We start from the raw sequence: 144,179 nt of genomic DNA on the forward strand, positions 1-144,179 counted from the left end.
ACTGGTGTTACCAAGGCCAGGTCAAGAAATGGAATCCAATCGATAGCTTCAGGCTTCTTCTCAATCACCACCCTGTTCCTTCTCCTTTGACTTCTAACAGCACAGACCAGTGGTGGAACTGAATACGGCCGTCTTGTCCGGGGCCTGGCTTCCTTCTCTCTACAATAGATTTGCTTGTGGCCATGGTTCATTCATTTCTCCATCACTTAGAATTCCCTGACGACTGTGTCCCAAGGTTCTCATTCATGCCCTCGTTAATGGGTATTGGGGAAGTTTCACTGCTGGGCTATTACCAAGGATGTAACTCTCAACATTCTTGCTCATGTCTTTGGGTGCACACACGTATGGGTACAACTTTAGGAGTTATTGCCAAACGGTTTTGCAGAGTATTGAATATTTAAATATTTAAATGTTGTATATTTAAATTATTCCCCATCTGCTCACAGTGCATGGGAGTCCTCGTCACTCTAGACCTTGGCTAATTTTTTGACATTGTCAGTCTTTAATGTTAGCTTTTCTGACGCGTGTGTATATGTCTTGAGTTTGCATTCCTCTGGTGACTAGCGAGGCTGAGCACCTTTTTATGTTTTTATCTGTCACTTATTGGGAGGGTCCTTGTATGAGGTGGCTGATCAAGGTTCTTACCGTCATTTTAATTTGGGTTGTCTTTTTATTGCTGTTTGACTATGGAAGTTCTTTATATAGTCCTTTGTCAGTTAGGAAGAATAGAGATATCCTACCACTCTTTGGTGTACTTTTTCACTCTAAATAGGGCCTTCTGAACTTCGAATAGAAGTTCCCAATATTGGTGAAATCCAGTAAGTTAACACTTTGCATCTTGTTTAAAACACTTTTGGCCCAGAAGATATTCCCCTATTGAATTTCTAGAAGTATTATCATTTTACTAATCACATTGAGATTTACAATTGATAAGGGGTTCGTTTTAGAGTAATGTTTGTGGTGCTGACAAGAGAAATACTTTTTATGGAAAAACCAGTTGACTCAGAACCTGTCGTGGTCCATTTTCAGTTGCTGTAACAGAACACCTGAGACTGAATAATTTATAAAGTAAAGAGATTTACTTTGGATCGTGGTTCTGGAGGCCAGGAAGCTGAACATCCGATAGCTACATCTTTAGAGGGCCTTGTGCTGCTTGGGTAGAAAAGGAAAAAGTAGGCAGGTTTGTGCAAAAGAGACAAAACATGAGGGATACCACTGCTTTGTAGCACCCCACTTTCACAGTAACTAATTCAGTCTCATGATAACTAACCCAGTCCCGCAAAAAAGGCATGGATCCCTTTAATCACCTATTAAAAGCCCCCCCCCCATAGCAATTAAATTCCAGCATGAATTTTGGAGGAGACAAACCATGTTCAACCCATGCAGAACCACCAATGGAAAAGCCCACATTTCTCCTGTGTTCTGCAGTATAAAGCTTTTATTATAAATTAAAAATAAGCATTCATATATGTGTGATTCTACTCCCAGATACTCTACTCTGTTTTGTGGGTCAATTCTTCTCTGTCCCAGTGGCACGCTACCTTCATGACCACGGCTTTATGATAACACTTGATTGTCTGAGGGTAGGTTCCTTAACTCCAGTGCTGTTCCTCAGGACAGTCTCACTATTCTTGAGCTCTTGAACTTCCACACCTTTAACAATCAACCTGTCAATTTTCGCAGGTCCTTACCTAGATTTTGACTACAGTTGCAGATAGTCTATATCGTGATTGCGTTAATCCATCTGAATGGACATCTTTATACCATCAAAACTTCCAATCCATACACATAAACATAATATTTTTAAATTTATTTAGACCTTTTAAACATTTCTTAATAATATTTTCAACTATCTTGTATTTTCAAGGTCTTGTATACCTTTTTTGTATTTATACCTAAATATTTAATATGTCTCATCCTCTCCTAAAGAATATAGTTTAAAACTTCAGCTTTTTGACTGGCAGATATAAGTACTCTTACTGATTTTTAAAATAATAAAATCTAAATTGACGTCCAAAAATATTGTAGGCACCCGTGTTCGTTTCTAAGGGCTGCCACAACCACATCCCATAAACTCGGTGGCTTTAAACACACAATTTTTTTTCTGGAGGTCAGAAGCCTCTAGACAAGAAGCTGGCTCTGAAGACTCTAGGGGAGGATCCTTCTCTATTTCTTCCAACTTCTGGTAGCCCCAGGAGTTTCTTGGCCATGGTTGTGTATAGTTGATCTTTGTCTCTGTTTCTGCCTGGGCCTCATTCAGTGCATCTCTGCGTCTCCAGTCTCCCTCTCCTTTCTCTTATAAGAACGTTTAGCGTCAGATTTGGGGCCCACCTTAATTGTAAGATTTCAAGATTCTCAACTTACTTCCATGAACAAAGACAGTTTCCAAATAAGGTCACGTTCGCAGGTACTGGGGGATATTTTGGGAGGATCCAGTTCAACCCTCAACAGCCTCCAAGCAAACACATGTGCTTCCCCATTCTGTGCTGCCACAGGTTGGACCTTGAATGTCCCCATGGGCCATGTGTTAGAGCCTTGGTACCCAGGCTGGTGCTGCTGGGAGATGGTGGACCTAGAACAGGGGAGGTCTTAGTGTCAGGGGGTGTACCCCCAAAGGGGATTGTGGGGCCCCGATCTCCTCTTCTCCTTTTGCTTCCTGGACATCTTTGCTCTCCCGTGTGGTCCAGCCATGGCGTGTTACCAAGCAACAGGCCAGGGATGGAGGGCGGGAAGCTCCACACCGTGAGCTGAAACGACCCCTTCCCTGTGTGCTGACGGTCTCGGGTGTTGTGCCGTCATGAAGGAAAGCTGACCAATGCTCTTCCACCAGGCCACTGTTCTGCACCTGGCTCCTCTTCCCTTGGCAGTGAACCCCGGCATCGCTCTGTCTCAGCCTCCAAGGGTCCCCTTGTCCTCTCGGAGGCTGCATATTTAGGGGTCCTGTTCCCTAGTTCTGGACATTTGGGAGAAAGCAAAGCTTCAGAGCCTGTTCAGCCCCATCGGGGCCAGGACCCTCCTGGGCAGCTTGTGCAGAGCCTGGTCTCCGCTCCTCCGCTGTGGAATGGCTGGTGGGGGCGGGGGAGGTCACAGCTTGCCTTCGGTGGCCAGGCACCACCCAGGCATCCCCCACCTGCTCCCCGCCTGGGCCAGCTTAATGGTGGTTTGCGTGTGGGAGGGAAGTGCTGGAAGAGGCCAAGGGTCTGATTTATTTGATAAAAGCCAGAGAAGCGGCAGAGGAGGCTTCCAGAACTAGGCCCAGGTGGTCGGACGCTTGCTCGCCCCGCCTCTTATCAGAGCCAGGGTGCTGGGTGGAGTAAGGCCACCTACCATGGCCTGTCCTCCAGCCTCCAGAGGTCCAGCTGAAGGCTTTCTGGCGTCTGGCCTTCGTTTTCATGATCCTCGCGGTGACCTCCATGGCTGAAATAAAAACCGGATGCTGGATGTCCCCGTCCTGTGAGTGCTTTTCCAAAGCTCCCTCTGAAATGTTGATGGACCTTTATTTTATTCATTTATTTATATGTGGTGCTGAGAATTGAACCCAGTGCCTCATACATGCGAGGCAAGCGCTCTACCACCAGCCCAATTTCTTATTCTTCTGGTTGTACGTGATGCAGAGTCACACTGGTCGCGTAGTCATATATGTACATAGGGTAATAATGTCTGAAACATTCTGCTGTCTTTCTTACCCCCATAGCCCCCTCCCCTCCCTTCACTCCCCTCTACCTAAAGTACCTCTATTCTTCCCTAGCCCCCACCTCCCATTGTGAATTAGCATCCACCTATCAGAAAACATTTGGCCTTTGATTTTTTGGCCTTGGCTTATTTTACTTAGTGTAATATCCCCCAGCTCCAATCATTTTACCAGCAAAAGTCATAATTTCATTCTTCTTTAAAGCTGGGTTATATTCCATTGTGTATATATACCATATTTTCTGTATCCATTCATCTGTTGAAGGGCACCTAGGTTGGTTCCATAGCTTGGCTATTGTGAATTGAGCTGCTATAAACATTGATGTGGCCTTGTCACTGTAGTATGCTGATTTTAAGTCCTTTGGGTGTAAACCAAAGAGTGGGATAGCTGGGTCAAATGGCAGTTCCATTTCAAGTTTTCTGAGGAATCTCCATACCGCTTTCCATAATGGTTACTCCAAATTGCAGTTCCACCAGCAGTGTATGAGTGTACCTTTTCCCTCACATCCTTGCCAACATTTACTGTTGCTTGTATTCTTGGTGATTGCCATTCTGACTGAGGTGAGATGGAATCTTCGAGTAGTTTTGACTTGCATTTCTCTAATTGTTAAAGATGTCGAACATTGTGTTGATTGTGTTTCTACTGTGAAGTGCCTGTTCAGTTCCTTAGCCCATTTATTCATTGGATTATTTATTCTTTATTTCAAACATCAGAACCATCAGCCAAGCCCCAGGACAGGCACGGCAGAGGACATAGAAGGCCTGGGCTCAGGAGGCTTACCTGCTGGTCCCGGCTGCACATGAAAGTTCTTGATCTTGGGCTCCACTTTCACAGACACTGACTTTCTGAGCCTTGGTTTGCCCACTGATGGATCCAGCCAGGTGCTGGGCCTATAGAGAGGGCACTGCCTGAGCCCTCAAGGGGCTTACAGTCTAAGGTGGGAGACAAGTAAGAAAACAAGAGCCCAAAGGTATTTTAGGTGCTTTGACAGAAATATGTCGAGCTGACGGGGGCACAGAGAGGGGAGAGCTGCATTCTCCCTGCGTGGACACAGAGAGGGACACACAGAGTACCAAGCATTCACCCAGCGCACAGGCAGGGGACAGAGGACAAAGACACGGAGTGAAGACACTGGAAGCTGCAGGCAGTGCAGGGTGGCTTGAGCACAAGGGATCCGAGGAGGGACACGGAGGAGGTGAGGCAGAGCGGAGGCGGGAAGAGCCTCGTGCACTGCGCAGGGTGCTTGGGTTTTAGTCCTGGGCGGCGGTCCCCAACCAGGGGTGATTTTGCAATATTTGAAGACCTTTCTGATTGTCACTGTCCAGGAGACAGGAGATGTTAGTGGCATCTATTGGGTGGAGCCCAGGGGGTGCTGCTGAACTCTACAGAAACCCTTACAACAAAGAATTGTGGAGCCCCAGATATCCTCAGAACGAAGGGTGAGAAGCCTTACCCTCAGGGGAACTAGGCTGTTGGAGGGGCCGCAGCTTGCTTCTTAGGGAGGTCACTGTGACGACACCATGGCAGGTGACCTGAGCAGGAAGGAAGATGGTTTCAAACACAGATGGGATGACCTCAGCTAGGAGTCACCCCACTGCGGCCCCTCCTCCAAATCTGGCTCGTCATCTGTTTCTGCCATGGCCCTTGGGCTCGGAATGCATTGAACATTTTTTAATGGTTGAAAAAAAAAATCAAAAGAATAATACACTGTGACACATAAAAATTATATGAAATTCAGTGTCCACAAATAGTTCTGTTGGAACACAGTCACACTCATTTATTTACAAATTATCTAGGACTGTTTTGAGCTCAAGGTAGAGATAACAGCTCTGTGGCTGTAACAGAGACCATATGGCTGGCAAAGCCCCGGATATTTATTGTTTGGCCTTTTATAGGAATAGTTTGTCAACCTCTGACTTAAACCAAGGCAACAGAGGTAGAGGTGGCAGAAAGAGACAGGTCCTGGGATGGTCTAGAAGGTGTAGAATTAACTAATTCTGTTAATTGATGAATCAGCCCTTGATTGGATTTGGGTGAGAAAGGAAAATGTCTACTCTCCTGGGAACTTTGGTGAGAGAGCAAGAGCCAGGTTTTAGTGTTAAACGAATAGGTTTTCCACACCTTGGGTTTGACATACCTGTGAGGTGTCTGGGCCCGATTCATAAGACTGGAGCCTCAGGGGGCCGCGGGGGCTGGAGATGGGCACCCACAAGTCCTCGGCCTGTGGAAGCTGGTGCACCAGGAGAAATGGCCTGAGACTGCGGTCATGGCTTGTATGGGTGACAGTACCCTTGAGGGATCTAGTGGATGCTCTGGTTCTCCATCGTGGGTATCGTGAAGTCCTGGAGCCAAGATCAAGAACCTCTGGCCTGGAATGAACTTGAGAGCAAACTGAGGGCCGTGCACAGGCTCTGGGGCATAGCCACATGCAGAGATGAGGAGCCTGTGCAGGAAGCGGGTTCAAGGGGCAGGAAGAGAACGGTGATGCTCCAAGAACCCAGCCGAGGAGGAGAGTGTGCCCAGCGGAACTAATGGAAGGCTCAGCAATGCTGTGGGCTGCAAAGAAGGAGACCCAGAAAAGGGTTTCCTGGGCTCTGGGGTGGTTATGAGTTGGCTTTTCCTGATCCTATGAGGTACTATGGGTTTTGCACGAGTGTCCTCAAAGACTGGAGTCCCAGCCAGAGGCACTACTGGGAGGCAGTGGGACCTGAAGAGGTGGACCTGGTGGGAGGTCTTTGGTCACTGGAGGCATGTCCTTGAGGGAGAAGTTAGGACTCCAACTCCTTCCTCTTCCTCTCTCACTCCGTCATGAGGTGGATGGGCCTCCTCTGTCATGCGTCCCCTTCAGGATATTCTGTGCCACCACCACCCAAAGCAACAGGACCAACTGGTCATAGACTGAAACCCACAAAATAAACCTTTCCCATTTTAAGTTGATTTACCTCAGGTATTTGTCACAGTAACAGAAAGCTGATTGACACAAGGAGAAGGGGAGCCGGAATCAGGTCGAGGGCTGGGGTGGCAGTGGGAGGTGAGGACGAGCAGAGAGCGAGTGCAGGCTGTTGTTCCAGAGAGTTCTGGTGTGAGGGAAGAGGAAAGCTACCTCGAGAGTTCTACAGGAGGAAGACACGGAACCGAGGAACAGCCAATGTGTATTGCTCTGTCTTCATCACGGAGAGCCTCTGATCATATTTTGGCAATTATCATCAGACTGGAAGAGGTTTGAAATATAGAAGGGAGCACAGAAAAACAAGGAACAAGACTCTAGTCCTCAGGGGGATGGTGCAGATGAGTGCTGAGAGAAAAGGAGTGCAGGGCAGAGGTCAAGAGATCCCACCGCCCTCCCCCTCCCCCTCCTCCCTCCCCTCCCCCCTCCCCCTTCCCCTCCCCCTCCTCCCTCCCCTCCCCTCCCCCTCCCCCCGTCCCCTCCCTCTCCTCCCTCCCCTCCCCCTCCCCTCTCCCCTCCCCCCTCCCCCTCCCCCCTCTCCCCTCCCCCCCTCCCCCCTCTCCCCTCCCCCCCCTCCCGGGGTTTCCAAACCCCTTCCCTGACCAGACTCCACCCCATCTGCCCCCACAACTCCAGTGACCTCAGCTGGGTGTCTGAGGGCTCTTACGGTCCTTCCTGCTGACCTGGGATGAACGTTCATCTTTCTGGAAAGTGTTCTGAACCGTAGCCAAAACACTCAGCCCATCTTGAGTCTCACCAAGGAAGTCGGAAGCCTGAGCAACATTGGAGTTCAGATTTATTGATGCTATTCGCTGCCTGTTAGGGAACAGTGTTAGATGTTGGCATTTTAATGACAGCTGCCTCATTGAGTGGGAAATGTGTAAGTTATCACTTTAAGACGTTTGGACAGGCCAGCTATACCCTGTGTCAATGAGAGAGGCCAATTATGAATCATTCTTTTATAAGTACTGCTAAATTTAAGAAATCCAATATGGGGAAATATACATTTTTTTTTTTTTTTGCAATTGATATATCGGTCATCCATCCATCCATCCATCCACATTACTAGAGAATTTGCTAAAATTGTTCTGTAAAGTGTGTTGCTTTAGTAGAGTGCTCTTCAGGTGGCCCCCACATCAACCACACCTCCCAGTATTCAGTCCGTTTGAACCTGGGCAGCCCATGACCTGTTTAAAGTGTGGCCAAAGTGATACTGTGCCAGTTCTGAAACTGCATCTTTCAAAGGCTTAACAGCTTGCGTGCTCCGGGGGAAGCCAGCTGCCATGGTAGAGGTTCAACTGCCCTGAGGTGATCACACAGGGAACCCAAGCTAGCCAGGTGAAGAGGCCACTAGGAGGTAACCAAGGAACTTCCCCCAACCCTGCAACAGCAAGACCACAGGCCCCAGACACATGACCCAGTTTGAGTCATCCCAGCTGGCTCTAGCTGTTCAAGTCACCCAAGAAGGCAGCAGGTGGAACAGAGAAAGACTCTCCCCACTGGGCCCTATCCGAATGGCAACACCTTGCAGATATAATAAAATGGTGGCTCTTTGGGGCCACTAAATTTTGGATGTATTATTTTGCAGAAATAAATAAGAGAAACACAGAGCCTTGTGGTGTGTCTAAAATATGCAGAAGAGGAGAAAGTCATGCACATGAATGTTTGGAAAGGATTAGTCAACAGAGCTGGATCAGTTGGTTAGCCTTGAGTGGGGAAGGGAGGGATAAAGTTAGATCCTTGACTTAATCTAGATGAAGATTAATTTATCCAACACTGCTGTAAGACGTAAGTCCCGTTGAGTGGCAGATATAAAAGTCATCATTTTAAATCAGTGAGACTGCTTTTCTTTTTTATCAGCTTTTGGTCTACGTCTTTGGGTATAGAAAGGGAAAAGGAAAAGAGGCATAAATAATCTAGGTTCATTGTACAAAATCCTTAAGTCTAGTGGAACATGAAAGGAAAGAATAAAAATTATCCACAACCCTCATTGCGTAGAGATAACCATAGACAGCATTTTAAAAAAAGTATTCTTGTAGGGGTTTTATTTGTGTGCTCATAATAATTTTTTTTAAAATGGGCTCATATAATTGTTGTGATGATTTTGTTTTACTGAACACCATACCATGAATATCTTTTCATGTCCATCAATAATGCATGTGTTATGCCTACATAAAATTACATCAAATGTGTGCTCCACAATTTGTTCCATGAAGTCCTTATTGCTGCACATGGAGGCTGCTTCCAATTTTCATTTTTACAGTGCATGCATCAGTAAACACCTTTGTAGCTAAGTCATCATGCACATATTTAATTATTTCCTTAGGAAAAAAATTCTGAAAAGTGGGATTGCTTGAGAAATAAGTTTGCATATAGTGAAGGCTTTTTGATGTGAATTTCAGATAACTCTCAAGAAAGACACTGAAAGCGATCACCTTCCCCAGTGGTATGAGAACAGCTTTGCCCACACTCACGTCCTCCCTAACTGTTGGCAATACCAGGCTTGTTTGTTCTCAAAGAAGGTACTGCCTTTGAAGGTTGTTTAAAGAAGTTGGCTCAGGTACGCGTATGTTCCAGTTTCAACAGCCAAACCCCAAGCTGGAAAGAAGGGAGTAGATACTTTAGTCTTTATAGTTCAACAGGCAAAACTGGGAGTGTTATGTAGATACGGGTGCAACTGTTGAAGTCCATTCTCAGCGTGAAGCTATACAGAAACAGATGGTGGGCGACTGGGCACTCTGGCCAGAATTTGTTGACCAGCCTCCTCTGCTGTTGCTCCTCTCCTTGGACCCCCCAGAAGTCAGGAGGATCAGTCCACACCAGGAGACACTCAGGTGGGAACTTTCCAGAAAAATCCCCTGTGGGAGAATTTACTAGAATCCTGCCTTCATTTGGAGGACTTCATTTTGTGTGTCCTATTAAAAGTAGCCCAACCATGGCTCAGGGGTAGGGTGCGTTGTGTGCAAGAATGAACGTGTGAGCATCCACTCAGTTATACAACGTGCAGCCCACAGGGGGCGCTGTTCCAAGTGGGGCACATTCTCACTGTGCTTTACAACATAAGGGATGAATTTTTTTCTTATCGTGAATTATTACAGGCTGGTAAAAAAGTACAAAAAATATTAATGCGCACCCTGAAGAGGTAACTTATTAATATTTTGTTTAATTTTCTTGTAGTAGTAACAGTAGGGGGAATGGGGTGGGATCGGCATAAGACTATGCATACGGTGCATAGTTTCATCCTCTTGTTAATTCGGAACATCCCTGTTTAGTTGAGACCCTACCAAAAAAATATGTGCTTTTCACGTGAATCCCCAGCCGATGGACACTTGGCTTTTCCTAATTTTCCAGTGTTATAAATAATGATACAGCAAATATCCTGACATGTAAGGCTTCATTAATGTTATTCCATCTGTTATTATTTTCTTACAGATTCCAAAAGTGGGAGTTGCTGTCCAAAGACTAGGAACCTATATCATCTTTTATACACTTTCCTGTGTTTTTCTAAAAGGCTGCGCGGATTTATGGCAGTGTACTTGTGTGATCGGAATCACATCCTTAGGAAAATTATGTTATCCAAAATGTTTGCCAATCTTGATGGGTAAAATGGTATTTTATTGTTGGTTTAAATAGAATTTATTTCATTCCCAGCAGCTTTTCACTATTTTCATATGTACAGTTTCCATTCATGTTCCTTTTGTAAAATGTATATGCATATTCCTTTCCCATTTTGCTAGCCCCTCACCCCATTTTCTTACTGTTTAGTAAGGATTCTTTAAATACCAACAATATTAAACTTTTGCACAGGCACGTTCTGTGTGTGTGGCGGACATTTGTGTTTTGCCTTTGGCCTTCGTTTGGGTGTTTTCCTGGCATGGAGGAGTGCCATGGTTTTACGTATTCAATCCTAGCAAGCCGCTTCTTTGTGACTCCTTTGCTTTCTTTCATGTTGGGGAAGTTCATCTGTGGGATCATCCCCTAACCCGTAGCACCTTTGAAGTTTCTTTTTAAATGGCTTCATGGTTTGCACTTAATTCTTTAAGCCATCTGGAATTAATTTGGGCTGAGGTTGAAGTGAAGCATCTGACTTTATCCCCCTGTACCACCCCCTCCCCAAGTTAACCATCTGATCCGGCTTTCTTGACTAATCCTTTCCAAACTCTCCATGAGCATGGATTCTGCCGTGTGGGGACTGCGGTGGGGAGAGAGGGAAGGGAGGAGGAAGGAGAAGGGCTTCTCCAGCCACACACCAATGCTGCACAACTGTGGGTGCTGCAGAGACTTTGGTTTCCAGGGGTGTGATTCCCAGCCATGGGTTGAAAATCCCCAAGCACACAGCCAGCCCTCGGACTGTGATCCTCAGCCAAGAGCTGAGCAGTTGGTCAAGGCCACTTCTGGCTTCAACTCTGGGGCTTCTGATATAGCTCAGGCTCAAGCTGAATTATCAACCTGGGTGTGGGCAGCAGGTGTGTATTCCTGAGGCACTGACGGTGGGTTCCAGCATGCCTGCACCATGTAGCTGAAGATGGCCTCAGTACTCCCCTCCCCTATGGGTACAAGCAGATTTCCACGACTGAGGAATTTTCAGATGCCCGTTTCTTGTCATCTGTCTCCTGGAGACCACACCTTTGGCCACCACCTTGGCAGGTGCGTTTATACTCCACCACGTTATTCATTTATGTATTGACAGTGTGGGTGATGTGGGAACTCACTAGGACATGCACAGTTCCCACCCCCCCCACACGCCCTGTACAATATCACATCCAAAATGGCATGTGGCTATTAAGAGGTTGCTATGGTTTGGATCTTGAGTGTCCCCCAAAGACCAGTGTGTTCAAGGCTTGGTCCCCAGCATGGTGCTATTAGGAGGTGATTTAGCCTATAAGAGGTGGGGCCTAACGGGAGGTCTTTAGGTCATTGGAGGATATGCCCTCAAAAGGGATTGAGGAACCTCAGGCCCTTCCTCTTTGTCTCTGTTTTGCTTCCTGGTCATGAGGTGAGCAGTTTTGCCCTTCTATTTCCCCTACTTTTGAACCAGAACCTGGGCTGGGGATGTGGCTCAAGCGGTAGCGTACTCGCCTGACATGGGTGCGGCCCGGTTTTGATCCTCAGCACCACATACAAACAAAGATGTTGTGTCTGCCGATAACTAAAAATTAACATTAAAATTCTCTCTCTCTCTCTCTCTCTTCCTCTCTCTCTCTCTCTTTAAAAAAAAAAAAGAATGAACCAGAGCCTCCACCTGAGACCCAGAGCAATGTAGCCAACAGATCATGAACTGAAGCTACTAGAGCTATCAGCCAGAATAAACCTTTTCTCTGGACAAGCTGATTATCTTGGGTATGGGTGATAGTAACAGAAAGCTAACTAATCTAGATATTTTACTATTACCCCAGGCCAGAGAAGGACCAGCAGGAAGCTTTCCGCTTGGGACGGTGATGCTGAACCCATTAAACCTACAAACATCTGCAAAGTCGACATTTCCACAGGGCCTAGGACGCATGTACCTGGGCATGAGACACGAGGGGAAGAAGTACAGAGACTTTGTAAACGTATAGATTTATAATATTGTTATAATTAGACTCGTTTCTATTTTGTGTACAGATAAACAGAAATCATAAATTCTTTCCTGACGAGGTTTCTAGCTGCATTGCCAGGGTAAGCAGGCACCTGCTCCGGATCACCTCCAAGGAGTGGCTGTCTTGGAGGTCGACTGCAAGGTAACCGGCCTTCCCCTGCCTCACCTGTTTGCACTCCACCCGTATTCTTTGTGCTTCATCATGATCCCATCACCTTCCCCCCTTCGGTCTCATCCCCAGTGTATCCATTCCCATGCACCACACATTGGCTTTTCCTGTTCTGGATAATGGCCTTGTCTCAGTACTTTCTCTACCGTTATAATGGAATACTCCAGGCTGCGTAATTTATAGAGAAAAGAAATTTCTCATAGTTCACGTTCAAGGTGCTGGCTACTGTCGAGGATCTTCTGGCTGTATCACATCATGATGGGGGGTGGGTGTCACATAGCAAGGAAGTACGCACATGAGACAGAGAGAAAAATTGGGCCAAACTCCTTCTTTTACCAGGGGACCACTCCTTTGATAACTAATCCACTCCCAAAAGGTTAGAGGAGGACCAGCAGGGAACTGGTCTATTCATGAGTGTGACAACTCTATTCATGAGTGTGACAACTCAGTTTCAACATGAGTTTTGGAGGGGACCTCCAGACCACAGCAGACCCCACCCAAGTCCCTTCTCCCTCCTCTCAGTCCTCTCGATATAGCTTACCTCCAGCAGCACTCAGCCCAGCCCCAAATGCCTCTGACTCCGTGTGCACAATGATGCACAAGGTGCTCAGCTGCACAGTGATGATATTTGCACAAGATGATTTTGCCCTCAGCCCAGAGGGCAGACTTACATATATGGTGACACGACAGCAGAGAAGAGAGGTCACACCTGCACAGATTTGCTCATTATAATTAGAGTAAGCCTTGAGGGACTTTACTTTCATTTCTTCCTGTCCCTTCCTCTACACATATATACACATTACAATTATCACTGACATTTCGAATGATTTCTTTCACCAGGAAAGAGAGAAAGACCAGTGTTTTCTGTAGACAGTTTTCCTGCAGGAGTATCTGAGGACAGTTTTTTTTTTTTTCCTATTGCCTGGAGGTACAACTATTTCCAAGGATAAGTGGTTTGCGCCGGCTCCTGATGCCTCTAAAGCATGGACAGAGGGAAAAAGATGTCAGACATTTTTTAAAGCATTTTTAAAAACCGTGCTCGGATCCCACTGGTTCAAGGACCGCCTACCTTCCTGACCCTCTGCTACTCTTCCTCCTCTGAAGCAGCCAGGTAAGCTCAGTCCTGAGAAACCATAAAAAAAGGAGTCAGGACAACAGGTGAGCTTGTGACGGGAGCTACCTTTCTGTTTCCTAGGAGGCAGGTCCCATGCTTGGTGCTCTCTGGGGATACTTCACTGTCACAACAGCTGGCCAAGGCAGGAACTTTCTAATTTTTTTTCCTACTCATTTTGCAGACAGAAGCTTGAGAATCAGGGAAATTTAAAATCTCACTCAGTCGTCACATGGCTGGTAATTGGTAGAGCTGGGATTTGGACCAGATCTTTCAGCTCCATGGCTCTAACCATTGGGCTCTTCTGCCTCTGACAAGGAAGCTCGGTCGAAGGGGTTGTTATGGAGTGCCCAGCAGTGCCCTCCGATTTTATGATGGGAAATGCTATTGCTGGAATTTGTAACTCACTTATGATATGGCTGTCCCTGGGCCGTGTTCCAGCAGAGGCTGTGGCTCCTCCTTAGCAGCTGGAACCACTTGTTGTCGCCCCGGGGGGCAGTCCCCATGTTCATGAGCAATGCTAAAGGACAGTGGATATGAAGCTCCTCCAGATGGACGGACACCCTGTTTCTTTGTTTAATGGGCCTCTCATAAGAGGCCTCTCACCCTATCCTTCCTCTTGCCGCTTACCTCCGACTCTCCAGTTGGGATTTGTCTCAGCCCTGCTTCTCAACTTGCCACCGTCCCCAGCCATGAGGCCACACCCTGGATGGCCCGAGGACTGGGGTGCTGCTTCCCGTGGACTGGGCTTTCTGCTGCCAGCTCTTCTGCCATCATCTTCTTGATGGGGCCTGACTCTGGCCGACTTGTGGCGTCGGGAAGCGTCACCTGTCTTTGGATCGCCACACACCGGAGCTGACAGGCCATCAAATTTATGAGACAACTTGGAAGCTAAACACCCCGTGGGGAGTCTGTGACTTTGGCAGAGAGACTCAAAAGCCAAAGGAAGAGAAAGCGGGGTGGGAGGAGCTGAGAGTGAGAGAAGGCCCCTGGGCAGCTGCAGAGGGCTCCCCAGTGGTCCCTGGCTATGCCCTGTGTCCTGGTCAGGATGCTCAGCTGGACCCTGGCTCCCTCCTTGTTGCCAGGAAACACGTGGATCCCATCCTCCTTCAAAGCAGCCCTGTCTAGAGGGATGGTCTGTGTCAAGGCCTGACTGTCTCCTGCTCTGAGTGGTGATTTACAAACCAGGGCCCCGCTCTGTGAATAGGCAGATTTGATTTAGTCACATGTTGCAACGGGAAGATTAAATAACACCTGCAAACAGAGTCTCTAAGCGAGGTTGTTGAAATGCAGACTCCTGGGCCTACCCACATGCCCCCAGACCTGATCAGAGCTGACACTTACCCCGTGCTAAGGACTATTTTAGGCCCTTTACTTAGACCCCACAAACCCCACAAGGAGGAAGCCACTATCATTGTTCTCATCCTACCACTGGGAGGGTGAGGAACTTGCTCTGGTCACACGGCTCCTGAGTTGCAGAACTGGGCTCTGAACCAGGCTGAGCAGCTGCAGGACCCTCTACCTGGCCAGAGTCTCAGACAGAGAGGCCTGTCCTCTCTGAGGAATGGCTTTTCAACCTACAGAACTCCTTAGTGCTTACCTGCAAGTCATAAATAAAAAGAAAACACGGGGGCTGGGGGTCTAGCTCAGTTGGTAGAGTGCTTGCCTCACATGCACAAGGCCCTGGGTTCAATCCCCAGCACCATGAAAAGAAAAGAAAACACTGTTTATCTATAAAAGCTATATCACGGTGCTTCTTGGTCAAATAGCTGCCTCTCTGCCCTCTAAATGATAAAATGCTATCTTCTTAAGCTCTGTAAAAAGGTGTTTAACCTACTTGGTAGTCAGCTACCCCCTTTGAAAATTTAATGAAAATATGGATTGTGGTCACAGAACAAAGGGCACCCACACCCTTTTCAAGGACCCCGTGGAGGCCAGCCTGAGCACCCCAACCTGCAGGTATACATTCTTGTTCCCTCAACCAAGGCTTTGCCCACCCCTGGCTTTTCTTTTTTTTTTTTTTAATTCTCAGGAAGAAAGAAAGCAAACCTAGGAAAATTATTTGATTGGAGTCAACGTAATTAAGGCACAACTTTCTTTCCTTTGCTACGTATAAACATTCATCTTAATTATGAGAGCTCGTTATGTGACCTGGGCGTTGGCTGCTGGGAAGCAGGAGGAGACAGGATTAAACCCCAGGGACAAAGAAAAGCCACTGCTGGTTGAACCAGGTATTCTTATTACTGCCGTGACCCTCTGCCTTGGGTGGCTTAAAAAAGATTCTATCTGGCAGCAGACATGGGCTTTGTCTTTTCTTTGAAGCCAGCGTGTGCCATTAACTGTGGAGTTGCCTTACCGTGTGATATTCAAGACATGTGCTCTCGTTACAGTTCTACCTTGGGTGTGTGGTTGAACCCATTAGGAGACATCCCGTGATGGTTAGTTTCATATGTCAACTCAGCTGGGCTCTAGAACCCTGTTATTTAATCAAAGGCTAATCTAGGTACTGCAGGGAAGGTATTTTGTAGATGTGGTTAACATCTGTAGTCAGTAGACTTTAAGTAAAGGAGATTATCCGGGGGAATGTGGGTGGCCCCGAGCCAAGCCCTTGAAGGCCTCATGAACAAAGACGCAGGTTTCACTGAGAAGACGCAATTCTGCCTTAGAATCTGGCCTGAGTTTCCAGTCTGCTGGCTTCATGTGTGGATTTTTGATTTGACCATCCACATGGTTGTATAGGCCTAGTTTTAAAAATAACTCTCTTTAGATAGACGGTAAGTAGATGGATATAAAGAGACACAGATGGGTGGACATCTAGAGGTAGAGATAGGTATAGTCTATCTATCATCTCTCTGTACATATGTCTTATTGGTTCTGTTTCTCTTGAGAACCTTGACTGAGCCACATCCCAAATAACCCAGCCAACTATGTGGATGATGTTGCTTTGTGATAAATGAAAGGTCTGCATGCTACTAAATGTCACCTGTTTTTCCACAGTCGTGCTTGGAGTTCCTGAGGCCTGGGAGAAGAGACCTGGAGTAAGAAGGGTGAGTCGTGGAAGGAGGTCAACTCAAAACGCTTCTCAGCTTTACTGTGCACTGGTATCACTGGGGGGGTGTGGGGGAGATGTGGGGTATGAAGTTTGTATAAAATGCAAATTCTTGAACTGGGGTTGTGGCTCAGTGGCAGAGTGTTTGCCTCACATGTGTGACGCACTGGGTTCGAGTCTCAGCACTGTATATAAATAAAAAATAAATAAATGTCCATTGACAACTAAAAAATATTTTTTAAAAAAATGCAGACTCTCAGACTCCCCTCTTCTGAAGCTCCACATCTATGATTTTGGTCCTAAAAGTCTGTACTTTAATAGCTCCCCCATCCAATACACACCCAGAGCCATTCTTCTGCAGGTGGCCTTTTGAGAAATAAAGCTTATGGGGTGGCCTCCAAGCCTTCAGACCAGACTCAAGTCTATTGTGCACCCCAGGTCCCTTGAGTTCTGCAGCTGGGAGCAGGGCATCCAGTTTCTACCCACTGGGTCCCCTGACAAGGTGAGAGTCCTGGCCTGGCTGTTCCTGTTGAGGTCCCAAAGCCTCATGCCAAGAAAGGCACACGCCAAGCCTCACAGCTGCTGCAGGGCAGCCCGGCAGCCCACAGGCAGTTAGACCAGGCCACCCCGCACTCAAATCCCAGCCCAGTGGGTACGAACGACCCTTACACACTTGCCAGTCCCCTGCTTTCTTCTCCGCCGTGACTGTAGCACTGACTCCTGACGTGACACACAATGGACTTGCTTAACTAACCAGCTCAATAGCTGTTTGGATTCCCCCTCCCGCAAGTCAAAATTGAAGCAGTAAAATATGAGTGTCTCCGTCCTAATCCCCTGGAGGTTTGGCAGTCGGGTTCTCATCTGCAACCTCCTGTCCTGGTCCAAAACTGACTGCAATAGGAAGGAACCCACCACCCGCCCCAGGCACCAGCCCTAGGACAACCCCTGCTTTGGGACTTTCCTTCCTTCCTGAGTGGCTTCCTGGGTTCCTACAGAGGAGCTTTGTCCCTCTTCCAGCAAAGGGAGTTGGCCCTGCCCAACCCAGGGCCGCGGGTCCCATTAGAGGGTGTGAGCACTGTCTGCCTGTGTTGGAGAAGGACGGATGGGGCTGGGCCAACCCTTGACGGGAGTCTTAGGTGACTGGGGGCAGAGGAAGGAAGGGAGTGGGGGTGGGGTGGTCATAAAACAGAAAGAGAAGGAGGCACAGCCGGCTGCTGCGTTGGGGTGGGAGCCCTCCCACCCACTCCAGGCCAGAGACCTCCCTTGTCCTCTGGCACTGGCCTCCATTTATTACCTCCCGCCCTCCCTAGACACGGACCTGAGAAACATCTGGAAAAACAGTCCTGGGCTGCCCTGGCCTGTGAAAAGGGGCCTCCCAGAGTCTATTTAGTTTTAAGATCTGATCTGATCTTGTTTATAAGATCCATATGGAGAGAGCCGGAGCAGGAGAGCACTGGAGCAAACCACTCCAGGCTGCTCCACCGGGAGGTCCATTTCTGGGCCTGGGTTTGTCTCTGACGTTCCCACTGCTCCCAGCACGGCTTTGGCTCGGCGGTCTGCTTATGGGAGAGCAAGGCGTGGAGGCATTTTATTGGAAAAGGAAGTTAACAGTCAGGCTTGAACTTCAGTGTGGAGATTGCTGCCAAAGTCACCACCAGTGTCATCGTCGGTCCCTTCCCCGGAAGCAAAGAGAGATTGGCTCAGAAGACTCGGTCCAGGTCTCCACCACTTGCTGTGTTAGTCAGCTTTCGGTAAATGTGAACAAAATACCTGACAGGAGCAACTTAGAGGACAAAAAGCTTATTTCGGATCATGGTTTTAGAGATGTTGGTTCATGGTCACCTGACGCTGCTGCTTTGGGCTGGAGGTAGAGGTGGAGGTGAGGCAGAGCATCATGGCGGAAGAGTAGGGGGCTGATAGCTGCTCACCTTATGGCAGCTAGAAAGGAGAGAGAGAGGAGAGGAAGGATCCAGATGGACAAAATATAGTACAACAGGTGCCCAAGGTGGCCCATCTCCTCCAGCCATGTCCCACTTCCCTACAGTTCCCATCCAGCACAGTGTACTTCTAAATTCTTAATCCATCAAATGGATTAATCCACTGATTAGGTCACACCTCTCCTAATCTAATCATTTCGCCTCCAACATTAACACGTTTCTTTTTGGGGGACACCTCATATCCAAACCATAACATTTGGATGTGTCACTTTGCACGAACTCATTGGCCTAAGGTCTCAGTCTTCCCATATGGAAAGCAGAGGCACTGCCTCAAGGCATGTTTGTGAGGGCCAGGGACAGCCAGGCCTCAGAAGATGTTAGATATTTGGTCTTATTCTGCGACTTCATCTTGTAATGCCACTTTTTCCTTTCTTGGCATCGATCTCTTCATCTTCTACAGTTCGTTGTTGGAGAATTGATTGCAAGAACCTTAGAGAACACACAGGGTAAATGTGATTCAAACTCCACATGAACGCAGTAATCAGCATCAGTACCCGCCAGACCTATGCCATGCTTTCGTTCATCTTTGCCTTTCTGCCTTGAGTAAATCTTCTTTTCCCATATTTTTTTGTTGAAAAAATTCCTACTCCAAAGGAAGTCCTCCTAGAAGTCCTCTCTTGCTCCCTCAGGCCTTTAGGATCTCCCCTAGTGAATGCTGGAGTTGTAGTTTCAATCTTCCTTTCCGACTTCACAGTTTGAATCCAAGCTCTGTCATGGTCTTTTAGAAATTCTAGGGTGTAGCAAAAGACTCTGCACAGAGCGAAGACTCAGTGAATAGACTGTTGTGTTGGGGGATGGATGGAGGAACAGATGATGGAGAGACATTGGTCGATGGGTGGATGGGTAGATAGATGGATAAGAGGTCGAATGGAAGGAAGGATTTTATTTTTTAAAATATCTTTTTAGTTGTAGGTGGACACAATGCCTTTATTTTTATTTATTTATTTTAAATAAATAAACAATCCCAGTGCCTCCGTGGTGCTAGGCGAGCACTCCACCACTGAGCCACAATCCCATCCCCAGAAGGAAGGATTTTGTAGATGTGTTTTAAGACCCATTGGCAGTTGATATCCAGTCTCTCAATATCTCTGAGCACTGTACTAAAATGAGCTCTTGTCTTCAGGCTGACGTTTATCAGTGATCAGCATGATAAACAGAGGAAAATTGGGCTTTTAGAGAAACGTGAGTTCCCTTAACTCCACACCTACCTCTTGGGAGATTCAGCCTGTATTTGGTCACCCTCAGGGGAATCTAGCGATGGCAGATTGGATGCTTGTCCCAGTTGGAAGTCGATGTCTGTCCCACTTTTCAAACTCTGAGGAAGAATTGTCCAACCAAATATGTCACAGGCTTAAATATGTCACACCTGGTCAGAAAGGGTTTCTCAGCATCTTTAGGACTCTCTCAAGCTGTGGAAGAAAATCACTCCCTCCTGTGAAGACGGAACGTGGTGTTGAACAAAGGTCGCTGGCTTGGAAACCGGGACAGGAAGCCCTCGGCCTGGTTCTGCCACTAATTTGCTCTGGGATTTGGGGCCAGCTGCCTCACCTTGCTAGATCTCAGTCTCTTTGTGAGAAAAATGGGGACTGTACACCATTCAGGGCCACTGTCGCTCTGCAAGGGGTGATTTTGCATTCTGCAGGGCCACAGGCTCCTGCCCTTGACTGCAGAGGCTCCCCGCTCCAGGCTCCCCCAGGCTTCCCGATCCCTCGATCCCTCGCTTTCTGCCCAGGAGCCCCACAGGGAGAAGCGTCCAGTGCAGGTGGGAGTGGTCATCAGCAGAGAGCTCAGCTCCCTCACCTGCCAGCCCCACCCCCCGCCTTGGGCACATTCCTCAGCTCCTCTGTGCCTCACTTCCCCGTGTAAGACAGGATGACACAGGAGGCCGCCTGCTGGGGCAGCTAGAGGCACAGAAGGGCTGGTCACAGTGGTGGGTGCAGATAAGAGTCATTCTGTACTTATTATCGTGGCATTTCTGAGATTCTGAGGTTGGAGAGCATGTTGGGTTTTTGGCCTCGACCTTTGAGTTCTGTCTGACAGCGGCCTCAACACCAGGACCCTTAAATCCAGCAATTCTGTTTTTTGAAGGCACATTCAGCACTTCAGTATTCTTGGGGGTGTGCCCAGGAGAAGAACCAGGAGCCCTGGTGTCCTGAAGACCTCACTGTTTGGATAGTGTGTGGGGAGGGGAGGGGGCTGTTCTGAAAGCCAGTCACAGTGATGCTGTGGATCGGGAACCCTCACAGCCTACTGCTCGGCCCGTGACCTCTGTCTCTATTTTTCTACTTTATCCTTGCTCTGGGATTCGGGGCCAGCTGCTGAAGAGGATCTCTGGACAGAAGATCTCTGACCACCGATTAAAAAATAGGTGCATTCCTGCCCAGCAGTAATTCCAAAGGTGACAAAGGCTGACCCTCCTGGTCCCCAGGGAAACTGCTTTTGTATAAGGGGTAACTCCAAGTAGGTGGCTGCTCCATCTCTGAACATTTAGAAATGGCTTTGTCCCCAACAAGCAACCCTCTGGCTGCCAGGCTTCCGTGTTCATGGAGCAACAGGGCGGCAAAGTGGGCCGTCCACCCAGAGAGGAAGAGCACTCGGTCCTCCCTCTGCTGCTGGGCAGGAGCTTGGAGATGGCTTTGCAGTCCTGACCAGTACCACACACTGTGAGGCCTAGACAGTGGAGGGTCCTTGTCTCCATTCAGGAGGGGGAAGTCCAGGAGCAAGGAGTGGGCAGGGCAGGGATCTGCCCCAGGCTTCTCTCCCCTGACTTCCGGTGGCTGCTGGTGATCCTTGGTGCTCCTTGCTGTAGATGCGTCACCATGATCTCTGCCTTCATTTTTACATGGTGTTCTCTTTGCATGTACATCTGTGTCCCAATTTCCCCCTTTAAGAGTATTCCAGTCACATTGGATTAGGGCTCTCTATGTGACTTTGTCTTAACTACTTATATCTACAACAATTCTGTTTCCAAATAAAGCCATATTCTGAGGTTCCAGAAGTTAAGACTTTAACATATGGGATTTTTTTAAAGTGGGGAAGCACACAATTTAATCTGTAACAGTTGATTTTTCCATAAGGGAGGGGGGCAGAAATGAGTTGACTGGCACCTGTCTCAAAGCCCTTGAGGGACCATCACCAAGTGCTTCCTAAGCCTCTGGGTAGAAAGGAAGCTTGGAGGTCAAGGTGACCCAGACTTTGTTGATGGCTGCCTCTCTGGACCCACGCTTTGACTGTCCAACCTGAGCTTGGATACCACTAGCTAGAGGAAACTCCTACTCCCTTTCTTCAATTGGGAAAGTTCTCCCATGAGCTGAAATCTTTCAGAGGGTAATAGCTCCATTCAGTTTTTCCTGCTTCTTCCCTTTGGGTCACAAAAAGCAAATAGAGCATCTTCAATAATAGCCAAAGTTTACTGAGTATTTACTATTTACTAGTAATAAGGATTTCTCATGTACCATCTCACTGGATGCTTACAACAATCTTATGAAACCGATGCTATTATCATTCCCGTGGCAAAAAGAAGGAAGCTGAGGCACAGAGAGGTTCAGTAGCATGATCACACTAACACAGCTGGACAGGGGCAGAGTACATAAGCCCAGAGCTCAGGCTCTGCCCTTGACACCAGGCTGCTGTCCAAACACCCAGGCAAGGAGCAGGCCCACGGGCCTCCTAGCAGGCCAGGGCCTTGGAGGACACCATTTGGGGGTTGTTCTACCTTGAGGTCATTCTCCACTGGCCATTAGAGCTGGCCATCCACAGGGTCACCCAAGGGTGCTGCAGGTTCCATGGACAGGGCCTCCAATGTCACATGACCCTGCAGAAGGCAGAGGCATTTCTCTTCCACGGGGCTGCAGCTGGGGACCCCTTTGCCAGGAGAAGGTAGAAGGGAAGAGTTGATAGGACTGAGAAAAGCCACTTGAGAAAGAAGCCGGGTGGAGAGGAAGAAGAGACCCAGGTGGCAAACTCCTACCTCTTCCCAAAGCATCCGCCCACCTCTCCCGGTGGCAAGAAAGGACAGGCATGCAGGCAAGGCCACCAACCAGCAGCAGGAGGAAGGTGTGGGAGCCGAGCTGCAGGCAGAGGGCCACAACAGAGATCTTACGAAGCAATGTGGAAAGGGCCCCAGCAGGAAATAGACAAAAGGTGGTCGGAAATCATTCACTGAAGACAAGTGCAAATTTATTACAACAGGTAAAACATTCCCAAACCCGTTGGGAAGGTTTCCTGTGTCATTCAAAATGAAAATGAGTTAATTCTGACCTGTCAGTTGGGCAAAGAGTTTAAAAATTGCTAGAATGTGATATGAGGTAGGGAAACATGGGGCACTTTTTCTAGAAGGTAGTTTGGAAAGGCCCTCACCTTATAATAAATATATAAAATGTCAGATACACTATATAGACATGTGTGTTCTCACTTCTGGCCCAAGTTTTCTTTTGGAGAATTGATATCATCCCGTGGTCACAGGCATATAAAAGTCCATGTGTGAAGACGGGCATTCTCCTGTTGCTTATGGTGCCAAAACTTGGAAAGAAATCAATTAGAGTGTCATGGTTTGGATCCAGAATGTACCTCCAGAAGCTCATGTGATGAAAACATGATCCCCTATGCAGCAAGTTTCAGCGATAAGGTTTTAGCAGTGATTAGGATTCTGGATTAATCCTAATTCTGGATTAATCCACTTGGTGGATTAATCCATTGACAGCTGAATGTGCTTCTGGGAGCTGGGACCTAATTGGATAAAGTAGGCCAGTGGGGGTGTTCCCTGGAAGGATTTATCTTTTCCCTGGCTCCCCAGCTGCCCTACCTGGGCAGCTTTGCTCTGTCATACTCTTCCTGCTTGATGCTCCTGCCTCAGAGCTGGCTGACCATGGTTTGAAGCCTCTGAAACTGTGAACCAAAATAAACTTCTCCTCTAAGTTGTTCTTGTCAGGTCTTTTGATCACAGTGATGAAACACTGACTAACACAGGAGCTTGGTTGGTAAATTGTATTTAGAAAGAATGTGATCCAGCCCTCAGGCAGAAACTAACGATGTTACGCACAGATGTACAGACATGGAAAGTTCTCCAAATATGCTATCCAGTGAATAAAAGTAGGATACCAATTGATGTGCACATATGATCTCATTTTGGTAAAACAATATATACACACACATATATTATAGACATAGGAAAAGTCTGTAAGGATATATAATATCAAAATGTTAACAGTGCTTCTCTCTAGGGAATTGAGGATGTGTTTTTTTCCCCTTAGTTGTTTTCATAAATGTTTTGCAAAGTTTATGTAATATTATTGAATTAAGAGGGAGTGTTATTTTGTTTCCTTTATTCTTTTAAGTAATTTTTTTTTTTGAAGAGGCGGTGAACCAGCATTGCAGTGGAAATCAGGAGAGCTGGTAGAACTCCCGACTCAGTCCGACCAGACACGGGCTGGCTGTCTTAGTCCACTTTCTGTTGCTGGTAACACAGTACCACTGACTGGGTAAGTTATAAGAAAAGAGTGTTTTACTTTGGCTCATGGTTCTGGTTCAAGGTCAAGGAGCCGTATCTTTCTGTCAGAGTCCTGAGGCAGCTAGCTCAGGGTGGGGAGTTCAAGGGATGTAGTTAGTTTCTATAGTAGCCCACTCTAGAGATAACCCATTATCATTAATTGCATGAATGAATTTATCCACTCACGAGGACAGAGACCTAGTCACCTCTCAGTGGTCCCACTTGGTGTCACTTCTTAAAATCTCATCATGGAGTTTAAGTTTTGACCTGAGTTTTGGAGGGGTCAAACCATAGCACCAATTCTTCACTTCTGTGGGGGCTAGGGCAAGAGTGCAAGTGGGGGCCCAGGGACTACTAATCTTTCTTCTCACCCGGCGTCCACCTCGTGCTATCTCACAGGTCTCACCTGGAACATCTGTGCCACCTCCCATTGGCCACTCTGGAGGCCTAGAAGGCAAGATCAGGATCCATGTCTACCGAGAAAGAAACTCAGGCAGGCCCTGGGAATGGGCTTGGGCCCTTAGGGCATAAACCAGCTTCTTTTAAATGTTCACCCTGCCTTTTTACTGAGACCGATGAGCCGCCCTGTCTGGAGGGTCTCTCGGTCACTTCACAGTGGGTGCTCAGAAGCCCTGGCCCTTAGTTGCTGCTGAATTCTTATAGGTGGCTCATCTAGGAGAGAAGATCACCAACCCCTGCTACACTTTGGGTCTTGAATGTCCCCAAGGGCCCACAAGTTGAAGACTTGGTCCCCCACCCACGGTGCTGTTGGGAGATGTAGACCCTTTAGGAGACGGTGAATGAGGAGTGGGCAGGAAGAGGCCAGAGTCACAGAGAGAAGAGGAAGCAAAGGGCTCCCATTCTCTCCCCACCAGGACTTCTCTTCAGATGAACCTCCTCTCTCCAGTCCCAGGTTTCTGCCATGATCTGTCCTTCTCTATCCCCACACACTCCAAGCTCAGAGACCCTCAAAATAACCCCCACCTTGTCACACAGGCCCTTCCGTCCATTCCCCGTCCTTTCTCCACCACCAACTGCCTGGACACAGCTGCTCTCGGCCTGGCCAGCCTCGAAGGGACTTCAGTGTCGCACTTTGGTTTCATGCTTGAGGTCTCTGCTGAAGGAAAAGAAAGGGACAGGAGGGGGAGGAGGGGGAGGGGGAGGGGGAGGGAAGAGGGAGGGGAGAGGGATGAGGAAGAGGAAAAGGAGGGGAGGAGGAGAGGAGGAAGAGGAGAAGGGGAAGAGGAGGAGGGGGAGGGGAGGAGGAGGAGGAGGAAGAGGAGAAGGAGGAGGAGGAAGAGGGAGAGGAGGAGGAGGAGGGGAAGAAAGAGGAGGAGGAGGAGGAAGGTGGGGCAATACTAAGAAATAAATAGTTTACAACCCACCCACCCCCCGCAAAGATACACTATTTATTCTTCTATGGGAGGCAAGCATAGAAAGATTTTTTTTAATCAAGGATAAAAGAACAATATAATGTGCCAGAATACAAGGCTACATTTTATTTCTAGAAAAACAAAAGATACAAATCTATTTATAGAGTATAGTTAATGGATATTAAAAAAATGATTTTAGGAAATTTAATAACAATGTGAAAAACCATCCTTTTCCTGGAGAACTGGGTTAGCTGTGTGAGTCGGGGAGAGTAGCTCTCACCCTTTCGGCTCACGCTGTACCAGGTTTTCCTTATACATTCATGTCTATGGTTATGTTTAACTTGCAAATTAATAACAGTAACTAACAATAGAAGAGAACAATTGTAAGAATGTACTGTAATATAAGTTATCTAAAACTAATAAATTCTTCCTGGAACTTTCCATTTAGTATTTTCAGATCTTCGTTGGCCACAGGTAACTGAAATCTCAAAAAGTGACATTAGGGAGGAGGTGGGGGAGCGGGGAAGAGAGAGGCCTGGAATCTGACCTCAGAACCAGCACCTAGACAAAGCACGTGGCTCAGGTTGGCAAAATGGCTTCTGGATTTTAGCTGTGAGATGTGCAGTGTGCAGACAGAAGCAGCCCAAGGGCCCAGGTCCCACCCCACGTGGACACCAGTGTTTGTGACACTGGACAGTTCACTTGGCCTCTCTGATGGTGGGCATCCCCAGACACTGTTATGGTAGCCAAGAAAGCTATAGAACAGATGCCCCCAAGTCAAACAAGTCTTAGAATTTGTGTCATTCTGGGAAATATAAGGCAGGTCAACAGTAGATAATTATATGGAGACAGGATCAGAGGCTTGGAAACTACTGTTTTCTTTAATTAAATAATTAACTCATTTGCCTTATTCTACAAACTATTGCAACTAGGTGGCTTAAAATCTCCATTAGCATCTTTTCTTTATTACAGAAGTAATTTATATACATTGTTAAAATTCAAGAAATAGGGATAAGTAAAACAAAAACAAAAACAAACAAACAAAAACAAACAGCCTACCCATCATCTTCCCCTATTTCCCCACACAGCTAAACATAGTTGACATTTTGGCATTTACTTTTCTGGCTTATTTTCTATGCATCAGTATACTTTTAAATATTTTAATTAAAAAAATGAGCTCTTACTTGATTATTTTTTAATTCTATTCTTTACCAAATAAATTGTATCTTGTAATATCAATCAATAAAAAACTTGCATTTGTAATTTAAGTGACTCCTGGTATTCTAAGACTGAACATACATTCTAAATAAATTCTTTATTATTTCATGTATTGTTTTTTTCTAAGTTTTTATGACAGTAACTATTAATAGTAGGCGCAACATCCTTCTCCAGAATGTGAATTGAGGCCTGAGGACAGCAGTGAACCCATTCCCTTGCCTAAGTAAAATGAACATATAAGGGCCATAAAGAAAGTTTCACAAAGTTCTTGTTTGTCAGAGATGACTCCTCCCAAGTCTTGATATCAAAAAATATAATTCTTTAAAAATATTGGTTCTCTTCTATCACCGATGCCTGAACATGGGTTTCACCTCTTTGTGCTTTTGTGCCGCTATTTCTTAGGAGAATCCTCCCCAAAACAGATTGCTGGGTCCAAGGACGTGCCTCCTGGTAAGGCTTTGAAGCTCTATTGCAGAAATGACAAATTAGTTTGCATTTCATGGGGGTGAACTGATTTCTCCACAACCACTTTGCCATATGGCAAGCAAACAGTGGCTTCTCGTTGTTTCACATGCTGTCTGCTGACGGACCAGGTTGGCCACTTTCCTTACGTTAACTAGCTCCCTGTGCATACTGGACGCACACTTGGTTCCCATCTATCCTTTTGCTGGACGCTGGGCTACTTGTCTCTCGTTGTCTGTCAAGTCTCCTTGTGTTTTAGGGATAATCCCTGTGTTTGTAATAGGTGTGAACTCTTTCCCAGATGCAATTTACCTTTCATGTTTTTTAAATTTATAATGGTATTTTTTTTTTAATGATCCTGTCTCCCAATATGTCTCTTTATGGATTTTTCCTTTGGGTTTATACTTAGCAAATTTTTCTTACTATGAGTTTATATAAAATTTTACCTCTTTTTTCCTTCCGGTACTTTTATGTTTTTAAAAATACACAAACCATATGCAAGTTATTACCATGGATGTTATGACAAGGAATCTAGCTTTATTTTTTCCAAATGTTTAGACAGCTAGTCCAAAACCTTGTATTGAGAAGTTTCTTTCCCCCCCATTTGTTTGGAACACCATATTTAGTATATCCTGGTTTCTTACATTTAATTAGAGCTGCATCTATGCTTTTTATTCTGTTCCTGAGATAGTATCATTCTGCTTATGTTTTAGGCTCTGATAAAACAAATGTCCCTCTTTCTTCTTTTTTTTTTTTTAAATGACTGGTTTCACACATTCTGCTGAATCAACTTCAAAATCATTGTCAAGTTCCACAGATAAGTTCAACTGGAAGAGTGTCTGAAATTCTAATAAACATGGTTCATTTGGGATGAATAAACATATTTACAGGGTTAAATTTTCTATTCTTTCTGTTTCATAAAGTGGGTTTTAAGACACTGCCGTTCAGTAGAGTCCATGAATTCCTGGGACTAGATCCGGCACACGCCTTTTCTCAGCATTTTCTATTTTCGTTGTTACCATGAGCAAGGTCCAGCCCCTCACCCTGTGTTTTACGAATGACACCGATGTGTCACACCTGTATTCCTCTCCAGGAGGGCAGGGGCTCTGGGCCTTGGGGCCATTTAAAATCTTTTCCTGTGTTAATGTCAAAGGAAGGTTCTTTATAGACTTGAATTTTTGGGAAGCTTCTGGGAATTCAGACAACACTCCCTCAGAACCTCTCAACGCCCCTAGAAGTGACAGAGCAAACCCCAGCTCTCCTGGACCCCCTGTACTGGTGACCCTGTGTGGACTGTTGGTGTTCATTGCTCCCACGGGCTACTCCTTAAGGAAGACCCAGACACCCGACCCACTCTAGCATGTTCACCCAATAGGTCCTCCACCATCTGGTCTGCACTTCTGAGCACCCATCGCCGGAGTAAAGGGGAGGTCTCAGAGAAAATGGAGTAACTGAGGCTGAGACTTTCTAACATGAGTCAGGAGGCTGGAGAGAAACGCGCTCCTTCCTGCTAAAGGGTTGGCCACAGAACGTCCCAACAGTCTTGGATAAACTTCTGAGGTCAGTTATTCTAGGCCTTCAGCATCTCTCAGTTGGATGTGCCCCAAATAACAAACCAATCAGAATGGGTTTGTGATTTAGAGTTTCTTCCCAGCCAATGAACTGACTCCAAAACCAACTCCTGTGGAAATCTCCTAACAAACAAACAAACAAACAAAATAACAAAACAACAACCTCTCCTGCATTGCCTTATGGGACGCTATTCAGTGTTGTCCACATTCAGGGGACCCATCTTCAAATTCTTGGTTCCCAAAATAAGTGCTATTTCCTTAAACCTCTGTGTCAACCTGTTTTGTTTTTTTAAGTAAATGGAGGTCAATGCAATCAGTACTTGTAGGTACCTGACGTGGACCCTGTGTTAGTTGCTTTCCCTGACTGTGACAAAGATATCTGAGATAATAAATTTAAAAAGAGGGAAGGTCTGCTTTGGTTCACAATTTCAGTGGCCCTGTTGCTTTGGGCCTGTGGTAAGATAACAACACATCATGGTAGGAGCATGTGGCAAAGGAAGCTGCCCACCTCGTGGCGGGTGGGAAGAGAGAGGAAGAGACTGGAGTCCCAATATTCCTTCACACACTGGTTACCCAACTCCCCCCCACTAGGCTCCACCTATTCAAGGCCCTATCACCTCCCAGTGGTGCTACATGGCTGGAGAGCAAGCTTTCAACACACAGGCTTTTAGGGGCCATTCAAACTGTAGACAACCACCTGAAGGTCAGGTTCTTCAGTGGTCCTCAACCTTGGTGGAATACAGACTCATCTGGGGAGTTTTTAATATTGGTGATGCCTAGGCCCTACTCTTGGAGGTACTGATTCAGCCTGTCTGGGACTGGCCTTAGGGTATTTTAACCCTCTACCCCTTCTGCTCCCTTAGAAGGTAATTTTAATGTGTAGCTAGGGCTGAGAACCTCAGCTTTAAATGATGCCAGACTTACACATCCGGTTCTTATTGACACGCAACAGAAACAAACCAGGGGTGATTTAAGAAGAGAAGGAATTCATGTATGAGATAGTTAAAGAAATGTCGTTGGCCTTTGGGAAGACCAAACACCCAAGCTTGGAGTCCACACGGCTGAGCCAGGGCCCACATCACACTGTAAGAGTGACCCCGTGGTGATACCATTGCCCTCTGCTGGGCATGAACATCTGGAGACAGGCCCAGGTTTCAGGGGGCCATTCTAAAGAAAAGTTTAAACAGAAAATTAGGCACTAAAGGCAATATTTAGTATAAGGGGAACATTGTCAAACTTTAAGCGCAAGCTGACGAATGCCATAGACATCACACAATTTAGAATTATTACATGCCATTTTAGTTATTTGCCTGACACACTTCTAAAAGCACAATGTGTTTTTCCATTTCACTTTTGGCTATGTCTTAGCTCAGGATCCAAAAAAAAAAAAAAATAGTGTAGATTGGGTGGATTAAATCACAGACACTTATTTCTCACAGTTCAGAAGCTGGATGCTGAGATCTGAGTACCGGCTTGGCAGGGCTCTGTGAGGGCTCTGTCCAGCTTGCAAATGGCTACCTTAGGATATGTCCTCACACGGTAGAGATAGAGCTCTGGTCTCTTCCTCTTCTTCAAAGGACACTAATCCCATTATTGCAGCAATATCCATAAGAGCCAACTAAATCAAATTGCCTCCCAAATGCATTACTTGAAGATATAGTCACATTGTGGCTAGGGCTTCAATATATGAACACGGTGGGACAAACAAACATTCAATCCATAACAGGCTGTGTAAACATATGGCCATAAAATATGATTTTATATTGTCTTAAAGGTATTAGATAATTCTGTCTTGATTTTAGAATGGTCTACCCAAGTTTTAAAAATTATTTACTCCTTTGTTCATTAGTATATATTAACAAATAATAGTTCTATACATTTATGGGGTGCAAATGGTATCATGATTTTTTAAACACAAAGTAGAATGGTTAAATCAAACAAGTCAACACATCCATCACCTCAAATATGAAACATGTATGTGAACATTAAACATTTACTCTCTTGGTGATTTTGAAATGTACAGGATTCATCATGTTTGTTTGAATAATCTTTTAAATACAGGATAGTTTTACATTTGCAAAAAAGTGGTTATACAAAGAGTTCCTACGTATTCTCCACTTGGGTTTCCCTATTGTATATTTGTTACAACTACAACTAATAAATTATTACTAACCAGACTCTATGTTTTACTTGAATTTCTTTTTACTTGAATGTGCCTTAATCTCCTTCTTTGGCTTGAGAGCTCATTCTGAGGACATATTGCCTTCAGCCATTACTCCCCTCTGCCTCCTTGGCCCTGTGGCAATGTGTGACTTCCCTTGTCTCTGATGACCTTGGCAGCCTGTGTTGTGCTGGTCGGGTATATTGTAGGAGCTCTCTCAAGCTGAAGTTACCAGATGCTTTCCTTGTGCTCGACTAGAGTTAGGGGGTCTGGGAAGGAAGACCACAGAGATGAAATGCCATCTTCACCCCGTCATATCAAGGGCATGTCATGACCTCTCATTGATGATCTTGACCTTGATCACATGCTTGAGATCCAGTTTTGTTACATATTGTTTTGTAATTTAGAAAAGTCTCTTTGAGCTTCTTACCAATTATTGGCAATGCTAGGCAAAGTTATAGGATTGTCCTTGAATTTGGGACAATCTCTATCAAGTTTTATTTGTGATCTGAAAATCTAGAAGGATTTTTCACAGACCAGCTTCTGGCTTTATGCATTTTAGATCTTGCTTCTTGTCTACTTCCCACGTAACTCCAGAGCTGAGCACTTAGGACACACTGCAGCGTCTGTCCCAGGACTTCCATGCCACTAGGAGGGGTGACTCAGCACAGAGGGTGGTAGAAATACTGTGGGCAGCCTTCTGACCCCAGGATGGCTAGCAAAAACCGTGGAAGTAGTCAGGAACCACATAAATATGTCACATCGAACCCAAATCAAATGTATGCTGATTCAACTTCCTCTTAACTTATTTCCCCAAATGCTACAGCAAATCCAAAACCATATGGCTCAAAAGGAAGTGTGACAAATGGTAAGTTGGAGTGGAAGGAGACAGCGGTCTTAACCAACTGCAGTTTGAATATCTTGCTTTTATCAGATTTTATAAAAACATGTGAACACATTGTGGAAACCCTTTCCCAGTCCCTGGGAGAAGCCTGCTATAGTGAGGCACCCTGAGGTTTAAGTGTTACTAGATTCACCATCAATCTGGATCTGCAAGACCTCCAGGTACCCGGCCACATCCCTGACCCTGGACTCTGCTACAATTGAACCCCTGTTCTGGAAATGAAATGCAGCCACTGCTGTCCTAGAGTCTTCCCTGTGCTTCAACATATCACCCACCTTTCAGACCAAAGCCTGGGAGGGTGTTTTTAATTGGCTGAAATTTCATCATGTGTTGGGGGGGCTGGAATTGTACCGGTTAACTTGAACTTGTAGACTGGGGACAAATTCTGCCCTCTAATGTAGAATCCTTCAAAGCAAAGAAGAAGGTTTACTGTTTATAGCTGAGGGAAGAAGGAAGGAAGAAAAGAAGGAAGGAAGAAAAGAAGGAAGAGAGGAAGGGAAGGAGGGAGGGAGGAAGAGTGGGCAGACTAGTAAAAGTAGTTACCTGTGGGTACAGGTAATAGGAAGAGATCAGGAGCAGGACTTCCTAATGCAAACATTTGCTATTATTTTGAGTTTTAAAAAACATGTGCATGTGTTATTAAGTAGAAACTTAAAAAATTAAGGATAATAGAATCATAGAAGTGAAAGTCCCAAATCTAGGTAACTTCTTTCTTTAATCAACACTCTCAGCAAGGATTAAAAACGCGACACTACAAGGTGAACCACATTTAAATCTATGTTATTTGATGCCACCAAATACATCTGGCCAATTTGCTTTCTTGTTTCTTGGCCTGCGCTGGCATCCTCCCAAAAGACTCATTTTCACAGTAGCGCCCTGAATTGGCAGTGACCCCGCTCACTAGGGAGGGAGAGATGGTGTGGATTTCCCACACAATGCAATATAATAGGACTTCGTTCCTTGTTGGGAGATTTCAGAACAGTTTCCCCCACACTAAGGAGTCCTTTTAGCACTAACCATTGAGTCAGGTCCCAAGGCAGAATGAAGCCAGCGAAGGGGTTTGAAGATTTGCTCATTGCCCGGAGATGAATCTTTAGGGCTTGTGGAGTTCTGTGGCGAGAAAAATCCATCCAAGGAGAGAGGTCAACATTTCCACAAAGCGCCTTCTGAAATGATCCTTGTCCATTTGGAAAACCAAGGATTCCTCGGTGGGAAGAAAGAGCCCTTGGTGGGAAGACAAGGAAAGAAGCTTCCTAGGGTTGATATTCAAAGTATTGACAATCCGAATGGGATGCACCTGACCACTCAGAACGGAGCTTCAGTCATTACCTTAGTGTCAAGTGGGCTGCCATGTTCTCAGCCCCGCCTTGACCTCAGGGCCATCAGGACTTCTAGAGCTTCTCCAAGGTCCTGACATCCATGGAGTCCAAGAGGTGGAGGTGAAGAGACAACTGGGCCCTGAGGACTGTTCTTCATGGCACCACTAGATGCCACCATGACAGTCTATACAGACTGGGATACATAAGGGGATGTGTGCCGGGCACAGAGTGGGTGTTGTATATATTCTAAGGTCTGGGTGCTTAGGTCTTGCCACTCACGGTGATGGCATTAGGAAGTGAGACCTGTGGGGAGTGAGTTTTTAAGGATTAATGTTGTTATAAAAGAGACCACGGAGAGACCCTCACCCCTTCTGCAGAGCAGAAGAGGTTGTAGTGAAAGAAGGCTGTCTAGGAAGCAGTCCTCACAGCACACTGGGTCTCCGGAACCTTGACCTTGGACTTACTAGCCTCCACAACTGTGAGAAATAAATTCCCTAGTTTCTGCATTCCTGTTGTGGCGGTCTGAATGGACAGTGGCTGTTTTACTTAGGACAGCACAAAATCTTCTTAAGAGTGTTCCAGTGCTATCCTGGGCTGCTGAGGGCCATTACCAAGTAGGAATGACGCATCGAAATTTCCTTGCCAAGCGTACCCCATGCTGCTTAGAGGACATTTGATGGAACATTGCATGCATGCTTTAATGAGGTGACCTTGCTCAAGGACCTAGGCAGATCCGGGTTTAGAGCTGATCAGGTTTGAGGAAGTAACCGGCTCCTTGAGTTTAAGGCGTTGCCAGTTTAAGATAATGGGTTTTAGGGAAGTTGGAAGTTGAAGATTATTGCTGGGACTAGGGTGTTCCTGCTGCTTGTTCCCGTTGAGTTCTCGTGAGATTAAAATGGGATTTGGAGAGAGCCTCGTGGAGTAGATGGATTGTGCGGGTAGACGGCAGAACACGTTTGCCCCTGGACCTGTGTGGAGGTGGTGTGAGAGCTGGAATAAAGAATTGCTGTTTGAATCTACAAAGCTGTGTGGTGGCTTGTGATTCTGGTGCCAAGCCGAGACATTGGCCTTGGCATTATGGTGGCCCGTACTTGGGATGTCTGAAGCTTGGGGGTAAGTGAATTTGCTCGATCCTGAAGGAGAGCAAAAAAATGGGTGACCATTTCAAAAAACAACGTGTTCTTGTTTTGATTTATTTTGTTTTTATTTCAAGTTGCCTGTTCCTAGAACTTTCTCAGGCAAACTGGGGAAAATGGTTGACTCAAGGTTTGAAGTTGTTCGCCTCCGAGGAAGAGAGATTGTTAGAGGAAGGAGGCACCCCAGTAAGACCAAGAAAAATTAGGGCATATGTTGATACAATACAAAAATGTAGCCCATGGCTTTTTAAAGATGGGTTATTAAGTATATCAATGGGACCATCATGGTATCCTGTAGAAGGATTTTTCTTCAACAAGAAAGAGATGGCTAGTTCTGTTTACTATACTTGTCTAAGACTTTGGTTTTTACAGACAGCTGATTCATTTACAAAGCTAAAGTGTTAAAATATCAACCACTAAATATGAAATCAAGTACTCTTTACTTATTAAGTTCCATAAGGTAATATATTTAAACATTATGTGTGTTTTCATAAATTGGTGAATGGAAAAAGGTTTAATATTGCTTTGGTCTGTGTCTTTGCTGAAACAAGGTTACTAAGTGTTAAGATTCTATCATGTGTAATTTATATACAGAGAGTATAAGAAGTTTCAGTTGGGTTTCAATTACAGTATAATAGTACCTTAGAAAACATAAAAGTATTTCATCTTATTAAAGTGGAGTAATTTTATAAGGGTTGTTTCAGAATGTGAATTTATAAAAAGTGTTAACTATTAAAAAAGGGATATAAAAGGTTCAAGATGTGGAAATATATTTTAATATAAAAGGTTAAAGGTTAAATAAATGTTTCTAGATGAGATAATCTCTGTATGGTAAAGTAAAATGTTGTAAATGCCATTTAAAAAAATTTTGAGGAAACTAGACTTACTTTGAAAGCTTGAGAAAGGAAGAAAGAAGAAAAAGGTGTTTGTACATGGCAGATTGAGACAAAGCTTCTTAATGGAGTTAAAAAAAAAAAGCCTTTGGTTGAAGGGCAGCCATGTAAACTAATATTAAGCGATTTAAACAGAATCTAAGCCTCGTTTAAAAGAGTAAAGCTGTAGGTGGTGAAAAAGTACATTTAAAAGTACAGTATAGATGATAAACAAAATGCTTTAAAAGGTTAAATTGAAGGTTGTTGAGATACCGTCATGGCGGGAAAAAAGATTGCTTTACTCATCAAATTATTAAACTAAAAAGAGGGAGATGAGATAATCTTTGTGTGGTAAAGTATAAAGTTGTAAAATGTCTAAGTACATTGAAAAGGCTTTAAAAGGTTAAATTGAAGGTGGTTAAGATGCCTTCATGACAGGGAAAAAAAATATAACCCATGAAAATGGGAAGATAATAAGATAGAAGATTTAGATAAAGAAGATTAAAAATTTGAAGTGGAAAACTTCAAAAACAGAAGTACAGAAAGGTAAAAAAAAAAGAGAAGATGTAGAAAGATAAAAAAGATATAGGAAGATAAAAAAGATGTAGAAAGACAAGAATTTTAAACCCACAAAATAGGAAACAAAAGAAAACTAGGAGAGAAGAAAGCAACTAAGGGTAAATATAAAAACCTTAGAAGAAAACTAGAAGATAGAAATAAGATAGAAAATGGTTAAAAATGTCAAGTAAAGGTATTTCAGATAGAAAATACAAAAGGCTAAGACAACTATGGTTTAAAACCACATCTAAAAATTATAAGGACTAAAATAATTCTAAAAAGTAAGGCAGAATGCTTTTGAAAGACTTAAATTTAAAAGGATCTTTAAGGGGTATATATCCCCCAAAGACAAACTTAAAATAACCCTTTTTACTCTAAACTTTCTAAATTTGGATTCATCAGGACTTAGTGCTGCGGAAAGACATATGTATCCGAAAAATGTACATAAGCCTAAGGTACTTTGGAAAGATATTCTAACAGGACAATGGAAAGGTCCTGACCCAGTTATTGTCTGGAGTCGGGGTTCCGTTTGTGTGTTCCCACAGGGAGAACAGCAGCCAATTTGGATTCCAGAGAGGTTAACCAAAACAATTTCTACAGAAAAAGAAGATGATTTGACTGAAATCCATAACAGCTGATATCCAGAGCTCCAGCTTGGCTATTCTTACATCTGCGACAGTGATTAACCACGGTGCCTCTTTTTTCAATATCTATTTTATTATTGCATTTTTCCCACATCGTAAAGTTCTATTTTATTTTTTGAGCTCATACAAACCTAGGTTAATGTTTTTCTGATCAGTTTTGTTTTTTGACTGTGTTTTATTTTTTGACTGTGGAGTTTTTAAACATTGCAATGGAGATTTTACCTAGGTAAAGCTACAAGGCCGTTATTATTGTCTTATGTGTTGTATGTATGCACTGTTTTGTGTTGCATGTCAGTATGTGTGTATGTCCATATTTTTATATGAGGAGCGCTCATGAAAAAATGGATCCGAATTTTTTTTTATTCACGTGATTTAAGTGGTTTAATCTAATTAGGTAAACAGCTGTTAATGATTGTTTTCAAAGGTGGTTAATAGATCTGTTTGCTTACTATTGTTTTTAAAGGTGATTAACAGATCTGTTTGTTTACTTTCACTTTTCCTTTTCATTATATTTAATAATTCTGTTCAGGATAATGTCTCTTTAACATCATTACCAGAATTCCCATCTCCATCCCAGTGCCGGTGAAGACTAAGAAAACCAAACTACAGCTTCTATGATAGCTACCACAGTAAACTGTATAAACTGATGCATCAATGAATATAACTCAACAAGTAATGCTCAATCAAGGATTTGATTTACTTTGTGAGGAAATGGACATATTGATAGACTCTTCCACTTTGAACTGCCTGCAGAACTTGCCTGGACTATATATCAGTTGCATGCATTGTGATCTATCGTCTGGTGCAGCGAATTGTGGTACTGCTGGCATATTTTTGCTGATGGTGTCACCAGTGATGCAATTTCCTTGCCAGCGCACCCCATGTTAATTGTGGTAATGCTGACATCTTTGCTGATGGTGTCACCAGTGATGCAATTTTTCCAAAGGAGCCGTCAATTGGCTTGGTGTCGTGGCATTTCTGTATCTTCCTCCCTTCTACTAGTGATGGTCTAAAATTTGGGGGCCAACAGAGGTGAGGCAAGAACCTCACCCCCCCACTGGCACCAAGGTTAAATTTGGGGGCCAACAGAGGTGAGGCAAGAACCTCACCCCCCCACTGGTGCTTAGGCCTATCCACAAGCATGGCTGAATGCTGGACCGGTAGTCAGCGACGGGTTGATCTGATTGCAGTGGATTCAACCTAAGACAGGGGACTGACGCCTAGAGGTCAGTTCATCCGATGACGGGTAAGAACCATATGTTGAATTGGACAACCTACCAGGCACGGTCCTAAGCCGCATTGCTTGTTGTTTAATTAATCAGAAGGGGGGAGATGTTGTATGTTATGTCTGCACTGTTTTGTGTTGCATGTCAGTATGTGTGTATGTCCATATTTTTATATGAAAAGCGCTCATGAAAAAATGGATCCGAATTTTCTTTTTTTTTTTATTCACGTGATTTAAGTGGTTTAATCTAATTAGGTAAACAGCTGTTAATGATTGTTTTCAAGGGTGGTTAATAGATCTGTTTGCTTACTATTGTTTTTAAAGGTGATTAACAGATCTGTTTGTTTACTTTCACTTTTCCTTTTCATTATATTTAATAATTCTGTTCAGGATAATGTCTCTTTAACATCATTGCCAGAATTCCCATCTCCATCCCAGTGCCGGTGAAGACAAAGAAAACCAAACTACAGCTTCTATGATAGCTACCACAGTAAACTGTATAAACTGATGCATCAATGAATATAACTCAACAAGTAATGCTCAATCAAGGACTTGATTTACTTTGGGAGGAAATGGACATATTGATAGACTCTTCCACTTTGAACTGCCTGCAGAACTTGCCTGGACTATATATCAGTTGCATGCATTGTGAACTATCGTCTGGTGCAGCGAATTGTGGTACTGCTGGCATATCTTTGCTGATGGTGTCACCAGTGACGCAATTTTTCCAAAGGAGCTGTCAATTGGCTTGGTGTTGTGGCATTTCTGTATCTTCCTCCCTTTTACTAGTGATGGTCTAAAATTTGGGGGCCAACAGAGGTGAGGCAAGAACCTCACCCCCCCACTGGCACCAAGGTTAAATTTGGGGGCCAACAGAGGTGAGGCAAGAACCTCACCCTCCCACTGGCACCAAGGTTAAATTCGGGGGCCAACAGAGGTGAGGCAAGAACCTCACCCCCCCATTGGTGCTTAGGCCTATCCACAAGCATGGCTGAATGCTGGACCGGTAGTCAGCGACGGGTTGATCTGATTGCAGTGGATTCAACCTAAGACAGGAAATTGACGTGTAAAGGTCAGTTCTCCCATGACGGGTAAGAACCACATGTTGAATTGGACAACCTACCAGGCACGGTCCTAAGCCGCATTGCTTGTTGTTTAATTAATCAGAAGGGGGGAGATGCTGAGGGCCATTACCAAGTAGGAATGACGCATTGAAATTTCCTTGCCAAGCGTACCCCATGCTGCTTAGAGGACATTTGATGGGACATTGCATGCATGCTTTAATGAGGTGACCTTGCTCAAGGACCAAGGCGGATCCGGGTTTAGAGCTGATCAGGTTTGAGGAAGTAACCGGCTTCTTGAGTTTAAGGCGTTGCCAGTTTAAGATAATGGGTTTTAGGGAAGTTGGAAGTTGAAGATTATTGCTGGGATTAGGGTGTTCCTGCTGCTTGTTCCCGTTGAGTTCTCGTGAGATTAAAATGGGATTTTGGAGAGAGCCTCGTGAAGTAGGTGAATTGTGCGGGCAGACGGCAGAACGCGATGGCCCCTGGACCTGTGTGGAGGCGGTGTGAGAGTGGGAATAAAGAATTGCTGTTTGAACCTACAAAGATGTGAGTGCCTCGTGATTCTGGTGCCAAGCCGAGACATTGGCCTTGGCATTGGGCCCTCAATCCATTGCTAGCTACATTAGAAGGTGTTCAGTAAAGATTAAATACGGGTTGGTCAAGTGAATGTGTCGGCTGCAGGCATTTTCAAAGTCTCCACGTATGGATCTTCACCCATTTTTGACTTAGAGACGTTCAATACCAAACAATCTCAACCAACCCCAAATGACCTCGCCTGAGGAAGGGAGGAGATCAGTGGCCCAGGATCGGACTCTTCTTCTGGCAGGACAGAAGGGGAGCCGACCCTAACACTCAGGAAGAATCTTCTTGAGGAACTTGGATCCACCTTTGGTCAAACTTGCTTTTTACTCCAAGGGGAGGGAGGCTTTGGCTCTTGGGATGACATTTGGAGCCCGTAGCCTGCTCCCACACCAGGTTCCTGTGACGGCCCAGCAGCACATGAGGAGGGTCATCTACTCTGGATATAATTACCTCCTCTACAACCAGGTCAGGTTACATATAGCGTGGCCACTTTCAGGTGCCTGTGTCAGTCATCAGAACCCATGTGATTCAAATGCAATTTGGTTGGATTTTTTTTAAGACGCGTTTTCAGTTGGACCACTCCAGTCCTGGAATTTTTAACCAGAAAGACCTACTGGATATATATGTATAGATAATATTGGGTGCTATTATAGGATCAGCACCCAGTAAGAGTAAGCTTCTGGAATCTCCACCCTAGGTATGACCCGCTTCTTCATTTCTGCCCATTTTCCCTGTCCAGACTTTGGGGCTTTATCTTCTGACATGGCTTTGAGATTGCCACTGGGATGCAAGACAGGTTCCTCTCTGTCTGATCCTCTGTTATGGATTCACCACTTAGTCCTGTCCTAGGGAGAGAGTTCTCTGGTTAAGAAGGATCCCTGTGCAGTAAGGGAATAGCCTCGCTTGAGAGAGATTCGGCCTTTGCCCTTAGTTTAGATGATCTCCAAGACCTTGGAATGTTCTACCTGACAAGAATGTCTTTGTTTCCCTCAGGGCCTTGGACTATGCCAGAGTCTACACTAGTAACACGATTTATAGCCTGAGTCTTCGTCCACACAGTATGAAGCTAACCCTAACCCCTGGAGGGGCTAGAGACAAAGGTCAGTCATGCAGATGGTCAACATGACTACATGATGGAATCCAAAGAAAAACTCCAGACCCCAAGAATTGGGTGAATTTCCTGGTTAATAGTTACTCTGCACCACACCTTGTATCTGGGAGAAATAGGTGTTCTCTGTACAGCTGATATTGATTGACTTCTGAAACCTGCCCTGCACATCTCTTCCCTTGATCAATTTTAGCCTGTGTCCTTTTGCTGTGATAAAAACATAACTGTGACTAGAATGACTTTTCTGAGTTCTTCGAGCCATTCCAGCAAATTGTTGAATCTGTGCACAGCTTCAGAGTCCCCACTTTATTGCTGGTACTGGAAATGGGGATGGTATCTTCCAAGTGCAGCTCCAGCATTGATTCACCTAATAGTCCTCCCATGAGAAGTGAAGATCAATCTCTATCCAAGATCCTGAGGACATTCTGCTCTTATTGCTTTTCTGGTGGACAGGTCTCTTCTTGGCCACCCCATGCTCAGAACAGTCTTGAGTTTTCCACCACGGACTTCCTAGTTTTGCAAACTTGCCTGCCTCATCTGGAAGCCAGGTGAAAGATGCCACTTTCTGCTTACCCTCTGTTGAAATGTCTCCTTCTTCCATATTGTGACTTTCTCTTACCAGGCATATACCCCAGGCTCAGGTCTATGCAAATGAGCTCTTCCTGCCGACAGTCAGAATTCCCATCTTCTGGGCTGGCATTTCCATATCAGGCACAAGGGAATCCAGTTGAAACACCTCAGGAAATTCACTCTTTACCACCAAACTACAAGCGGCAGTCTTGATAGAAATTCAGAAAAGCAGGAGGGGCCCAGAAATTATGTGAGAACAGGAAAGGACAGCTCTGCAGTTTTCAGGAGACAAATCCATCAAACACAAGAGAGAAGATTAGATCTCCTATTCTATTTTCTCAATAGTGATCTAATTAATACTTCAACTAAATATCACCGACATCAGTATCATGTTTCTTTAAATCCCAGATTAAGTGTTGAGAAAGTGCAGGAAAAAAAAAACACAGTAATTTGGATCAACTGGCAAAGTTCAATACGAGTTAATGAAAGAATTGCAGAATGTGGTGGAAGAAACACAATCATATTACTTCCGAATAATTATATGGACTTGGAAAAAAAACAAAACCAAATAGAAATCTGAAGGGGGCAATTGTAATAAGTAGGCAACTTTCCTGTGCCATTTCATATTATTTTACTTCAAATCGGTGCTACTCAATTGCTTTAATAATGAGGAAGATAGTTTCATTCTTAATCAGGTTAAATCGTTTCCTTCCAAGGTATCAAAGATTGTTTAGTAAACTTTGTTAAATGGTAATTCTCATTCCTCATGAAAAGGGAATTTGAGGGAGAAGGAAGGATGGGAATGAGAACTCACTGTTTCATTTGAATTGCCCTCTTACCTTTGTTGGCATGTTGTAGGTCTACAAGACGAGAATGTGCTTATTTACAAAGGTGAAAAGAAATGGAAGGTGTGATTGAGAAATGGATGGACCCAGAGAGCATTATTGATTCTTCACTGCATTCCCAGGGGTAGATTCATGATTCATTCATTCAATTCATTTTTCTTTAACACTGAGCTCCTTTCCAGTCCCATATTTGGTTTCAGGGATCCAAAGATGTGCAAAGGCCCCTCTGCCCTTGAAGGGTTTGCCGTTCACTGGAAGGTTCCAGATTCCCCGTGATAAATGACCTCCTGGTGTGTTCTCTGGAGTGGGGAACACGCCTCCTCTTCCTGAGGGTAGAGCTAGATATTTCCAAGCCTTTGAGGTCTCATGAGGCCCAGTGGCTCAGTTCTCCTGATAGACTATAGAAAAGCCATGCCCAGCCCAGTGGGGCCTGGGCCTTCGGAGGGGGGCCTCCTGCCTCTTTCTTTCCTTTGGAACTGGGACAGCGTGGTCCAACTTTGGCCATAGATGAGGACAAAGCCCTCGGGTTTAGAGAATGAGGGAGCAAAGCTGTGACAGCCTCAAAGAAACAGAGTCCTTGCCTACAGGCCTGGCACCCCTGAGAGAGCAGCAGGAAGAAATCTGCTGCAAACCTGGCACACGCCCTCCAGACGGTCCTATCATTTTATGATGGGGGTCTCTTCATTCAGCTTTACTATGAAAATTTCCAAACAGAGCAAAGCTGGAAAAATTACACTGCGGCCATCCATATGCCCACAGCCTGAATCCTATCACACTTCGACCATACTTCCCTTTTAACAACTACAATTATATCTGTATTTTTCTACCCATCAGTCCTTTTTCTGTTTGGCACACAATTCAAAGTATATGGCAGCATCCTTACATTGCCTCCTAACACTGGGGCATGCAGGCCATTGGCTAGACCTCCAGAACTGCTGCTCTTCTGATGAAGCATCCACATATGACGAAATGGACCTCGAAGGCTTGGGAATATCTAGCTCTACCCTCAGGAAGAGGAGGCGTGTTCTCCACTCCAGAGAACACACCAGGAGTTTGTTGTTGTTGAGTTTTTGACAAAGGTTATACGCATCCAACATGAGGCTCCATCCAGTTAAAGATCATTCCATTGTCCCCAGAAGTTCTTTTAGGGTATCCCTGTTATGGCAATTTAGCACACAGGGAAATCATTTTATTGAGACCTCCATATATCAGAGAAAACATTCAGCATTTTTTTTTTTTTTGGAATTGGCTAACTTCATTTAGCATTATTTTCTCCAATGCCATCCATTTACCTGCAAATGCCATGATTTTATTCTCTTTTATTGCTGAGTAATATTCCATTGTGTGAGTGTGTGTGTGTGTGTATATATCAATCACGTTTTTTATCCATTCATCCACTGAAGAGCATCTAGGTTGGCTACACAGTTTAGCTATTATAAATTGTGCTGCTATAAACATTGATGTGGCTGTGTCCCTGTAGTATGCTGTTTTTAAGTCCTTTGGGTGAAGACCAAGGACAGGGATAGCTGGGTCAAATGGTGGTTCCATCCCCAATTTTCCAAGGAATCTCCACACTGCTTTCCATATTTGTGCTGACTCATAGTGGGGTAGGGAGGGGGAGCATGGGAGGAATAGATGAATTCTAGATAGGGAAGAAGGGTGGGAGAACAAGGGAGGGGGCAGGGGATTAGCAAGGATGGTGGAATGTGATAGACATCATTATCCAAAGTACATGTATGAAGACACGAATTGGGTATCAACATACTTTATATACAACCAGAGATGTGAAAAATTGTGCTGTATACGTGTAATAAGAATTGTAATACATTCCACTGTCATTTATTTTTTTTAAAAAATCAATAAAAAAAGAACTCCAGGAGCGGAACATGTTTTATATATCCAGTTATAAATGCACACACTATGGTTTGGTTACAGTTTGCCCCCCAAAAGTTCACGTGCTTGAAGCTTGGTTCCCAGGGTGGCAGTGTTGGGGCCTGGGGAAGGTTGTTACCTCCTAGGGACTCCACCCTCAGTCAGGAATCATTGCTGTTTCATGGGGGTCGGTCACATCTTGTGGGACCAGATTTGTTCCTGTGAGAATGGGGTGTTATTAGCAAGCCTGGAGCCTCCCTTGAATCCTTCTGCATACACTGCTCACCATTTTCACATGAGCTCCCACCACTGTGATGCCATCCGTCATGAGGGGCTAATCACAGACAAACATATTGCAATACTATGCTTTTGAATTTCCAAAACTGAACTGAATAAACCTCATTTCTTGTAAAGTTTCTAGCCTCAGGTAATTTGTTACAGCTATACAAAGCAGAGTAAATCAGCGCATCTTATTTCATTTTCACAGTCACGTTGTAACATCGGTTTGATTAGCTCTGTCCTGCAGATAAGGAAAATGAAGTTTAAGGAACGGCACAGGTTCATTCCAGCTATGCAGTGACACGGGTAGACTCTACTCCCAGGCTCATCTGATTCCCAGGGCAACTCTCCATTGCCCTCCCTATCTGGGGGATTCAAAGGAGCTTAGCTATACAGAGGAAGGACATTTGAGCTGCGTCTTGAGCCTCAGCCCTTGAAAATGGAACTCATCTACTCACCAGAAGACGGGTAAAAAAGGCAAAGGAGTGTGAGATTGTGGCATTTAGAGAACTGCCAACATCTCCATCTGCCTAGCGCTTGGGGTGGTGATGCAGGGAGTGGAGGAGAGTTAAAAGTTGACCAAGATTCCAAGGCTTTACTATACAGATTGGATTTGGCCCTGTAGGGGGTGAAGAACCATCAAGGGGATTGAAGCAGGGAGGCGACGTAATTAGAGCTGTACTTTAGAACGGAATTCAGACTGCTATTGTTGATACAGAAACTTGATGCAGGAGGCAGGAATAGCAGAGCGACTGGAGAGAACAAGCTAGCGCAGTCACCGTGGAAATCCAAAGCCAGATCGGAGACTCCTCATTCCGCTTATTCCCACTTTCCAGGGGCGCTTCCAGTCTTCCTCTGTGTGCTCTCGCTATTTCTCAGGGAGGACTGCTATTGTCTCTCATGATATCCTTCGCTCTTTCACATAGTAATGGAGGCTTCCACTTCGTCAGTCCAGCTCAAGACTTTACCCAGCCTCCCTTGCAGCTGTGTGCTGGTCAGGTTCAGGCTGCTGTTGGGTGAGCCTTAACAGCAGGTGCAGCTCCAAGGGTGTTCCCTTCCTTTCTCTTCCCCTTCCCACAGGCTAGATTGTGGAGATGGCAAGGAGACATCTTTGACCCTTCAAAGAGAAGACTCCACAGACAGATGGTAAGTTGAGATTGAAAGAGCTTGGCTCCACAGACCTGAGTCACTGGCCCGGACTATTTCATGACAAAGCAAGAAACATGTGTCTCAGTCAAGCCTTGTATTTCAGGGAGTCTTGATACGAGAGTCCAGTGTGCAGCAATGAAATGGTCCAGAGTAGCTGAGGAGATGGATTCTCCCATACAGACTCTAACCTTGATGGTCCTTAAGGCAGAAAGGGGTTCATGAATGTTATCCTTGGAGTTGGAAATGTTGGGCTGGGAGCACAGCGTGCCACTGGTTGGGTGGCCTCCAGTGAAGTATTCCATCTGTGAACTCACCGCCATTACTGTTTGGTTCTTCTTGCAGAATAGGGGGCAGTGGCAGTGTCACTGTGGAGAGTAGAGATGGTGTTTGCAGAAGTCTGCACTCAGTTCCTGGCCCATGGTGGCCTCTACTATGGTAGCTGCTGTCAATTATGATGAATGACTGGAGGACGAATGCAGGAACAACCAATCTACAGGAAAGACATCCCAGAAACCAGCAACTCTCTCCAATCTGGATCATACTTGTGTTTGATGGTTCAAACCTTCTGTTTGCTCCTCTTGCCATCTGCATACCAAGCCTAAGTCCCACACCTGAATCACAGTCTTGTTGCTAGCCAGACATGCACTTTTGGCCAAGGTCAGTGATGTGTGTGGTCATCTGGGCATCCGGGGCTCTGCAAGACCAACAGTCCTGGCTAGGAGTTGGATTTGCAGGAACTTCAGTTCCCAAATCGAGGAGCAGCTGCTTCCTCAGTCAGTCCCTTGTGCTGCATATAGAGAGTCAGTTTCCTCCACGGCAGCTTCATGGATAGCTTCTCCCTACTCTAATAAGGACTGTACATCAATCTCCTGGTTGTCTCCACCTGCCAACCCTGCAACTCTGTCTGATCAGAACGAACTTCTTGACTCACAAGTTACCAGAAAAGAAAAGGGAAATGAAATATGTTTCAGGGAGCCAAGGATGAATGTCTCTTCCTGTGGGAAGCATTTGAATATTCTAAAAAGAATCATCTTGTCCAGTAAGAGGCTGATTCCTTTTTTTAAGTCCCCGTCTACAGACCTTAGACCAGTGGTTTCACCCTCACAGTAGATCAGGGCCACCTGGGGAGCTTTAGAAGCTACAGATCCCTGTATCCTACTGTCTCGGGCTTTTTGAAGCAACTGACTCTGAATTGGTATTTGAGAAAACAAGCCCAGTTGATTTCTACAGGGACTATTCTAGGTAGAGTCCATGATTAACGTGATTTTGGTGAACACTTTTGTGGTGGTTAACGCTCAAACAATAAATGGATGGCAGGAAAATGGCGGTCCTGCCCTGGCACCTGCCATAACCCGCTGCTCTGCCTTGGCATCTAGAAATCTGGGAGACGCTGGTCTTCCCCAATGCCCACCACTGCACACCCGCTGCCCTTGTGCTGAGAGATGTCCACCACCCATTTTAGAAGCAGAGGCTTGTGTATGTGAAGGACAGTGAATAATCCTGAAGCCAGAATTTCCATCCAGAGGAACATCCAGGAATTTTCAACCTGGCTTCGTTTTCCTGAGCACAAGGGGAGGGGAGAAGTAAGTTTCATGGTTGACTTGGGGGAAGCAGACTGCCTGCCCTCTCCTGCTCTCCTCCTTCCAAACTAACGTTTCTGTTTGGAAGTATCATGTGGCTCTTGCTAGGAGAGGGAAATCTGTCCCAGGCTGGAAGGCAGGCATCCTACCTCGGGAAAGAGCAGGCGTTTCAGCCGCAGGACTCTCCCTGCCCTCCTGGGGAGGCTGGGGAATTAAAAACCCCAGTTCTTTTTTCCTGTGACCTTAGATTTAGCCTCTGACTTTGGTAGACAACCCAGGACCTTCTGGATCTGGAAGCAACAGCAGGAGAAGGGTTAGGGGAGACTGTGCAGAAGGGAGAACTGGGCAGAAGTGGCTGTGGGAAGAAATCATGGAGAACGCCTGGCCAGCTGCAGAGCTACAAGGCCGCTGTCCTAAGGTCCACTAGCCACACCCAGGAGCGGTCACGGTCAGCTGACTTCTCTGGCCTCCCGAGATGTGATCAAGCCATCCGTACCTGTGCCCGCACCCTGGGTCGCCACCTCTTCTGCCACCTCCCTGAGAGCGGGCTCTTCTCCAAATACCTTCACCGTGGCCACCCGCTCCCATAAGGTGCTCCCATAATCTGCCAGCTCTCTCGTGGGTCACCTCCATCAAGGGCCCCGGTCTCTCATCCCAGGAAACTGGAGGATCCAGGGCAGCCAGGATCTCTGACATCCTAGGTTCCTAGAGCTGACAGAGCCCCACCGACTAGCCGGCCTTGACTGGACATCCATACCTCACAGTTGAGGAGGCCAGAGTGCAAAACTGAGTTGTCATCATGAATTTTCCAAAACCTGCAGGGCAAGGACGACCCCTACCTCCTCCCGCTCTTGGCAGCTCAGCCCGTTGCTTGGCTTACCAAACACAGCTCCAGGCTCTGCCTTGGTCTCATGGGGATGCTTCCCTGCGTCTCTGGGTCTTTTAAAAAGAAAGCCAGTCCTATTGGATTGGAAGCCCACCCTGCCCTGCTGGTGTATCATCCCCTAGAGCAAAGAGGGACAGCAAAACACCACGTCCCTGAATGCCCCTTTTCTGTTCCCAAGCCCTCCCTAGCCAAGTTAAGGGAACAATGAGAAGGAGCCGGGCTGGGAAGTCTAGATACTTATTATCTTGAAGGACACGGGCTTTCTCTTCTGCAAACTCGGATCAAAAGCAGGTCAGTGTCATCCGTCAAAAGCTACTTTTTTGCATGTATGCCAGGACCCTTGCTCCTTGGGAGGTTGGTCAGACCAGCAAAAAAAGCAATGATGCTGGTGATGTCACTGCGTCTGCAGCCTGCTTATAAAACCCCTCTCTCAGTGGGGACGGGTGCAGAACTGAGAGCACTGTAGACCGAATACAGGTCACTTGTCCAGCTGGCCCCTACGAGACAAAACGCCCTGGGGGAGAAGAGGCCCTGCTGGGCAGTGGGGCACGAGGAGGCTGTCAGCCTGCCGCCACTGACCTCTTGCACCGATGTCTTGAAGCGTTCCCCAATAAACCGTATGTCCCCCACGCTGAATCTCTGGCACTTTCTTTGGCCTGTCTGCAACCTCGCTCACTGTCCTGGCACCAGTGGGCTGTGGACTAGACACCGTCATGACTGATTGATTACATCTGCAATTATCCTGTTTCTAAATAAGGTCACATTCTGAGGCACTGGGGGCACCCCGGAAAAAAATGGAGAGAAGGCAATTGAACCCAGAACACTTGGGAAGTGGGGGCGGGGGGTTGAGCTGGAAGTGTCTGGGCCCCCTAAGCTGGAATAACAGCACAGTTCCTTCCTGCCTCCCTCTCTCCTCCCCTCGCTCTCTACAGTCCCTTCTTTGTACCGCTCCTGCCCCCACATCCTCCTGTCTTCCATCTGTCCATCTGTCTGTCTCCCTGGGAGGCCCCTCTGAGATGCACAGACAGGAACATCAGGCGGCCCAGGGTGGCGCCAGGCTGGAGGCTGCTCCGCAGGCCCTGGGGAGGGGGAGGAGGCTGGCCTCCTTCCCCCAGATGTCCTTCTGCTTTGCCGTTTTTAGCAGCAGCTGAACTTGCGAGGACACGGCCCCAGCCCTCGCGCTGTCATGCAGACCTGCAGGTGACGTCTTGGCTCTCCCTCCCGGCTGTCACAGGACACTCACCGCCCTGCTTTTCTGACATTGGGAGGCATCTGCCTGGACAGCTGAGGACAGTGCAGCAGCTTCTGTGAAAGCCCCAGGGCCTGTGGGGACCATGATGGCAATGCCACTGGACAGACCCTGGATGGGACGTCCAGAGGTTAAGGAGAGTGGTCAGCCCCCTGGGTTAGGTCTCATCAGTGACCTGAGGGGTGTCGCTCACTGAACCCGCCAGGGCCTCGACTTGCTGCCCCAGTGAGGACGCCCCAGGCCTGGCTACCTGCCAAAGTGGGGATCAGTGGACACAGAACAGCCACCAGCCCGCAACTGGATGATCTTGCCAATCGCATGGGGCTGTCGCTGCCTGTGGGTAGCTAGGAAAAGAGAGTGACGGAGGCGGGGTGCGGTGCTCGACTCCCCTGCAGAGAGGGAGGGGTACCGGGAAGGAATAGAAGGCTCTGCTTCCCTGACCGGAAACTGACCTGGACTCCTCCAGTGGCACTCTGATGCCACCCCGGGGCCCAGGTGACGCTGTGGGGGGTGGGAGGGGCTTTCTCGAATTCCCACTTCCTCTGAGTTCTTCCCTGGGTCGAGATGGACACAGCTCAGGACCTCTGGAGGTCTGGCTGTCCTCAGCCGAGGACGTTGGCCAGGGAGCCTGTGACCCACGTTCACATTCGCAAAGGTCATCGTGCTTCCCGCTGTGCTGGAGAAGTGGTCATGAAGCCCTTACAAGGTCCCACAGCCTGAGCCACAACTACAGCTGTTAGTTATGCCGTCCTTTTTAGAGAATCTTTTTAAAAACTCCAGTTTTTGTTCATTGATGCAGAGGAACGAAGACCATCTGCTATTTGCCGAGAGGGGCTCCCCAGTATGTGTGTTCCCTTCCTCCTGTTAAAGAGTTGCCCAAGTCAACACTAGACACTTCCCAGACTCCCCTGTGCCCAGCAATAGCCACGGGACCAAACTCCAGGAAAAGGGGTGTCAGCATCCTGCTGACACTATTGGCCCTCTACACACTTTACCAAGGTCAGAAGGTGGGTTTGGAGGTGGTGAACCAGTTCCAACGGGATGGAATTACAGAGAATGGGGGAAGAGAGGGAAGGCCCCTGGTCCCTGCGTGACCTGGTGGGTTGGGACTGCTGCGTTCCAAGCCCTCCTCAAAACCACCTGGGGCAGCTCCAACTTTAACCGACAGGGAGAGGAAAAAAGAAGAAGAACTGTCTATCTTGTTTAATTCACTCTCATTTTTCTCTCTGTTAAAGCAACTAAACTAATGGACCCTAACTGGGTCAACAAGTAATTTGCCCTGTGAGTTTGCTTTTCATCACGCACAGGTATTCGTCTCCCAAAAAAACTTGAGTGGAACTCGAGTCAACTCCCGTGGAAAGTTGGCTGGCAGATCACCTGCTGTTTCTTGCTAACCCCACCACCCACCACTTTGCCCGGAAGTCTTCTCACATCCAGGAAGATGGCTCAGGATCCTTTAAGGGTATTCCGGTTCTCTCGCAGCTAACGGGAAGGTCAATTCAAGGTGGGTCACTTCCCAAGGGGGATCCTCAAAAAGAACTTTGGTTTTGGGAGTAGCAAGAAGCCCCTTGGGCTCTGTGACCTTATATCTCAGATTTTTAGGACAATTCTGTTTAAAATATCCTGGCCCAGTGCCCATAGACGTATTTGTAAATGGGTGCCATGAGTTTTGTTGGGAAACGTGGTCCCAGCCCCGCCAGGCTCTCGGCTGATCCTCAGGCGGGTTTCCCCCTGGCTCTCCTCCTGCCAGCGGGGGAGGGTCTAGACTCAGAGGACCCCTTCCCCTGAGCCGCTCCCTGGGGCCTGCTCTCTCACCGGCTCTTTCTATTCTAAGGCTTGAGCTGAACTGCGCTCATTCCTCCAGAAGCAATTTTTTTTTTTTTTTTTTTTTTTTTTAGAAATTAAGCTCCTTGAGAGATTAAAGTTTGGCTCCCTCCGCTTCCTTACACACTCACAGGATTAAAACTGGGTCAATGATTGCTCCATTTTCTGACCAGACAATGGCTTCAGGCAGTGCCAGGATTCTCCTCCTTTCCACCCGCCTCGCCTCTGAGAGTCCAGGGAACTGCTGACCAAGGACCCCCGCTGGGAATGGACAGGCTCCTCTGCACCCTGTCCTGGGTCCAGGCCACTGTCCCTTGTCACCAGCTGGCCCTGCCCTTTCACCACTAATGTGTGCTGTTGGCCTCCAGGGGGCGCCCCCCTAGGATTCCTCATGGTGGAGGGCAAGGACGTCTTATTGGGTCATGGTTCTAGAGGTGGAACCTTTGGTGCAAATCCTCCATGCTTCATATTCTGTTCCTTAAAAATCTTCATCAGATATGTTTGCTTCCCTAGGCCCCCCCACCCCACTCTGGTTGCCCTTGGAGGAGCCTTTCCTTCAACCTTCCCCGGATGCAGTGGGGCCTCCATCTCCTCCCCTGTAGCCTGCACTCTCACTTGTGCAACAGGAATCCTGGCCTTCCCCTGGGTACCCTGATTGTCCCACCTTGGAGGCTGCCCGCACAGAACAGCATCAGGGGCTCCTCAGAGGGAAAGGGGCTGGGTATCTGCTTCTCCGCATCCGCAGGCTGACGTCAGGGCACCAGCCAGGCCTGGAGTGTTTGCATCTCAAGGCTGGTTTCCACTTGAACAAATCTCCGGTTAAAGGCTTTCCGGGACCAATCTTGTGTTCAACTAAGACCCTCAAATCTTCCTCATGGGTCCCCTGCATTCTGATGGAATTATCTTTACTGGCTGAGGAGGCCACATAGTTCAGAGTGTGGGCATGGAGACAGCAGATGTTCGCGCCCCTCCAAGGCTTAGCCCTAAAAGCAGTTGAGTGGAATGAGTTGTTCAGAAGCTATTTCCTCAGCTACAGAATGGTCATCACATCATCATCCTGCCTCAGTGACTGGTCAGAACTCATCAGGGTTAGGTTTGTAAAGTGTCTGCTGTTATCACTGTTATCACGACTCGGGTCACCTACCCTCCAGGATCCCCTTTTAGGTCATAGAAAATGACCTATGGCTCCCTGAACTTGTTTGTATTGAAAACTTGGGGGGGGAAATGGTGTCTGTAAAGTCAGGTGTTCGGTCTTGCTGGCCCTCGGGGTGTCTAGTTACTGGCAAGGGTTGCTTTCAGGGGGCCTGTGGTCCCATCTCCTGGACTTAGTTCACTGCCCCATGAGGTCATCATTATTATTCCCACTTAACCGTGGTCCTCGTGGTGATCGGTGGGGGACGTGGTCTTCTCCCCAGTCGGGAAACAGACCCTCCCCTGCACGGGGACCCACGCCATCCATAGTCTGCACTCTGGACACAGGCTGGGAAAGGACGGAGCTCCGGCCAGTCCCACCTCTCCCACCTAAACCAATGTGTGGGCGCTCCTAAAAACACCACTCAGAATCCCACAGATGCTACCAAAGGGAGGTGGGGGACGCGCTCCATGTTTTACCCACTTGGCTTAAAGGAAGTATCCTTTCGTTCTGAATCAGATCTACTCTATTAAAATTTCATGCCATTCTAAACCTAGCCCAGGAGGTCAAAGATCTCTCCAATAAAAATTAGAGAACACTGAAAAATAAGTTGAAGACCTCAGAAGATGGAAAGACCTCCCATGTTCATGGATAGGCAGAATTAATATTGTTAAAATGCTCATGTTACTGAAAGCAATGTACACATTCAATGCTATTCCCATCAAAATACCAATGATGCTTTTTACAGAACTAGAAAAAACAATCTTAAAACTCCCTTGAAATCATAAAATATCCCGAAAAGACAAAAACACACAAACCAACAAATCCTGAGCAAAAAAGAGCAATGCTGGAGACATCACAATACCCAATTTCAGAATATCCTACAGAGCAATAGTGAGGAAAACAGCATGGGGCATGCACAAAAACAGGCAGGCCAATGAGGTAGGATAGAGGGCACAGACACAAACAAAGATACAGCCATGTGATTCCTGACAAAGGTGCCAAGAACATTCAGTGGGAAAAGACAGCCTCTTCCACAAATGGTGCTGGGAAAACTGGAAGTCCATAAGCAAAGAATGAAAGTAGGGCGCTGTCTCTGTACCAAAACCAACCCCAAATGGATCAAAGATCTTAATGTAAGACCCCAAAATTTTGAAACTCCTTGAGGAAAACTTAGGGGTAACACTTCAAGATTGGACGCAGGCAATGACTCCTGAACAGGATTCCAATAGCTCAGGAAGTAATGGCAAGAACTGGCAAATGGGATGGTATTGAATTAAAAAGTCTCTGCCCAGCAAATGAAGCGGCAGAGTACAGAGAAATCTTACAGAACAGGAGAAAATCTTTGCCAGGTATTCATCTAACAGAGGACTAACATTCAGGATAGCTAAAGAACGCAACAATTTAACACCAAAGAAACAAACAACCCAATCAATAAATGGACAAACGGACTGGACAGACACTTCTCCAAAGAAGAAGTAGGAATGGCCAATGCTGATATGAGAAAGTGTCCAACTTTTTTAGCCATCAGGGAAATGCAAATCAAAACTACATTGAGATTTTATCTTACCCAGTTCAAAAATATTTATCATTAGGAATAAAAAAAAAAAAAAACGCACACGATGAATTCTGGCAAGGATGTGGTGCCGTGGGGAGGCTGGGGAAGGAACACTTGTTCATTATGGGTAGGAATGTAAATTAGTACAGCCACTATGCAAATCTGTGTGAATGCTCCTCAAAAATCTAGAAATGGGACCACCCTATAATCCAGCTATACCATTCCTTGGTATAGACCCAAAGGACTTCAAGTCAGCATCCTGGAGAGATACCTGTGTACCAAGTTCATTGCAGCACAACTCACAGTAGCCAAGTTATGGAACTAGCCTAGCTGTCAGTCAACGGGTAGATGGATGAAGAAAATGTGGCACAAAACCACCATGCAGAAGAAGAGAATCAGATCATTTGCAGGAAAATGGATGGAATTGGAGATCATAATATTAAGCAAAATAAGCCAGTCTGAGGAAAATGAGTTCTGCGTGTTTTCTCCCATGTGTGGAATCCAGGGTGGGGGTGACATGAAAGGAGTAGGGAATTATGACTAGGGGACGAGGCCCAACGAAGAGGGAAGGGAGGGCGAATGAGGTGAGAGAGGTGGTCAGAGTGTGTTGCAGCGGGCACAAATATGCCACAACGAAGCCCATTGTTCTGTATCATTAAAATGCACTAATAAAGACTCTTTTAAAATTTCCCCCTATTCGCCTTGTACATTTTCTGCTGTAATAAGATCAAGACTGATTCTTCCTCTACATGACAGCCCTTTAATATTTAAAAGCAGCTGTTCTCTTTTTTAGTCTCCAGTTCCCTGGACTAAATATATCCAATTTTCCTACCCATTATTCCTACAGGGTGGTTCAGAATTCCTCACCATTCAGGAACCCTGATAGAAGAACTCTGAGAACTATCAATTCCCCCTTTAACATGAGGCCCCAGGAGCTGAACCCTTGGCTCCAGGCTTCCCCTGGACATGGCTGCCCCTGGACATGGCTTCCCCTGGACATGGCTGCCCCTGGACGTGGCTTCCCCTGGACATGGTCTGTGTTGGCTTTGCTCAGGAGTTAGATGGCCTGTTGGCTCATTGCAGTCTTTTCTTACATAAACTGCTGCCACTTATATGTTCCCCACATCCTGAACTTAGACAAGAAACTTTTTTCTTAACCTAAAGACAAGCTTTGTGATTGATTACTAATGAAACTCATTGTAATTCCTTCAAGAGAAAATTAGAGTGAGATTCAACATTCTTCCTTTTCAACAGCCTTATATTTTCCAGGGCATATTATTTTCAAATCTGAAAAAAACAAAACAAAATAAAACCTTTATTTATCTGCCCAAGAAAAATGCTAAAGATAAGTCCCATCAGAAGCAGGGAGAAGAAAGTACTGGGTTACCCATTAAAGATAATTCCCCAGAAAAATGTCACTCGAAGAGACGTCTTACTAAGATGATCACCAACAAATTCTAAGCAGATGGCTTGAAAATTAGTTAGAAATAAGAGGACATGATCGTCATCAATCAGCCAGCTGGTTAACTTAACCAGCTACAAACATACTCAGTAGGATTCCATCTTACCCACAAAGAAACTCTGGTAAATTTCATGAAATGTTCTGTGGAGATTAAATCAAGTCGAGGACCAGTCTCCTGTTTTTTGAACAAAACTCTTGAAAAACAGTGATAACAATAAACGAGGCTGGTTTGTTTTTAAGAATGCACCCTGGTTCCTAATGATCTCTAAATATCTTGTTCCCTGATCCACTGATTGATCTGGAGGTGGGCGTGAGATCCAAGCCAGAAAAATGAGAGTCAACCCAGAAACCTTTGCTGGAATAACTGAGACAGAATGCTCTTTGCTAACTTAGGGAATCTAAGTACGGGAGTGTCAAGATCCACTAGAGGAGACAACCTGCCTGAGAATGAAGTCAATAGAGAAACTAACAGAAAGACAGAATGGGTAACTACTACATTGTGACTTCTGATCTAAATGTGCCTGAAAATAGAATTTCAATCACATTTTTTAGGTACAAAAACCAATAATTTCCCCATTTTTGTGGAGCCCCTAACATTTTGAAGTTTATGTTTATATTTGTCAATTAGTTAGCTTTCCATTGCTATAGTGAAATACCTGAGGCAATTAACTTATAAAGGGAAAATTGATTTAATTCATGCTTCTGGAGGTTCCAGTCCAAGATCGAGCTGCTCCTTTGCTTTGGTCCTCTGGAAAGGGCAGCTTGTCTTGCTCCGTGTGGTACAGCAAGCCACTCCACTCAAGAACAAGAAGGCAGGAAAAGAGGAAGAGCCTGGGGTCCCACAATCCCCTTCAAGGACAAATCCCCAATGATATAAGGGCCTCTTACAAGGCTCCACCTCCTAAAGATTCCACCACCTCCCAATAATGTCACCCTGGGGACAAAGCCTTTAATACAGGGACCTTTAAGGGACATTCAGTACACAAAGGATAGCAGCCTCTATGGTATTTTTAAATATATGCAGTTAAGGCTACAATTGTGCCTCTAAGCATTGCTTTAGCTGCATTTTCCTAAGTTTCAATATGTCACATCTTGATTTTCCTTCAATTAAAAATATTTCCTAAAATCCATTATGATTTCTTATTGAATCCATTGATTATTTAGAAGGGTGCTGCTTAATTTTCACGAATTTAGGACCTTTAGTTATTATTTCTAGGTTTCATTGTCTGTAAATTTATGCACGGGACCTCATTTCCCTTAAGGTATTTTTCAATAAGTGTATTTGGGACTCCTCATCGATGTCTTCCTTTCAGATAAGTTTTTCCTCACCCGTGACCCCCTAGTGAAACCAAGGCCTGCTGCCAATGTTCAGTGTAGTGTGCCATCTGCCGATTATCTCCTGGACAAGCAGTGGCTCTGGAAGCCTCCAGACATAGAGCTGTGCCTCATTTAGTAATAGAGGGGATAAGAAAGTCCTGTTAAGGTATATTATTCATCCAGCATCCCTACCCTGGAGGTATCAAGCTTCCTGAGTTCCATTACAGTTCTAGTGTGGCTACCAAACTTGTCCCTGCACCCAAGCACTTCCTGTGTTGAAGCGGACACGTGACTCAGGATGGCCAATCAGAGTCTTCCCTGGGAGTTTGCCACAGAGACATGGGAGCAGACTATCTTTTCCAACTTTCTGGTTAGTGTGTGAGATTTCTACCTTCATGGCCCCCTAGACGAGGCCCGCAGAAAAATCAAGTCAAGTTGAGACCTGCAGAGACGAGAAACAGAAAGAAAGGTAGAAAAGAGCCCTGCTGGCATCCTCTGAGCCCTTAGATGCACTGGAAATGTGAACTTGCTCTGCACTTTCCATTTTCATGAGCCCCTCCATTTCCCTTTGGCTTATTTCAACTTAGATAATGGCCTGGGTTGCATAGCTGTTTGCCAGGGGTTGGATTGTGGTCCCAAAATGTATGTCCGTCTCCTCATCCCTGGAACCTCTGAATGTGATCTTGTTTGGAAAAAAGGGTATTTGCAGGTGCAAGTGAGTCAAGGCTCTCAAGATGAGACCATCCTGAATTCCTTGGGTTGGCCCTAACTCTCATGGCAAGTGTCCTTGTAAGAGACCAGGTGGGGGGTGGGGAGCAGAAGGGGTCACACAGCCACAAGCCCAGGAATGTGACAGCTGTCACAGGCTGGAGGAGGCAGACCCTCCAGAGGGAGCTCTGCGCTCCAACACGGACTTCCTGCCCCGAGAACTGAGAGAGCACGTCTCCATTGTGGGACGCCACCGAGGCTGGTGGTAATTCACAGGTCACACTGCTCTGCTCTTGTATCAATGGAGAGGTCACCAAGGGGGGATGTTTGGGTTCTGATGTCTTATGAGGCTTCAGACAATAAGGACCGTGCCAAGAGGTATGGTGGGTTAGTCAGAGGGCCCACCTCCTCTGACAGCCACGTTTTCTGACTGGCCTGGGCCTGCCTGCCCAATTCTTCACTAACAGAAGGTGGTCTCACGGAAGACGTCCAAATTCTGCTCTAAACCTGCCTTCTAGTGAGTCCATCCTCTCTCTCTCTCTCTCTCTCTCTCTCTCTCTCTCAGACACACCGTGTTTTGTTACAAATAACATTAATCGCTCAAGCATCACAATCAGCTAAACCAGGATTTGAATCCTACAGCAGCTGATTCTGTGAGATGTGGACAGATGACATTTCTGAACCCCGACTTTTTAAACTGCAAATTGGGGATTTCCAACTCACCATGTGTTGTAGATGGCAAGTAATGAATGCAAAGCAGAGCCGTGACCTAGTCCGTGGTCTACTTACTCGGCAACTATAAACTCTAGTACATGGAGAGAGACGTCTAAAACACAGCTTTGGACTTTGTTCAGATAGTGAGCCGCAATATGTTCAGAGAAGGTGTTCTTGGCCTCCTGGACAAGAGACATGATTTGCAAAAGATGGTCTAATTGTGGGCATAAAATCCATTTGGGGCCAATAAGATGACAGGAAAATTTTCTGTGGTTCTCTGAGACAGAAAACTGATAAAAGTGGGCACACATTTACCTTTGGACCATATGAGTGCTGGCAGCCATCTTGTGACTATGAGGCAAAAAAGCCAGGGAATCTCAGTGAGCACAACCCCTGATGTCAAGAAGTTGCTGAACAGGCCAACTTAGAAACGCCAACCTCCAAACCTTTTGACATATGAGGAAATAAACTGATTTTCTATGCTACTTTTTAAGTTGAAAGCCTCCCTGAACATTTCTCAAAGGCTTTGAGGATTGTCTGATCATTCCTGACGGGGACACACTGTTTCTAGGGTCAATGATCAACACCTAAGGTGGTTCCAGGTTAGCTCTTACAATTTCTCAATACAGGAGGAAAAAAAATTCTGGGCTCAGGGCTCTATCTTATTGTGACATTTTCATATCACGGGGAAAACCACATTTATCTACCCAAATCATTTTCCCCATAAATCTTAACCCACAAGGGATCAGTTTCTACAGTGGAAATATTTTTCTCGCTAAAATCCAAGCGCAGCCTATGCTCCATCTGGGGCCCTAGGAGCAAGAGGGCGGGTTTCTCGATGCAGAGTCAGCGCAATGGGGACCCCACCCCCACCCCGCCCCACCCCCACCGTCATCTGACTCCTGTGCAGCTCCCACCCTGAGGCTGGTCTCTTCTCCCTCTTCCTGGACAGAGGCAGGTTCTTTCCTCCCGGCCAGCTCAGGCGTGGAGGGGGTTACATGGCACCATGTCCTTTCTCTCGCCCTTGCTCCTCTGTCCCTCCTCTGCCTCGGCTCCTGCTGGCCTTGCCACCCGCGTCCTCTCTCCTGACACTCCAGCGTGGCCTCCCAGGGGTGTCTAATCTTGGCCCCTCCAGGCCACTGTCCACCCAAGGCAGAGGGAATCTTGAAGACCAGAAATCATCCCCACTCGGCCTGCCGCTCCCTGGCTTGCTCAGCACGCGCCAGGCCTCTCCTCGTGCCTGGGATGAAGTTCCGAGTGGGACGGCACAGCCCTGTCACCTGGAGGTTTCTGAGTCTCCGTCTCCACCCCGCGGCCGGGTGCCTGAGCCTCCCAGGTAGACTCACTGCGGACACCTTCACCCCAGCTCGGGCCTTGTACCAAAGGTCTGCCCTTGACCACCTCGTTGAAAACGGATCCTGGTCACTTTCTGGCTGCTCACCTGGCGTCTTTTGTGAAGTCACTTTTATGGAAGTTTCCAGCCATCGCCACCCTTTCGAGGGTGCAGTCCTCTGAGCATGGCCAAGGTGTGCGCAGGACCCAGCACCCCAACCATCCGAGGATGTTTCCAGGACGCCAGGAAGTTCCCTTGTGTCCCTTGATAGTGAATCCTGTCCTCCGCGCTCTCCTTTAGAAACTGCTCATCTGCTCTCTGTCCCTCTCCCTGTGCCTCTAGAGAATGTCGTCTAGATGAAGCCGTGACGTGGGGAGCCTCTTCTGAATCACCCTCGCTAGGCTTAATGCCGTTGAGGCTCCTCTGTGCCACGTACCCACTCCCTGCTGGAACAGTGGCCTGTGACCTGGAGGTGCCACCAATGTTCCCAGCTGTTGTTCGTCCATGGAAAAACACTGAGCTGCTGGAAATCTGGGTTTTCTTTCCAAATACAACGCTACCATCATCATGTAGGCTCTATGTGGTGCGCTCAGGCCTGTTCTTTTCTTTGAAAGAAATGCCCAACCGTGCAACTGCCGGATCACAGGGGGTTTGTTTACTTTTGTAAAACTTGGCCAAACTGTATTCCAGGGAGTTTGTACCATTTCACACTAATTTTGGCGGAGGCCAAGTTAGTAATATCTTATTTTATGGATCCTGCTTTTGACATTCTGTCCAAGAGCTCTACCTCATCTCAGGTTACAAAGATTTTCTTCTTAAAGTTTTATCATTTTACATGTTCTACTTGGATCTCCGATGCATTGGGGGTTGATTTTGAGTTAAGATGTAACGTTTAGGCTGAGTGCCTTTTTTGGTTATTTATGAATGTCCCATGTTGCAACACCATTGGTCTTTTTTTCTCCATTGAATTGCCTGAGCATCTTTGTCAAGCATCACGGGTCCTCCCAGCCAGTTAGTTCATGGATATTAACAAACGGATTCTAAAGTTCACGCAGAAAAACAGAAGATCCAGAATACCCAACCCAGTACTGACCGACACAAAGTTAGAAGACTGATACTACCTAACGTCAGGACTTTCTATAAAGCCGGTCACCCAGATTGTGTGGCATTGGTGACAGAACAGACAGATAGATCAATCAAGCAGAGTAAAACCTCAGGAAAAACATCCATGTAAATTTAGCTCCAGATCCTTGACAAAGAAGTAAAGTAATACACGGAGGAAGAAAAGACGCTTCAATCAAGGAGCAGATGAGCATCCTTACGTGCAGACAGGACGCTAGACACTAGTAGCAATAGTAGGCTCTGGGTTGAATGGCTGCTGGTAATCTTTTCTGCAACCCCAAATGGATCTGAGCTGAACAGGAATCAGATCACACTAGAGGGACTATGTCTAGCTTCTCAGAACAGATTGCTTCTTCAGCTGACCCCAGGTAAGAGAGCAGAAGTAACTAGAAAAACCCGGAGCTGACTTGGTCATTGGCCGTGGTCTCTTCTCCCAGGACCATCTCAGCCTGTTGACCCAGGTTATAGCATCTTGGGCCTCACCTGGACCCAGCTCTGCAGTAGAGTGACAGGCAGGTGACCCTGCGCACTGCCACCTTCCTGCAGGAGGGAGCTGCAGACAGAGGAGTGCAAATTCCCAGGTGGATGCTGAAGAAGGGTTGGGAAAACTAGGAGACCCGAGCCCAGTACTTGCTCCTGATCATCCCTTGGCTGCTGATGGAGGTAAAGTGCCTAAGACAGAAGACCAAGACAAGGACATTCTTCTAGCCTGGGATCTGAAGGGAATGAGACACAAGGAGAATGTGGGAGGCAGGGAATCCACAATCCCCCTGCATGGTCTTGGGAAAGGTGACCCACGGGTCACCTCCACGTTGGTGCTCCTGGAAACCCTGCAGGTCGGGCTGAACTCTGTCACCCTTCTGCACTGCCACCCGCCCCTCATTTGCCATCGTCCCAATCAGCATAAGCAAAGCCGACCGTCAGACTGTCCGCAGGCCACGGCACCTTTTGGTCGGGCGGAAACACCCAAAGGACTTCTCTGAACACACTGGACCCGCCTGTGACCGGCTGGTACTTGCCATGAGCAAACAGACGACCTTTCCAATACACGAGTGTGTTTATTTTCCCCCTGAGGCCCAGCAGTACCGTTTTCATGTGTTTTAATTATGTACCCATGAAGAAAAATGAGAAACCAGAGGTAGCTCGGGGTTTCTGTGAGAAACAGGACTCTCTCCTGTCTCAGCTGTGGGTTGGGTTCCGGGCTTGGCATTTACGCTCTCTGAGTGTGGAACCAGCACCCTGGGAAATCGTGGTCCATCTGATAAAAAGCCGGGCTTCCAGGCTGTGGAAGAATTTGCTGGAATGAGCAGGTTAACTGTTCTCGGTCTGGAAACAGGAGTGGGACTGCAGCTGGATGCCTCGGCTGTTTTTGGACAAAAATTGCCACATGCTCTGGGTGAATCCCTCTTCTGATGCATGTTAGAGTGGGCTCCTGGGGTCCATCCCAGCTTCTCCCAAATACGATGCGTCTGGCTTTGTGTCATGTGCACCTTTCCCTTGGTCAACAGTTACCTTTGACCGTGGCTCTCACTGAGGAGATGGCATGTAAGACTGTAGCGGAGGGGAGCACAGGTGGAGGGTTATAGGAATGAAAGCAGTCAGCACCAAAATGGAGTCGCTGGTGTCAAGTCCTTACAAAAAATACATAAATAAACAGAACAAAGCCAGGAGGTCGTAAAGGAGGGGATCTCATGTCTGTATGCCAGATAAGAAGAACTGTCCTAAGAGACTCTGCCATGGCCACACCTTTGCACAAGGGCCAACGCAACCCTCCACAAAGAGTGTGTCTGCAAGGACGTCTGTCCAATAGCTGCCTGTTCTACCTTGGACTGGAACCACCTTCAATACTGATCCTTAAACACCCTTGTTAATCCTGTCGGCCAAGGATCGTTGTTGGAAAATAACACGTGTAACCCCATTCCGCCTTTAAAAATTTCCCTTAACCACCACCTCCCCTTTGGATTCGCTCACGGCTTCCAGGAAATGCATGTTCATCATCTTAACGCTCCCTGCTTACTCCCCAGCAAATACCATTATTCCTTAGAGAGTCTCTCTCTTGCTAGTCAAAGGTCAACATATATGTGTTGGTGATTTTTTTCCCCTTGGGATTTAACCTTACATTACATTCCGGAACATCTAAGTCTATGATCTTAAATGGTTTCCTATTACCCTCAGCAATACTTCTGATTTTTTTTTTTTTAAACAATGGAACGTGTTTTTCCTCAAATGAAATTTCCAACAGACCCCCGTATAGGATACAGGTAGAAGCAGAGCTCAAACTCAGCTCTTCCCAAGCCACAGAGGCAAAACCGGGGCCTGGACTCATTCAAACTGTGCTTATTAAGCTCTGCTACGGCCAGAAGGAAACCACGTCAAGACGGAAACCTTGAGTTGAGCCCAGTTGCCACCATGTTCAAATGATTAGCAACCAGAGAACCAGGAGCCAGGAGGGCGGGATGAGGCAGATGAAGGACATTCCTGCCACAAAGCCACAGCTCCGCCCTCCACTGGAGAAACACGGCCCCCCATCCTTCCTGAATCCACACCCCTACTCCAGGTCTGGGTCGCCCTGTGGCGAGGTGGGGGCCCAGACCCGTCTGCACATCTGTTTGCAATGAGCGAAGGCCCTTCCAAGCCCGGAGAGGGCTGAGTTCTTCAGAAGAGCTGCTGCCTGCCTTCCCTCTGGAGAGACCCGCCTGGGCTTCCCGTGAGGAAGAGATGCAGGCTGCTCTTCGCAGGAAACATGCTCTCCACCAAGTTCATCTGTCAAAGAAAACATAACTAGCCCCCCACACCAGCGGAGGAGAACCAGTCCCAGTGACCTTGAGATTCTGTTAAAACAAAGTCCTTTCCTCCCCACTTGACAGGTGGGGACCTGTTACATTCTCTGAGAGAGATAAGATGTCTGGCTCAGAGCAAGGGCACGGCCACCGGCTCGTGTGGGGCCTCACCATCATCTAACCTCTCTGTAACCTGAGTCCTCTCACCTGTAAAACTGGGGTTAGTGAGGGGCTCAGGCATCCCAGAATATCCAGCGTCTGAACACAGGACTCGGGATGCAAGCCCCGTTCCCCATAAAGCACTTAGCTTTAGGACCACGAAGCAGTGAGCTCACATTCAAGGAACCGCAGAGCTGAAGGAACCGGCGCTCCTGGTCCAAATCCCGCTGCTGGTCCAGGTGTGGAGGTCGGTCCGACTTGGCTGGGCTGGAGCGTGCGATGACTGAGTCCAGTCCTGACCCAGGGCTTGCTGCGGAGGCATTTGGAAGATGTGGGTCCCATCCGCGATCAGGGGGCTTTAAGTGGAGGAGACCACGCTTGTTCATGGGGCTGCCCCAATCGACTGAAGGCCTTAAGGAAAGAACCAAGGTTTCCCAGAGAACGTCTGCCTCAAGTCTGTAAGCTAAGACTCATTCCTGTCCTACCCTAAAACTTCACATGCATCAACCCCTACACCCAACCCCGCACAACTGCATGAGCCATTTCCTTAAAATCAATCAATCTTCCTACCTACCTACCTACCTACCTATTTATCTGTGCATGTTTGCGTATCTGTGTGTGTTTACACATTAAATACCTACAGTCACCCCTCAGTGTCCTTGGGGTCAGTTCCAGGATCCCTCTCAGACACCAACCTGCAGATGTTCAAGTTCCTTATGTAAAACGGCCCAGCTTTGCACACGACTTATGCTCACCGTCTCGATCCTTAAAGTCATCTTTTGTGGCTTGGAGCTGGAATTTCCCCCAAAGGCTCATGGGTTCAAGCCTTGGTTCCCAATGCAGCAATGTGCAGAGGTGGGGCTTTTAGGAAATTATCGGATCACAGGTCTCTGACGTCAACAACCCATTGATGAACTAACGCTCTGATGGCCTTATTGGGGGGTGGGGGAAACTATGCATGGGCCTCGCTGGAGAAAGTGGGCCACGGAGGTGCGTCCTGGAAAGCTAACTTGTCTCTGGCCCTTATTCTCCGTCTCTGTCTCTCTCTGCTTCAAGTTGCCATGAGCCGGCAGCCGTGCTCCACCATGTCCATCTGCCACGAGGCTAGGCCTCACCTCCAGCCCTCAAAGCTGGCTGACCTCAGATGGAAACCTCGGAAAACATGGGCCCAAATAAGTATGTCTTCCTTTAAGTTGCTTACGTCAGGTCAGGTATTTGGTCACAGAGACAACAAAGCAGACCAACATATCATCTCTAAATTACTTATCATTCCCTGTGCAACCTAAATGCTATGTCAATAGTCGTGTGCAGCATTGTTTAGTGAATGATGACAAGAAAAAATCTGTTCATGTGATGGGTAGCTATACATTTTTTAAAGATATTTTTGACACACAATTAGTTGAATCTGTAGATGTGGAACTCATGGCTATAGAGTGTAAGTGTACACACATCTATCTATCTATCTATCTATTATCTATCTAATCTGTTATTATTCCTTTGTCTACCATCTATCCATCCATCCTACTGGCTCTATTGCTACAGAACCTGAATGACCCTGCAAATCTTCAAGCTCCATGATTCCAGATGATACCGTTTCTAACAAGACAAGCCCAGAGTCCAAATCTCCTTCAACTCATACTTCTTTCCATGTCTTTCCCCCAGGACACAGCTCTTGGATTCACTCTGCGACAACCTGCAAACTTATCTAAATACAAGCTCCACTTTCTGAAAGCACTGAGGTGACATCATCTCTCTCTCTGGCTCATAGGAGGGGATTTATCTTAGGTTGCAACCCGACACATACTTACACATACACAGAGTCACATTTAGCATGTAACAAAACATAAACTCCTTGAAACTGTGCTTTTCAGATGTGATCTATTAGATAAGTCCTCATTTGTCCTATTTTACTTTATTTTAAAAAATGCTAACTATAGTCGCCAAATTGCTTGCAGGAGCCCAAAGTTTCCATGGTAGCAGATGCTTCTGGTATCTATAATACATAATACCCTTGAGACACCTCTGATTCAAGTTACAGCTGTGATGGAACATTCTATGTGAGCCCAGACTCACTTGATTCATGGTATCCCCCCTTCAAGCACATTACACAGCTTTGTGCTTTAAGCCCTGGGGCCTTGTGGTAGTCCCCCTTTTATTCCCATTCAAGTTCAGCCTAAAAATGTGGAAGAGTTAATACCCTCAGAAATAGCCCCCAACCAGTGGGGAGGGCAGTTGGTGGATAAATGACTGTCTTAGGATATTTTGTGTTACTATCACAGAATACCTGAGGCTGGGTGCCTTATAAGGAAAAAAAGTTTATTTGGCTCATAGTCCCAGAGATCCAAGAACATGGTGTTGGCATCTTCTCAGCTCTCTTGAGTTCTTCATGAAAGTAGCATCCCACAGTGGGAGCACCTATGAGAGATGCAAACAGGTGCTTGTGGAAGAGAGCACAGGGCAAGAGGTAAGCAAGAGACTCGCTGTTTTATAATAACCTGTTTTCTTGGGAACTAATCTGACCTTGGGAGAGCTAACCCACTCTGCAACACCAGCACTGATCCCTCCACAAGGGCCGTCATGGCCCGTCACCTTCCACTAGACTTCACCCCTTAATACAGTTACTTTGGGGACCAAGCCTCAACATGGGTCAAACACTGCACCAGGCCACACTTTCACCCTCATTGCCAAGAAGGAACCCCCTTTTACAAAGTTAAAAACAGGCACATTATTTTTATAACACTTTTTGAGATGTTTACATACCACACACTTCACCCATGTGAAGTGTTCAATCAATCAGTGGGTTTCCATGTACTCAAGGAGGCAAACTTCACCTCAATCAACATAAAAATACTTTCACCGCCCTAAAAAGAAACCCTAGCTCCATAAAAACATCTGTCCTCATTTCTCTCCACAACCCAAGCCCTAGGCGACCACTCATCTAATTTCGGTCTCTATGGATTTTCCTATTCTGGACATTTCAAGTAAATGAAACCACACCACATAGATTCTGTTTTGATTGGCTTCTTTCACTTAACACAATATGTCTCATCTATATTGCAGCATGGATAAACACTCCATTCCTTTTTTATTGACAAGTAATCGTCCCCTGTATGGACATACCATGATTTGTTCATCTGTTTATAACATGATGAATGCTTGGTTGTTTCAAAAAGTGGTGTCTGAGGTTGAACGAAAATCTGCCTGAGAAATTCTATCTCCGTTTTGACCTTCAAGGTTTATCCATGACTAACCTTCTCCCTCTTTGTATGACAGCCCGCCTCGCACGTGGAAGTTCTGCTCCTTGCTAACCATGGGTATTTGGAGATGTGCTGGCATGGAGCGCATCCATGCCCTGCCAACCGTACCGACCACATTCCTCTCACAAACTTGTTTACCACCACCCCATTAAAAGTGAGATGATGAGAGTCAAACATCCCAGTGAACACTGTCCTCCTGGCTCCACAGTTGTATAATAATTCACGATACGATGTCAGTGAACCAGATGGAAATCACCCTGGGAGACTGTGTCCCAGGGAAGGAACATCCAGCTTTAACTGATTGGTACTAACATGTCCTCAACCATGAGCACGGGACCCCGTTTGCCTCCGGGGTGTCCCTCTGGGTGGCGAGAAGGTTGGGCTGCAGGGATGCGATGCCCTCAGGGGCCCTTGTGGAGCGGCCACCTGACGTGCGTCTCCTCGGCTGTGTCAGAGTGACCACAGCACTCCTCCAGCTCAGGAGCCCCAGGGAGTGGAGGAGGTGGAGAGGGACGGGTGAAGAGGACACCCAGCTCTCTTGTGCTCCCATCATTCCGACTGTGGCCATTTTTTTTCCTCCGTGAGTCTGTCTTCTCTCCAGGACAGAAGCCTGTCCTTGGGAAACCACACAGACCCTGCCACCATTCCCGTTCTGTTCATAAAGTGTGTGCTCAATCAATACCTTTGGAGAAAAGATGGATGGAGATGGGTGGAAGGATGGGTGTATCTATCGGCAGATGGATGGGGGGATAAGGGTGGGAGGTGGACGGGGGCGTGGGTAGAGGGATGGGTGGATGAATTAACGGGAAGGTGGTGGCAGGATGGGTGCGTGGAGGAGGGTGGATGCAGAGCTGGGTGGGCAGAGAGGTGGCTGAATGGACCGGTGAGTAGAAAGATAGATGGCCAGATGGGTGGATGGGCGGGTGGATGCATGGATAAAGGGAGAGAAGGAGAAAAGGAGGTTAGAGACTCGCAGCTAAGGGACCCGTCAATAGCCTATACCTGCAAGCACCAGGTCCAGGCCTGAGAGTGGCCAGCTTCTGGGGGTCACCCTGCTTCCTTCAGCTGGTCAAAGAATGCACCCCTTTCGTGTACCTGCAGCTGTGTCAGGCCCTGCCAGCCTCCTGGGGAACTGGGTGGCTCATCTTAATAATTAAGAGACCGTGTCTTCGTCCATGGGCATGGCTCAGCACAGTGCCATAGACGGGGAAGCTCACAAACAGCAGGATCTTCTCAGCTCTGGCAGCTGGAGAGTGCAGATAAGATGTCGGCAGATTTGATCCCTGGTGAGGGACGCTTCCTGGTCCGTGGACAGCTTTCAATTTGCCGTGTCCTCGCGCTCGGTGGAGGGTCAAGCTGGCTCTCTTGGTCTCTTTTGCAGGATACTAATCCCATCTATGAGGCTAGATCTTTGTGTCCTAATCACTTCCCAAAGGGCCTCCACATCTTAGCACCACCCCTTGGAGGTTGAGATTTCAACACATGAATGGGGGGAGCATAAGATTCAGGCTACCACCGACTGTGGGGAAGACGACCTGTGAATCCCCAGGTAGAGGTAAATTGCTCGGGGTAGGGACTCCATTATGTCTTGAGCCTGTTTGGGTGCAGGGAGTCGACAGTGTCCTCTGATCATTAACAACAGGATTAGAAACATCACATGATTATAGGATGCTTAAAAAAAAATGGGGTCGCCTTGTCCAATTGTCTTTTTGCAGAAATGCAGAAGCTGAGAGGGAGAGAGGGAAGATGATTTACTCAGTCACAGAGGTGGCTAGTCACTCTTTGAGATCTAGGTCCGGTCCTAGATTCCTACTTTCTGCTTCTCTAACGCCCTCACTAGATCCTTCCTGAGAGATCAGCCATCACCTGACACCACCATTAACCTTTCGTGGCAACTTTCCAGCGGAGCCGAGCAGGACAAAATCGCTTCCCCTTTTTTTTTTTTTTTTTTTTTGAGACTTTGGCTTAATGATAGAAACTCTTGGCCCCTTTTGAATTGATTTGATTCATCCCAGAGGGTCCTTTGGCTTGTGGTTTGGCCCAGCTGGTGCAAACGGGAGCCTCGGAGAGCTCCTGAGAAGCAAGGGACATCTCAGAGGACGCACAGCCTCAGTGCTGGGCTCGGAGGACGCACGGCCTCAGTGCTGGGCTTGGAGGGCTTAAGAAAGCTCTTCCAGAACACTCAGATTATTTCCCCTGGTATAGATCTGGCCCAAAATATCCAACAGCCCGTTCCCGGTGCACTTTCCAAGCTGGAATGCAGCAAGGATAGTGACCTTCTTGGGAAATGCAGGGGCTGTTACATAACAAGGGTTTGTTACCTGCCTTAGGAGATTAACAGCCCCTGCTCACTGGGGTCGGGAAGAAAAATTCATAAAAAAATCATCCATTTAGTCATCTGTGACACTGATGGTTTCTCTCCAAGGATTCTTAAAACTAGGGGGTGCCTCTCCTTTACCCCTCTGCAGCAAAGCCAGGCATGGGTGTGATTGCCAGAAGACCTGCATGATAGGGACACTTCCATTCCCAACAAGGTGATGTCGGGTGACTCATTTAACCTGATTGACTTCCGTTCTTCACCCGGCAACAGTGATAACATCAGTCCACAGCCGTGTCGCAGGCTGATATTATAAGTAGCAAACGAATCATTTCAATCCCAAACACCAATACTGGCATTTTCCAACATGGTTATTGGGAAAGGTTCATAGGAAACGGAGAGCCAATGGGGAAGCCAAGGCTCAGGGCCTTAGGAGCAGGCACACCTGGAGACTTCGCAGCCCATTCCCTATCTCTGTTATCCGCATATACCGCTAAACATTTCTTCCTTAAAGCCCAGGGGCCACAAAAAGCCACCTCAGGGTGTATTTTATGTTTTCAAATTTGGCACATGAGAAAGTGGAGCAGAGACTAATGGTCAAAATTGCACAGCAAATCAGTCTGGAAACATGTCCATCTGCTGGCCTCCCAGGTGCCTCCCCGACTGACCACCGTGGGCTGCAGGACACCATGTGATTTTCCCCCTGGAGGCCCCAGCTGGTTCTTGTTTCTTCTCTGGGGTCGGAATCTTGTATCACTTTTGACAGTCACCATGAGGTCCCTTTGAATGCAGGTTTGCTTAAAAACACACTTCTTAAAAAAAGAAAAACTAAACTCAAGCTCGTGAACCCCATCATTTATCATGGATGGCCAAAACAGTGACTGGGTTAGCATTTCAAAAGCAATAGGGCTCCCTTTTCGCCTCTTAGGCCACTGGAAATACTTCAGACCACAGGGTTTTGCAGGGATGTCGGGGAACAATGCCATTTCCTTTCAGATGTGTGCTCCTGGAGTCCCTTTTATTGAAACAGACATATGGGACTTAAGATTTCCCCCCAAAGAGAAAAAAAAAAAGAGGTCAAAGGACTAGTGAGAAATAGATTTTCAGAGAAGAAATGATCAGACCAGAAACGGCTGTGCACTCCCTGAGCCAGCTCTGAGCTCCAAGAGGTCTGATCGTCACCAGCGCACCCAGCCTCACAAGTCAAACCCGAGTCGCTGGCACCTCCGTGGACAGTGGACCACGTCCTGCAGGCCAAGTGGAAATTAAGTGAGGACGTGTGGAGCAGCCTCCACGGCCCGTCTCTGGGCTGCAGTTGAACCTTCCAACCTGCAAGACAAACATGTCCTGGCGCTCTGAGTCGGAGCGTGTCCCCCACAAAGTTCACAGGGTAGAAGGTGAATCCCCATGTTCTTTGGTTAGCGGTGTTTGAAGGCGTGGCCTTTGGGAGGTGGTCGGGGTCAGGTGAGGTCATCAGAGTGCGGCTCCCTGGATGGAATGAGCAGCTTTTGAAGGAGAGGAGACGATACTGAGCCCACAGCTCACTCTGCTCATCCTCGGCCACGTTTTGGTGCTGATCTGACGTCCCAAACTGCAGAATCGTGAGCTCAGTCAACTTCCATTTCTCATAAACCACCCAGTCTGTGGCATTCAGTGGTAACAATGGAAAACAGACTGTGACAATTGGGGACCCAAGGGGACTGAGTCAGAGTCTTCAGGGACGCACTGGTCAGGCGCCTGGGGTGTGGGGGAGCGCAGACCAAAGGGCGGTCAGAGACCCTCAAAGGTGCTGGGGTACAGGAGAGAGAGAAGTGGGAGGAGGGCTTTGTGGAGAATGAATAAAGGGGGACGTAAGAGAAAGTCAGGGACAGAAAGAGAAGGGGAGAAGGGGGCTGTGGGGACAGCAAGTCACCTGAGAAGCATTAAGTTAAAGGTGGTTTCTTTTGAGAGCCATGAAACCAAAGCTTCACCCACTTGGCCTCTGAGTCTTATTTTCTAAAATTACCAGTGGAGTTTCAGAAATTGTAGCCTAGATTCTGTGTGCACCTTTACAGAAATATGCTTTTTTTTTTTAAACACCTGAAGGGGATAACTGCTAACTTCCGGTCTCTCCTTCCCCAGGTCTCCATCAAACCCACAGACCCTACTATAGTTGGTTCACATGCCAGTGAGGCTGCCTTTTGTGTTTTTGTTTTTCAAATTTTTTTAGTTGTAGATGGACATAATATCATTTTTATGTGGTGCTGAGATTCAAACCCAGTGCCTCATGCATGCAGGACAAGTGATCTACCACTGAGCTACGACCCCCAGTCCCTGCCTTTTGTGTTTTTAGAGAACATTAATGGTTGTTTTGCTTTATTGATTCGTTTGGGCTTTTCAAAAGCACCGATGAGCTGCATAAGTTCTGCAAATAGTGTGGTTTCCAGTGCAGTCTGGAGTATTTGTGTGAGGCCGGGGAGAGCCAGGAACTGATCCTAGGACCCAAGGATTTCTGGGCAGAGAAGCAGAAGGGTGAACTCTTAGCCATCCTTTTTTTTTTTTTTCATGAAAATTTAAAGTATATCATTTCAACCAACAGTCAAAATTCCAGTCACCTGTTCTATTCAATAGTTCATGCCCTGGAGATTATCTTGAGTTTCAAGTATTCACTTACTTTTAATGAGCTTTATACATTTGGCTAGAAATGTTGCTCCAAAGGTGTGGGTAGGATCGAATGGCCCAATGAGGTTTCAAAGGGACTCCCAGTAATTCTCCACTCCCACAGGTGCTGACACCTGATCTTGGAATGGCTTCTGTCCCAGCACCGGGTTGGAAGACTGGAAAGGGCTCTCCTTCAACCCACCATCTTAGATCAGGGATGCAGGGAGACTCCAAAACACATTTGCCGCAGACTGGCTGGGCACAATTCAGGAGCCACTTGTCAAAAGAAACAAACTTTATTTTTAGAACCACACACGCCAAACAAAACAGCTCCTCAGGAAAAACCCTCAGAGCCCAACTGCCACCACCGGCTTCCACAAGCCTCTTAACCTCCCCCACTCCTCCTGCTCTTGAGGCCGATTGGCTGGGTCGTGTGGGCGGAGCCAAAAAAGTCCCCCAATGAGCAGCTCCGTGGTCTGAAAGGGCAGGGAAACAGCCCAATGAGCATCACCGCAGAGGAGCCAATCAGCTAGATGTTGCTGGGGCCGCTGTGAGCCAATCATCAGCCGGCAGTCTGAAAGTTTGCTGGGGCCCCTTCGGCTGTGGCTCTCAACAATATTCACACCCGAAGAGCCAGAGAGCATCACGGTGAAGACTCAGGCTATGGCTCTTCCTGGCTTCAGTCCTGAGCCCAGTGTTTATGCATCTCACTCCACTCCCCTCATTCAGGAGCCAGGGCTTCTGTAGCAACCTCCCAGTGGAACATCTTAAACCAAAAAGATGGCATCTTGGTGCTTGAAAAAAAAGTAACACAGTCTGGCCAGCAGAGTACAAAAACCTTAGCATCTGAGGAACAAGAATGGGTATCAAGAAGGAAATCAAGCTGGGCATGGTGGGGCATGCCTGTAATCCCAGCGACCTGGGAGACTGAGGAAGGAGGGTTGCAAGTTCAAAGCCAGCCTCAGCAACTTAGCTGGGCACTTAGCAACTCAGCAAGACCCTGTCTCTAAAAAAAATATTAAAAAAAAAAGGATATGAATGTGGCTTAGTGGTTGAGTATCTCTGGGTTCAATCCCCAGTACCAAAAATAAAAGGAAATCAAACAAGATCAGCCCAAAGAAGAGCTCCATCTCCCCAACTGGTGCAGAAAGTGTTCCCTATTTTCATTTCTCTAACCTGAACTTCCCAAATCTGTGCAGCCGAGGGACTGTTCTTCCCAAACCTGGTAGATAACTACAGCAGAGTGCACTCGCTAGAGAGGCTGAATCCAAGTGGCTTTGATCTCAGAGAGATCAGGGGTGCTCAGGAGCGGGGTGAGATAGCATACCAAGGCCAAGCTACCAAGCTCTCGACCCATCTTGAGCTCCTCAAACTGGGGCCCAGACGTGTTCCCCAAGTCAATCAGGAGATTAGAACAGCCTCTGCACCAGGGAACTGAGCTGCCTGATGGGCAAGGCCTACAGATGCTGACACGGGGTATTCCTCATGAAACGGCAAGGTTCTGACCACGCCCCTGCAGTCTAGGTCTCCCAGTCAATGGCACCATCCACCCACAGCAAGGATTCTAATCTCAAGGCAGCTTTGGGCCTGAGATTAAATTAAGATAAAACTCAAGCAACATTAAGCTAGCCATTATTAAAGTGAATGCAGTGGTTTATGTGGTACCTTCACCCTGCCGTGCCACCACCCCCTCTGTCTAGTTCCAAACGTTTTGTCACCCTCTAAGCAGCCCCCAGTACTTGCCTTTGGATGGAAATGGACAATGCGAGTCAGCAGACGTGGAAGCAAAAGCTTCTAGCACGAAGGACACACGGAGATGGCTACAGAAAACAGAACCCGAAGGAGAGAACCAAAAGAACAGGAAAAAAAAAAAAAACATTAAAAACGAAAAATTTTGAGATTTCTCTTCAGTAAGGTGAGACGTGTATTTGAAACAACAACAAAACCTGAGGCTTAAGAGAGGGGTGGGATATTCAAAAAACATAAGGAAGAGCTTTTAGACATTCAAAGGATAAGAATGGAAATATTTAAGATTTTAATAGAAAAGAAAAATAAAATAAAAAGAAGGACCAAAAGTTGAAAAGATCGCCAGAGAGTAGACATAGAATGTAAAAATATTAAAAAAGCAAAGAAAAGATGAGACAACTAAAATTTACGGGTAGGAGTCAGTCTGGGAGTGTCAAATCTCAGTGACAGGAGCTCTAGAATGCGGGGACAGAGGACACAGCAGGCAGGGGTTGGACGGGAACAAACACAGGGGGCCCAGGAAAGCATCTTCATGTTTCGAGTATTTGGGATCCGAAAAGCATGGAACTTTCCAAGAGCAACAATGGAATCTGGAAAACAATGGCAGATGCTTGTGAAACGATGACAGGAATGATCTGCACATGAAAACCTGATACCCAGCGAATCAAAGAACCAAGTGTAGAAGTAAAATCGTTATTTCCAGATATTTATTAATATGCTTCACCAAAACAAGAAAATAAAAAAATTTAAAGTAGATGATACAAGGTCCAAGAAATAAAGGACTCGACATAGGGGCGTTGGAGGAAATCCCCAGGTTCCAAAGGAAATCCTGAGAAATCCATCACGGCCACGGAGTCTTTCTGGAGGCAAATACGGAAACAGTCCAGGAGAGATGCATCTAAGATAGAGAACCTCACATGTTGGAATTCCAGGAATTTTAAGCTCCAGCGAGGATATAAATTGATAAGTATACATAATACTAAACAATTAGAAAAATGAGACAATAGTTAACTCCAGGAAAATAAAAAGTATGAGAAGGAAAAGATAATGATGGTCAGCTATATGGATTGAATATAATTGACATTTACATGGTCAAAATAACCCAACTCCTGAATAGCAATTCACCAGACATTGTTGGATAACTATATATCCTGGAAAGTTAAGAAGGCAGTGTAGAGGAACAATAGGTGAGGCTTGGGGAAGGGAGTGTAACATAAAAACATCCAAAGCCAAGAAATGGGGAAATAGCCATATACACATTATAAAAACATAGAGGTGAATGCCTTGGCACACACCTAAAAACATTCAGAAGTTGTCTTAGTCTGTTTTCTGCTGCTGTAACAGAATATCACAGGCTGAGTAACTTACAAAGAAAACAGATTAATTTCTCACAGTTCTGAAAGGTGGGAAGTCCAACATCAGGGTGTCAGCCTCTGGTGAGGGTTTTCCTGGAGCATCATAACATGGTGGAGTACCTCCCAGGGAGAGAGGGTGGGAATGCAGGAGAAAGCTGAGACAGCTGCTTTTATGACAACCCACTCTCATGATAACTAACCTACTCCTATGACAATAGCCATAATCCATCATGAAGGCAGAGCCTCATGACCTGGTGACCTCTTGAAAGTTCCACCTCCAATACTGTTAGAGTGGAGCAGGTTTCAACATGAGCTTTGGAGGCAGCAGGGGTCGGTGGGCATTCAGAACATACCAGTGTATTGGCCTCAGTGGAGGATAAATTCAGTGGGGGAAGGAGGAGATCAGAGGACTGCTGTTTTGGTAGAAGCATTTTGATCCAGCTGGGCTTTTCCAACGCCGTCCACTTATTTCTTTAGTAGACTAAAAAGTTTTGAACCGCATTATGATGGTGGCTGCCGCAGTCTGGCTGGGCACAATTCAGGAGCCACTTGTCAAAAGAAACTAACTTTATTTTTAGAACTACAACCGCCAAACAAAACAGCTCCTCAGGAAAAAACCCTCAGAGCCCAACTGCCACCACCCGCTTCCCACAAGCCTCTCACCCCCACACCAGCCTCTCCACCTCCCACAGTCCTCCTGCTCTTGAGGCAGATTGGCTGGGTCGCGTGGGCGGAGCCAAAGAAGTCCCCCAATGAGCAGCTCCATGGTCTGAAAGGGCAGGGAAACAGCCCAATGAGCATCACCGCAGAGGAGCCAATCAGCTAGATGTTGCTGGGGCCGCTGTGAGCCAATCATCAGCCAGCAGCTGGAAGTTTGCTGGCAGCTGGAAGTTTGCTGGGGCCCCTTTGGCTGTGGCTCTCAACAATTTTGATCCAGCTGGGCTTTTCCAACGCCATCCACATATTTCTTTAGTAGACTAAAAAGTTTTGAACTCCATTACGGTGGTGGCGATGTGGCCTGCTGAACAAGGTCTAAGAAACCCCGTTCCACCCAGTGGCACGCTACCGTCTTCCTTTCCATAAGACAGGCTCCTTTGCTGCCAAGTCCCATTTCTCAAAGATGTGACCTCTATTTCAACCCTGAGGAAATGAAGCCACTAAATACACGTCAAATCCAGTTACAGTCAGAATCCAAGTGATGTGTAACCAAAATATTTGTGAGCCCCAGGTAATGGCCTAGTTATCCAGCATCATGTATGGTAGCGGCATCTGAGAACACTGAGAAATTTACAGTCCTCGCTTCCGCTCCTGCTGTCCTCACCAAAGGACAGTTTGTCACCCTTTATGGTACTTTCTTGTTGGGGTTTTTAAAGCATTTGTTTAATGGTCTGTTTTGGTGGAGACAAAAAAAAACACAGCTTATTGATTTTCTCCTTCTTGTAGCTACAGGGACTAACAGAAGGCACACAAGGGATGTCTGAATGAATCAAAATAGAAGGAAGGATGGAATGAATGGTCCACGGCGATAATAATAATCAAGGCACCCACCAGGGTCAGTGAGATGTTAACGTCTTAGAGTGAAGAGGACCAGAGGGGGAGGTTGTCACGTCCACAGTGGAGAATGCTCCAGAGCTGGAGGAACAAGAATGACCGGCTCTGTCCTGCAGTTTGCCCCATGCCCAGCTCCGCTCTGGGGGCAGCACATGGACTTGGTCCAATGACTCCTCCCAATCCCCCGGAGGCAGGTTATCATTTCCCCCAGTTTATAAAGAAGCAAGGAACTGGCCCCAAGTCACCCAGCCAGTCTGCGAGTGAGAGAGGAGCCATGTTCAGGGGCCAGGTCACCAAGCTCCAGAGTCTGTGCCCACACACATTTAGTGGCCGTGAAGGAAGTCTTCGAGACATAGGTACAAGGGGTATGTATGTCCCCAAGTGGGAACACTCGGCCAGCTTGGACTTGTTAATAAACTAAAGGGCAGAAAAGGTCTTCCGCAAAGAACAGAGTTGGTAAGACGACAAGAACCCGGAGCCTCCGGTGGCTGCAGGGGTCTCGGGTGGCCACAGGGGCCCCAGCTGTCCCAGAGGAAGGCTACGTGTGTCCTAGATGACGAGGGGGTGGGCAGGGAATGGGCCTGTGGAGGAGAGAATTCCCAGGCACCGGTGGGTGTGGGCCAGGGGGCAGAGCTGTGTTGGGTGCCCTTGGGGGAGCACCCAGACTGCCAAGGTCCCTCTGCTCTCTGGACCTCTGGGGAGAAGGCAGGGGACTGAGCAAAGGAACCTCAGAGCCGAGGCATGAGGACTTCTGCAGGAAATGAGAAGTCGGGGACGCCGGAGGAGGCGCTGGCTGGAGGAATGCAGCCCCAGGGCTGTGGACCCAGTGTTGGGGTCCTCCCCAGATGATGCGCTCAAACCAACGCCCAGGGTGAGGGCCTTGGAGGTAGCCCTTTGGGCTAATTAGGTTGGGAGGGCAGGCCCTCTGACAAGGCTAGCGTCCCTTGAAGAGACCCTGCAGAGACTCCTTGCCTCCTCCTCCTGGTGAGAGGTCAGTGGTCTGTGAACCCGGAAGTGGGTCCTCACCAGACACAGAGCTGCCGGCCCCCGGGTGGTGGACTTCCCATCCTGTAGAGGGGAAAGCTACTGATTCCTGCTGTTCATCAACCGTCTGTTTCGTGTTCTTTTGTTATAGCAGCCCAAAGGGACAAGAGGACCCAGGAGGTGCAATTTACAAGGACACCTTTCCTACAGGGTCGTGAGGCCCCCGAATCTCCTGGGTACCCCCATGACATCAGGGATAGAAGGTGAGCCAGATGGATTTTTAAAATGTCTACGAGTCTCCCCTCTTGCTGTATCTGGGTCTTTCAATATCTCTTGACGGCTCTGATCTCCAGATCCATGGGAGACCCCAGCAAAGGTCAGCGCAGCTACGTCCCTGTCCCTCAACTGACCTCAGATGGGGAGGTGAGCCCAGAAAAGACTGTAGGTAGTATCCAGCTTCCCTGTGGACTAGGGACACCACGTGCTTGTTCTTCCATCCCACTGAGCTCCCAGGTGATGACTGACGGCGCTGTCACCTGCTGAAGCCCGAGCCTGCTCTAGGACACCAGGAGGACAAGAGCGTGGGGCAGCTCAGAGCTCCTCTTCTCTCTCTCTGGGGAAAAGACATGGTAGACAACAGAGGGGCCTTCTAACTAGTGAGGCTAACAAGTAAATAGGATACAGCCAAAGAGTTACTATTTGGTGAGCATCTACTATGTGCAGGACAACTCTGTGATTTGGGGGTGGGGATGGTCGTCCGGCTAGGTGCCTACCCACTAAATAGTTTCCTTTTCCTTCTTCCCTTTTTCTTTTTCTACCAATCGAGACTTATTTGCCGGGTGGAGAGAAAAAGACCCATCTGAAAAATAACATTTCCTAACCTTTCAGTGAGAAGTGGCCTTGTGACACAGGTGGGGCCAAAGGATGTGAGTGGACAGGGCTCCTGGGAAAGCTCTTGCAGAGAAAGACTGACCCCGTTGGTGCCTGTCTTTCTCTCTGTGTTCCTTCCTGACTTGAAAGGCACTGAAAGGCACTGGAGCTACTGCAGCCATCTTTCACCCTAGAGAAAAGTCAAGACAGGTGTGAAGACCTGGACCCCGACTTTATTAGGCCTCTGAACTAGTACCACCAAATGCCAACCCCAGATATCACACTGAATGGGGACAAAAATAATGATAACCACCTGTTTATTTACATCCTACTTTATTTGGAGTTTTTATTTCACATGTCCAGTCTATTCCCATTAACATGTTGAAGATGACTCTCCTCATTCTCATGAGAAAACCAAGGCTTAACGAGATTAAGAACTTGGCCTCTGTCACTTCATAGTAAATGGTTATATTAGTGGTCCCCAAGGAGTTCCGTCTCCCAGTACCCACACTCTTCTACAATCCACTTCGTCTCATAGCAACTCTGGTCTTGACCATGTTACTTTCTTTGGCCCATGGGACAAACAAGGCTGGATAAATGCTTGTGATCTGGGGTGTCCCTTTCTGGAATAGTCTCTCCTCTTTATATGCCTCTTACATGAAGAAAGAGGCCTCACTGTCCAGATCATTGAAGACCTTCCTGCTGAGATGTAGATGTGTGGGTGAGGACATCTGGGGTCAGTCATCTCTTGCTGCAGCCGTAGAAATGATCTTTTGCAAAAACAAGCAGAAGAGCTGCCCAACTAGGTACCATGAAAACTTGAGAATTTTAACGAGCACATAGCTACTATTGTAAGCTACTAAGTATTGGGGCAGTTTGTTATGCAGCAGTATGTGACTGCTACACCTAACTAGCCAATGGAAAAAGCAGAATATTAGTTTAGATCTGTTTGACGTCAAAGTTCAAGTTTCTGGGGCTGGCTGGGGATGTGGCTCAAGCGGTAGCGCGCTCGCCTGGCATGCGTGCGGCCCGGGTTCGATCCTCAGCACTACATACCAACAAAGATGTTGTGTCCGCCGAGAACTAAAAAATAATAAATAAATAAATAAAATAAATATTAAAAAAAAAAAAAAGTTCAAGTTTCTAACACTATATGCCACCACCAGCTCTGGTTTAGTCACAGACAAAACTGTAGGGAAAGATGTGCCCTGTTCAGGGGGTGAAAAGTAATTTTCTCACATAGTTACTTTTTCTTTATTCTTTGAGCTTGGGACTCCAAGTTGACAGGGCTTGTGTCAAAATTGAAGATCGTTTGAATCTTGAAACTTCAGAGCCCTCCTTGCTCTGGTCCCCATTCTCCCAGGGTCCACAGTCTCCAATGCAGGCACAGAATTAAGTCAACCTGAAACTCCAGAGATGGAGCTATGCACAGAGAGCATTTCCTCCACCCTAATCACAAACTGTGGCTCTCCCTACACCCTCAGCCCCAGCTGCCATTAAGTAGGAGCACTTTCCATTTCAGGTGTTCCCTTCATAACTGAGCCTCAAAATGCTTTGCAACCCTGATTCTATGGTTTGAATGTATAGTCCAAAGTTTGTGTGTTAGAAACTTAATCTCCAGTACAAGTGTTGAGAGGTAGGACTTTAAGGATGATTAATGGATCAATGTCAGTATCATAAAAGGTTTTTATAAAAGCAAATTTGTCCCTCTGTTGCATGTGCACACACACACACACACATACTCTCTCTTTCCAACATATGTGCTTTCTTGCTCTTCTGCTTTCCACCATGGGATGACACAGCAACAAAGACCTCACCATAAAGAACTAAATGTCTTTTTAGAATAAATCACCAAGCCTCAGGTATTCTGTTATAGCAACACAAAATGTACTATATACCTGGATAGATTTTCCCAGTACCAACATGTGAACCTTATTCTAATCCCTGGCACCCAGCACTCTTCAAGATGACCTCAAGGTGTGTACGTTGGATTGACTATCTTTTCCAAAAAGAGATCCCTCTCTAGTTATCTATGGTAACTTGTACCTTCTACAATGCTAGTCAGACACAGAGACCGCTGTGAGTCCTGCAGTTGGTCCTAGCTTCACATAGGGCACCACAGTTCATCCTGTCGGGACCCTCATCTTCCAGAGGGTGAGACCAGCTTCCTTACGTGGCCTCAAGACAATGTCCTGGCTCGGCAAGTCTGACAGTATCACTGTCACCACACCCAGCTATTTAAAGAAAGTCCAGCGCAGCTTCAACGGGTGCAGAAATAGACGCCATCTCTTGAGCTTCAAAGAGCTTATGGCCCTATCTAATCTACCCCACCCCTATCTGGAGTTGATCTTTGCTACACTGAAGAGTAGGTCTGGTTGCTTCAAGAGGAACCAGCCCCTTAGTGAGACCTGACAAAAGACACTGAGGTCTGTGCACACACAGATTTGGGGTGAGAGTCACAGCGGGCTGCTGGGAGGGGCAGGTATCCACCCGCTGATTGACATGTGTCATGCCCTTCACCCTAACCCATTTTCATCCTGAGAGTAAACTTCCACACTGGGCACTGGGCCGGGAACTGTGCCCATCGCTTCATCCAGAAGACTCAGGATTAGCAACAACCCTGAGATGGGTATCACGGCTTATGCCATTTCACAGAGAAAATACAACTAAACTAAGGGCCAGAGAGATAAGGTAACTCACCCAAGATAGGCGCGGTGCCAAAGGCCTGTCATCCCAGTGACTCAGGAGGCTGAGGAAGGAGGATCACAAGTTTGAGGCCAGCCTCAGCAACTTAGTGAGGCCCTGTCTCGAAATTTAAAAATTAAATAAAGGGCTGGGGATGTGGCTCAGTGGGAAAATGCTCCTGGTTTCAATCCTATATATATATATATATAAACTTGCCCAAGGTCACAGAGCTAGTAGCCTGTGAAATTAGGTTCAAACATTATACAGATAAGAGAACAGAGGCTATCAAGAGAAGGATTATTCGAGACTCTTCCAGGAAGAGGAGACTGGTTGCCAAGGGAGAGACGGAGCAAGGCCCTCAGACCTTCTTAGTGAAGCCATTAACATGAAGCGAACAGTGGGCATTTGTTTAAAAAGCTAAGAATAGGCTGCGTGAGCCGCACGGCTAATAATACAAGCGAAGAGGAGACGTCATGCGCCTGGTCCTTATATCTGTATTCTTTCCTTTCCGTTTGGATGTTTAGTGTCTTGTCAGGAAAGGCAGTGAACCGCTTCCTGTCTTAAACAAACTGGACGTCTTTATGGGGAGCTGGGTAAACACAGGTGGGTCTCACTGGCAGCGGCTGGGGGCTTTGCAACCAGTCCTCCCGCTGCCCCTCAATTCCCCGCTGGGCAGTCAGGCCTGAGAACAGCACGGGCTCCCTGCTGCTCTGTAACAGAGGAGAGGCCAAGTCCGGCAAGGCCCACTTAGGGGGCTCCAGCCCGCAGGCAGTGAGGGGCTGGACCCCACATGCCTCTACCAGGTCTGCGGCTCCAGAAAGCAGAGGGAGGGAGGAGTCTCGCCAGAGTCACCCACTCGGGAAGGTGCCATTGGCAAGGTGGCCAGAACCCTCTCAGCCCTGGCCTCTGCCTGAGTAGAAAAGGAAGACCAACTGGCCCCTGATCTTCTGCTGAGCCGAACACCTAGGCTCTGTCCGTCTGCCTGATAGGCTCTGGAAATGCTCCGTGAGCCCGAGGAGGAAACCGTTCTGGGGCAGAGCTGAAATTCACACATGGACCCTGGAGATACGGGGCCCTGGGAGCTTATGGGTGCAGAGGCGGGCAGAGCCAGGTTCCCTGGAAAGCCGGCTTGCGAGTCCCATCTCAGAGTGGTCCTCTGACATACCCCTGCCAAAGACGGAAAGCTCCAGCTTATAATCCGATGTCATGAAACTTTATCTTATTTATTGATTGTTTTGGTGAGCTTGGGTGCTAGCGGAGATGGGCGATTGGGCCAGGGTGGATGGGAACGGGTGCCCGTGGGCCTGCCTTAGGGCTGGGTTAAAGCCCCCTGTGCCCCAGAAGGTTCCTCTGGAACAATAGCAGATGGAGACTTAGTGGGATGGTGCTGCCCTTGGCGACTCCCTGGATCCCCCTTCCTACCTGCCTCGTGCCCTCCCCGTAGACACTCCAGTGGGCACACCCTCGGGGGCTCTTCCTCACGGAGCCCCAGCCTCTCCCAGGTCTTCCTCCTCCCACCCCACCCCTCTCTTGAGCAGGTGCTTCTTTACAGTGCCCACTTCCTGTCTGCACATGCCCTTGCTCTTCCTTTTACCTGAATGTGGGAGTAGGATTATCACATAAAGCAGAAAGTCTCTCTTGGTCTCTCCCTCCTCTCCCTAGCCTCCCCTTCCTCTCCCTAGCCTCCCTCTCCTCTCCCTAGCCTCCCCTTCCTCTCCCTAGCCTCCCCTTCCTCTCCCTAGCCTCCCCTTCCTCTCCCTAGCCTCCCCTTCCTCTCTGACTCTTCCTGTTACCTGTCCTCCCCTGTGGAACCAGGTAGGCTGCTGGCTGAATCTTACCCTGCCCTCCCCCAAACACAACCCTGCAAACATTCTAGCCCAGAGGACGGGAGCAGGCCGGGACACGCCATCAGAAGCCTGCTCCGTCCCCTCCCTCCCCACGCAGTTCAGACCAGCTCACTTCTTTCTTTTTCCCAGGGCCCAGAGGTCCCCGCCCTCAAAGACACTTGAGACTGTTGCAGCAGATTGGAGCTTTGGCACCTTGCATTTCTACTGGGACCTCAGGGACACCAGACGCTCCCAGAGTCACCCTCAGGGCATTGGGTGGCTTTGAGTGTACACTTGAAGATCCCTGGAGGAAAGGGGATCCAACTAACTCAGATCAGTCTAATTTCTCCGGAATCACTCCCCACCCCCACCCCAAAAAGCAACTCTTTTTGCTCCCAAAGGGCCACCCAGAGGGAGTGAGGACCCCTGGTGCATCTGATGGCCAGCTTCACTGTTCTGTTTGAACCTGGTGATCAGAAAGCAGTTTTCTGCTGGAATTGTGATTCCCAAAGGTCTCCCATGGAGTGACCCCATCACTGGAAGCAAGCTCCTACCATCTGCACCCAACTCATTTGAGTTTCTGCAGGGTTTTTCTGGTGTCCACCAGAGCTCCAGGCACATCAGGGACTTGCAAGAACACTGGTTGGTTGAAGGAAGAACCTCACCCTTTCAGGAGGCCACCACCATCCCGCAGCCCCAGGAAAGAGATCCGGAAGCTTCCCATGGAGGAAAAGCCGTCCATGGTCATCTTTTGGTTTGTTTTCCCTGAGTCCTCACACTGGATACCGACTGCGTTCACTGTTCATATTTTACTGAGAAAAATGTCCATCACTTCCTTCCCAGAAAATCAAACCCTCTTTTCCATGCTGGAGGAACAGCATGATCCCCAGATCCCCACGGAGCAGAGCCAGGCCGGTGTTCACACTCTGGATTCACAGGCAGGACCGACATATGCTGCGCACATGTGCCCAGGGTCGGCCTCGCGGCCAAGCTGGATCGTGAGAGGGACCCACTCAAAAGAAAAGTTCTTATTTTTCCTCTTTGCCAAAAACAGAAACTCACACCAATTTTCCCTCATAAATAGCACAGCCGGCAGGCCTTGCCATTTCGGAAGGCTGCTCGGAGACGCAAGATGCTCAGTTGAAGTCAGACCACAGAAGGACAACTGGGATTTATAGAAATGGAATTAGACTCATTACCTAAGACTAAAAGAAGCCAGCTTCTAAAAATACAGTAGCATCTTTTTCTGGTCAGGCCTCTGTGTTTGTATACTTCTTTTTTTTTTTTTTTAATTTCTTTCCCTTTCTTTTTCTTTTTTAGAAAGCCGATCCTTTTAAAAGATGTTCTACAGCCCTTGGCACAAGGGACTGATTTCCAAGTGTCACTTAAGATAGCTGATGGCCTCTGGAACAGTCAAAGATAAAGCTGGAGGAGGATACCTCTTGAGAGTCACAGACACAGGCGCAAGGGGATGGGCGTGGGGGTGGGTATGGTGGAAGACAGCCGAGCACTGGCAGCCTGGGAAGGGGTCTTGAGATAAGACAGCCTCGCCCGGAGCTTACTTACCAAATACAATGATGCTTTAAAGCAGCACTGTTGCCTCAAGGCACATGAAAAATGATGAGAAAGGCATTGCCATCACTTCCGTGGAAAGAGACAACCAGGGTGCGTCTTTTTCTCTAGCTTTTTATTTGGGGAAACTGAGGCTCACTTGATGATGCCTTTGCCCAACACTGTGGCAAATGTGAGTTGTACTTCTGGCTCTTTCCCCCTGACTTGTCAGGCACAGGTTGCAAATAGTTGGGTAGGAACTGGCCGTCACCCACACCCTGCCAGGGAGTGATCGTGTGTGAGCAGAGGGCCAGCGTGGGGTGGGGCGGCAACGGCATCTGCTCTGAACCCGGCAGGAGGTTCCAGGGGTGTTCCTCCCTCACGATCGCTCACGACTGAACTGGTGTCTGTTCTGTCTGCTGGTTTGCCAAAGTCCTCATCTCCAAACAGACCTTTCTCCAGTGGGGCCAAGTCTCCTCTGGTGTCGGCACCGTGGGCTCCAAGGACCGCTCCCCACCCCAGAGACGTGTCCTCAGCCTAATCCCTGGATGCTGCGAATGAGATCTTATTTGGAAGCAGGCTCTCTGCAGGTGTTTAGGCTGAGGATCTGGAGATGACATGATTCCGCATTATCTGGTGGGCCCTAAATCCCATCACCAGTGTCCTCCCATGCCACTACACAGGGAGGGAGATTTGACACAAGAGGAGGAGGAGGTGAGATGAGGCTGGAGGTAGAGATGGGGTGGTGCAGCCAGGGCTGACGCAAGCCAGCAGCCACCAGAAGCCAAAATAGTCAGGAACCCGGTCCTGCCTAGAGCTGGGGAGGCCAACACAGACTTCAGACATCTGGCCTCCAGCACTGTGAGATCACCATTTTCTGTTGCTTAAGCTACAAGAGAAATTTGTCATAGCAGCTATAGGAAACTACTGCAGTCCCTGTCCTATCTGAAATTCTGTAACATTTGCCTAAGGGCGACAATGTCACTCCTTAAAATCTCTTTTGGGGGACATACCTAAACCACATCCAAACCTTAGCAAAAATGCCCTGGTTTGGACCAATAAATTAAATGGTCAATCTAATGTAAGACCTGTGTGACTCAAAAGGCCTTTGAGACTCCTGAGAGAAGATTGTGAAGATATTGGATGAGAGGGGGAAAGGCCTAGGTGTGACACTGGATGAACTTGAATGTTGGACAACTGACAAAGGAACCTAGCAGGACTGGCCAGAGGTAGGAGGAGCCCAAGGTGTGTTGCAGAGTAGCCAGAAATGTTAAGGGAGGCACACACCCTTCTCTGGTTTCTCCAGAAGGGGTCTTTCTGAGAAGAGGTCAACACACATTTTCTGCAAAGGAACAGATCAATAAGTTTTGGCTTTTCAGGTCATGTGGTCTCTGTCACGGCTACTCAACTGCCCTGTTGGAACAAGGCCACAACTTATCCAGTGCATCAATGAACACGTGTGGCTTTGCTCCAATAAAACTCAATTCACAACAGCAAGCAGCAAGCCAGAGTTTGCCCTGGGAGTGGTGTGCCAGCCCCTAGTTCAGCTAAGGCTCCTGGCCTGTCCCCTGGGTGCTCCCCCCTTGTGGAGGTGTTAGCATGTTCTACGGGAACTCAGCCCATCCCCTCTTTGGAGGGCTCTACCTGAGTGCAGGGAGCTCCATGATGCCGGAAGTCACAGGGGCAGCACTTCCGGGGAGGCCTGGCGCTGCTCAGTGCTGTCGGTAAGAGCTCCACGCTCCGGCCTGACTGGGTGAGGTGGTAGCAGGCCCACTTGGCTAAAAGAGGTGAGTTTCATCAGAAATGAAGGCGACATTGCAGCTCCCTCTTCATGCCACTTCCCTTCTGTCTCAAAAGCTCCAAACTTTGGCAAGGAGGACAGGTCCACTACAGGAAAGGAAGGGTCAGAGTCTCAGTTCAACTGTGTTTCTGGTTGGGTGGTTTGCTGCTCTCCCAGACAACCTTAGACACAGCACTGCCACCGTCGCTGTGGCTAGCAGCTATCCTGCCTCCTGCTTAACAAAAACACCCCAGGCCCTGATGGCTGGCCGGTGAGGCTTGGGATGCTTATGGGGGAGGCTGGGGATCCTTGAAGTCTTTGGAGATTCTGCAGGAAGCTTTAGAAGCCACCCTTCACCAGTCCACCAGCAGAAGGTTTGTACCAGTTACCCAAGTGCTACACAGTTGTTGTTATTAGTAGTAGTAGAAAATAAAAACTTTCAAAGAAGAAGAAAAAAAAACGCATTTATTCCTACCCAGAGACAATTATTATTAAGAGTGTGGCATGGGGCTGAGGATGTGGCTCAAGCGGTAACACGCTCACCTGGCATACATGGGGTGCTGGGTTCGATCCTCAGCACCACATAAAAATAAAATAAATACATTGTGTCGGCCGAAAATTGAGAAATAAATATTAAAAAGTTCTCTCTCTCTCCTCTCTCTCTCTCTCTAAAAAAAAAAAAAAAAGAAAAAGAGTTTGGCATGTATCTTTCCAGACACAAAATGAGGTCATAATGTCCATGCTGTTTTGGAACCTGCTTTTGGCATTTAAAATATAACAAACAGCCTTCCTTTTTCCAGAGCATAACATACATGGTGATTTTTATTAGTGACATGGTTCATTTACTCCGTCCTCAGTTATTGGCCATTAGAGCTCATTTCCAAGTATCCCCAGTTTAAAAAAAAAAAAAAAAAGTCACCACAAACATCCTTCTAGCTAGTTCTGGGAGCATATCCTTAATTATTTACTTAAGCTGAATTCCCACAAGACAAGCCTGACTATGGAAGACTTCATTCAGGAAAAAAATCACACATTCCACGTCCTTTGAAGGGGCCCTTGACTAGCGTAAGGAAGGGCAGGTGTGGGTCTGTGCTCAGATGCTTAGTCCCAGCCCTCTCAGCTGCTGCGGGCTGTCTGAAGAATCTGCGCTGTCCTAAGAGGTCACAAGAGCACCCGGTCCCTTCCTAGGCCCTGTCGCACCTCCCCTGGGAGAACGGGTCCCGTCAGAACTCAGTGGAGACCCTGACAAAACAGAAAGGCAGAGACACCAGCTGGGTCCTGGCTGTTCAGAAGAGATGAGCAGAGGTCACCCCAAGTATTGACTCCCCCTGCGTTGGGAGAAGTGGGGCTTCTCCAGGTTCCCCCACCCCTCCACCTTTTCCTGTATATTTTAAACTCACCCTTAGATCTTGATGGGGTTCCCATAGGGGCCGGGAATGACTGCTCTGGAATCTTCTCAGCTATTCAGAACTAATAGGAGCCAGGGACAGAGGACAGGGATGGAAACCTGGCTCTCAGCCTTGGACAGGAGGAGTGGCACCCCGGGATGTCCTTCTAGCCTCCCAGCCCAGCTTGGCAGGTCAGGAAAGGGCTAGGCTCGGGCAGAAGCCGTGGTGGGAAGGAGGCACGGGCCTTTCCTTCAGTCTTCCTTATTCTTTCAGAACCAGGGCAGGCAGAGGGTGGGCCTCTGCCCTCACAGCAGAGCAGAGGGCTCTGGGTAAGGACCAACTCTGCACCCTCACCCCAAGACCCCGAATCGTCCAGGCGGTGCCTGCAGAGGTTCTCAGCCCCACGTGCATCTGGCTCACAGAGAGCAGATGGAAGGCAGATGATTGATGAAACCCCAGAGGTTCTGACTTCATAGGTAAGATTTTAACAGGGTCCAGAAACAACTGAGTAATCTCTTTAGATGATGAGGCATGGTGTGAAGGGAAGTCCGGGGGGCTTTGGAATTGACTGATCAATCCAAAGGGCAGCACAATGAGAGCAAAAATGGATAACATCACGGACCTCTCTAGGCAGCTCCCACACAGTAGGTACCCAACGGCACTCAGCATGTTGCAGGTGAGTTATCCATTGCACCTAATGTGATGGGAATCCGATGCAAATAGCTGTAACACTGTATTGTCTAGGATAATGGCAGGAAGAAGACTGAACATGTTCCGTGCAGAGGCGATTTTTAGAGACATTTTCTACCCCAAATTGGTGAAACTCACGGACATGGTAGGAGGTGGGGTGGGTTGCAATGTGTGCTCTGCAGTGGACAAAAGGTAAGGGGCTAGTCTTAAACTTCCGCTCTGGGATCCCAAATCCCACCAGTGTGCTGTGTGAACGCTGAGGACTGAGGGGCCGTTCAGCTTTATCTCTCCTTCCTGGCCGGCTGTTGGACTGGGGGCCGGGATCTGCTTTGAGTTAAAGATTATCTCCCCGGAGGGAATGTAATCTGCTGTTATTATGTCTTGTTGGTGGAGGCCGACTGCTTTCCCACAGTCTGAATCCGAGTTCTGCCTTCCCCACCATTCCATTGTGATTGACCAAGGGAAAGAATGAAGGGCGCCAAGAAAGGGTTAGAGCCGCCAGTCTAAACAGAATCCACGCCTCCTCCTTCAGGTCCAGGATGACCTGTTTAACTTACCAGGAGGCTGATCTGACTCCAAGCCCCGCTACCCATCACGGCTTTCAGGGTCTCCTGAAAAGTTGAGTTTGTACCACGAGATCCATGGTGACTCAAGCATTCTTTTTCCCAAAAATCCTTTAAATTTCAAGATTCTGGTCTCTTGACTTTTTAATTGATCTTCACTTGGCACTTCACTCTTGGAACACTTCTCTGTCCCCTTCCTCAGAAATTAATGATGTGTGGGGGAACTTTTAGATGCACCCAGGGAACTCCAATTAAAAGGCCTGGCCTGAGACCTTGTGCAAAACAAACATCCCCTGACTATGTGGCTACTCACCCCGCCCAAATCTGTCTGCTTTGTAAGTTTGAGTTGCATGTATTAGAGTTGCTTAAAATAGGACTGACCGCTGAAGCTCATTCGGGCTCTGAGATAAAGCCTTTAGCCAGGTCTGCAGGAAGCAGTGTGATCCAGCCAGCTGCCGCGGTGACGGCCACAGCCTCACGCTGGGCTCTAAATCACGGCTAAAACCCCAGAGCTAAAAGCATCACCCCACTCTAGCACTTTCAATTTAAAAGCCGCACTATATTTTTGTTTCCAATTATAGAAGGAGAAAAATAAAAGCATCTGGAATTCATTACTGTCCCTTTCTTCCACACCGTAACTTTCAGAAAGCAAAATAAGCTGTCTCTAAATGCACAGGAAAAGAGAGGAAGCAGGGACCCTGGAGCTAAGCCCTCACGCCCCAGCCCCGCTCCCACGTGCATCTCGGTGGCCATATTGCAAACACATGGAGCGTGGGGTTTATGATGGAAAACTTGACAGCTCATCACTCCTGCAGGGAGGGAGCCCGAGGGAGCCCGGGCCAGTGGCTTCCTCCATCTGGCCATTCCTAACGCGCAACATCTGACCCCAGTCCAAGAACCCAAGTCCAACAAGGTCAGATCTGTTTCCCAAATATCTGCATGAATGGCCAGGACCCTGCTTCCAGAAACCCCGAGATGTCAGGGCGTGTGATGGGGAAGCCAGCCTTTCGGGAAGGCACGATGGTATCGCCTTTCACGCCACACAGAAGGAGGCTGATGTGTGACTCCCTGTGGCCTCAGGACCCAAACCCCAACTCCTTGGCAGGCCGCACAAGGCCCTTCCTGGTCTGCTCTCTGTCACTGCCTTGGATTCATTACTGCAATCCTCCCGAGCACGCAGCCTTCTGCCAGATGATAATGTGTTTCTCGAAACACACCACGGACATTTGCATCTCTGCTCTGGCTGCTCCCCCATCTTCCAAGCCCCCTCGCCCCACCCATTTCTGTGCAGAGCTCCAACGACACTTGACAACGCAGTGCAAGTAGTGCTTTCCTTCAAAAGACGCAGTGCCGAGTGGGACAGCAACGTCGGGCTTCAGAACTCCCTACCCCAAAACAGGGCACGTTGGAAATTGAGAAGACAGCAGAGAACGTCATTCTCTCAGGTTTCACTGTGAGATATGGCCGTAAAGACATCTCTGGCCACCTCCCCTATAAGCAGGTCCTCAGACCCTCCTGTGATAGATGTCTTGCTCTGTCCCCAGAGGGAAGGAGAGGCTGAGCAGATGCTCAGTGGTCAGGCCTTGCTGTGTCCCCCCAGCTCGCGATCCTTATTAGCTCAGTCTTGCCCTTTTGTACTTCCACACAGTGGCTCATTCTTCACAGATCCTAAGCATAAAAACACAACTTTTCTCCGAGTCTTTATTTTAGGAACTTCCACGTCACGTAAAAGTTCAGTTAAGTCGTTAGGCTTTTCCCTTGTTCATCTGAAATTAACCTGTGGGGAAAAGATCACTTTTTTATTCTACAGTAAACACTGGGTCTACCACAGAGGAAAGGTTGAGGTCTTTGTTCACATTCAGTTTCATTCATTTTCAGCCAGTGCCTATGATGTACTTGGCACTGTAAGGGCTGATGAGTGCTTTAGTCAGCTTTTTCACCGCTGGGACCAAAAGGTCCGACCAGAACAACGGTAGAGGAAGAAGTTTATTTTGGAGGCTTACGGTGCCAGAGACTGCAGTTCATACACCGCCAGGTCCGTTCTTCAGGGCTGGCGGTGAGGCAGAACATCGTGGTGGAAGAGTGTGGCCGAGGGAAGCAGCTCACGTGGCGATCAGAAAGCAAATAGAGAGACTCCACTCTCCAGATTCAAAATATGTACCCCAAAGCCACCCCTCAAATGAACCATATCCTCCAGCCACACCCCACTTGCCTCCAGTGACCCCTCAGTGACTCCCACGAGGGATTGCTTATGATCCAATCATTTCTCCTCCAAACCTTCTGGCATGGTCTCACACGTGAGCTTGTGGGGGACACCACATCTAAACCGTAACAATTAGTTTACTGCGACTATTATAACAAATTATCACAAAGTTAGTGGCTTAAAACAATACAAATGTATTATTAGTAGTAGTGATGGTGGTGGTGGTGGTGGTGGTGCTGGTGCTGGTGGTGTGGTTGTTGTTGGTGGTGGTGATGGTGGTCTTTTCGTTGTGCTGGGAGTGAAACCCAGGTTCCTGAGCACACTAGGCAAGCACTCGAACACTGAGTGGAATCCCCACCCAACACACATTTATCACGTTAGAGTCCTGTAGTCAACACAGGTCAAGCTGGGCTAACATCAAGGTGTCAGCAGGATTGTGTGCTTTCCTGGACGCTCTGAGAGAATTGGTTCTCTCCCCTTTTCCAGCTTCTGGAAGGCAGGGCTTCCAGTTCAGGGCTTCATCCTACATCTTAAATCCAGCCACAGCGGTCGAGTCTTTACACCGTTCATACCGTTACTCTGACTCCCTTCTACTTTTAAGGAGCCTGGTGATTACAGTGAGCCCACCCAGACAACCCAGCAAAATCTTATCTTACAGACAGCTAATTGGCAACTTTAATTCCATCTGCAGCCTTACATCCTCTTTGACTTTGTAATATGACATCGTCCTTCAGGACGTGAACATCTTTGAGGGAGGAGGACATGATTCTGCCTACCATGCAGGACTCAGTGATAAAGGGGATCCCATCACTCCCCTTAAAGAGGGGTTTCTGCAGAGCCTTCTTTATAAACACAGGCAGGATTAATAACTCCTTTCATATTTCCATTGGTTTTTTTTTGCGCTTTATAAAATGCCTCTTTTGCAACATTTAAGATGCTTAAAGCAGTGTTTGTCAAAGTGTGGGACATGTAATACTTGATATTTTTGCATTTTAATAATTATGCATTTTTTATTTTAATGTGAATTTTTGAAAAACGCAAGTAGCAAATCCAATCTGTGATATAATCTTTCTTTTGAAATTGAATGGATTTAAGCTTTTGGAGAGTGAGACCTGAGTTAAATATGAACTAGCAGTACGTGTTGTATAGGCCAAGGCAAAAAGAGAAGAAAAGAAAACGTGAGGGTGTTTCTTAATGACTGTGATGTGGAGAAGGCTCTTCTGGACTTAGGATTTCCAGAGAAACTCTGAGTTCTCTAAGGGCAGGGATTCGTCCTTCTTCTTCTTATTGTATCCTTAGGTCCCAGCAAAACTCCCAGCACACAACGTCTGTCCAATACATTATTTGTGGAATCTACAAATCAGTGGTTACATGACTAGCCTCTCTGTTTCCCTCCTTCCCTCCTTCAGGGCAGAAGCTATGCTGATTATGTTGTACATTCTGGAATCCAGTACTCACCGCAGCAGAGGTGCTCCAATGTGTAATGAGTAATGGAGTCAGCTTGTGCTTTGGATTTGAGCTGTGATTCAGATTTAGGCCTTTTTGAAATAAGTCCACATTATGGAAATTTAGTTAAAGTAACAGGCAATGGCTATCTGCTATTTAATCTATTTTATTATAGTGGAATTTTGCCATAATGTGCACTCTGTAGGAAATAATATAGGAAGGCAAAAATATTAAAGATGAAACATGGCTGAGGCCCAGATGCTTGGTAGTGGATTAACACCGAAAATTACACCAAAGCATAGGAACATGAAAGTTGACTCCCATCTCTTCCCTCCCGGATCCTCTTAATAAAAGTGTTTTGGTTTGGTGGATAGTTTTCTGAATTATGTGGTCCATTGGCTCATTCATGCCTTTAGCATCATGCAAATTCACCGTGCGCCAGTACTCAGCTGTATGTAGAGACCTAGCTACTACTTTGAGCAGCTTACACTTCAGTAGAGGAAGGACCCACACTTAAGTCTATTATTACCACTCAATTGAAAGAGCTATTCTAGGAATGACAAGTCCCAGTGACAGTGGGGAATATTCAAGCTGAGTTTATAATTTGTAATATGACATAGACCTTCAGGATGCGAACATCTGAACATCAGATGTGAAAACAAATAATATAAAAATAATTTCTCTGTGAGAGAATATGACAGAATCCAGAATTCTGCAACATAAACTTCATAATATTGAGGATACAGCAAAAACAAACAGATATCACCCGATATAAGAAGAGTCCATGAAATGTCATCCAGTCTTAAAAAAAAGGACAATCAATGGAGAGCAAATCTAAATGGTGAAATTAGCAGATTTGTATTCCAAATCAGCTCTTGTACTACATTCATTGACTTAAAGGAAAGTATGCTTGCAATGAATGAAAATGTACTAGATCTCAGCCCAGAAATGGAAACTATAAAAAAAGAGCCAAATAGAAATTCTAGATCTAAAAACACAATAGATGAAATTAAAAATCCACTGGATATGCTTAAGAGCAGAATGGAAATGATGTAGGAAAGAGTCAACAAACTTTAAGACAGATGCACAGAAGTTATTCAATTGAAAACGGTGGGGGAGAGGGGGGCAGAGAGAGAATTGAATAATTATCAGAGTCTCAGAATCAGTTTAAAATGCTTTGAGATACATAAAGTTGGAGTCTCAGAAGGAGAGAGGAGAGAAATTAGGACAGAAATAATATGTTAATAAATAATGAGTGAAACTCTCAAATTTCGTGAAAAACATAAATTTTAAATATCAAAAAAAACTCAGCATATCTTAAGCAAGATAAATATGGATAAAATTTTTAAAAATCATGTCTGGAGACATCATAGCTAAATGCTGAAAATGCAAGTAAAGGGAGAATTTTAAAAGCAGTCAGATGAAGATGATACGTTACACACAGGGGAGAAAGGTGTGAATGACTCCTGGTTTCTCATCAAACACTCTGGAGGTAGACCAGAAGACAATGGAACAACACCTTTAAAGTGCTAAGGAAAAAAAATGTCAACCTGGAATTCTCTAACCAGTGGACATATTCTTAAAAAATAAAAGTGGAAAAAAAATGATATTTTTCAGATAAAAGAGAAAGAATGTTAGCAGAAGTGCACTACCAGAAATATTATCCACACGTCTTTAGGTTTAAGGGAATAACAAAAATGGAAACTCAGATCCTTAGAAAGAAAGAGTGGTTGATATCTGTGCTAATGTTATCAACTTATTAATCTGGGACCTGTATTTCTCCTTTGTTGTAAAGGAAAATCAACATATTTCTTCTGACATAGAAGAAAAGCAGCAACCATTACTCTCTGAAGGGCTTTTTTGAATCATCATGGTGACTGAGGAAGAATTATTTCAGGCTTAGTTACAGATGGTTGTGCATGGTATACTGGTATCACAAGAAGATACCTAGAGCATCACATTGCTACTAAAGAACAGTGGTGAATAGAAATTCTCCCGACTGGCAAGAATTCTGCTCATTTTTCCTGGAAGGAGAAATGGCCAGAGCTACTATCTCTTCTGGTTTATGGGCAATGGTGAATGGTTTGGTCAAATGGTCAGGGAATTGAAAGAAACACAATTGAAAAATTTAGTGACCCAAAGAGGGACCTCTCTGAATGGACACAGAAGATAAATATATTTGTGTTCAAAAAAGGAAAACTTATCTAGAAAGGTCCAAATAAGCAAGAGGGCTCATTCTGTGGATGTAAGTCAGCCTCTTTGCCACTCACTCCCCAGTCTTGCCCAATGGACTCGTGAGCAAAGTGGATACTGAGAGCAGGACTGAAGTTTGTGCATGGGCCGAGGAACATGGGCTTCCACTTATCAAAGGTGATCCACCTCCCATCACTGCCAAGGGCCCCACCAGCCAACTGCAGAGACCAACAATGAGCTGCTGAGATGTTACATTCCGGGGGGTTCTGCCAGCCACGTGCCAGCGTGCTTAGAGTACTCTATCACTTCCCTCATGGTAGGAATGGCACTTTGGTCTCACTGGAATAGACACTTCATCTGTATACACATTTGTAGTCCTCGCCTGCAGTGTTTCTGCTAAAGTCATCATCTCTAGAATCACAGAGTGCTTTTTTTGGTGCCATGTTATTCCACATAGCTGTGTGTGTGTGTGTGTTGCTGGACATGGAACCCAGGACCTCATGCATGCTAGGAAAATGCTCTACACTGAGCTACAGCCACAGCCCACAGCCTTGCTTCCTGCAGAAGAGCTCATTTTTAGCACATGAAGCTCAGGGAACACCCTAGTCTAGCAATCATCCAAAAGCAGCTGATCTTATGCAAGGATGAGGCAGCCTTTGAAGACTCTGTTGCTATGCCAGCTGATGGCAACATTAGCCGCTGGAGCTCCAGAGTGTGATACCACTCTAACTCTCTATATGGTACCATTTCTCTCAGGACTCAGATGCAGAAACCCTCTCAGAACTCAGGATTCAGATGTAGAAACCTTTCCAAGACACTGTGTTAGCTTCACCGTGTTCATGGCAAATTCCAGAGACTGTCGTAGGCACTTCATATATGTCGTCTCTAATCCACTCAATGATACTTCAAGGAATGCACTATTATCCTATTTTCCTGACACTTAAAGGTACCTGGGCACTTCTCCACAGTAAACAAGAGGCCTGAGATGGGAACAACTGTAGCTGGCAATGATCACCTAGTGACCACTGTAGTGACTTCAAAGATGAGCAAGTGATTCTCCTGCTTAGAACTCTCCAGAGCCTCTCTTGCACTGCTGGTGAGATTGTGCCCACCTTATGCACCCTTACCTCCCCACCCTCCTACCTGCATCTCATCTGTCAGGCACAGTGAGCACCAGGCAGCTTCCCATAAAAGTTCCCTCCTTCGTGTACCTTGGTATGTGCTGTGATCATGGTTATAACACCTCTCCTCTCCAAACTTTTACCCCTCTGTTAGACGAAGGGAATCTTATTTGTATTTCATCCATCCATTTCAACTCCTCACTCTATGAACCAAACCTTCTCTGAACAATCCAAACAGACTGTACTCTCCCCATTCTGTAACTAATGTGCATAAGACATGCCTCTATTATCATGCCAGTCATGCTATAGTGACATTCATTTCTAGCTCCAACTCTCTGACAACACGTGGAACTCCTCTGGAAAGCATCCTGTATCACTCATCTTTATACCTTCCTTACCAGAACAGGGCCTGCCCCAATCCAGTTCCCAATAGTGAATGAATGAATGAACATGGAAGAGTATACAATAATCTCCCACACAGAAACATAGAGCTTCTGAAAATTTGCTGAACGCTATAGCCTCACCCCCTTCTCTAAAGGGAAGAAACATGGACCATCTCTCCAAGAGTTTTCTATCTTGCTCTTCAGTGCATCTTGTTAAATCCATGGACAAATAATGCCAGGGACCTGGGAGTGAAGGATTGGCTTAATCTTAGTGTCTAAGGGAGTTAATGAGCCAGAAATCCAGCTAAGCCTCTTCTGTCATTTTGCAAAGAAAATACAGGAAAAGTCTGATTATAAACTACCTTACAGGCCAAGTGCCTGTTCCACAAAGACATTTTCATCAGCTCTGTCTTAAAAAAATCAGATGCGTGGTTTAGTCCCCTTGCCTTTTGCTGTCCCCAAGCAATTCAAAGTGGAATGGAAACCTGGTGGTTAACCAATTAACTTGATTGGAATAAACAACCAAATTAGATAATTAATGATCATGTTTGCCAAACTTCCACTTCACTGTTTGCTGGATAGATATAGCCCTGAGGCTACAGATACATTTACAAGCAAATTACCCAATTCTCCTGTTGAGTCCTCCTGTATCTTCAGTCTCACATCTTCCATTACCCATCCTGGTTTTTCCTTTACTTTAGAAAACAACTAGGGAAAGAGGATGCTCACGGGCACTGGGGGACTAACCCACACACCGGGTTCTAAGGGGGTCTGGAGACTCAAGCTTGGCCGGGCCACCAAGGCCACAATTAGGATCTTGCATATGTTTTCTGTGTCAGCATCCAAAAAGTGACTGCTTTGTCTACTATTTGTCACAGAAGCCAAGGGGAGGAGCAGTTGCTTCCTCTGGGTCACACACTGAATGTGAGCTGTTGAAGAACTGACACCCTTCCTGTCCAGATGCTTCCTTCCTGCCATTCTGCATGATTGGGAGAAGCTACATCTGCTGCTTCCCCAAGGCTCCTTTTGGCCACTAATGGATATGTGGAAAGTTTGGTGGCACAGCATTTCCAGAAGAAAATACATTTCTAGATTAAAACCTAAAGATTCAAGCAGACAGTAATTTTTCATAGCAGTAATACAGTGGGCAAAAGATACGGAGAGTAAAGATTTTACACAGATTTTAATCAAATGTTGGGTGGGCTGGAAGATGGGGTCTAGAGAGTTGCAGAAACTGGTAGCACCGCACTCAGCAGCCATGACTGATGTGAGAATCACATTTTCAAAATCACGGGGAATTTTCTGGGGCTTTATGCATCAAAAAGACTATCATTTTAGTGACCACCTGCTTTATGCTGAGTGCTATTTTACAAGTACAATGATGAGCCAGACAAGTAACTCACAATCTAGTTAACAGACACGATTATCTGTGTGTTCCTGCAAAACTGACATCGATCGAAACATCATCTCCATCACTGCTCACCACTCCAAGATCTGCAAACAAGGTGGAGATGCCAGGTTAGAACTAGATGCGGAACACAGATCTGTGATGTCCAGCAAGTAAGGAGCAGGTTGGTCAACTACAAAAGAGGTGCACTGGGCAATTTTTAGGTGAGTTTGGTATTCTGTATGGTACTATGAAGATGAATATATGATTCTCTGCATTTCTGAGACCCCCGTGGAACTGTCTTTCACAAAGAGTGAACATTAATATACACAAAATTTTAAAAAAAAAATCAACCTGGAAAACATGGAATCCCAGGAGAGAATGCAGAGTATGATGAAAGAGTCCAACTGTATTCCAAATCTCTAACATAACCTTGTTTGTAGCCAGCTTACCTTCACTCAGATGTTTTCTAAATGATCTAGAAAAAGGAAACCAGAGCTTGGGATAAATAGTGGATTCTAGAGCTGGGACAGGGAAAACACAAAAAAATGAACATGGAGTGAGTAATCGTATCAGAAAGAAAGATAATGCTAGAAAAACCAAGAGTGGAGTTGTGTCCAAAGATGTGGAAACAAACTGAAAGGGCTCCCATGACTGAAGATGGAACGATTGGAGCAACAAATATCAAGTAAATAAATAATGCTGGATTGCGATTCAACGTGAAAATATCATACACGAATGCATCCTAATATAAATATGTGATTAAATACATAACAAGAAAGAAGATAGGAATCTTTCTTAGTGGAAATCTTTCTTAATTGATACTTCAATTGAAATCATCACCAGCAGATTAGACCACTTGGAAGACGGGACCTCACACAATGAAGACAAAATATAGAATCTTGAAAACAGTGTAGACCACACAATGAAAATGGTAAGAAACCATGAGAGGAACATACAAGAAAGATTGGATAGCATAAAAAGACCAAATTTAAGAGTTATTGGGATAGAGGAAGGAATAGAGTTCCAAACCAAAGAAATGATCAATCTATTCAATGAAATAATTCTCCAAACATGACTAAGGAATGGAAAACCAAATTCAAGAGGCTTACAGGATGCCAAATGCACAAAATCACACAGCTCTACACCAAGTCACATATAATGAAACTGCCTAATACACAGAATAAGGAGAGAATATTAAAGGCCATGAGAGAAAGGAATCAGATTACATACAGGGGGAAACCGATTAGAATATGTGCAGATTTTTCAACCCAGACCCTAAAAGCTAGAAGTTCCTGGAACAACATACATCAAGCTCTGAAAGAAAATGGATGCCAACCAAGAATCTTGTATCCAGCAAAATTAAGCTTTAGATTTCATGATGAAATTAAAACATTCCATGATAAACAGAAGTTAAAAGATTTTACAACTTGAAAGCCTGTGCTACAGAACATCTTGGCAAAATATTGGAGAACAACAATGAATATCAGCAAAGGGAGGTTTTACACTAAGGGAAAAATGAATCAAAGGACAAACCAAGTCAAGGTAAATACCAAAAATAAACAAAATGACTGGAAATACAAATCATGTCTCAATAATAACCCTGAATGTAAATGGCCTAAACTCACCAATCAAAAGACATAGACATGCAGATTGGATTTTTTTAAAAAAGACAACAATATTCTGCCTCCAAGAGACTCATCTCATAGGAAAAGACAGAAGGTAAAAGATTGGGAAAAATCATACCACTCACATGAACTGCAGAAGCAAGCAGGGGTTTCCATCTTCATATCAAATAAAATAGACTTCAAGCCAAAGTTAATCAAAAGAGACAAAGAAGGATATTTCATACTGCTTAAGGGAACAATTCATCAACAAGACATAACAATTATAAATTGATATGCCCCAACAATGTAGCATCTACATTCATCAAACTTACTCTTCTCAGGTTCAAGAGTCAAATAGAACACAACACAATAATTCTGGGTGACTTTAACACACCTCTTTCATCATTGGATAGATCATCCAAACAAAACCTGAACAAAGAAACTATGGATCTCAATAATACAATCAATAACTTAGACTTAACTGACATACATAGAATATTTCATCCTTCAATGAACAAATACATTTTCTTCTCAGCAGCAGATGGATCCTTCTCTAAAATAGACCATATATTATGCCACAAAGCAACTTTTAGCAAATATAAAAAAAGTAGAGATACTACCCTGCATTCTATCAGATCATAATGGAATGAAATTAGAAATCAATGAAAAAATAAAAAATAAAAGCTACTCCAATACCTGGAGACTAAATAATATGCTACTGAATGAACAATGGGTTGCAAAAGACATCAAAGAGGAGATTAAAAGATTATTAGAGGTGGGTGAGAACAAAGATACAACGTATCAAAATCTCTGGAAAACCATGAAGGCAATACTAAGAGGAAAGTTCATTGGGTGGAGTTCATTCCTTAAAAGAAGAAAAAGTTAACAAATAAATGACTTTAACATTACATCTCAAAGCCCTAGAAAAAGAAGAACAAATCAACAAACCAAAAGCAGTAGAAGACAGGAAATAATTAAAATCAAAGCTGAAATCAATGAAATTGAAACAAAAGAAATAATTGAAAAAAAATTGATAGAACAAAAAGTTGGTTCTTTGAAAAAATAAATAAAATTGTCAGACCCTTAGCCATGCTAATGAAGAGAAGGAGAGAGAAAACTCAAAATTACTAACATATGTGATGAAAAAGGAAATATCACAAAAGACACTACAGAGATACAGAAGATAATTAGAAATTATTTTGAAAACTTGTATTCCAATAAAATATAAAATATCGAAGGCATCAACAAATTTCTAGAGTCATATAATTTACCCAAATTGAATTAAGATGACATACACGATTTAAACAGATCAAGTTCAAGTGATGAAATAGAAGACGCCATCAAAAGTCTATCAACCAAGAAAAGCCCAGGACCAGATGGATACACAGCCAAGTTCTACAGGACCTTTAATAAAGAACTAATACCAATACTCTTCAGTTTATTTAAGGAAATAGAAAAAGAGGCAGGTTTCCAAACTCATTCTATGAGGCCAATATCACCCTGATTCCAAAACCAGGCAAAGACACATCAAAGAAAGAAAACTTCAGACCAATATCTCCAATGAACACAAATGCAAAAATTCTCAATAAAATTCTAGAAAATCGAATACAAAAACATATCAAAAAGATCATGTACCACAATCGAGTGCGATTCAAAAGAAATTAAAGGGATACATATAGGAAAAGAAGAACTCAAATTAGCACTATTTGCCAACGATATGATTCTATACCAAGAAGACCAAAAAAATTCCACCAGAAAACTCCTAGAACTAGTAAATGAATTCATCAAAGTAGCAGGATATAAAATCACACCCATAAATCAAAGGCATTTCTGTACATAAGTGACGAATCTTCTGAAAGGGAAACAAGAAAAACCACCCCATTTACAATACTCTCAAATAAATAAATAAATAAATACTTGGGAATCAACTTAAGGAAAGAGGTGAAAGACCTCTACAGTGAAAATTACAGAACACTGAAGAATTAAAGAAGACCTTAGAAAATGGAAAGATCTCCCTTGTTCTTGATAGGCAGAATTAATATTGTCAAAATGACCATACTTCCAAAAGCACTATACAGATTTAATGCAATCCCAATCAAAATTCCAGTAACATTCTTCATAGAAATATAAAAGGCAGTCATGAAATTCATCTAGAAAAATAAGAGAACCAGAATAGCCAAAACATCCTTAGCAAGAAGAGTGAAGCAGGTGGCATCACTATACCAGATGTTAAACTATACTACAGAACAATAGTAACAAAAACAGCATGATATTAGCACCAAAATAGACTGGTAAACCAATGGTACAGAATAAAGAACACTGTTAGAGTCTGTAAACAAGTCAGGATGGCGCCCGGCATTTTGCCAGGGGAATATTAGAGTCTGTAAACAAGTCTGGATGGCGCCTGGCAAAATGCCAGAGGGAGTGGTTTGTGAAGTAAGGCCAGCGAGCCATTAAGTGTGGAGATTTCTTATTGGTTGACTGATGTATCTAGTTTATGCTAATTAAGATAAGCTATGTGGAATGTATAAATACCGCTCCTGTCCTACAATAAACGGCTCCTACTCCTGCTGTATCGATCTACACAAGTTGTTCGTCACCCCCCTGTTATTTTGCTGCAGCCGGACTGCGGTAGAACACAGAGACTAACTCACATAATTACAGTTATCTTATTTTAGGCAAAGGCACCAAAAACATGCATTGGAGAAAAGATAGCCTCTTCAACAAATGGTGCTGGGAGAACTGGAAATCCATATGCAACAAAATGAAATTAAACCCCTGTCTCTCACCATGCACAAAACTCAACTCAAAGTGGATCAAGGACCTAGGAATTAAACCAGAGACCCTATGTCTAATAGAAAAAAAAGTAAGCCCCAATCTCCATCATATCAGATTAGGCCTCTACTTCCTTAATAAGACTCCAATAGTGTAAGAATTAAAATCAAGAATTAATAAGTGGGAGGGATTCAAACTAAAAAGCTTCTTCTCAGCAAAAGAAACAATCAGTGAAGTGAATAGAGAGCCTACAGCTTGGGAGCAAATTTTTTCCACTTGCTCATAAGATAGAGCACTAATCTCTAGGGTGTATGAATAACTCAAAAAGCTAAACACCAAAATAACAAACAAACCAATCGATAACTGGGCCAAGGAACTGAACAGACATTTCTCAGAAGATGATATACAATCAATCAACAAATATATAAAAAAATGTTCAACATCTGTAGCTAATAGAGAAATGCAAATCAAAACTACTCTAAGATTTCATCTTGCTCCAGTCAGAATGGCAGCTAATAAGAATAATACAAATGGCAGCTAATAAGAATACAAACAATAAGTGTTGGCGAGGATGTGGGGGAAAAGCACACTCATACATCGCTGGTGGGACTGCAAAATGGTGCAGCCAATATGGAAAGCAGAATGGAGATTCCTTGGAAAACTGGGAATGGAACCACCATTTGACCCAGCCATCCCACTCCTCGGTCTATACCCAAAGGACTTAAACACAGTATAATACTGGGACACAGCAATGTCTATTGTAGCCCAATTTACAATAGCTAAACTGTGGAACCAACCTAGATGCCTGTCAGTAGATGAATGGATAGGGAAACTTTGGTATATATACACAATGGAATATTACACAGCAATAAAAGAGAATCATGGCATTTGCAGGTAAATGGATGGTGTTGGAGAATATATTGCTAAATGTAGTTTAGCCAGTCCCCAAAAAACAAATGCCAAATGTTTTCTCTGCTACAAGGAGGCTGATTCATAGTGGGGCTGGGAGAAAGGGGAAGGGAGGGGGCAAGGGGGTAAAAAAGATGGTGGAATGAGATGGACATCATTCCCTAAGTACATGTATAAAGACACGAATGGTGTGAATATATTTTGTATTCAACCAGAGATATGAAAAAATGTGCTGTATATGTGTAATATGAATTGTAGTGCATTCTGCTGTCATAAATCACAAATTGGAATTTTAAAAAATAAAATTAAAAAAAATTTTAGGCTAAGGGTGCAGCTCAATGGTAGAGTGCTTGTTGAACAGATGCAAGGCCCTGGGTTTCATCCCCAGCACCTCAAAGAAATCCAAATAATTACATTTATTTATTTATTTAGGTATCAGGGATTGAACCCAAGGGCACTTTACCACTGAGCCACATCCCCAACCCTTTTTAAATATTTTATTTAGAGACAGGGTCTCGCTGAGTTGTGCTAAGTTTCTGAGGCTGGCTTCGAACTGGCCTCAGCCTCCTGAGCTGCGGGGGTTACAGGCATGCACCAGTGTGCCTGGCAATTATGTGGATTTATACAGATAAATCCCTCAATGAGATGGAACTTAGTTTCAGCTCCCTCTGCTTGAATAACAGTTGGACTTTGTAACTTGTTTGCAAAAAAAAGAAAACATGGAAGCTGGGCAGGATAACTGAGCAGAGAATCCTTTCAAATACTGCATGGCTCAGTGATCAAGGCTGACCTTGCCATTGGGAACACATATTGATCACATGGACTCCCTGATACAATGGGATTACAAAGCTATTCTGCCTTTATGGTGCTTTTTAAAAAAAAAAAATTCACAATCAGTTAGGACCACATGAAAAAATCATCTGATAAAACCAAACTGAAAATCATTTCACAAAATAGCAATTCAATAATCCTCAAAACTGAATATCCTCAAATAAAGGAAAGTGATTCAGAACAGGGGAGCCGAATGAGACATAACAGCTAAATTCAATGTGGGATCCTGGACCAGGTCCTAAAACAAGTAAAGAATGTCAATGGCAAAAATCAGTGACATCCAAATAAAGTGTGGGAGTTCACTTAATAGTAACATACGCTTTTAGTTTTTTTACTAATGCACCATGGTAACATGAGAGGCTAACTTCAAGGGAGACTGGATGGAGAGCAGATAGGAACTCTCAGTGCTATCTTTGCAAATTTTACGTGAGTCTAAATTTTTTCCAAATGAGTTTATTTTTAAATAAATGCAATTTATCAAAGGCTTGGAATTCACAACACAGAAAGTAAACCCTGCTGTAAACTGTGGGTTTGGGGTGATGATGTGTTAATGAAGATTCACTGATTGTAACAAATGCTTCCCAGAGAGGTTGTAAAGGTGTAGGACCCGGTCTCCCTGGGAACTCTCTGTTTATTTCTGCCCAGTTTTGTTGTGAACCTAAAACTTCTTAAAAAATTAAAGTCTCTTAAAAATAAACACATGCAGACTTTTATTTCCAGCTATGAAGCAGCAACTTCTTAGCAGGTCAGTACTCCAGTTCAACAACAACAACGAGAGCTGATTTAAAAGAAAAAATAACCTGCCTGAAGGGTGAGAAGAACTCTAACAAAGCCACGACTCAGGGAGCAGATTCCCCAGAGAGAAGGAGAAGGCACTGAAGAAGCTCAGCTTTCTACATGAAAGTTTTCCCCCTGAGAGTGGTTGCCAATTTTGTGTAGGGCTGAAAAACCCAGCAGAGACTTATAAAATCTCCTGTGGTGTGAGAGACAAAAACTGGAGCATGTGGCTAGCAGACAAAGTCAGGTGTGGAGGGGCCAGGATTCAGGAGGGGAAGACAGCAGAGAGGTGAGCCAGGGTTCAACACCAGGTTTTCTATCGAGGTGCATCTTCTTCTTAGCTAGGTGAGAGGCTAGAAATCCAAGCAGAAAGAGCTGGAAAACACAGCAACTTGTCTATGGTTCAGTACTGAGAAATTAAAATTTACCTTCAAGATTCACCAAGGAGGAGACATAAACCAGACACCGTGGTGCACGCCTGTAATCCGGAAACTGATTCAGAACAGGGGAGCCAAACGAGACATAACAGCTAAATTCAGTGTGGGATTCGATCCAAGCAGCTGGGGAGGCTGAGGCAGGAGGATCACAAGTTCAAAGCCAGCCTCAGCAAACAGTGAGGCGATAAGCAACTCAGTGAGACTCTGTCTCTAATAAAATACAAAATAGGGCTGGGGATGTGGCTCAGTGGTTGAGTGTCCCTGAGTCCTGAGTTCAATCCCCAGTAGAGAGAGAGAGAGAGAGAGAGAGAGAGAGAGAGAGAGAGAAGAAGAAGAAGGAGGAGGAGGAGGAGGAGGAGGAGGAGGAGGAGGAGGAGGAGGAGGAGGAGGAGGAGGGAGGGAGGGAGAGAGGAAGGAAGATCCTGGTTCTAGACTGAGCCTAACAAAGATCACAGTAGGTCTTGATTTTTCTCAGACTTTATTAGATAGTGTGTTGTTCTCTTCTGCTGTCTGCAGAGTAGAGGGTGAGTCCTCTCTAGAGGCAGACGATATCATCCAGCACTCCATAATTTACTGATACAGTTTATAATAGACAACGTCCAATCTATAATTATCAAGCAAACCAAAAAAAAAAAAAAAAAAAAGAAAACAGGACAAAAAGAACAACTAGTGAGTAATCCAGCAGGTACCCGTATAGAGTAATGCTCTGACATGGATTTTAAAATAATCATGATGGATATATTTCAAAACTAGATTACATGATGAAGAGTTTTGCCACAGAGGGGGAATATATAATTCAAAGGACAAAATTATAAAATTAAAAATTATAATAACTGAAATTTAAAACATAGTGAAACGGTAGATGGAACGCAGCTAAAATAAGGACTGATAAAGCTGAGAGATAGGTCAGCAGAAAAATTAAAGTCTATTAAACATAAACACATGCGGACAAGAGCAAAAAAGGCTGAAAAGTCAAGGACAAAATAAAAAAGACACCTAACCCGTGGTGAAAGTTCTAACACACATATGACTGGAGCATCACAGGTAGTGAGGATGCCTGAAGATTCTTCAAGGTGAATTAAAGACCTCATGCCACAGATTCAAGAAAGATGACAAACTCTACACAGAACAAGCCAGAAGAAAATAATAGCTTAGCACATAATAGTAAGTTACTAAAAGCCAAAGACAAGGAGAAAAGTCTATTTTAAAGTGCCTGAGAGTGAATACATTCATTTCTAAGGAGTATATAAGACTGCCATCTCAACAAAAAATGCCAAACACGAGACACATTGCACTGAACTGAATTTTGTATCTTCTCATTTCATGGGTTGAAAGCCCTAATGCCCAGTCCTACGATATTTGGAGGTGGGGCATCTGGGAGGTCAACACATCAATAAAATGGAGACTTCATGGATGAGATCAGTGTCCACTATGTGGGACAAGAGAGATCAGTGCCAACTCTGCCACGTGAGGATACAACATGAGGGCGACTGCTTCCAAGACAGGAAGAGCGCCCTCTGCAGGAACCACATTGGACGACACTAAGACCTTGGTCTTGTCAACCTGCAGGACTGTGGGAATCAGGCACGACCGTCGAAGCCCTCCAGCTTATGATGTTCCACTATAGCAGCTGAGCAGACTAAGACATATGTCATCTTTATGGTGCTAACAGAAAATAAATGTCAACACAGAAATCTACACCCAGAAAAGAATCCCATGAAAGTGAGAAAGAAATAAAGAAATTTTTCCAATGTTGGCTAGCATTCCATGAAGAAAACGCTAAAGGGATTTCTTCAGACAGATAGAAATGTACAAATAAATGAAGTACAACAGAAATTATACATGTACTTGTAAAACTAAATATACTGATTGGATCCAACAATAAGAATGCATTTATGTTCTCCTATGCAGTAAAATGTATTTGCATTATAAAAGGAAGGAGGGAGAGAAATTGAGTCAAAGTGTTCTCAGGCCCTAGTATTATCTGGTAAGTGGAAAACTAATTATTAGTAGTTCTTTAAAATGGCCATTGAAGTATTTAAAATTACCACTAAGAGAATTTTTGAATTACATAAAATTATATACAAATTATACAAATATATGTGCTACAGCTTAAATGTTAGGTATCCCCCAAAAGCTCTTGGGTGAGACAATGCAAGAAAGTTTAGAAGTGAAATGATTGGGTTATGAGAGCCTTAACCTAATCAGTGTGTTAATCTCCTGAGAGGGATTAACTGGGTGATAACTGTGGCTGGAGGAGGTGGGTATACATTTTGTCCCTGGTCGGGAGTTCTTTCTCTCTCTCTCTCTCTCTCTCTCTCTCTCTCTCTCTCTCTCTCTCTCTCTCTCCTTCCTGGTATGATGTCCTTTGCCATTTTCCTCCACCACACCCTTCCACCATGATGTTCTGCCTCACTTCAGGCCCCCAGGAGTGAAGTCAGCCCTCTATAGACTGAGACCTCTGAAACTATGAACTCCAAATACACTTTTCCTCCTCTAAAATTGTTCTTTTTTTTAAAAAAAAATTGTAGTTTGGAGGTGCCTTTATTTTATTTGTTTCATTTTTATGTGGTGCTAAGGATCTAACCCAGTGTCTCACACATGCTAGGTAAGTACTCTGCTACTGAGCTATAGCCCCAGCTCCTCTAAAATTGTTCTTGTCATGTCTTTTGGTCATAGCAGCAAAAAAGCTGACTAAAATAATCTAGGAAGTACCCATATACTGAAATGATCTGACACAGATTTTAAAATAACCATGGTTGATACAATCCAAAACTAGATTACATGATGGAGGTATGTATGTGTGTGTACTTACTAACAGAGAAGGACATTAGTAAGCACAATCCTAAAATGTATAAAATGAGGGACAATAAGATATATGCAACAAATAGAATATAAATAACAGGATGGCAGATGTACACCTAAATAGATCAGAAATTTGCAGAATGTGAACATTTAAATATTCCAAGTAAAAATCAAAGATTGGGCAGCACTTCTGGATCAGTGGAATAAAGTCCTCCAAAATTTCACTCCTTCATAAAAGCACAGATAACAATAAGAGGAAAAAGCACAATTACAAGAGAGGCAAAACTTTTCATTATCAGCTTTTGCAGAACTCTGGAAATTAACCGAAAGCTTATACCAATACAGAAAGCGTTCTTTCAAGAAAAGCAGCTGGATCTGGGTAAAGGTCGAGGAGTTCTGTGGTTTTTCACCGTCCCTATCCCACTCCTACTTCTTTCCAGCTCTGAGATAGCCATAAGTCTAGCAGCCTCACAGCCACAGTAGCTGTGAGAACCAGGAGCTTCACATTTACTGGGAGGGAAAGAACAGATGTAGAGCCCCCCCACACCTCCTTAGGAAAAAAAAACTTCCCAGAGAACTCTCACTGTCTTCCCTTTCTGGAAGTTCCCTAGAAGAGTCCCAGGCACAAGTCTCCTCTTTATTTGACCTTAGACCCTGCTCAAGTGGTCATGTATCAGAAACCATAAAGGCTAAGTAATTAACATCACAACTGCCTTTGGTGGGAAGACTAGTTGGGCCCAAGAAAAAGCTAGAAAAAAAAAACCCTCAAAAAGAAATTATGGGAAATGAGATGTCCATAGAAAACTTTGGAAAACCTCCAGTATATTCCTTAAGTTTAGAAGGCCATGCTTATGGGTGAGGCTGATACATTTCTAAGAAACATCTGAAAATTCCTAATTTCTTGCCTCTGGCTGCTCTTGAGGGTCTGTACAAGCAGGAAATGAAGGCAAAGGCAGAATTAAAAATGACTGAACATGAATATATAACACACACAAAAGAGCCCTTCAACAAAGGGGGGAAGGGGTACTGTTTCATGGCATTTGGAAAACCTCTAATACTCAGATAAACATTAAACTAACTAAGCAGAAGTATCAGTGACCATAAAAAGTGTTATATGCCATGGCTATGTGGGGTTTATCCAAAGAATGCAAGATTGGCTTGACACCCCAAAATCAATCAATATAACACTATTCTTCCCTAGTGCCCCTGCCTTATTGTGAATTAGTTTCTGCATATTAGAGAAAACATTCAGCCTTTGGTTTTCTAGGATTGGCTTTTTTTCCACTTAGCATGATATTCTCCAACACCAACCATTTACTGGCAAATGCCCTCATTTTACTCTTCTTTAAAGCTGAATAATATTCTATTGAGTATATATACCACATTTTCTTTACCCAGGCATCTATTGAGGAGCACCTCAATAGGTGACTATTGGTTCCATAGTCTAGCTATTGTGAACATTGGCTGCTATAAAATTGATGTGGCTGTGTCACTCTAGTATGATGATTTTTAAGTCCTTTGGGTATAAAGCAATGAATGGGGTAGCTGGGTCAAATGGTGGTTCCATTCCCGATTTTTTGAAGCATCTCCATACTGCCTTCCATAGTGGTTGCACCAATTTGCAGTCCCACCAGCAATGTAAGAGTATACCTTTTGCACCACATCCTTGCCAACATTTGTTGTTGCCTGTGTTCTTGATGATTGCCATTATGACAAGAGTGAGATGAAATCTTAGAATAGTTTTGATTTGAATTTCTCTTATTGCTAGAGATGTTGAACACTTTTTAATATATTTGTTGATCAATTATATTTCTTCTTCTGTGAAGTGTCTGTTCAATTCCCTAGCCCTTTTATTGATTGGGTTATTTGTTGGGTTTTGTTGTTGTTGTTGTTGTTGTTGTTGTTAAGTTTTTTAAGTTATTTATATATCTTAGAGATTAGATAGAGGGAAGTGATGGAAGAGAAGGGTAGAGGATGTGGGGATAGAAAAGATACTAGAATGAAACTTACATTATTACTGAATTGTATATGTGATTTCATGACCAATATGATTCTGCAACATGTACACTCAGAAAAATGAGAAATTATATCACATCTATGTATGTTATATCAAAGTGCATAAATGCATTCTACTGTCATATATAACTAATTAAAACAAATAAAAAAGTTTTTTAAATAAAAAAATCAATCAATGTAATACACAGTATTCTTGGAATAAAGAGAAAAACATATCAAGCAGAAAACACACTTGACAGAACCCAACACTCTTCATGATAAAACATTTAAACAAACTTAGGAAGGAACTTCTTCAACCTGATAAGTGGCATCTAAAGTCAATAGCTACATCATACTTATTGGTGAAAGATGAAACACTTTTCCTTAAGATTGGAAACAACTCTATCCAACCACTGTATTGGAGAGTTGAGCTGAGGCCACTCGAACAGAAAATGAAGGCATTTTAGAAAACCTCTGATACTCAGATAAACATTTGCATCCAAATTCAAAAATAAGAAATAAATCATCTTGGGCTGGGATTGTGGTTCAGTGGTATTGCGTTCGCCTAGCACAGGTGGGACCTGGGTTCGATTCTCAGCACCACATAAAAATAAAGGCATTGTGTTGTGTCCATCTACAAAAAAGATTCTCTCTCTCTCTCTCTCTCTCTCTCTCTCTCTCTCTCTCTAAAAAAAAAGAAATAAATTATCTTTATTTGTCAGGTAACATGATCTTATGTATAAAGAATCCTAATGAATCCACAGAGATAAACTATTAGAACTAATAAGTGAATTCAGCAAAGTTATAAGGATTAATATACAAAAATCAATTGTACTTCTCTATACTAACAATGAACAATTGGAAAATGATATTAAGAAAACAATTTCATTTAAAATAGCAGCAAAGATAATAAAATACTTAGGGAAAAAAATTTACAAACAAGTACAAGTTTCATAAACTGAGAAATCACAAAGTGTTTAGACAGAAATAAAAGGAAGGTCTAAAAACATACAAAGACATTTCTGTCCATGGACCAAAAGACTTCACACTATTAGGAAAGCTATATTTCCCCAAACTGCCATAGAACTCAACAGCCAAAAAGAAAATAACATACAAAAACAATTAAAAATGGGCAACAGACATGAATAGATATTTCAAGAACCTAAAAATGTCTGAGAGGTATAAAAGGCACTCAACATCAGTAATCATCAGGGAAATGCAAATTAAAACCACAATGAGATATCACTTCATACCTGTTAGGATGGCTATTAACAAAAAGACAAGAGCTAAAGTATGGTGCTGATGTGGAGAAAAGGAGACCCTTGTAGGCTGTACTGAGAGCATAGTAGGTACAGTCAGAGGTTCCTCTAAGACTTAAAAATGGACCTGTCTTATGACCAGCAATCTTTCTCCTGGGTGTCTACCCAAAGGAAATGAAAATCAGCACTTTAGCTGTGTACTGTGGCAAACACTAAGAGTCTCAGCAACTCCAGAGGCACAGATAGAAGGATCACTGGAACCCAGGAGTTCAAGACCAGCCTGGATAATATGATGAGACCCCATCTCAAACAGAACAAAGTAGCTCCCTATAGAGCTGTCTATACTCTGATGTTCATTGTGGCATTATTCACAATAGCCAAGATAGGGAAACAAGATATGTATTTGTCGATGGATAAATGAATAAAGAAATTGTCATATCTGAATATGATGTAAGATCATCTGGCCTTTAAAAACAAGGGGATCTTGTCATTTACAAAAACATGGATGATCCTGAAAGACATTTTGACATTAAGTGAAATAAGCCAGACACAGAAAGAAAAAGACTGCATGATCTCATTCATATGTGGAATCAAAAAAAAAAAAGTTGAATATATAGAAATAGAAACTGAAATGGTGTTTTGTGGTGAAGAGGAAATGAGAGATGTGGATCAGAGGGTACAAAGTAGCAGACTGTCTGCTACATGCAAGATAACTGCATTTAAAGATCTAATGCAAAACACCAAGACTATGGTTGTTGTATACTAACAATTCGCTGAGAGTGTATTGTAGGTGCTGTTAACACATACACATGCACAAAGGGTAACTATGTGAGATGATGAATATGTTGTTAATTCACTTACTATAGAAACCATTTCACTATATTTAATGTATTAAAGCATCATGTTGTACACGTTAAATATAAACAATAAAAATTGGTCTATAGAGTGTTGAGGGCCACAGCCGAGTCGGGATGATGCATGGCATTTTTTTTTTGCCTCACCCCTGCACTGGCACCAAGGCCAAATTTGGGGGCCAACAGAGGTGAGGCAAAGAACCTCATGCCCCCCACTGGTGCAAAGGCCAAATTTGGGGGCCAACAGAGGTGAAGCAAAGAACCTCACACCCCCACTGGTGCAAAGGCCTATCCACAAGTATGGCTGTATGCCGGACCGGTAGTCAGTGACAGGTAAGATCCAATTGCAGTGGTACCAACCTAAGACAGGAGGCTGATGCCTTGAGGTCAGCTCATCCGATCACAGGTAAGGACCATATGTAGTATTGGACAACCTAACAGGCACGGTCCCTAAGCCACATGCTTGTTATTTAATTAAACTGAAGTGGGGAGATGTTGAGGGTCACAGCCGTGTCAGGTGTGGGCATTTTTGCCAGGGAGTGGTTGAGAGGTAACACCAGCAAGCCATTGAGATGATGATGGTTATGTTAACCTGTGTATTCAATTGTATATTAGACCCCTGCTGTCCGCCTGGGCCTGCTACTTTGGAGTTCTCGAAGGGATTCCTGGGGAGTTCGCATTGGTTGGGGAAGTGCCGGAGGAGGGATTTCCGGTTGATGTGTGGTGTGTCCCGGGAGAAGGCCGTGTGCATGGCGTTTGCGGGAGTTCAGAAATAAAGTCTGTTCCTGCTTGAGTGGCTCATGATTTGTGCCCAGCCAGACTGCGGCAATAGAGTCAATGCAATCACTGTCAAAATACCAGCTACCTTTTTGTCTTTTCTATTTAACAGAAACTGACAAATGATCCTAAAATCCATATAGAAATATAAAGGACTCAGAATGCCCAAAACAATCTTGGAAGGAACAAAGTTAGAAGAGATGCCCTTTCCAGGTTCAAAACTTAACAACAGAATGGTGTGATACTGGTGTTCAGACAGACAAATGTATCCATGGAATGGAACTGAGAGTTTAAAATAAAACACTCATAGCTATGGTCGATTTATGTTTAACAAGAGTCCAAGACAATTAAATGGGGAAATTGAAAATGGTCTTTTCATCATATGAGCTGGGACAGCTGGATACCCAGGAAGACTGGACACCCAGTGAAATTAGACTCCGACCCACAGCATAGCCAAATTTGACTCAAAAGGAAAATCCACTCAGATGTGGTAGCTAAAACGATAAAAGAACAAGAAAAAAACACTGGGGCCAGCCTTCATGACCTTGATTTCAGCAGTACTTCCTTAGATTTGACATTGAAAGGATAAGAAAAGGGAAAAACAGATAAGTGGGACTTCACCAAAATTTAAAACTTCTGTGCTTCAAAGAGCATCATTAAGAAAAGGAAAAGACAAGTAATAGAATGGGAGCAAGTGGCATATGAAAGGATGCTTAGCATCGTTAGTCATTAGGGAAATGCAAATGAAAACCACCATTAAATGCCACGTCACACCCACAAGGTAGCTAGAATCAAGACAGACCATAACAAGTGTGGGCAAGGATGCAAGGAACTGGAATTCTCATGCACTGCCAACGGGATTATCAAATGGTACAATTGCTTTGGAAAACCATTTGGCAGTTCCTTAAATGTTAAGTGCAGTGTTGCCATATGACCCAGCAGTTCTACTCCTACATATATCCCCGAGAGAAATGAAAACATGTGTTCACACACACACACAAAAAAAAAAAAAAAAAAAAAAAAAACCTTGTATTTGAGCATTCCTAGCAGCATTTTTCAAAAATAGTCCAAAAAGTAGAAACAACTCTAATGTCCACAATGGAAATGAATTGTGGAATATCCATACTCTAAAATATTGTTTGGCAATAAAAATTATGAAGTACTGATGATGAACCTTGAAAATTAAAAAAAAAAGTCATAGAAGACCACATATTGTGTGGTTCAGTTTATGTGAAATATCCAGAATAGGTAAATCCATGGAGACAGGTAGATTCATATTTGCTGGGGCTGAGGGAAAGGAGGAGTGATGGAATCAAGATTTCTTTGGAGCAAGGGATATTATCATAAAATATGGTAACTTTGATGGTGGCAAAACTGAATATGAGCCATTGACTTCTACATTTTAAAGTATTATTTAAAACAGCAAAGATTGTCAAGCTGAATTTTGAGAAATCTACAGACTTCCTACAAGATACCCTGGATATAAGAGAGCAGAAGGTACCTAGATAGAAAGCACACACCAGACTAACACCTAACCAGAGGGCTGGTGCAGCTCTCTAAGGCAAGAAGCCTCACTCGAGACAGAGGGAACAACTCCCAGTGAATGAAAAAAACAAAATGAAAATTGCATGCTCTTAATGACAAAGCTTCAATTATCTAAAATGAAGATCAAAAGAGCTAACAAATAGTGGACAGATCCACAACCATAATAAGAGTCATTAACATGCCAGTCTTAGTAACTAACAAGATAGGCAGAGAGAGTTAGCAAAGGACATAGAATATTGGACCAACATTATTAACCAACTTGATCCAAGTGACGCATAGAGAACATGATAATGAGACAGGATAGATATCCTGCTCTCAAGGGCATGAAAACATTCATTAAAATAGACCATATTCTGGGCATAAGTCTCAACAAATGTAAAAGGACTGAAATTATTCAGAGTGAGTTCATAAATTCTCTGAACATGGTAAGGTTAGGCTAGAAATATATAGGTAGAAATAACTAGGAAATCTTTAAGTGTTTGCAAACTAAGTAGTTTATTTTAAAAATCTGTTTTGAAATGAGTGATAGTGCTAATATTTCATATCAAAGCTAACATAGTTTACAACTATGTTAGTCAGCTGTTCATCACAGTGATCAAAATACCTGATAAAAACAACTTAGAAGTGGAAACGTTCATTTGGGCTCACAGTCTCAGAGGCTCAGTTTATGGTCAGCTGACTCCATTGCTTCTGGGCCTGAGAGGAGGCAGAACATCACGTGGAATTGTTGTAGGGTCAGACGAGGCAGGGCACTGAAGACAGCAGGAAACAGTTTTATTTGGCTGCAGCCAGGTTCAGAGGGCACAGCTTTTGCTGTAATCAATCAATCCCCTGAACCCCGAGTTCAGGTAGTTTCAGAGTTTTATACCCAGCATGTAAGGGGAGGAGCTCAGAAGTTCAGTCTGCAGAAGTTCACGTAAAAGCAGCTTTTTCTCTCACTGTTTTGGGCAAGTTAACCCTTCAAGGACAACACCTGAGAAGGGGAGAGCTTCTTCTCCCCTCTCCTTCCTCCCCCTGCCAGCTGTTACCATGGAGCCCAATTGGTAACTTATCTTAAAAGTGTAGACATCTCTGTGAAGCCCAGCTCAAGGCCAGAGGCCTTGTTTGCACATTTCTACAAACTACTATACTGGATACATTTATGAAAAACTAGTAAGGGGGTGTCCAGCACCTGGAGTGCTGGTATCTTCTAGGCCAGTGGCCAAGTAAGATAGGACAATACGAAAATAGGAAGTTTATCTACATTGAACTCTTTTGCAGAGACTCTTTTGCTGACCTAAAATCAGCCATGGTGAAGATTTCTGGAGAAGCCCAGTTAAGACTTTTCTTGTGGAGAAAGGGGGTGCCACTTCAGAATGACCGGTGGAGGAAAGCTGGTCAGCTCATAGCAGCAGGGAATCAGAGAGGGAGGGCCCATGCCAGGGACCAAATATAATCCCTAGCTATGCCCACAAGGGACCACACTCTATCCATCGGCAGGCCCACCTAGTACAGTAGTCCTTTCAAATTATTTTTCCATCAGATGATTAATCCATTGATTAGGTTACAGCTCTCATAACCTCATCAGGAGCTTTCAGGGGGTACGCCACATCCAAACCATACCAACAACTAAGGCTGTATTCAGAGGTAAGTTTATAGCCTTAAAAGTACATCTGTAAGAAATACTAAAAAATAAATATTCATCTTGAGGCTGGGGCTGTGGCTCAGTGGTAGAGCACTTGCCTGGCATGTATGAGGCACTGGGTTCCATCCTCAGCATCACATATGAACAAATAAACAAACAAACAATAAATAAATGTATTGTATCCATTGACAACTAAAATTAAAATTTTAAAAAAAAATTTAATCCATCTTAAGTTAAAAAATAAAATCAAAGAATGTGAAAATAAAGAAATAATAAAGGAAAGAACAAAAATTAAGGACACAGAAAGTAAATATATATTCATTGCCTATGGAGGCAAAACTCAATTCTTTGAAAGTACCAATAAAATTAAAAAGAAGACATAGCTCAGATCTTACACAAAACTTTTCCAGAGACTAGAAAAACAGGGAACCCATATGAACCTATTTCATAAGCATGAACTGATGTAGATGCCAAACCTCAATGAGGACATTTCAAGAAGAGAACATTATAGGCAAATCTCTCCTGTGAAGACCCATGCAGGATCTTGTTTTAGTCAGCTGTTTCACTTCTGTGACTAAAAGATCTGAGCAGAACTAATTGTACAGAAGGAAAAGTTTATTTAGGGGCTCATATTTCCGAGGTTTCACAGCCAGCCAGCTCCATTCTTTGGGGCTCCAAGTGAGGCAGAACATCATGGCAGAAGATTGGGCCAGAGGGAAGCAGCTCATATGATGATCGATGGCAAAGAGAGAGACTCCACTCCCCAGATACAAATATATACAGGCACACCCCCAATAACCTGCCTCCTACAGCCACACCCTACCCACCTTCATTCACCATTCAGTTAATCCCATCAGGGATTCACTGATTGGGTTGAGGCTTTCATAACCCAATCATTTCTCCTCTAATTCTTCTTGCATTGTCTCACATGTGAGATTTTGGGGACAGTTTACATTAGCAAGTCAGACCCAGGGTTAAACAAAAAGATAATCCTCATGATGTTGTGGGTTTATTCCAGCCATGCTGGTTTAACACTTAAAATTCAATTAACGTATTCACCATATAAATAGAATAAATAAAGTAAATTATATGACCATCTTAATAGACACAGAAAGTATCTAATAAAATTCCATCTATATATGTAATGAATATGAAGTTCAGAAATCTAGGAATAGAAGTTTCTCAATCTAATAAAATTGTCTTTTAAAAAATATCCAACATCCGATACAATAATGATGATGAATTATTGAAAACATTTTACCTGAGATTAGGAATAAAACCAAAATTCCTGTTTCTACTGTAACTATTTATATTGTAATAGAGGCCATAGCTTTTACAAAACGGCAAGAAAAAATGTAAAAGTTTAGAAATAAGAAATGAAACTATCATCATTCCCACAACATGATCACAGCATGACCTCATAAGTAAACTCTTAAGAACTTGCAGTTAGACTATTGAATAAGTTTAGCATCATCATTGTTTATAAGATCAATGGAGAAAAATTAATACTATTTCTTATGAGCAATTAGAAAGTGAATTTAAAAAAAAACAGCATTCACAAACAAAAAAAAAAGTATAGGAATAATCCCAAAGAAAATGTCTACTCAGAAACTACAAGACATTGTTAATATTGCTAATATTGTATTATTAACCTGAAACCATTAATAAGAGAGATTTCAAATGCATGGATGGAAAAAATCAATATTATAAAGATGTCAATTATCTCCAGATTGATCTATACATTTAATCTAATCCCAATAAAAATCATAGTAACATTTTTATTCCTAGAAATCAAAGAATTAGTCTAAAATTAATATAGAAAAACAGAGTAAAAAAAAAACAAGACCTTTTTTTGTAGAAGAAATCAGATAATTTAATGTTGTTTTTACATAGTCATTCTTTCCTTAGGTTTATTTACATGTTTAAATTTTTAGATTTTTCTCAGTTCATTTCTTCTCTTCCTGAATCATATCCTTTAAAATTACTGGTCAATGTCTACCTAGTAAACATCTCAAGCTAGTTCTATAATTCTTTAAAGCTATCTTAATGTTATCTTTGTTTGATTTTGAAAAATCAACTGTAAATCTCACTGTATTCTCTTATAGGTAAGTTATTTATTTTTCAGATCTTCTTTTTGTCTTGGTGTTATGGTTTAGATGTGAGGTATCCTCCAAAAGCACATGTGTGAGACAGTACAAGAATGTTTCAATGGTGACAAGATAAGGTTATGAGCGCTTTAACCTAATGGGTGGACTAATCCACTGATATGGATTAACTGGGTGGTAACTGTAATCAGATAATGTGTGGCCAGTGGAGGTCAGTCACTGAAGGTGAGCGTTTGGGGTTTACGTATTGTCCCTCTCTCTCTGCTTCCTGATTGACATGTCCTGAGTTGCTTTCCACCGCCACACCTTTCTGCCATGATGTTCTGCCTCATCTGGGGCTCAGAACAGTGAAGCCAGCCGTCTGTGGACTGAGACCTCTGAAACTGTAGCCAAAAATAAACCCTGCCTCGTCTACATTGTTCTTGTCGGGTCTTCCATCACCGCTATGGAAATGCTGACTTAAACACTTGGAGTCCAAATATAAGATATTTTTTCTTCAACCTGCCTGGAATACAGTGAGCTTGCTGAATCGGATAACTCACATCTTTCATCATTTGGGGAAAATAATTGCCTGTCAATCTCTCCAGTCTCCGCTTTTGATTAAACCCGTGTAAAGCCTTTTCAACTTCCCCTCTGAATCTCTTAATTCACCCCTTTCTCTCTGGGCAGTGCTCTCAGTAATGTTTCATTATCTGTTCCAGCTGCCTATTTAACCCAGCCATTTGAGTTCCTAATCCCAATTCTTACTTCTTTATATCAGAATATAAAAAAGTCTGGTCCTTTGTGATAGTGTCTTGCTCCTTAGTTTTACTCTAATACTCTCTCTTATTTCATTAAATGTACAAAATACCTATTTCTCCTTGCTGATTCCAGCACCTGGAATACATATCCCAACGTGGTCACACTGGATCCAGATTCTAGACCCATATTAAGAGCAGGGTTGAAATTAGAAATCTAGAGTTTCTTTTCCCCTGTAGTCAGGTGCTGAGGGCCATTACCAAGTAGGAATGATGCATCGAAATTTCCTTGCCAAGCGTACCCCATGCTGCTTAGAGGACATTCGATGGGACATTGCATGCATGCTTTAATAAGGTGACCTTGCTCAAGGACCAAGGCGGATCCGGGTTTAGAGCTGATCAGGTTTGAGGAAGTAACCGGTTCCTTGAGTTTTAGGCGTTGACAGTTTAAGATAATGGGTTTTAGGGAAGTTGGAGATTGAAGATTATTGCTGGGATTAGGGTGTTCCTGCTGCTTGTTCCCGTTGAGTTCTCGTGAGATTAAAATGGGATTTGGAGATAGCCTCGTGGGGTAGGTGAATTGTGCGGGCAGACGGCAGAATGCATTTGCCCCTGGACCTGTGTGGAGGCGGTGTGAGAGCTGGAATAAAGAATTGCTGTTTGAACCTACAAAGCTGTGAGTGCCTCGTGATTCTGGTGCCAAGCCGAGACCTTGGCAGTCAGGGTCAAGATTAAGACAACTAAGATTCTCCATGTGTTACCTTTCTCTGGGAGACAGGCTTTCTTCTTTGTTGCCTGACTTTCTTTGGGAAAGGTCCCAGGTTTGGTGGGGGCTAACATATTGGCTGCAACACCCATCTGCCCTTCCATATCCACATCCAACCTTGAAGGGTTTCCATCATTTACTGCTAGATCTCCCATGCATTTATTTTTCTCCAAGTTTTTCAGTATTTTACAGAAAAAAAAAATATTTTCTCTAGACAACAAGGTCACCAATTTCCTAGATAAAGAAGTCAAGACTTATGGGTTTCTATTTGATAAATGAGGATTTGCCATTGTTGAGTTGGATGAATTCCTTAAGGTCAGACAATGTGACTTGCCAAGAAGTGGGTAATAAATAAATGCAAGAGGGCACGTGACTGGGTGGGGACATTCCTGTGAAACTGGGCATACACAGTCCTGGCCATGGAGTTAGGAATGAAATCAACACCTCCTGATTTCCAAGCATGGTCCTTAGTCTAGGCTTCCTGACAGCCCTTGCTTCAGAAAACAAAAGTAGAATACTGTTCACAAGAGAAATCAACACTAGAGCCATCAGCACCGAGAGCCTACTCAACAGGGAGGTGTTCAGAGAAACCCAGAACTGGGTTGTGTCAAAAATTCTCAAACCTCTGCATTCAGCAAAACAGGAAAATGTATGTGGGAAGTTAATCAGACACATATCCTCTTCCAGGAACTTCATTACCAGACTCAATTAAGTCGATTCTCTGCTTCCAGACAGGTGGCCCTATGGTGAAATACTGTGTGGTCTTCTTTGGGTCAATTTCTGCAACACGGCCAACTGCTCCTGCTGAAGTCAGAGCTCTCTCCATCTGCACAGCATGACAGAAGCCCAGCTCCTAGGGCCTCTGCACCGACCCCAACTTGTCACCCTGACTTCCCAGTGGTTCCCTGTGCCTCACACCCTGCTCTCCATCCTTCCTTTCCTTTCTCCCCATCAAACTGCCCCTCAGACCTTCTCTCTCATAGCTTTCTTCTCCATGGTCTTGTGAATGTACTAGTTTGTTTCTGATTTTTCACTGTCATAAAATACTATAAATGTTCCTGTGCACAGGAAACAAGCCTGAGCGTGGAACCGGTGGACCACAGGTTTCACATATTGTTCATTTTTATATATATCTCCAGAGTAGTTTACCAGCTGACTACCAATTGCAAGGTGTGAGCAAATCCCAGTGTTCCACATCCCTGCCCAAAGGTGGAATCTTCAGACTTTAATTCTTAAAGACCTTCTCTCTATAAGACAATCCAGTGAGCTCCCTCTGACCTGCTGATGGATAATGGGTAACACATTTGTGTTGTTCTGGGTCCTTGTGGATATTAGATTTTAGAGCATTCTTGAAGAATAAATGGATGTCCCTTAATTCCTCCCAGCAGCTGATTGGTAGAACGGAACGTGGAGACTAATTTTATGTGCCAACTTGCCTGGAGCCTGAGATGCCCACATAGCTGGCAAACCATCATTTCTGAGTATGTGTATGAAGATGTTCCCAGAGATAATTTAGTATTTAAGTTAGTAGACTGAGTAAAGGAGATGGCCTTCCCCAATTTGAATGGACATCATCCAACCTGTTGAGTGGCTAGAAGAAAAAGAGGAATGTTGAGTTAACCGTGCCTGATCATTTGAGCTAAATGTCAATCATCTGCCCTCTGTGCTCCTGATTCTCATGCCTGGAGACTCAGGCTGGAATTGATACCTTTGTCTGTCTAGTCCTTGGGCTTTTGAGCTGCACCAACAGTTTTTCTGTGTCTCCAGCTTGCAGAAGGCTGATGGTGGGACTCCTCAGCCTCCGTTATCATGTGAGTCAATGCCCTATAACAAAGATATTCATAGATACAGATATAGATAGATAGATGACAGAGATAGATGATTGATAGAGGTAGATATAGACAAATAATAGAGATGATACACAGAGATGATAGATATAGATAGATGATAGATAAACATGATGATGGTGATGAAGATAGGTAGATGATAGATAAATAGATTGAAAGACAGACAGAAGAAATACACCCTGGTGGTTCTGTCTCTCTGGAGAACCCTAACACGGGCGGGCGCTGGGGGGGTGGTGGTGATTGACTCTATCTTATTTTGATAAAAGCACCGGGCAGTGAGAGGGGAAGAAGACTGAGGCATAGAAGTCAGGGGGTCTGTAACCAGCCACCCACACTGCCCACCTGTGTGAGTCTTAGAGCAGAGTCTGGTCATAGCCCTGACCTTGAGCCAGTGAAAACAGCCTCCTGCTACCCCTGGCATGTGTTCTAATAAACTAATGCCTGGATAAGGGGAATCTGGGACCAAACACAGAGAGACATCTAACCCCTTGATGATGGATGGCAGTTCATGGCGGATGTAGAAGCAGGAATGATGGAAGAGAACGTCCCAGAACTCTGGGCACACCTTCACCTGAGACAGTGCACTTGCTGGGGTCTAAAGCCCACAGGGTGGCTAAGCTGGGTGCACAGTCCATGATTGTAGGCAGACTACTTAACCTCTCTGTGCCTCAGTTTCTGTAAAGTGAGAATATTCATATATATTTGTAAAGTTGCCATGAAAATAAAAGATGATATCAGTAAGCATTTAGCAAGGATCTCATGAACAGTGAGGCCTCAGTAAACCGTAGTTGTTCTTGTCACTATAGTGCTTTGCTATTTCAAACCATAGCTTATGACCATCTTTGTTGGAGAAAACTGTGATATCAAGGTCTGGCACCTTGCACATTCATTCTGGTTGATTGCTTGGTTGGTTGATTGATAATGGCTGCTCATTAAAAAGAATTCTAAGCTCAACCTTGGGCTCATCTCAAGGGAGCAGTGAGCTATGATCATTTGGCCATGTCTGCCCTGGCTCCAGATGGGAAGCAGTAGCAGACACACCATGCACTCATCTCCCTGTGGTCTGCATTTCACAACTTCCCCGGCAGGAAATACTGATTGGGGGATCTTGCCATTTCGACTTTCTATGAAAGCACCTATAAACAGACCCCCTCAAAGGTCTGTTTGTTAAATGAGATCGGCTGCATATGGCTCCTTTTAAAATATATTGAAATCAGGTATTGCCTCCTTTTTTGTTGTGAGATTTGCAGAGAATTTCCATTTTTTCTCACTCCCGGCTGCTCCAATGCATGGAGGCTTGCAATGGCAGCCAATCCTCAGGTGAACTAACTCTTCACAAGCAGAGCTGACGCTCCACTCTCCATGGTTGGCACTGCTAAAGCAAGGGTCCTGTGGTGCAAAGAGATTCACTCGTTAGCATGGGCCGTGGAAAAGCCTGGGAGTCCACTGGCCTGGACTCCCAAAGCAGATTATGTGGGAAGGTGACTTCTCAGAGACTTAGTTTCCTCTCTTTAAGAAACAAGCAAACTGTCTGCAAGATCCTGCCAGCATCTCTTGTCATGACTGTATTTTTGAAGGAGGGAGAAATTTCCAAAGATGTACGCTTTAGTTGACCCTTGACCTTCTCAAAGGACCCTTGACTTGCTGGCAAATTCTTCTAGATTGTCAAAGGGTGAAATAGCACTCCAATTGAGATTTCTCCTGGGATGAGTTTTTCACAATGGAAATAAAAGCAGTTTATCAATACAACAGATGATGCTGTGTGAAAGTAATGATTAGGGAACAAGTTTCGGGGAGAGGATCTGCTTTTGTCCCCTCCCACCCCGCCACACACGCACAAGCTTGCATGTGCCAGCTTCTCGGTTCACTGAACCAACGTCAGACTTCAGCATCATTATAAATTAATACATGCTGTGGACCTCTGATACTGAAACTACCACTGTTAAATTCACCACCATGAAGGGTCACCAAATACACATAGATGAAGAACCCAGACAACCACTGCTAGTACGTTTTAGTAACACGGCACCAAGAAAAATTAAATAATACAATGTGCAGATTCTTTTGCCAACAGCAAAATACTGAAAACATCATGATAATTTCCCAAAACCACAATTAAGTTACACTCGTCTTTTTCTCATATGCAATAACTACAGTATATAATAATATATTAGTACAAACTCATGAAAGTGACCTTTTAAAATGTTTTATTTGTTCTTTTTAGTTATGCATGACAGTAGAATGTGTTTTGACATGTCAAGAGTATAACTTCCTATTTTTGTGGTTGTGTGTGAGATGGAGTTACGCTGGTCATGTATTCATATATGAACATAGTAATGTTGTGTCTGATTCATTCCACTGTCTTTCCCATTCCCATCCCCTCCTCCCTCTCCCACTCAGCCTACTGCGAGCCCACATTTGCATATCAGAGAGAACATTCAGCCTTTGGTTTTGGGGGAATGGCTTATTTCACTTAGCAATGATATTCTCCAGTTTCATTCATTTCCAAGCAAATGCCATAATTTCATCTACTTTATGGCTAATATTCAATCGTGTTCATACCACATTTTCTTTATCCATTCATCTGCTGAAAGGCACCTAGTTTGGTTCCATAGCTTAGCTATTGTGAATTGAGCTGCTATAAACATTGAGGTGGCTGTGTCCCTGTGGTGTGCTGATTTTAAGTCCTTTGGATATATGCCAAGGAGTAGGATAACTGGGTCAAATTGTGATTCCACCCCAAGTTTTCTGAGAAACTTCCATACTGCTTTTTATAGTGATTGCACCAATTTGCAGCAACATATGAGTTCTACCTTTTCCCCCACAACCTCACCAAAATTTATTGTTACTTGTATTCTTGATAATTGCCATTCTGACTAGAGTGAGATGAAATCTCGGTGTAGTTTTAATTTGCGTTTTTCCAATTGCTAATGATGTTGAACATTTTTTTAATATATTTTCTGACCAATCATATGGTCTTCTTCTGTGAAATGTCTGTTCAGTTCCTTTGCCTATTTGTTGACTGGATTATTTGGTACATTTTTGTTTGTTTGTTTGTTTGTTTGCTTGTTTTTTGGTGTTAAGCTTTTTGAGTTCTTTATACATCCTGGAGAATAATTCTCTATCTGAGGTGCGGGTTGCGGGTGGCAAAGATTTTCTCCCATTCTGTAGGCTCTCCCTTCATATTATTGATTGTTTGCTGTGAAGAAGCCTTTTAATTTGAATCCATCCCATTTATTGATTCTTGATTTTACTTCTTTGATTTTTAGGAGTTTGGTTGGCTCCTAAGCCAACATGATGGAGATTTGGACCTACTTCTTCTTCTAGAAGGCTCAGGGTCTCTGGTCAAATGCCCAGGTTCTTGATCCACTTTGAGCTGAGTTTTATGCAGGGGAGAGCTAGGGATCTGATTTCATTTTGCTACCTATGGATTTCCAGTTTTCACAGCACCATTTGTTGGAGAGGCTCTCTTTTCTATAATGTATGTGTATGATGACGTTTAGTATGAGATAACTGTTTATGTGGGTTTGTCTCTGTGTCCTCTATTCTGCACCATTGGTCTTCGTGTCTCCTTTGAAGTCAATATGATACAGTTTTTGTAACTATAGCTCCATAGTATAATTTACGGTCTGGTATGGTGATGCCTCCTGCTTCGCTTTTCTCACTGAGGATTGCTTTGGCTATTCTGGGTCTCTTATTTATGCAAGTGACATTTAACAACTGTCCAGATCCTCTAAGGTGAGAAGTCCCTCTCCAAATGCCCACTTTGGGCATGGCTATCTTTGTGGTAGGTTAGTCACTTTGGGGCCTTTCTCATTAGAACCCTGCCTTCAGAGCCAGTTGAGGAATCTCTGAAGGAAATGAGGCCCCAACTGCTGGCACATCGTGTTTCAATGCAAAACAATATTTTCAGGCCCATGACAATTGCACAAGCTTCAAAACAAGGTATGGAAACTTCCAAATTGCTTTTTGCTGCTTTCCCAAACCCCTCTCTACCTCCTACAGCAGAAAACTCACCACTATTATGGATCTCACACAGAGTACACCCCAGGACCTGAAGGCAGCCCCTAGGAACAGCATCAAAATGTGTTGCCCTGGGGAAACAGACACAGAATGAGCCTGTAACACCCTGGAAAGGTCTGTGGTTCAGGGGAAGACTCTCATTTGGAGTTGCCAAACTACCCAGCCCTAGGAACAGCAGGCATTTCAGATTTGACCTCTGTACCCCCTCTCTTATCTACATTCCTCTAACCTCCCTTTCTCCCGTGCTCCTATCAAAATGGTTGAGGCAAAATAGCCACTTCAGGAAGCCCCAGCATTACAGCTGCCACAGGGGAATGTCTGGGATTCCACCGGCTTTCATCATCCTGGCTCAAGACATTCTGCAGATCCTGAGATTGCCTCCAGACATGATCTGCTTGTTTAAACGCCTGCTCGCGGAACGAAACTGCGAGGCAGAACGCTTTCACAGGCATCATCAGGGGAAGCTAACAAACAGGAATTTTATTTCCACACTGAGAGGATAAAAGAGGAAATGACAAATAAAATACCCAAATGTCATCTTCTTACTCATAATTCTGAAACCAGGCCGAACAGGATTTGCCAAATCTAGGTTACATGGGCTCCTCTTTGGGAAATAGGACATTTGGAATCTTCTCTCCATCTCTCTTCTTACACTGACTGTGGAAGATCACCAAAGGCATCGCAATGACCACGCTGAATGGTTTCCAGTCTGTCTTTATCCAACCTGATAGCCATGGCAGAGGGACACCCACCAACCTCCTTCTGGTAACTGGGTCCCTTTGGTCTACATGACCCTATCTCTCCCACCTCCCAGCCCATAGGACCATCGGGTGGGTGTCCCACTTTGACTGCAAATTCAACAACTATGAATACAAGTTTATCCTGGTCCCCAGACAGTGGGTGGCCTCCACTCGCCCTTCATTTGCTATTCCTGGAGCATCATCCTCTCAGTCCTCTGGGCACAAATGCTCCTCTTGGTTACTCCCTTTCCTTGTCCCCCACAAGCTGCCATTAAGCCCCCTAAATTCCACCTCTTCCTGTGGCTCTCAGGTGTCCGCAGCTGAGTCCCAGCACCTGACACCTTTTTTCCCATGGCCTCTTCTTCTGGAAAATCCATTCTACACGCGAATCGTAGACTCATGTCCCCCAGAAGATGCCTTTATGATATAACCAGTCCCCCGCTGTCAGTACGGGAAGCCTTTATTTGGTTCCCCTTGAACCCGGCCAGTTCAGATGGGCCTCTTTGGTATTCCCTGGACTCCTTATTGGAGGAGATTCTGTCTTCCTTATAAGGCAGTTTCTCTAAGCATCCTGACCCCCCTGCCTCACTCCTCCCGGGAGAAGGAGTACCTCATCTGACTGGTCGGCTGGGGAGAAGGTCAGGCCCCTGCCCAGTGCAGCATCTTTCTCTTCACAGTTCATCTTGGGGCCGGGTTGCCATGGGGATCCACGTATTCAGAGGTAGCTGGACCCACAGGGAGCCCGAGAAGGCATTAGGAAGCCCCTTACCCACACACTCCAGGGGGAGGTGGGCTCCCATCTGCCCTATTCTTTTTTTTTTTTTTTTTTTTTTTTTTTACTTCTTAGTTAGTGCAGAACTCTCCAAGGAAAAAGAGAAATCTTGACTGGGTCCATTTTACCCCCAAAGTACTAGAACTTTGCTGCCTCTGGGTCTTTCTCCTATCACAGTCCCTTCTGGAACTCCTGCCACTCCTCCACCTTCAAGACCCTCCTAGGGTCCCCATCATCGTGGACCCTTCAAACTCCCCTCCTTCTGACCTCATTGTTCCGTTTGTCTCTGTCACTGAGCCATGATATGTTGCCACGTCGGATTCCTGGTAACCCCGACGTGCATTCTGGTTGAAATGCTCAGCCGTACGTGTTTGGCCTTCCTGGTAAATCATACCTGAAGGCTGATCCGTTCCCTTCAACCTCACTGTTCTCCACTCGCCTACCCAGGGTCTTGCTCAAGGTAAGCCCTGGTGGCTGGGGTGTCTCATGCAGCCTCTGACAGTGTACAGACAGCTTCCCGTCCCATCTCCACTCCCAGTGCTGTGGCCATCCAAGCCGTGGCTTCAAGGAAACACAGGCTAGGTTCTTTTACCTCGGACACTTTGGCTACAGTCTTGCACAGTCACCGCACCTGAATGGGGAAATGGTTACCATCACAGGAGATCCTCAGAGCCTCTTTTCTCTGACAACATGTCTACTCTGTGCCAAATAACTTTGCCTTGAATACTGAGCACACTACAAGAAACCAAGCACAGAACACAGGCATCTTGCTTCACATCCCATGAACATATAGATTTCTTAAGGACAGCCCTGATGTTCCTTGGGTCTGCCTAGTAGTACTGGTTGTCAAAGGGAGGGACTCAGGAAAACCTTGTTAGCTCAATTTCTGTTTTAGTAATAAGAACAATTTGCAAACACTGGCTTTAGGGTTGTGCTTGTTTTTGTTTGTGTAATACAGGTGTTCCTCAATTTATGATAGGGATATATCCTAACAAACCCACCAAAGTTGAAAATGCTTTTTTTTTGGGGGGGGGGTATTCGGGTTTGAACTCAGGCATTCAACCTCTGAGCCACATCCCCAGCCCTATTTTGTATTTTATTTAGAGACAGGTCTCTCTGAGTTGCTTAGCGCCTCACCATTGCTGAGCCTGGCTTTGAACTCGCCATCCTCCTGCCTCAGCCTCCTGAGCCACTGGGATTACAGGCTGCACCACCACACCCACCTGAAGATACTTTTAGTGTAGCTAACCTACCCGACATCATAGCATCATACATGGGACACTGTAGAGTGTCAGTCATTTGTCATCATGATCTCATGGCTAACTTGGAACAGTGGCTCACTGCTGCTGCCCAACATCTAGAAAGAGAACCAGACTGCGCAGTGTTATCCCCAGAGGAGATGAAAGTTCAAAATCAGAGGTACATTTTCTATGGAAGACATATTGCTTTCATGCCGCTAAAACATCAAAATATTGTCAGTCAAACCATCGTAAGTCAGCTGGGGCAGTCTATACAGTATATTGTCACTGGGGGTTAAACTTTATGCTTTATTTGCTGATAAAGAAGAAGAGTCAGGGGCTGGAGTTGTAGCTCAGTAGTAGAGTTCTTGCCTAGCATATGTGAGGCACTGGGTTCAATTCTCAGCACCACATATAAAAAGGTAAATAAAATAAAGGTGTATCAACAACTAAATAATATTTTTAAAAAAGAAAAAGAAGAAGATATAAAACTAACTTGGGGCATGTACATCTGGGTGGGAAGGAGAGAAAGAAAGAGACATTGATTAAGGGCAATAAGGCCAGTCTTCAAACAAAATACCATTCACACGAGCAAATCAGTTCTCCCTTTGGTCCTTTTGTAGCCCCCTGAGCCTCTAAGCGGACTGAATGAACTGAAATACCTCTTTGATTCAAGGCAACAGTTGATGAAACAAACCATGCCTTCCTGCGTGGTGTTGGGGCTTCAGAGAAAGCCCATTCTAACCAAGAACAAAGGCTTTGAGGAAAGCAGTTCCATGCACAATGCAGTGGAATGATTGACAGGCTGATTATCAGGCTGAGTTAGCCTCATCTGGCCTTTTTTAAGTGCAATATGGTATGCATAACATGACATATGAATTCTAAACTCCTGGCAGGTCCTGGGAAGGAGACAATGCAGCTGGCAGCCTGATACCACAGCAGCTGGGAGGGGAAGGCTTGGTTTCTGCACATGAACACATTTGACATTTGGTTTCCAAAGGGAAGAGCTAATAAATAACCCACCAATGATGACACTCTGTAATGACAGCTTTTATTACCAGCCAGTTAATCCTCCACTCCAGCTCTGTCCTTTCAGGCCATCTGGGGTTGAATTTTTTTTTTATTTACTTATTTTTATTTTCCTGGGGCTTGAGCTTGGAATATTGTCTCCTGCCAGTGTCATATTTTGAAGTTGATTCAAAGGCTGGGACAGTGGCAGGATGGTTGTAGGGGATTCAGCACGAAGGTCCGTAGAAAATGGGAGTGAGCAAAAATTTGAGCAAGTGATCTTTGGTTTGGGGTTCTTCTGCATGAAGCCAGTGAATCACCTTGGGTCTCAAGGAGTGGGGAAATCTGCCTATGATGTTTATCTCCTCTAAGAACCCGTATGTGCAATTTCTGCCTCAACCGGATCCAACACACATTTATTGAGCATCATCCACTAAGCAATAAAACATGTTCTGGGGACATAAATATAAGACTATTTAACTGTACCTTTAAGGTCAAAACTGACAGGTCAGAAGAGGAGGCCCTCATATACTAAATCTCAGTAATGGGATATGAGCTATAATACAAATAAGCATAAAGTTCTATGGGGTCAGAGGTGAAGAGTTAATTCCTTCTTGCCCTAAGGACTTCAATCATTTGTCCCAAACTATAAAAGATATGAGTTCTAACCCGATTTTTAAGCTGGTTAGACAGCATTGTGGACTAAATGTTTATTTCTCCCAGAATTCATATGTTGAAACCCTAACCCTAGTGGTGATGAAATCTGAAAGTTGTGCCTTGGGAGATAATAAGGTTTAGAACAGATCATGAGGGTGGGTCCCTATGATGGGATTAGTGTCCCTTATAATGAGAGGCCAGAGAGTTTACTCTCCCTTTCCCCAATCATGTGAGGACAAAGCAAGAACGTGCCTGTCTGCAAGTCAGGAAGAGAGCCCTTACCAGAATCCAATCATGCTGGCACCTCCAAAACTGTGACAAATAAATGCCTGTTCTGTAAGCCACATGGTCTATTGCATTGTGTTGTAGCAGCCCAAACCCATTAATACAGCTGGCCACAGTTTGATGGACACTGGCAAAAGAAACAAAATACTTTGATCGAAGACAAAGTGCCTTATTCCTCGCCCCAACAGCGGTAGGCAGAGTATCAGTTTTATGCAGCTTCTCCAAACCGAATTCCCAGATTGAGACATACGTCCTATGACACCTGTATACAGAGTTAAATTACAAGAGTGGAATCTTGAGACTAGGGAAACCGAGTCTTTTATAGTAGGCAGTAAACATGTCTCCCCTTGTCTCTGGAAGAAGACACACTAACTCTACCTTCCAAAGCTGTTCACTGGGAAAAATAAAACAACAAAACAAAATGAAAACAGCCTTGAGACCGATTTTGGTAAAAGGAAGTAAAGTGCCTCTGTTCAGAGACGTATGCAAGAGACGCCTGTAGAGTTCCCTCCCGACAAAGGTCACCAAACCCACAGATACGAGCTCAGCACCAAAGACTTGTATACAACACACACACACTCAGAGAAGGAAGCAGAAATGTCTTGAGGTCGTGTTCTCTGATTGGACCATCTACAGAGACATACAATCCACGGGGCCGCTTCCTGGATACACCATCCCCCCAGCTGTAACCTCATGGAAGAGTAGAAAGGAAGCCCTGTGCAGACAGCCTCCGTGGCTATGTGCACAGGGGCATCAGCAGTGAAGCAGACGAGGATTCAAGGCGCCCGATGACCTGGCCCTTGCCCTTGCCCAGCTCCGTGTCTGGCAACTCCCTGTGTCAAGCTTCAGACTCCACCGTGGGCTCCTCCCAACCCCTCGCTCCTGATCTCATCCCTTTACCTTTTACCATTCAGTCCTCTGTCTTTCACACCCCAAAACTCAGTTCACTCAACTCCCTCTCGTCTTTTAGGACCTGATTTAAATATGGGGACCCACAGGCAGGCCCCCTAGACCCTCTCAGCCGGAGCGAGGTGCCTTTCCCTGTGCTTCCTGGAATCTTCTCTGTCCACCTCCGTCTCTGCCCTTCTGCACCGCCCTTAGTCACTGCCTGTATTTTCCTCCCCACTGGGATGGCTGGAGCCATGACCCTTCCTCTGTGGGCTCCCACTGTAGCACCCAGCTCTGAGAAGTCATCCAACACTCACTCACTAGCCGGATGACTCTCACTTTCTCTGCCCTGGGCACCAGGAGTCTGAGTCTACAAAGCTTTAAAGACCCGTGTACAAAAATTAGAATTATGAGAAAGCTCAGACGTGTGCCACTGTCACACTGACACTGTCAAATAGCTCCCAGGGGATGAGGATGGCGTAAATTTTAGTTATTTTCCCCACTGTTTTTGTTCTATTATTTCTGCCTTCTCCCTTTCTGGGGGATGCGGTCAGCAGCTGCAGCACCACCTCACGCTCTCCGTCTCTCTTTTTCTCTTTCCCCTGTTTCCCTGCTGTGGTGTGATCCTGCCGGTGGCATGCCACAGTATTGTATAATCCTGCCAGTGCCTCCAACACCCACCTCTGTTCTACAGAGAGAAACGAGAAATGGAAGGTGTCCAGTTGTCAGGGGTTCCAAACCTTTGTTTTCATTTTGAGAGTCGGTGATGAGCATCCCTGATAGACATCTCCCCCTAATTTATAGACCCACTTACCACCCCCCCAAATGTGCATACCGTTGCTAGGGGTTGATAGAAACCTCCAATCCCCAGCTCTAAATGTAAATTTAAAAATCACTAAACAAGGCACCCCCACGGTGTCCCGTTACTGCTATAATTTCCTGGGTCCCCAGCTTCCATAGTGACAGCGCACAGTCTCTGGGAAGTCAGCTCAGCTCCCGCAGCTCTTTGTCAAGCGAGCCGACCATAAGATATGACAAAGGGGACCCAGGAGCAGATGGTGTGTGACTGTTTGGCGACTTTGGCCTCCCTGAGTGTGGGCGATAAATAGAGAAGCCATGAAAATAGTTTTCAATGACACTTAGACCTGCAAAAGTTCAACTTGACCTAGAAAGTCTGTGTCCATTCATTGTCACTTCTCTGGCTCCTGGACCCCTCGATGACTTGTCCCCTACTGCCAGCCTCATTAAACCTGCAAATCGAGTCACATGTGCCATAAATTTATTGCCTCTGCTGGGTCATCCCGAGGTAGATAGATTGCCCTGAAAACAAAAGTCACGTAGAAAGAAGGAATAAGGAAGATTATATTTGGGATTCAGAATGTGAGCTCAACCACAGGTGCCTGTCAACCCCATCAGGTTAGATGCTCTTTGAGAGTAGAAACCGTGTCTTGTCCCTGACTGGCCGTCCACATCTAGCATATAATAAGTGCTCAGTGAACAAATGTGTGAATGGACATTTAGAATCTGAAGTTTACTCTAAATATCGGGGGACCCCACAAGGTCTTTACAAAGATGCTGTCGTCTACTGTGTCTCACAGCCAAAAATCCACCCAGAAATTTAGCATGATATTCATCCTCACCCTTTCTCCTATCCCCAAAGCCCTCTCTCCTCTGTCCAGGATAATACAAATATTTAGAGACCAGAACAAAATCAAGCTTATCCAGAGGAAGTATAGCTACACCCCAAAATGCCGATGCCCTGGGTCATGGTGTCAATTGAATGGAGTTTTATTGCACTCTGGGCTTGGTGGACTCCTGTACTCAGACCCCACCCACTCATTGCCCCGTGGACACCCTGCTCCTGGACAGCCTCAGGACAGGATGGGCAATCTTGAACCCCTTACCCCCACGGGAGTCTTATACAAATACAGTCATTGCGACCCTTATTCCAAACCCCAGAGCCTGACTGCAGGACAGTATCTCCCAACCCAATGCCACCTAGGGTCCCCCAGGGTGACTGTCCCCTCTGCTCAGGAACACATCTCCACCCTGGTCTCCACATTGGACCTCCTTGACACCTGTCATTCCCAACCACAGGAGCTTGGCCAGTTCTGCGGAGGGTCTCAGACCCCAGGACACAACATCCACGCTGAAGTTGTAGGGGGAGGACAGAGACCAGCCCCTCCACCAACTCCGTCACCTCCTGTGCCAGACTCAAGTGATCCTCATGTATTCACCACCCTCAGCCTCTGGCCCCAGCCTCACCCTCTGAGAGGTGTTTCTATCACCCATTAGCAGGCGGGGGGTGCCTGCCCCGACCTCCAGCCTTCCTCTCCTCCCCAGGCAGCTCCAGTCCTCCTTCCTCTTTCAGTCCAGACACAGTTTCCACTGGATAATCCCCTGCAGGTCAGCCCCTGGGAGGTAGCAGCAGTCCCCCACTCTACCCCCTTAAGGGCTCAGGATTCTTGGTAAGGTCACTTCTAGGAGCTATGAGAACCACAGAGCTGAAATCCTCATCCTACTTCCTGATTAGCCCTGTCCCCTATCTCGTCTGCCTGGTTAATATCAACAACATAGGCTGCCTCTGGGCAGGGGAGGAAATAAAGAGGGTCACATTACACTTTCATGACAATGAAAAATGAGGGAAGACAGCACAGGTCCCATGTCCCAAATCTGCCTCTGATGCCTGGTTTGTTTTATCTTGTTTTGTTTATTTTGCCTTGTTTTCAGATGAGCTGAAGCAATTTGCCCCTTGAGCTGTTAAGGTCTGTAAACAAGTCAAAATAACACGTGGTATTTTGCCAGGGGAATGTTAGAGTTCGTAAACAAGTCTGGATGGTGCCTGGCAAAATGCCAGAGGGAGTGGTTTGAGAAGTAACAAAAGCGAGCCATTAAGTGTGGAGATTCCTTATTGGTTGACTGATGTATCTAGTTTATGCTAATTAAGATAAGCTGTGCAAAATGTATAAATAGCTCTGTTGTCCTACAATAAACGGCTCCCTCTCCTGCTGTATCAACGTACAGAAGTTGCTCGTCACCCGCCCGGTTATTTTGCCCAGCCAGCTGGCCTGCGGCATTGAGCCACTACCAATAAATACATAAGGAGAATACAGGGCGGGGCCAGTCCTATGGCTCTGTGTGCTCACGCCCAGGGACAATGCTGTCCTTAAGAGCCAAGAGTCTTCCGAATCCTGAGGAGTTTGTGGGCAAAGGCCTGTGTTTGTGATACTTCCCACCACAGCACACTGGAGTCATAAATCCTCAGCCAGATGCTGCCCCAGTAACGTACATAGGAACTCATGTTTGGACGCAGAGAGAAATTCTCTTGTTTCATGTTACCAAGGTTCAAGCAGTTTGTTCTTGACATGACAGATTGATGATCGATGATAGGTAGACGATAGGGACAGAGATGATAGTAAATGAGAGAGATGATACAGGTAGGTAATAGGTATATGACAGACGGGTGATTGTTTAGTCGGCTTTTTCGCTGCTGTGACTGAAGGACCCAGCCAGAACAACTGTAAAGGAGGAAAGGTTTATTTGTGGGCTTATGGTCTCAGAGGTCTTAGTCCATAGAAGGCTGGCTCCATTCCTCAGGGCTCGAGGTGAGGCAGAGCAAGTGGCTCACATGAGGATCAGGAAGCAGAGAGAGACTCCACTGGCCAGATGCAAATATATCCCCCAAAGCCACAACCCCAATCCCCACCTCCTCCAATCACATCCCACCACTTCAGTTACCACTCAGTTAGTCCCTATCAGGGGATTAAATCACTGATTGGGTTAAGAGTCTTACAACCTAATCATTTCTCCTCTGAACCTTCTTGCATTGTCTTACACAAGAGTTTTGGGGGGACAACTCATACCCAAACCATAACAGTAATATATAAAAAGATAGACAGATAGATAGATAGACAGACAGACAGACAGGGAAAGCCAATCTAAACAAGAACAGAGAGAATGGCTCTTGGGAAAACAGAATTTATTCTGGAATGAGTGACAGGGAATTGCAATCCAGCATGAATGGGCTATAACAAGGCACAGGGACATCTGGACGTTTGAGGTAAAGGGAAGCTTTTAAAGGTAGAAAAGAGAAATGCACATAATTTGTTCTGATACAAAGAGAACATTGGTTGGAGGGCTTATCGCGGAAGCTGATGCAAGTTCATCCGTGGAGACAATATGCCGAACAAGTGTTTCCCATAAGCAGCCCGCTGTCCTGGTGTGACTCATGGAACAAGCTGCAGTTTGGGAAAAAAAAAAAAAAAATCCTTTGACAGGTCCTGACCAGGCAAATCATGCTTGAGAGCCCTCCCTCCGTGGACTCCCACTGTCTCACTCCCTGCCAGCTCCATTTTGTCAGAGTTTGACACAAGTGACTCCATTTTGATTCTGACAACTCACAATAGATAAATCAGATTGAGAGAGCGCCAGTCAGGCTGACACCCCGACAAGCCTGGAATTGCCTGCACTGCTTCAAGAACACAAATCAGGAGGGAAAAAAAATGGTCTCCGTTTCACTTTTGCCCTCAATCAGGAGTTATTCTCTTTCTCTAAGAAATGCATTTAGGAGGGCCACTACTTTCCACCATCACCTGTTAAACTGTTCCAGATTTGTCACTGCTGTGATTCTGTTTTCGTTTTCCTGATGTTCTAGCATGTGCTGATGCAAACGGCAAGGAACAAACTGAGAAAGACTCGGTGACGATTTTGACATCCAACTCTCTGAATGGGCCTCTCAACATTGTCTCTATTGATATTTGGCATCTGCTGTGGGGGCTTGTCCTGTGCATGTTATCAACATCCCTCACCTCTACTCTTCAATGCCAGTGGCACCTGGTTGCCACTTGTGACAACCAAAAATGCCTCCAGACCTTGTCAAACGTTGTCTGGGAGGCAAAATCACTGGAGTTAGGAGCCATTATTCTGAAACGATAAGGCTATAGCAGAGGGAATCTCAGTCACCCACACTGGGACATAAGTATTTTTAAACTGTGTTAGTCATCTTCTCATTGCTGTGACCGAAATACCTGACACAAACAACTTAGAGGAGGAATGATTTATCGGAGTTCACAGTTTCAGAGGTTTCAGTCCATGGTTGGCTGGCGCCATTACTCTGGGCCTGAGTGAGGCAAAACATCATGGCGGAAGGGTGTGGTAGAGGAAAGCTGCTTGTCTCATGGCGGCCAGAAAGAAGAGAGGAAGGGACCCAGGACAAGGGCATGCACTCACTCACTTTTTTTCCTCCAACCCTGCCCCATCTGCCTACAGTTTCCACCATCTCTTACAGTCCAGCTGCCAATGGATTAATCCACTGATGAGATCAGAGTCCTCATGATCCCAATCATTTCTCCCAAAGCCCCACCTCTAAACTTTGGGAACAAAGCTTCAACCCTTGAGCCTTTAGTGGGCATACCAAATCTGAACCACAACAATACCCAGACCAGATGTCGGAGGAGCACACCTGGGCCTTCTCATTGCAAGTCCCTCTACCTGTGTAGGAGGAGATGGGAAACAACCATTTGTTTGTAAGTAGCTTCAGAATAAAGGAATCAAGAAGGAGAAACCTTTTAGGAAAAATAAGAAATCAAAATGTAGGTACTTATGCCTTCAGTGTAGTGTATGAATCAGTGGAGAACGAACTGTGATCCTGAGTCTTAGGGTCTTAAGGTCTGGACCCTTCTGTTCTCTACCCTGAGGTGAAGAAGAAGACCACCCTCCCCCATTTCTGCTGTTTTCCCTCCCCCAACAGCATCAATTCTTGGGAGGCACTTAAATGTCTTAAGGTAAGTCCTCCCCTGCTGACAGTATTGGATTTTTCTGTCCACACCCAGAGTTCGAGGAAAGCTCATCCATTCAGCCACTGTAGGGATCTGCCTCTGAACAGGTAGGGACAAACCTACGAAAAAGCACTGGTGTCCTGGCCACAGGTGCAGAGGCATCTCCTTCCCGGTGTGTCCACAAGTCCTCCCGGTAAGGGTTGAACTCCCCTCCATCCTGCATGACTCAGCCTCTGGCAGGGACCCCTCCGGCACTATGACAAAGTCTAAAGACCCTTCCTCGGTACAGTGCTTTAAAATTCACATGGTAAAATGCATAAGGTTAACAAGATGCACCAATCACGTTGAAAGAGTCGAATCTGTGATGTAGTCATACCCTTGGTTCTTTGTGGAAGCATCAATTCACAAGGTCTCGGGGGGCAGGCCTCATAATGATGTGTTTCAAAGGGGTGATGAGCACAAGTGATGTATTGAGATGCCTGTCTCATCTGTGACACAAAAATATGTCTTTGATTTCTATTAGTTTCAGAGTCACAGTCACTCTTCATACTAGTGAAGTTCGTGGCCTACAGGTCACTAAAGAAAATACTCGATTTTGGTCAGAAGACAGTTGAAATGGCAATGCAAGTTCTCAGACTAAGTTCTCCGACCTCTTGAATTCAGAAATCTGTGGATGCCATGTCCCAAGGCAGGAGCTCTGCCTCCCTCGCCACAGGGTCTGGCTGGTGTCCCCAGCTGGCCACTCACAAGTCCCCTTCCTACAGACTCAGTGAGTTTTTCGGGGGTGGTCACTTGACCCACCCCAGGCCAATCACTAGCCTTTCTGGAACTTCCTAACAAAGGTCTCATGGTCGACTCTGTCTTTACGCAGAATCTCTGTGGGAGCATTTGTTTATTTTGTTGTGAACTCTGAGCTCCAGAGAAGCCTGGAGGAACAGAGGGGAGTGGGTATTTCACAATTCCAGTTGGTCTGTGATGGTCACTCTCAGGGGTCAACTGGAGTGGACCCCACACAGGTTGCTCAGACGTCTGGTTAAGCAGTGCTCTGGGTTCGCCTGTGACAGTGTTTTGGAGCATGATTTACCTCTGGCTCCTAGGCTGAGGAAGGCCAGGCGTCCTCCCCGGTGTTGGTGGGCCTCATCCAAACTCCTGAAGGACGGAAGGGAAAGGGCTGGGTAGGATCGAGTTCTCTCTCTGCCCTGCGGTCTTTATTATGGGGCTTCAGTCTTCTCCTGTCTGTGGACTTGGGCTCAGACTGGAACCCTTACCATTGGCTCTCCTGCTTCTCAGGTCTGTAGACTTGAATTGGAACTCAGCTCTCCTGGGATTCCAGCCTGACAACTGCAGATCTCGGGGCTTCCCAGCCTCCATAATTGCATGAGCCAATGCCTTAATACCTGATGAGAAATAGATGATAGATAGATAGATAGATGATAGATTGATTCATTCATTCTGATCTGTTTCCCCAGAGAACACTACTTCACCATCTAAGCCTGAAGTTCATGGTGCACATGCATTTGCATAAGTGCGGTGCAGACAGAGCCTGCAGTTTCCACTTTCAAATGCAGAGACCTGTCATTAACCCCAGGGCGATGGGATTTTCAAAAATGACCCACTGAGAATAATCAAACCCACCCTATGGAACAGACTCAAATGGGTGTACTCTTATTTGGCATATACGTACTCTTGCAAACTGAGAATAACCTTTCAAGTGGTTCTGGGGTAAAGTTCTGCTCCTTCAGGATAGCTTTTGCAAAGAAGAATTTTGAAACTTCACAATGTCTGTTCTTATTCATCCAAAAAGACTTTGCCCTATGGTGGTTCCTCATGTCACACTATCAAATTGATCCTCCTAGCTACGACCCTCTGAGATTTGGCTGCCTCTTCCCTACCCTCCCAGTGTGGTTGACATTTAGGCATTGGCGGCCCATCTACAGGACTTGCATGATTCATGGGTTTGAATTTCCACATCTGTCTATCAATTCCAGTCACTGCCAAACAGATAATAAGCCCAAGGACCCAAGGAAAAAAAAAGATTTTTTAAATGGATTCAATACTTCAGGTTCACTTGAAGCATCCAGGAAAAGGTCTCGGGATCCCTAAGGCTGAAACTGAATAGTTGGAGCAAGTTTGCCCTCATGAAATAATCAAATCAAAATTAGAAATATTTAGATGATTTCTGTAGAGACTGCTCTCTGATTAAAGCACAGCAGAAGGAAAGGTTCTTGTAACTTCCTCCCTTTTCATTCTGCGGGAAACACATTTCCTTGGAACTGTATGGAAATCAAGGAGAGGAATACGGCCCATGGCTGAACTCTGGAGGCACATTCCAGACCCTGAGCTGTCCTCCCCACCAGCACCTCGTGCTTGGCCCAAACCAGGCTTCAGTTGTTTTTAGTCAGTGTTGTGCTTCTAATTCCAAAGAAACGACTATTTTATTTGGCTTTCAGTCTATTACTCATGCAGTGCAACATGTCTGTGCTGCCTCATGGCCAAGAAAGTGAAACAGAAGAGATTAAAAACAGAGCTGTCTAGTGAACAGGTGTCGCGCATTATCTAATAGCAAACTAAATATAAAAAGGGAGACTAATTAGAGTGCTGGCATCTTTCCTGCTCTTGGCCTCACAGCTCTTTAACTCTTGCAGTTGCCTGTCGGATAGAAAACAAGAGCTCACTGAGAAGTGGAGGCTGTGAGCGCCGGACGTGGTGGCGCACACCTGTAATCCCTGCCACTCGGGAGGCTGAGGCCAGAGGATCACACGTTTGAGACCAGCTTCAGCAATTTAGTGAGGGCCTCAACAACTTAGCAAGTTCATCTCTAAATAAAAAAATTAAAAGGGCTGGGGGTGTAGGTCAGTGGTGAAGCACCCCTGGGTTCAATCCCCAGTACCAAAGCAGAGGCTATGATTCCAGCCTCTGTGTTTAGGGGGGGGGTATAGCTGGGTGTAGGAGGGAAGGCAGGATCCAGAAGGGGCAGTTTTGCCTGGTAGTGCCAAACAATGAGCACCATCGGTAAGGTTTCTTGTCTTCATGATAGAAATCTGGCCTTCCAGAACTGGGTTCTCCAAAGTGGTCCTCAGACTAGCTGCCTCAGCATGCCCTGGCAGCTCCTTAAAAACACAGCCTTGGACCCCATCATGGAGGAAGTTAATCAGACCTGCATTGTGAGTAATTCCTCGCAAAGCCAAATAAAATAGTCATTTCTTTGGAATTAGAAGCACAACACCAAAATCTCAGGAGTGCCACTCCAGGAATTGGATGGAAGGGAAGGAAACTTCTAGTGAGGTGGAAATGGAACAGGAATGAAGGAGGCATTTCCTGAAGAGGCAGATTTGAGTGGGATTTTCTTTTTTCTTTTCTTTTCTTTTTTCTTTCTTTTTTTTTTTTTTTTTTTTTTTTTGGTATGGGGCATTGAATCCAGGGGTGCATAACCATTGAAGCACATCCCCAGCCCATTTTTTTTTTTTGTATTTTATTTAGAGACAGGGTCTTGCTGAGTTGCTTAGGGCCTTGCTAAGTGGCTGAGGCTGGCTTGGAACTAAGGATCCTCCTGCCTCAGCCTCCCGTGCCACTGGGATGCACACCATGCTTAGCCTTAGGGGATATTTGGTAATTTCCTAAATCGGGGATCAGCATACTTTTCCAATAAAAGTCCTGACAATAAATATTTAGGCTTTGCAGCCCATCCAACCTCAAATAGCCAACTCTATCACTGCAGTACGAAAGCAGCCATAGACATTATGTAAACAAATGGGCATGGCTGTGGTCTGGTAAAACTTCATTTATAAAAGCAGGTGTTTGCCCAACATGACTCGTGAGCAATAGTTTGCTGACCACTGGTCCAAAGGAACAAGTATGTCTTCAAACAACTTGGAATATCCCAGACAACTCGTGATTTGATTCCATCTGATTCCAACATTCAAGGTCTTATGAGCCTCTGAATCCAACCCTGTCAATGGACAGAATGCTTAAAATCAGAGACTTTTTTTTTTCCCTCTTAAAAATTAGGCATATGGGGCTGAAGTTGTAGCTCAGCGGCAGAGCACCTGCCTAGCTTATATGAGGCACTGGGTTTAATCCTTAGCACCACATAAAAATGAAACAAATAAAGGCATGCTGTCCATCTACAACTACAATTTTTTTTTTAAATTAGGCATATGTGACTCAGCTCTATTCCTGAAGCACACTTCTTATTTTGAAAAATGTTTAAAACCCAGGTTATTGCACATTTAGGTCATTCCTATTATTTACTACTTGTCCTGATAACCCTCAGAAGATATGAGAACCTGAGGATGAGGTAGTCAACCCATCCATGGTAAAACACACACAGTTCACCAGAGACCAGAAACACCCGACCGGGGCTTGGCATCCTCCCCACTCAGTTTTCTATCTTGGCTTCTGTAATAGCCCCCATTGGCCTAGCCACCAATCTGGACCTTACACCAATGCCTCTTTCTCAGTCTGATACGTGGGGGATCAAGATCACAGAAAAGCTATTGGGGAGTAAAAGAATCACACACACACACAAACACACACACACACACACACAAGATTGACAGTCAGAAGTCTTGCAATGCTGGTTTAGCAGGAACCATTGCCTGGGATTGCAAAGACAGGCTCAGCAAAGGGCACCACATCCATCTGTATGTAGCTTTTGTGACCCCACAACAATGCTTGGTGACAGTCCATTGTCCTTGTTCAGGTGCCCAGAAGCAGACCCTGAGACGGGTACTTTAGTGCAGAGGTGACTCCATAGCCCTGGTAAGATCATGGGGACGTGAGACAGAGAAGAGGAAGAAAGCAATCAAGCACGTACTGTCAAACCAGCTACTGGCACATGAATGTGTGAAGTCTGCCTCAGAATTATCTCGCCAGAGAGGCAAGGAGCCGGGGTACTTTCATACCCACTCCCTCCATCATGGGTTGAGGGGTGTTCCCAGCTGGTGGAAGAGAGGGACACTAACTCCCTGGAACTTCTTTCCAGCTTGTCCCATCTATGTAACAGAGCAGAAGCCAGCGGCTGACGGAGGCCCCCAGCCAAGTCATAGGTGTTGGCAGAAGGAAGTCAGGTGGCATCAGGGTCGTGGCAGACACCAGCGGATCATGGTCAGGGCACCAGCAGCATCTGCGATGTCCTTAAAGACAGAAGCCTCTACAGCCACCCCCTCCGAACATGTAACTGAGTAGACTCAAAACAGACGGAGGAAATCTGTGTCAGCGTGGGTTGCTTTCAGTTGCAAGAAATTGAAAATGTGACTAAATCGTGCTTTAAATACATTAAAGGTTTTGTTTTCTCGTAGAAAAAAAAAAAATCAGAGAGAAGCAGACAAGGTCTGACATGGTGGCCCCCAGTGCCAGTGCAGAGCCCACCTCCTTCCGTCACAGCCGACTTTCTCCCAAGGCCTTGATCCTCAGCTGATCCACCAATGGTGACGTCATGGCTACCCCAGCCCTGACGCCTCATCCATGGGCTGGGCAAGAATATGGTGAAGGGCAAAGTTCAAATGATTTGTGCCTGTGGAATGAGCCCATCCAAAATAAAGCATTGTTGTGAGGTCACAAAAGCTCCATGGTGCCAGCCGTACCCATGTGCCCTCCACGTCTGCTGAGCGGGTCTCTGCAGTGCAACCCCAGGCAACGGTCCCTGTTAAACCAGCTTTCCCAGAAGTCCCACCCCGAACCTTCAGCTCCCACTTCATTGCTCAGGATTTTCTCACGGGGCTTATCTATAAAGAAAGCTGGAAAATGGAGATTTAATTTTAAATTTGGGCACATTGCTGCCCTTGACAAAATTAAGGTTCTGTTGGTAAAAAAAAAAAAAGAAAGAAAGAAAAAGAAATTGAGGACAGATGTTGGATAGGATGTGAACACTCTGTGTTACATAATGTTTCCCAGACATACACTGTGATATTGACAAACCATCAACTTGAGCAAACAATATAGTTGACTGTATCCTAGAAAACACTGGAGAACTACAGAAGAAGTTTTGGACCGAGGAGAAAGAGAAGGGAACTTTATCTAAGCAAGACAACATTTTTTCAGGGCTGACCACAAAGTAGGGATGGGAGGCAGATGGGGAACTGGGTTGAAAATGAAAATCTATTTGAAATGGTGGAGTCCTTGCCCTCTCCCTCCACTCATTCCCAGATCCTTGGAAGGCAATTTAATAAATTATTCTCTTCAATTTCTGAAAAGCCAGATAATTAAGTCCTCCAGATGGGGACATTTTGGAATCTCCAACAGAAAATATCTTCTCAAGTGTCCCTCAACCCCGCATGACTTCTACCTGTCAAGAAATCCCTCCCAGCACAGAGAATTCCTATGCAACTTTGTATCACTTTGCTCAACTGTGAATAAAAAGATGAGTAGTATCGGATATTTGAGGATAGTCCTTAGTTAAACACAAAAACCAAAATAAACAAACTAGGGAGAAAGAAACCCTGAGTTCTAGATACAGTATTGAAAACAGAAGAATGCATTTTTAAAAATAAACTTAAAAAAATATCATTCTTCAAAAAAAAAGAGAAGATTTAAAATTCATTAAATAAGCACAGAGGCTGAAAAAATGGAGAATAGGAAAGAGCTCTTGGAAATTTTCAAAAATTGTGTATAAGTATGTATAACAAAATTTACCACCTTGACCGTTTCAAGCCGTAGTTCCGTGGTGTTAACCACCTTCACGGGGCTGTCTGACCATCACCACAGTCTGTCTCCAGAACTCTTTGTACCCATTAAATGACAATGCGGCCTTCCCTCCCCCCAGCAACCCCCATTCAACTCTCTGTGTCTATGAATTTCATTGCTCTAGGTGCCTCATGTAAGTAGAATCAGAGAGCATTTGTCTTTTTGTGACTGGTTTAATACGCTTAGCGCAGTGTCCTCGAGGCTTATTCATGTTCTAGTACGTGTTGGAAGTTTCTTCCTTTTTAATGCTGAATGCTATGTCCTTGTATCTATATATCACATTTTGTCTACCCACTCATCTGTGGACAGACATTCGGGTTGCTTCCACCTTTCAGCTATTGCGAATAATGCTGCTATGAACATGGGATATACATATGTCTCTGAGTCCTTGATTTTAATTCTTTGGGGCATCTACCCAGAAATGGAATTGCTGGATAATATGGTAGTTTATTTTCAACATTTGGAGAACCTGCTGTACTGTTTTCTTAGGTAAAAAATATATATATATGTAATAGAAAGATTTAAAAGCACAGACTCTTTTTATAGACCAGATGGTAGCCATGGTAGGATGCAGTTATTAGATTTCAAGTCCTGCTCAGAGACCTCATGCCTCACCTTGGAATGTGCAACCCATCAGCATCTGTCTTAGAGTTTCAGCCTAAACCGAGGGGGGAAAGAACTCCTATTTTAATATCCTGTTACATGCAATACACACTTTGGCTCAGCACTAAACAGTTATACAGTCGTAATTATGTGAGCTCTGAAGAATGATTTAATCAAAATTCATTATGAGATGGGGTGAAGGACAAGAGAGCCACAGCTTTGTCTACCAAATGTGAAGGGCAACATTCAAGTCACAAACAACCAACTCCACCTTGGCCTGTTAAATCAGGAAATAAAGTTGCTAAAGTGCACCATGGAGCTCCCCAGAGTCTCAGGGAGCAATGCCAGTCACGCTGCGGGCTGCACTGGTGCAGACCCCCACCCTCTCTAGTGCCTACTGCAGCTGACACCACACCCCTGACATCTGGACCAGGATTGGAGGCTTTCCCCTTCATCATCACAGAGCCAGACCACACTCGAGCAAGGTCACCAGGACTGCCTGCCCAGCACGCCCCTTCCTCATGAGCTCACTTTGGAATCAAAATCTCCAAATGTTGCTTCTGATTGGTGAGGCCTAAGTCACATTCCTGCACCACAGCCGTCAGGGAGACCAGGGAGGCAAATATCATGACTTCTGTCTTGGGAACGACACAGGAAATGACCAAAATATGAGGCATGTTCAAAAACTATTGAGTTTCTACAAATAACAACATGTCCACTTCAAGGAAGTCAACTCTAATGAAAATTGACAAATCCGAAAATTAGAGATTAGCATCTCATCTAGAAAGACCATAGAGACTACTGGAGAGTTGAAAGAGCTGGAGGAAAGCAGGAAGGTGGTAGGTAAGGGCAGCTGCTTTTCATATGAGTTGGTGGGAAATGCTCCTCTTTAACAACTCTGTATAAAGGGGTACTTCTTTCTGTGCCATCCGATCTTGTGGTGTTAGAGGACACATAAATCACAACTGCATCGAGTGTTCACGGTGTAGGCAGAGCTGCAAGCTGGTGCTGGTATCCCTTGCCATGGAGGAGACCATACCAAGCAATTAGTAAATATCTTTCATTAAAAGTGGTTAGGAGGGGCTGAGGATGTGGCTCAGCAGTAGAGCACCCACCTAGTATTGGATCCTCAGCACCACATAAAAATAAATA

The sequence above is a fragment of the Ictidomys tridecemlineatus genome, chromosome 3 (assembly GCF_052094955.1).
Source record: "Ictidomys tridecemlineatus isolate mIctTri1 chromosome 3, mIctTri1.hap1, whole genome shotgun sequence".
NCBI lineage: Eukaryota > Metazoa > Chordata > Mammalia > Rodentia > Sciuridae > Ictidomys > Ictidomys tridecemlineatus.